Raw genomic sequence first — 144,179 nt, 5'->3', positions numbered from 1 at the left:
GCCGGAAGGGGGAGCTCTGGCCACGATGCCTCATTCGCAATGAAGCTGCTGAAAGAGAAGCATCGTGTCTGAGCGTCGTCATTGACTTATCCCCTTTTCAGCCCCTTTTCAGGGTGTAACACATCCTCCCACTGTCCACTGCAACGTCCATCCACAGGTTTGCAGGGCTGGCTCTATCGACAGCTGCCGCACCACTAAGATGTCAGAGATATGCAAGCAGGAGTACCATGAAGTGCCATATGCCACCGCAGAAAAGGTTATTAGACAAATTTGCACTTGCCTGTTAACAGTAGTCGTGGTCTGGTGGTACCTCCTCCAGGGCTGACACCTCAGATGACAGTTGCTCCCGTGTATATGTATATATACATATACAAACGTTTTAAAATACTTGAAAACCTAAAATATGTGTTGCCTTTACACAAGTTGCCTTTAGAGCTGCTGATTGGTTCCCCATTAAAAACTGGCTGTTTTAAAAACCCTTAAACCAGCAGTTGTTCTCTCTCAACTGGCAGCAGCAGACCTGTTCTTGGCCTCCAAACCCTCAGTAATCAATTTTGTGTGTCTTTTGAGAATAATTAGGTTTTGTGTGTAGTGTTGAAAATACTGTTTAGTTTGGTTTTGTTTCACACAGAGCTAGGTTGCACTTTCTTTGGAATAGCTTGTTTGTTTATTATTTTGGTCTTTGTTCACCCCAGAGTTAATGCTTTCAGTTTTGGTGTTATTAGTAGCAATAAACCTCACCTTATGTTATATTGGCTTTTGGGTCTGGCTTTAGGGTCTGGGGACAGAGACACCTTTTTTAACCCTTATGTTGGTTCTCCTAGACAGAGACTTAAGATTTAACGTTCAGAAATCTATCAAATGACCACTAAAGTCATTTGGGTTTAAGTGCCTTTGATCAAAACAATGGTTCTTGGTGTGGTAGCTGGGCTGGTGCAGCAAAGCAGTGAACGTGGTAAGGGGCCGTCCTTCAAATTCTGTTCTGTCGGCTTTTGCACCTTTTTTTTTTTTGCTAATTTTGCAATTTTGGCGTCTACGCCTCCAGCGCTCTTCGCCACATGTCTAATCCACACTTCCCCAAAGTAGCCAGCTGTGGTGAGTGACAGAGACTTTGTTTGTGCTCTTTTGGAGACAGGGAAAAATATGGACAGACACTGCTAACCCCAGTTCGAAAGGTCCACTTTCCCGCTTTGGGAATTAAACCAATGGGTCCCTTTCCAGCTGAGGCTGGAGGACGCCCATCTCCAGAGCCTGCTGCAGTCTCAGTCAGAAGCCTCAGCGATGTTTGGTTATATCACATCTCAGCCAGAGGTCTGCGCTCTGCTATCTGGTTCTGCTCCTGCGAAACTTGATCCGCAACATTCGGCACCGCCTGGACCTGTCATGCCACAACCAGGACCTCCTGCACCTGCCACTCCAGGTACCGTCTCCACCTGCCATGCCACATCAGTGCTGGTCACCTACCGAGCCACCCAAAAGGTCTTCACCCACACCGTGGCCAGCCTGCAGCCCTCAGGCTCCTGAACTGCTTCTTCTCTGCTGTTAGCCACATGGCCACACAGCCTGGGTTTTCATTAGTCTTCAGTTCTTTGTGGTTTTTGAGTTTCTCCTCTCAGTGTCTAGTCTTCTCCTTTCCATTTGTACAGTTACCGACCTGGATGTCTCTGTGTCACAAGCCTGTATAACTTTATCTACTTAATCATCTGTTCGCCCTCCTGCCTGTGCATTTGAGCCGGTCTGCTCTTTTGCATCAATTTTTAAAAAACATGGCATCATTAACCACAGCTCCTCGTACACTGCCAAACAAGCCCAGTCTCTGTTCCAACTGTTTACAAAAACACAAACTACTGACCCATCACAGCTTCATTGTTCAGGGCTTGAGCTCAACAAATTCCTGTTGCTCTAATCTCTGCTCTCCTTCCTCTTTTAAGGATCACTTTTTTGCTTTGCTTGCTAAACATAATTTAAAATGTCACAGTGCTGATTAACTACTCTATAATATTAAAACGAAAATCACCTGCTGCATAATTGAGGTAAACAGGTTCACTGGTGTGTGGCACTAATGACAGTCAGCAAGGTCAGGAAGTTAAAGTAAATATATATATATAGTAAATATATTTCCCAGCATGTCTTTCATGCCATTTTGGAAAAAGGTGCCTATTTTTCAATTAGTGGATTTGCAAAAGACTCAGTAAATTTTATTATTGGGAATCTGCCCAAATCTACTGGGAAAGTCTTTAATGTGTCCACAGTCACACCACCTCCTCCCCTTCCTCTTGCCACTCTCACCTGTCCTATCTGCCCATTGGAGCTGGAAGCCAGAGTGACGAGTGAGTCTGTAAAGTTCATTCAGTCATGTCTCTGAAGCACATGAGGCTACACTGACAGTAACCCCCCTGCAGCAGACAGCACCATCAGCTCTACCACCTTGTTTGAGACATTTCCCATAATAACAGACAGTATCCATCACCAGGTGTAGAAAAGTCTAGAGTGACGATGATCACTTTACTTATATATTTAACTGGTTATATTTTATATAAGCAAATGACTGAATAATGAAACATTTCTCCTACTGATCATTTTACTTTTTTTTCCCCAGATGAACAGTTTCTGTGATATTAAGGTAAATAGTTTATTAATGTGGGAAGATCACTATGTATATTTCACTGAATTAGATGTTATAAGGGTGGAGAAAGTCTTTTAAGCAGTGTGGGTCTGGATGCCCCAGTGAGTCATGAAGGTACTACAGGTGGGCCACAGTAAAAACAGAAATTCAGGTTGGTCACAGCCAAGTGTGTTAAATTACACATTCATCTGAATGTATTTATTTATATAAAAAGTGAATTAAAAATAAAAGGTGGTGATATCACTGACTACTCTGACCTATATTTACTGCTCTGTAAGAACAGATCTTTATTGTCACTGTTACAAAAACAATGAAACACAGCTATTGAAGCTTGTGTGTCAGTGGCAGGTCACACATTGGGTCACACACTTTAACACTTTGCGTTTGATTAATTAGATTAAAGATTTAGCTTTGGGTGGAGTGTGTGGGATTTTCTGTTTTTTGAGTGGGAGGAACACCACCCTTGTTTTTTGGGAATTGGTGACTTAAAATATTTTCAGTTTTAGTATTTGGACTTTAAGTCAAATAAAGGATAATTCAGCAAATATTTACACAGTTACTTACAGACAGAGATTATTATGTAGGTGCAGCTGTCTGCTCAGCTTTGCACTTTTTGATGGACTCAAACAGATCTGAAGTTTTCTTCTGCCCTTTACAACAAATCTCACACGTAGGAAATCAAAGCTCTTTGTTGGTTTTAAGTAATTATAATGTATAAAAGCTCAAATGTTTTATGGTTATGTAACTGTTCATTTTAAAGAAATACAGATGTGCAAAAATCCCCTGAAACACTGTTTCTGTTTTATTTCCAGTCACTAATTCCAAAGTGTTTACTGTTAATCTGACAACAGCTTCTTTTTTCTGTTGTCCCACTTCAGCACGGAGAAAGGAAGTGAATATTCACAGGTACACACAATAACAAGAATCTTTGAAATCACTTCACAAACAGAGAGATGATGACAAAATAACAGAAACATTTTTTAAAAATAGCTCCATGTTTAGCTAAAGCTTGTTTTAGAGATGATAAATGTACGTAAACTGTACACACTAGCAGGAAATGAATGAGTCCATCTGTACCAATAATACTCACTGAACCAGTTTGACCAGGATACTGATGAACACACACAAACACATACATGCAAACACACACATACTGAGTGCTGATGATGATCGGACAATTGTAATCAGTAAATTATTGATTTATTGATTGATCAGATCATTCTGAGGTGACGACTTCATGAAGAGTTTTCACGTCTTTCTGAGACTCACTTCTCCACAAACTCAAAGCTGACTTTAAAGATTCCTCCATATGTTTTCAGAGTAAACACTATCAGATCCATGTGTTATTGTTTTATTTATTTTTTCAGGAAATGTAGGCAAGAATAGATCTTTGCTGTAACTTGTTTTGAGCAGCCACATATCACACATAGTCAGCATTCAGTTTACTGAGAAAGCACAAACCACTACTTGTTTCTGTTCTCGTTCACAGACATTCACAGACTTGGCAAAGTTTAGTCTGTAGACACTGACAGCTGGAGTGTAAAACTGATTCATTTTGATTTTAAAGTAATTGTAACTTTTTTCTGATTTAAATCTGTTTTTCAACCCTGAAGATGTTTCCTGACATGATTGTGGTTATGAGCCGATGACGTTATGCTGAGAAAAACTGCCAAATGGAGACAAGAACAGAATAAAGTAAGTGGTTTTGATCACAGTCAGTGTGTTTAAGATTTTTACTAATAATGTTTTTGTTTGTTTTCTTACATTTATGAATAATTTTTTCTGCATCTATTGTTGTTGTTACCTTTGTCTCTCATTCTGTCTGTCAAAGTTCAATAAAACGTAAACATTTGTTTGTATTGACGTGTACCAGCTTGTAGGGAATAATATCAGGGATTCTATCTATCTATCTATATATGGGTATTCTATCTGGGTTTTATTGTTATTCATTAGAACAAGTTGATGTAAAGTCCAGTGGGAAGTTGTCTCCACATCTACCTGTGTCAGTGAAACAAGTCCACTTCCTGTTATGGTCACACCTTAGTTTGCATTTTTGAAATTTGTTAATCAAATATCTGAGCGTACAGTGGTTTCTCTGTGGCAAGGTCACAGATCTGGGTGTGTCTGTTTAAAACAGCAGTTCACTGGTCAGTTCAGTCAGTTTGGTACAGAGGAAACTTGTTACATCTTTACAGTTTTATTTGGAAACATTTACTTTTGTAAACCAGATCTGTCACTTAGAGATGGGGTGAGGAGTTGAGTCATCTGGGAGAGGCTCAGAATAGAGATGCTGCTCCTCCACATCAAAAAGAGCCAGATGAGGTGGTTTGGGCATCTGACTAGGATTCCTCCTGGATGAGGTGTTCTTTGGATATCTCATAAGGTCCTGGAGCACACCCAGGGCGCGATGGAGAGATGATGTCTTTTGTCTGACCAGGGAACAACAGTAAGTGTTTAAAATGACATCTTTCAGTCTTTTAGATAATCTGACAGGTTGACTGAAGTCTGTGAGCTTCAGTGGATTAACAGATTGTTTATGTTAATCCATTTGAACCAGGATTAAAGCTTCACTTTAATGGTTACTGGTTAAATATGAATGTCACGTTGAGTTTGTGTAAAGCATTAGATTTACTGTTGGCTGGTTTCATCTGTGAAAAAAACATCATATGAAATGAATTCAATGTGTTTTATCATCTAAAGAACCAAAAGCTGTCAAACTTTATCTGACACAATATAAAGAAGAAAATCACCTCCATCACAAAGAGGAAGTGTACTCAGTTACTCTTCTGTACTCTGATTACAGTCATGACTTACAAGAAGTGGTGCAAGAGTCACGTGATGTTTCTGCTTATCTTAATTCCTGGACTATTTGCTGCTAATCATGTTTTACATGCGTTGTCCTGCTTGTGTTTCCTCAAAAATATCCTCCATGATATATATATATATATATATATATATATATATATATATATATATATATATATATATATATATATATATATATATACTACATAGGATATAGAAAAAGAAATCTAGTTTTGCTAGATTAACCCACTGTAGTGTTTCAGTCTGACCTCATGGTAGCAGTGTGATCTCACTATAATAATTTTTTAGACGTTTTGGGTGTGTTTCTAACAGTTGAAAAATATATATAAAATTCACATTAGAAATATATACATAAAGTATAGGCTACACATACCTGTAGTATGTAGGGAATGTCTCAAAGTACAGGTGGATTAAAAATGATGACACAGCAGCCACGGACACTAAAACAGTTTCATTTCTAGTGTTAACTCACTGCCAGCAAAAAGACAGGAAGTTAACATTTAGTGGTTCCGCTTGGTCACTCTTCACTTCTCTTCTGCTGAGTTTCGTCATATTTGTCCTTTCATTTTTTTTTCTGTCACCTCACAAGAGGAGAAAACATAAACAGCAAAAAAAGAAAACATTTACATTAAATGAAACTGGAGGTAAACAATCAGGTTTTTCTTCTTCTGAAAAAAAAAAATCTCACATGATTGTCGAAGCAGTTGATGCTTTTCTCTCTATTCCTTAATCGTTTATCCCTTTGGGAGAAAAAATCTGAAATGTTTCTAAATTTAAAAAAATAAATAAAGCTTCTAAAATAAAGTCACTTTCTTGTAAACTAACATGACAACCATAATGAAAAACAAATCTAACTACATTAAATCTGAACTTTGTCTGTTTGGATCTACAGTATTAGACAGTCTAAGCTAACCGGAGCTTTGTTAGCTCTAAAAACAAGCATTGAAATCATTTCACAACCAGACAGATGAACCAACATAACATTAAAACAAAAAGCTTCACATTCAAGTAACACTTATTTTTTTAAAGTTTATCAAACTGTAAGCAAAAGCAGGAAATCTTACTCACATAGTTTTCTCACTGCTGAAGCAGTTTAATCAGGATAATAACAGCAACACACACACACAAAGAAAAAAAAACTAATTTCCACTAAGACAGAGCTGCTGAGGATTCAATGACTCATATGATCATTAAGTTACTAATTTAAATTATAACATTATTTAAGGACCAATGACCACATTTTCTCACTTGATGAAGTTTAGTTCTTTAAAACAAAGAATAGTGATTTAAGAGCTTTTCATGTTCCCCAAAAGTTGATTCTGTTCATCTGGACGCAGCGTTTTCAGTCGGAGAAACGTTTCGTCACTCATCCAAGTGACTCACAGCCATTGCAGGCATTCCCCAAGTCTCTGTGAATGGTACTCATTGCCATTGATCAGTGGCCATTGGTCAATGGTCATGAGAATTTGCATAATTAAGATTAAGGGACTGACCTCCCAGCCCATTGTTTCTTCAGTGGGCTGGTTTCAGTCATTATGCAAATGTACTGTTTATAAGATTGGGGAAACCTGCAGTCAGCTGAGACTGAAGAAGTCACTCTTTTGTTCACCATTTAAAGACACATTAACGCTTTGTTTCCAAAAGCATCAATAACCCTGCAGATTACTTCTGTTGTGTAAGATCTCCACCAAAGAACAACTTTAAGTCAAAACAACACTGCAACATTGGCAAGAACAATCTAAAGGAGCTACATAACATGTACAGTGAACACATTTTTCTTAAAATCACATGACACATGGTTTTCTAGAGGCAAGAGGAAAATTATATTTAGCCATTCTCAACATGCAACACAGCCCCCCAAAGACAACCTGCCTGGTCATCCTCCCATAACTCCTGAGGGCAGAGACAGGTGTGGTGTGCATCCGAGTGTCAATGTCATTTTGTATCATTAGGGCTCTTTTACTTGCCAGAGGTAATGGCACTTCAGGTTTTCTTACAGTGGATGAAACTGCAAAACATCTTTTGTGGTGAGAATTTCCACAGTCTTAGTGCCCAGATAAGGGCAGTTCTGGTCATGCCCATCATAGCTTTCTATTTTGCCAGTGGATCTGGATCAATGATGCAGTAGTCTTGTTTATTGGCTAGACAAAACTTGTATTCAACATTGCAGAAGATGTGTCTTTCCTAGCATTCTGTCCCATTCACTAGTGACTGTGGTAATATGGACCTCTGCAGGCTTCTAACCCTGTGGTCTTGGGTCATTAGTACCAGGAAGAGTTCTAGAAGAGTGTGGAAACCAAGGAGAGTGTGGACCCCGTGGAGCCTCTGCAGACTCCTCATATGGATTGATATCACAGTCCAAAAACAATCCATGTGTCTTACCCATATGGCTAACCCACAATTGTGAGTCAGTGAGGGAGAAATGGTTTCTGGGGACAGCCAGTTCCTCCATTGTGCTACCCCACCCCACTCTAATGGTGCTTGGCTTTATGGATTCGGTGCTGGACAGTAGCTGCGGAAGAACTGTTCAGTTGGGCAGCCATCTGCACTTGTAAAAAGTTTATCAAACTGTGTGGCATAATGTGGCACTGCCACATGGAAACACTGACACGTGGAAACCAAGGAGAGTGTTGAGCCCGTGGAGCCTCTGAAAACTCCTCATATGGTGCCATTGATATCACAGTCCAGATACATCTGTCTTACTCAGACGTGACTTAGTGGGGGAGGAATGGTTTCTGAGGAGAGGCATTTCCTCCATTGTGCTACCCCACCCCATTTTCATGATGGCTGTGGTGCTGGGCTTTATGGACTCAGTGCCAGAGAGTAGCTGCCGAACAACTGTTCAGTTGGGCAGCCATCTGCACTTGTAAAAGGTCCGTCTCTTGTGGCATAATATGGCATTTTCATGACACCTTGTCAGGAAGCTTCTGACGGAGGTATTAGGGACAAGTTTTACTGTCCCCCATAGTTGCCTTTTATGGGGATGTGCTGAAGCACATCCTGAAGCTGCTGTCGCCATGGGTGAGCTGGTTGCCTGTGACCTCGGAGAATGGTTCTTTCTCAGCCAGTTCTCTCCATCTCCCACAACTAGGCAGGGGTGTGAGGCTCTGTCAGGTAGGTCAGAAGAATCTCCCCCTGGACTACCTGTTAGTAGAGTTAGGTCTTTCCTCTTGTTTATTCAAGTGCCATTAATGGCTTGTCGATGGGTGATAAGTTCCTCCATTTTTCTCATGTCTTATTCTTTTAAAATTGTTACCAACTACTTATCCCACTCATGACACCAATGTAGCGAGCTGAGGAATCACACGGTATAGAATGCACAATGAAACACTAGAGCTGCAGTTAGTGCTCGATTCCTCCACAACAAAATTGTAAGTCAAAAAAACACAACAACATTGGTAGGAAAAAAACAAAAGAGCTGCATAATCATAACAAGTGCAAAAAACACAATGTCCTTAAACTCAAGAAAAACTGAATTAAATTTGAATTTAAACTGAAAATGTTACTTTAATTAAAATGTGGATAATCCAACAACAAAATCAAGAAGTCCAGAAAACCCTGAGCAGCATAGATCGAGAAACTATGAGGGCTGGCTGGTTGGTTAGCAGCAGAAACAGCTTGACTGGCATTGGTGATGGTGACTGGGTAGATCAGGAGGCTTAGTCAGAGGCCAGCAATGGTGAAAAAGACTTTGATGGCATGGCCAGAGGCCGTGGCATCAGTGGCCGTGACAGTGGATGGCATCGGCGGAGTTGAAAGAACACCTCAGTTGGCTTAGCTGGGCACTGATATCACAGATCTAATCCTTCCATCTATTTTGTTCTGCTTATCTGGGCGCCACTTTAGGAGGCTTACTCCAAGGCAAGCAAGGAGGCCAAGGCTATAGTTCTCCAGAATAGCTGTGGTTTTATGGAAGCAACAGCTAAATGCTGCCTCCTAGATAATGCAATGTCTATATTTTTATAGTGAAAATATTTTGTCCTGCTGCTGTAAGGTCAAGGAGAATGAGGATGGTGATGGTGATGAGTCCAGAGTCAGCTGCAAGCAGAAGATCATTTGTGATTTTTGCTGAAGCTGTTCCTGTACTATGTAATTAATGGAAGCCAGACTGAAACTGTTCATACAAATTACTTCCGGTGAAATGTCTATGAACCTGTGCAGCCACATCTTTTTGATAATTTTGACTAGGAAAGGCAAATTTGCGATAGGCCTGAAGTTATTTAAATGGGTAGGGTCTGAACCATTCTTTTCAATACTGAGTTATCATTACAGTTTTAAGAGATGTTTGGAGCAGAACCAGAGATAAGAGAGTGTATGATATTCGTGATCAACGAGCCAAGAGAGGGGAGTGAAAGTTTAACAGGATTAGTGGGCAGTGGATCAAGTTTACATGATTATGACTTACTAATATTGGAAGATAATCAAATTATTGTAGGAAATTCAAAACTACATAGAAAAGATGACAGTTGAATAGGAGAAAAATGCAGGTAGAACAATTGACCATATCACAAGAAGAGGGCAATTGTTGAGGAAGATCCACAATTTTGGTATAAAAGAAGTCCATAAATTTGTTACAGACTGCTGTAAAGTGTGTATGACAAAAGTATCTGGAGGTTAACAATAATGTGTAATGTAGAAAACAAAGTACGAGTGTTTCCTTGAGTGGACTGAATAATAGAAGTGTATTAAGAATATTTAGCATGATAAATAGCTTCTTTATAATGTTGCATATGACTGAGATACACTTCCTTATGAATAGTAAGTCTGCTTTTCCTGAAGAGACATTCCAGATGTAGTACAACAGCTTTGAGTTGGCAAAGTTCAGATGAATACCATGGGGCAGAGCGAGAGAAAGAAACGGTTCGAGAATTCTGGGAAGCCAAGGAGTTGATAAGTCCATTATTATAGTGAGATACCAAGTCGTCTATGGAAATTGAGGCATCAGTGGTTGGTAAATTATTAATGCTAAGACAAAGAGCTAACAGATCAGTGCCCCTAATATTTTCTTTAAAGTAATTGAGCAGTTTTGTTTATTTTTGTACAGTGGAAGACTAAAACTGAACTGAAAAAGGCATGTCCGATACGGTACGGTTCTTTGGGTTGACACCAGTACAGCAGACAAGATCCAAAATATGTCCTTTAGAGTGTGTGGGAACATCCATGTATTGGTGTCAGCAAAAATTGTCCAGACAGGATATGAAATCTCTTGTGGATGAATTTGATGTGCTGTCCACGTGGATATTAAAAATTTTCAGCAGTAGTCCATTTGGACATAAGAGTAGAAATTCAGCAAGAAAGTTAGAAAAATCAGTAAAAAGTCAGCGTTGGGTTTACAGCAACTAAAATTGTGGGAATTGGTTCATCAATTTGTATAATCGTGGATTCAAATGAGGAATTGCCAGGAGCAGAAAGAGAAGATACCTTATACGTGTTTTTGTGTAGGATCACAAGGCCACCCCCATGTCCCAACACATGGGGGTGGCAGGTGTAATCAAATCCACGCAGAATGGTAAGATTGAGTTTGGTGAAATCATTTGGATGCTGCCAGGTCTCCATTGGACAAAGAAAGTCAAGTTTATTATTATTAAGAAGATCATAGGTAAGAGGTTCAGTTCAATTCAGTTCAGTTCAGTTCATTTTTATTTCAAACATTTCAAACATGAGCCTTCACAATCATTACAATATATTATTCCATTATTTGTTTGAAAAGGAGTAGGTAGAAGTATTTACTTATTTGTCCCTACCCCCTCAAGTTTTAACTCTCATTCATTTAATTTTTTTTTTTTTTTTTTTTTTTTAGTCTTAAATTAAACAAACAACATATGAAACAAAAGTAAAGCAAAACAAAACAAAGGTGAAAACGAAGGTGTATATTTGCAGATACACAAATTATGGAAAAACAAACAACCAAAACAAAAAAAACAAAAAACAAAAAAAACCAAAAAAGAACCACAACACCATTACCAGCAACATTACCGTCCTGGGTTAACCCCGTTTACTTCATTGTTATACTTATTTAAAATCAGGTTTTTATATCTTACTTTAAACTGTTTTATGTTTTTAATTTCTTTTATTTCTTCTGTTAGACTGTTCCATAATTTAACTCCTGCAATTGAGATAGACATCGTTCTTAAAGTTGTTCTAGCACTTTGTATTTTTAAATTCCATTTCCCTCTTAAGTTATACCCACCTTCTCTTTCTATGAACAATTTACAGATTTCTTTTGGAAGCAATTTATTTCTTACTTTATACATTATTTGCGCTGTTTTAAGCTTCACCAAGTCTTGGAATTTAATAGCTTGCATTTTGACAAAGAGTGCATTTGTATGGTCCCTGTACCCCACATTATTTATTAATCTAATGGCCCTTTTCTGTATTACAGTTATTGTTTGTGTGTTACTTTTGTATGTGTTTCCCCAGACCTCTACACAGTAGCTCATATATGGCAGTAGTAAAGCACAGTATAAAATGTGCAGTGCTTTCTGATCCAGCATATGCCGGAGAGCGATTGGGCATTTAGCAATCCCGTGGAGATGGGGTAGTCACCACTAGAATTTGCAAGCTGACCTGGCCAGGCTAACAAGCACACTATGGTCAAAAGTCTGTCCAACGAGCTTTCTGGTGGAGCAGCAGTGAGATGGCCACAGAGATGGTATCAGGTTCCTGCTGTCGATCCTGTAATTCCGTCTGGATCATCAGTGGACATACTTTCGACGCAGGTGCCAGGCAATGTCCGGGTGGAGCAGTAAAGCTGACGGAAGGGCCGATATGTGCTGGAAGCGTAGATATAGTTTTGATGCAGTGTACCTCAGAGTGGAGGAGACAGGCTTCAGTATGGACTGCAGAACAAACCCAGCGACAATGGCTGGAAGAACAGTCTTGATGTGATAATGTCGGAAAGCTGGCTGTCCAAAAACAGCCCAGTGGCTAACAGTTGATTCTAATAGCTGACAGTAAATATGGCTAAAGTATTCCAGCCAAACAGGTAAGGCAGAGAAACACCTTACCTGGCAGAAGACATGGGTTCCGGGAATAAAACAAACTTGTGTAACTATACTGAGCAATAAGTTTAGAAGCTATAGAAAGAGAGCAGCGTCAGCTGAAAAGCGTCAGCTGAAAAGCGCCAGCGTTCACTTTCTCCTAACCAACTAAACAAACCAACCAAAATAATAATTACTAACATTGGGAGATTTTCCTCTCAGTACAAAAAACATATTGTAAAGTGCAGGGTTGTTTTTTGTTAAGAATTTGAGTTGTGTTCACAGCTTGAGTTTGATGGAGTCTTTAAAAGTTTTGTTCACATTTCGGAATATTTAGTAAAATCTGATGCTTAAGAAAATAAAGACTTCTGTTTTTTAGAGCAATTCACAATTTTTGTACACTACTATTTCTTTTGTAGTGTTACAAAAGAAATGCCCAAAGCCAACCCTTTCAAGTGAAAAAAAAATGGTTAATGGATTCAGAAGTTTTAAAGAAATCTACAAACACTACAAAACGATCATTTCAGATGAGATGTAAATAATCAATAGCGTCTAATATTAATCTTATATGATCAGAGATATACCAACACTTCTGTTAGTGTCTCATCAGTTATGAAAGCTAACTTCATTCTATGAGCAAATATTTGGGCAAAAATATTCTAGTCTAGAAAGATGGGACAGCAGTCAGAAGAGCATTTGAGGGCTTCATTTTTATATATTTATATTTGTGTACAGTGGAACAATTTTGATCTCTGGTCTTTAGCATGGAGCTGATGATTGATGGATGAGAGAGGTTACAGAGATCATTCAAGAAACACTCATGCTGTGTCCCAATTCAGGGTCTGCACGCTTGAAGTACGCATTTTAAGTGCGATTACATCACCGCCACGCGATGACGGCTGTCCCAATTCGAAGTGTACTTCAAATGCATTCAGCCTCAGATATTCAACTAATCAAAGTGATGTCATGACAAAAATGAATGACCAACAAAACATTTTTTTCTCCTTCATTTATGTCACACAATCTCGCGTTTCTCGCGGTTAGCATCATGGTTGCTAGGCAACCATGATGCTAGACCGTCCCATTTCACAAGCCTCTCACTTCCTCACTTCTCGTACTTATAGTACGCACCGTACGTAGTACGCCTAGTGCGCGTACTTCAAGCGTGCAGACCCTGAATTGGGACACAGCCTCAGACCTGGTTTAGCTTTCACGTCTTTTCTTATGACTCACTTTTTGATCGTATAGCTCAGCGTATCTGACGTCACTCTAATGCGACTACCTTCGATACACTGAATCGCAAGTGTGTAGTTTCAACGAGCGGTGGCTAAAGGACAAACATTCTTAGCTTTGCTTAAACTTTATATTTAATCTTTTATATTTACGTCTCAAAGTAATAGTCTTTTATTGACTGAAAACACCATCAGTTTAGGATATTTAGAACAAACTTGGTGTTGGATCAGTAGTTCTCGAGAACACGGAAATGTTTGCTGTAACTGCGTCACTCCGCTCAACTTTGCTGTTTGTAGGTGTCTTCATGTTTGTATCCGCAGGTGAGGTTGATAAACCAAATGTTGTTTCCCCCTGAGATCAACAATGAAAAACGTATAAGTGTGGTTTACATTTTACCAGTACTTCCCAAATAATTAGTTTCATGTCAATTCCATTTGTTTGTGTCCGTGAACGCATCATGAGGCTGGGTGGAGTCTTTCCTTGTTTTATCGTAGAGTTAGCATGTTTGCTATCTGTACTATTGCGGGGACTATCCATCTGCCTAAAGTGAGCTCTGTTGTTGAAATAGTGGCAGTGCACGCATTATGCGGTATAAAACCGTCTTTGGGGTCTGTTGCTCGTGTTGTTGGTGGTCTGTCAGCCAGCCGGGGAGCAGAGCGAAGTGCTAACACACAAAAAGCTCCCGGGTGTTAAAAATAGTGTCACTACAGTCACAGTCTGTCGTTTTCGTGCTTTAGTTTTTGATCTTTGACGTATTTTAGCTTCTCTTGTTCTCGGTGAACTCCGGTATCACTTCAAGCAATTTTTCGGTCCACTTGCCAAACAGTGAACGTTCATAACTGGTTTACACCATCGGCTTCCGGCAATGTACAGTCAGGATCTTGTAGAACTGAACCTGAGTACATCTGGGCTGTGTGACCCCCCTCACTCAACAAAAAGCGTACACAGGCTAATTTGTGGGACCATAAAACCAGCTTAATGTGTGTGCGCCCCCTGTAATTGTCTTTAACGTGTCTGTGGGACTTTAACAAACATTGAGTGCACCTGATCGTTTGTCAGTCTTAATTCAAACTCAGTGCAGCCAGGACTGAACATATTGGGCTATAGTGTGTGTGTGCGCTTTTGTAGTATATTCATTATCATAATGTCCACAAGAGGTCGCTGTAAGCCATAAATTGGTATTAATTAAATGTGGCTGACAAGTTTGTTAATAATAAGATACAAATATGACAAACCTAACAACAGCTATAGAGTTGGACAGGACCGTTGAAGTTCTTTAACTCATCAGCTTCCTCTCCTTTGCGCTAAAGCAGGGGTGTCGAACTCCAAGCCTCGAGGGCCGGTGTCCTGCAGGTTTTAGATCTCACCCTGGGTCAACACACCTGAATCAAGTGATCAGTTCATTACCAGGCCTCTGGAGAACTTCAAGACATGTTGAGGAGTTAATTTAGCCATTTAAATCAGCTGTGTTGGATCAAGGACATATTTAAAACCTGCAGGACACTGGCCCTCGAGGCCTGGAGTTTGACACCTGTGCGCTAAAGGAACAGGATGAGCACTGCCAGAGCTACAAATTGACCTCCAGCAGGTGACGAGAGTATGCAGGCAGTTCCTAAAGGATGAAGAATTTTATATCATTGACTGTCCCAGATCACATGGTAAATCCAAGATATTATGTTTCACTCCATCTAAATGTCCAGGAGCCCAATGATGTGGTAAATGAACTGATGATTCTTATATGTCACTTTTCTATTCCACCTGAGCTCTCAGTGCACATTCACATTTGGCATGCAGACTGCAGCAGCCATGGATCAAACCACCGTACTTTAAATTCGATGACCTGCTGTAGCTGCCGAGCTTCATACAGCCACAAATGGATATCCACCTGTACACCTTTGGGTCTCTCATGTCTGCTGGTTGCAACCCATGTGCTTGTAACATTGTATTGCACGTGTGGGCCATGCAAACTACTGAGTACCATTTTTGAGTTTCTGCAATGAAACTTTTGGGCTGTGTTTTAACTCAGCCCTCTGTAAGTTGATACCTTTCCATCATTTTATTTGTGACACATCACCCAGTGCATAATAGTATAGATGTCATCATCGTTTCTTTCCCCATTGAGATCTGGTGTGTTTTCAAAGTGTTCCTTCAATTTTTTGAGCAGTATATTTATGAAAGAGTTGCTCTCATTCATAATAAGCTCCTGGTTTATTATAGAAAGCGGTACAAACAACAGTGCTCTAACCCTCTGAGGTCTCTACTGAAGGTGATGAGTAATTCTAACCCTGTGCTACTGAAATATGAGATTGAAAAGTGCTCCAAACTATAAGGAGATAAAAAAAAAAAACACAGTTTGGTGTCAGCAGGAATATATTAAAGTTAGATCTGCTCACAGGTGGGTGTGCAGCTTCACTATATGCATTTAATGATAGCTAGAACAAACAGTTTATTTGTCCTCCTCTTGGATTATACTTACTGTAGCTCCAGCTCTGCCCTTCCGTGATCTCCACTTTATCCTCTCAGTGTTTACAGCTCTCATTTTGTTCAGTATTGGTGCACACAGCACTCTCAGTTCATCTGATGTTTAAATAATAGCTCTCCATTAGCCAAAAACTAAAAAAAACCACCCTGAGCAAAATTTCTAAAGTAACACAGTCATTAGTGTTTAAGATGAACTGAATAAATAAAATAATAGAAACAACCAAAAAGAGAAGTGATCAGTTGAACTTTGACCTTTAACCTCTCTGCTCTGTGTTGTTTCCTCTTTCAGACCAGAAAAACATCACAGCTGAGTCTGGACAGGACGTCACTCTGACATGTCGAGCTCCAAACAACAACATCATAGGTGTAGAGTGGAGCAGAGATGACCTGGGAAACGAATATGTTCTTTTTTATCGGGATGGGCGATTTGATAGAGAAAACCAGCATCCATCTTTTAAGAACCGGGTGAATCTGCAGGACAGACAGATGAAGAATGGAGACGTGTCTTTGAGTCTGAAGAATGTGACGACTAATGACAATGGAACATACGAGTGTCGTGTCAAGACGGGAACAAAACGTAGAAAGAGAGCTATTTTAAATGATAAACCCATCAGCATCATCGCCCTGAGAGTTGTTGATCCTCCAGGTGAGTGAGCAGAGTTGAGTGTGTGTGTGATCAGAGGTGAAGCTGCTTCCTGGTTGTTGATGTTTGTTTCTAAAGATGTTGTTGATGAGACTTTGTAGAAAGCAGCTGGTCTGAGTGATGTGATCAGAGTGCAGTAGATAATGTCTGACAGCAGTTTGAAGAGGAAATGGATTCTGTTCTGTTCTTCACTCATCACCTACCTGACAGCTGACACCTCACACCTGTTTCTCACCTGCAGGTCAGACAGGAGGACACACAGAGGATGGAGGGAAGGAGGCAGGATCTGTTGGACTGATAGTTGGTCTGTCAGTTTCTGCTTTGCTTCTTGTTGCTGCTGTTGTTGGTTTTCTGATCTTCAGAAAGCATAAACAAAATCCAAATCAGAATTCATACCAGCCTCCTGCTGAACCGCAACCTGTTGCGAATGGTGATGATGATGCTGGGTAAGAAATTCCTACATCTCTGAGGCAAATGGAAGTAAAACAATATCGCCTTAAGGCAACTGTTGTTGTAATTTGGCACTGTATAAATAAAATTTAAAAATGTCAGGTAACTGTAATATGCAACTTGAAAAAGAAAAAAAACAGTTATCCAGTGTCTGTGGTATAAATAGATATTAGAGCGTAAGTGATCTTGCAAGAATTCAAGTCATTTTAAAAAAAACAATAAAATTATATTTTTACAGAAGATACTACCAATCCGGTCGTTAAGTGATGACGTGACGAATCCTACTTCCGGGCCTAAAGTAGTCTGCGTTTAATATGGCTTTTGTGTTGTTAACATGTTTAATGTTTTGTATTTTCTTCTATTTAATCTCAAAAAGCTCCTAAAACAGTCAGTGATCACTGTTAACCTCCCTCGGCTTTTATTACCGCTAATCATTTATTTAAGCTCAGTTTTTAAAACCTTAGCATGTAGCTACAGCCCAGTCCATGCAGCAGTATATGAATAACTAACCTCGTATTGTGGATTATCTCAGTTGTTCTCCTGACTGAAGTTTGGTCCTTTTACAGCATCCTGCCATGTGATTACATTTGTTCCTGACCACTGAGAACACTCACGTTAACTTTTATCGAGTGGAAAAAAGTTAGCTTGTTTATATTATGCTAACATAGCTGTGTCGCTAGCGGTCATGTAGCACACCATTATATACCAGCTAGCCAAACTTCAGTAACCCTACAAACGTCACTGCTGTTTAGTTTCCTGTCTTCATTTATGTTGGAAGTGATAACAGAGCTGTACGTTTTCATTTGTTTCCAAAACCCCGCAGTCAGGACATGCTATATTGTATTTAGATAGAAGCTAGCGAGCTAACTTCTTGCTAACTTCTAACTCCATTAAATGTCATAAATTCCGTTTTCATGGATGCCTGGATGTTAAACTCAATTGTTACACCTGGTAGAGCAGAACGCTGATCATTTTATTAAAGATGAAAGACTTTAGACAGTTTTTCAACTCTCAGTAATGCCACAGTGATCGTTTGATATATGGACCTGCAGCGGAGTTTAGGCCCAGACACAGCTAGTGACGTCAGACTTAACGACTGGATAAGAAAATATTCAGAAAAGTTCAGTTCTTCACATGTTTTATTAGCATTTGGGGTTCTTAATGTGCATTGCTATATATTTGCTTCCAACTCTGAGTGTTTTTTCCTCATGATGTATTATACATTTGTAAATTGTAAATTGTTATTATTAGCAGTAATGTTACTTTTGTTACTTTTTGCTGAGGCAGGTCTGAATCTGTTTGTATAGAATTATAAATGTTGGATTTGTGTTTGTAAATGAGGGCCTGACAGTACATCTGCTTTCAGGTTAGTTATTCATTTATTCAGGGGAATGACCAAGTGGAACATTGAGGGGTTCATATAACTGTCTTTTTCCACAAAAAAAAATCATCATTTGTATTCTTCTCAAGCAAAGCTTTAATCTTCCACTGATGTCAGCAAATAACTTCCTTTGTTTCCCTTCAGTATTCATGAATTCCTGTATGTTACAGAATTAGAGTCAATGAGTGTTTTATCTTCAGGTTCAGCTGTTTGTAAGATCAAATTTGTTCTGTGAGGTTTGAACAACACAAATTAATCCTCATGTAGAGATCAGCTGTTACAGTATAATTACAGACACTGACTGAACCCACTGACAACTGTGGATTATAGATCATCAATAATCTCTCAGGTAGTGTTCAGGATCTATTTGGCTGCTAAATGAGTGAATCTTATGATGGAAAGTATAATAAAGCCAAATCTAGAATTAACATCTGAACTGCTGAGTCAGACGTTTCCCACTTTGATCTCTGAAGCTTTACTGAACTCTTCCTTCCATGAAGGAAACTCTTCTCTCTGTTCTCTTGTTTAATGTTTGTGTGTTTGTTTATAATAAAATTTTACACAACTGTAAATGTTTGACTTAATTGAGTCTTTATGTTTTTATTTTAAGTTTTTGGATCTGTAGAGAGTTGTTCATGAAGAATTCATCTGTGCTAGAGTCCGTGGAAATAGATCACTTGTAAAGAAGAATAACATTAGAGATAGAGTATGTGGTACATTTCTCTCACATGTGAATTATACTTCTGTGTTAGTAACCAGAATCCCATTGTAACCCTACACCACATCCTTCTGCATAACATGAAGTACACCACCCCAGAATTGAAACTACACATCAGTATTCATTATGTCAAATGCAGAGTTTACAAAAGTCTTCTTTGCAAGGAAATATGAAAGAAAGACACGTTAAATTTATATAGTGTTTTATATACATGGAGTTTCACATCAAATGTTGTTTGCATACTTATGTGTATGAGGAGAAGAAGACATATTTACCTGCAAATTAAATATTTATATGGAATATAATAAAGTTTGACGACAGCCAATGTTCCCTCTAAGCTGCGCATGTGCACAATTGCACACTGCTGGCACGGTATCTGCACACAGAAAATCTGCGTTGCGCACAAAAAAAAATCTAACCTGAATTAAAATTAAAATTAAAACTTTAACAACTCTGTTTTGTAATGTTAGTAAGTGACTGGCTGCTCCCGTATGGGATTAGAGTGATGCTGCCTTATCCCATAGTCCAGCCAATAATGCGATTCACATACGGAGCTAATCCACATGTTTTAGCTAGCACAGCTGCATGGCTGATGTGGAAGCCACATTAATGACAACGTGTACAACCATTGGAGATGTGAGGAGGACAGATGGAACAATTGATGGAAAAAGTGTGGGCTTTATACCAGTTTTTAAATTGTGTTGATAGCAATGTTCCCTCTAATTTTTCATGTGTGTGAGCGAACACACAAACTCCCTGAGTGATCACTTGGACCACTCTGAGCAACATCAGACGTGTGCACTGTGGTCACACCAGCATCGAATCCATCCAAGTTACATGGTTTATTAAAATAATCAAATGACATCATTTTCATTTATGTTAGACTACTTTTAATTAACTGCTTTAGCCCACTTACAATGAAAATTTAAAAAACTTTTGTTCATGACCTGTGTAGTATGTTAACACTATTGGAAGTAAAAATAACTTGAACTCCAGTTTTGAAAACAAAACTTCCTTTTTTCTTCTTTTTTTTTTATAAAGCTCTGACTTGTATTATGAGGCTGTGGGAGAGAGTCCTGTAACTCTCTGTCTGGAGCCAGGAACCATTATTACGGAGAGACATTTAAACAGGAGATTGAGAGCCCAGTTGCTTTACAGACGCAAGTACAACCTGGACGCCGGGATAGATTTTATTGTCAACCAACTGCAAGGGCCTGGGAAGGATCACGGTTATCGGTCAAGTGTTTCGTGCCCACAAATTAGCATTTCGTGCACACGAAGTATTATTTTGTGGCCACAATTTATTTATTTTTTGGACCATGTCATCAGAGGGGCTCCGTAAGAATTGAACCAGGTCTAAATTTTTTAAAAAAAGAGGACTTTATAAGATAGACCTTCTGGAGGACCTGATGGACCCAGATACGGTGAGGACGTACTTTACGCCACTGCTCTGCTCTTCACAGTAAATAGAAACGCTCTCCAAACGCTAGATCGACAGCTGCCATCTTGCAAATATACCGTCTGGCACTACTTCCTCCGACATTTACGCTTTTGACGTGCGACCAATTCGCGTTCGACGTGCGTTGAGGTGCGAATGTGCACGCGACCCAAGAGGGGCGTCTGGCGCATTTTGGTCACGTCTATCGCGTTTGGTGTGAACGGACCGTAATGGATTCAATATTGATTTTAGTGACCTCTGATTGATGTAACCGGGTGTCATTACTGCCGACATGAATTCTAACTTTACTGAATTCATGCTAATCCTTAGCCAGCAGTTTTACATTTCCCTCAATGTCACCTGCTCTGGCTACTGCAAGACATTTGACTATGGTTACTGGTCGATTATCTTGTTAATAATTTCACCTCCTCACTACGTACGACTCTGGATACTGTAGCTCCAGTGAAAACTAAGGTCTCTAATCAGAAGTACCTGACCCCGTGGTATAATTCTCAAACACGTACCCTAAAGCAGATGACTCGTAATCTGGAGAAGAAATGGCGTGTCACAAATTTAGAGGATCATCATTTAGCCTGGAGAAATAGTTTGCTGCTTTATAAGAAAGCCCTCCGCAAAGCCAGAACAGCTTACTACTGATCACTGATTGAAGAAAATAAGAACAACCCCAGGTTTCTCTTCAGCTCTGTAGCCAGGCTGACAAAAAGTCAGAGCTCTTTTGAGCCAACCATCCCTTTAACGTTAACTAGTGATGACTTCATGAACTTCTTCACAAATAAAATTTTTATCATTAGAGAAAAAATTACCAATAATCATCCCACAGATGTAATATTATCTACAGCTACTCTTAGTACCATTGATGTTAAGTTAGACTCTTTTTCTCCAATCGATCTTTCTGAGTTAACTTCAATAATTACTTCCTCCAAACCATCAACGTGTCTTTTAGACCCCATTCCTACAAAACTGCTCAAAGAAGTCCTGCCATTGATTAATTCTTCGATCTTATATATGATCAACCTATCTCTAATAATCGGCTATGTACCACAGGCCTTCAAGGTGGCTGCAGTTAAACCTTTACTCAAAAAGCATCTCTAGACCCAGCAGTCTTAGCTAATTATAGGCCAATCTCCAACCTTCCTTTCATATCAAAAATCCTTGAAAGAGTGGTTGTCAAACAGCTAACAGATCATCTGCAGAGGAATGGTTTATTTGAAGAGTTTCAGTCAGGTTTCAGAGTTCATCACAGCACAGAAACAGCTTTAGTGAAGGTTACAAATGATCTTCTTATGGCCTCTGACAGTGGACTCATCTCTGTGCTTGTCCTTCTTGACCTTAGTGCAGCATTCGATACTGTTGACCATAATATCCTGTTAGAGCGATTAGAACATGCTGTAGGTATTACAGGTATTGCACTGCAGTGGTTTGTATCATATCTATCTAATAGACTCCAATTTGTGCATGTAAATGGAGAGTCCTCTTCACACACTGAGGTTAATTATGGAGTTCCACAGGGTTCAGTGCTAGGACCAATTCTGTTTACATTATACATGCTTCCCCTAGGCAGCATCATTAGAAGACATAGCATACATTTTCACTGCTATGCAGATGACACCCAGCTCTATCTGTCCATGAAGCCAGATAACACACACCAATTAGTTAAACTGCAGGAATGTCTTAAAGACATAAAGATGTTGTTGCGTCTGTCAAACATTGTCATCCCCTATGTAGCCGGTGTATCAGAGAAACTCAGGAGGGTTTTCTCCAAGCATGACATCCCGGTGTACTTCAGACCCAGCAACACTCTCAGACAAAAACTGGTTCACCCGAAAGACAAAACGCCAAAACACAGACTTAACAATGTGGTGTATGCTGTACAGTGCAGCGAGGAATGCCCAGACCTCTACATTGGAGAGACCAAACAGCCACTTCACAAGCGCATGGCACAACACAGAAGAGCCACCTCCACAGGACAAGACTCAGCTGTCCATCTGCATCTTAAGGATAAAGGACACTCATTCGAGGATGCCAATGTTCACATTTTGGACAGAGAGGACAGATGGTTTGAAAGAGGAGTGAAAGAAGCCATCTATGTCCACTGTGAGCGACCATCTTTGAACAGAGGCGGTGGTTTATGACACCAACTCTCTGCCATCTATAATCCAGTTTTGAGATCCCTTCCCAGATGCCTTAACGCCCACTCCCACCCTGGGCCATCTGACCTCAGGAATTTGCATGATAAGGTGGGGCCAGGTTTCACAATGAACTCACCCGAAACTCTGGCTGATTGGGACCCACACCCAGTTCCACACCTTGGCTCAGGCGATTAGAGGTTCATCAGGGGGTCCTTTTGTCCCTCTGTGGGGGGACACTCCCACTAGGTTTGTATTTGGGACTCTCCACCATTTGACCTTAGAACTGAAGAAGCTTCTCGGATGAGAGGTGAAACGTCTTCAAGTAACTTAAAGAAGTCCAGACGCTTTTCTTTGCAAGCTCCTTTGACTACGATGACCTGGATGACTGAGAACCTTCACAGACAACCTCTGTCTCTCTTCCACAGCATGTCTTTTATCCTGTCTTCCTTCTCTCACCCCAACCAATCACAGCAGATGGCCCCGCCCCTCCCTGAGCCTGGTTCTGCCGGAGGTTTCTTCCTTTTAAAAGGGAGTTTTTCCTTCCCACTGTCGCCAAAGTGCTTGCTCATAGGGGGTCATATGACTGTTGGGTTTTTCTCTGTATCTATGAAGCGCCTTGAGGCGACTTTTGTTGTGATTTGGCGCTATATAAGTAAAATTGAATTGAATTGAATTGAATCTAGTTTCACAGGTCTCAAAACAGAATTGCCAATTAAAAGTGTGTGTTGCCAAGTGGGGAAAAGCAGTTAGACAAATGAACAGGTTGGTGGCATACCAGGGGTTTCTGCTTAAGACTGTGCTTCTTCCTTACTGTCACCCAGCTGTCCGGTTTTCCTGGCTGCTTGGGACAATATGTGGAGGGAGATCAAACATGGCCTATGCTACCTTTGGCTGCACTAGCTACAGTGGCCTGGTTAGCCACGGGTTTTTCAAGGGTGCAAAGCTGAGTCTTAAATTCAGTGATCTTGGTCTCAGGAGCTGCAAACAGGTCACTTTTTTTACCAGTATCGTTATTACTAAAAGAGGCTAAGGAGTAACTAAACATCTGACACAATGAGCAGGAAAATGCAGGTGTGAGAGTTGAAGAGGCCATGCTGCTAGCAGGTCAACTATGAGCTAAGCCAAGCTAGTGAATCCTTAAAGATACAGTGAGTGAATAATGTAAAAATAATTAGCAGGTAAATCAACAGACCATGTACTTTGGATAAAACATGTGATTACACTATGAAATAAGATGCAAGTTCTTCAGTTACACTTAAACACCACTGTGTTGTAACAGGAAAAGGAAGTGATACTCTAATGCAGAGAGACCTAACACCGAGTGAGAGCAATGCACCTTATCACTTATCAGGTTTGTATATCCCAGTGATCCTAGGAGCTGTGTTGTCACGGGCAATTTAAGCCTGGCATGGTCTTCAGGGGCAAATTGGCCCTGGATGATGGGCTGGAGAAAGAGTGATTCTCACAGCTCATATGTTGTCATGACCATAAGGATTGGGCAAATGTACGGGGCAAAGGTCCTGATGCTCCTATTCTTGGATTCCAAAACTGGCTTTTGGTACATGGAATGCAATTTCTTTGGTGGAGAAGGCACCAACGCCGGTGTTTGTGATTGAGGGATACCAACGAAACATAGTCTGACTCTCCTTGACGCCTGGTTCAGGCTCTCGATCTAGTTCCCTGGGGAGACGTTGAACTGTGTTCCACTCAGGAGTTGACCTAGGTGAGAGGTGGTGGGCAATGCTGGGTATATTTGTATCCTCCCATATTACTACCTACATATTGGGTTTTTCCCTGGTGGACGAGAGGGTTTCTTCCCTACACCTATAGGTTTGGGAATATGTCCTAACTGTCATCTGTCCTTGTGTGCTGAATGGAAATTCAGAGACTTCTTGGGTCACTGAGCGGAAGGTGCTCAATCTGGGGAGTACGTTATTCTGCTGGGAGACTTAAATGCTTGCGTGGGCAACAAAAGTGAGACCGGGAAAGGAATGATTGTTTCTCCATACTTTCTTCATAAAGAAGACCTGGAAGACTTGGAACATAAGTACATGGCACCAGGACACCTTGGCTCACAGGTCAAAAATTGATTGATTGGTTGGTTAATTCTGATGTATCATCAGATCTGTGGCTGTATGTTCTGGACACTTAAAGGAAGAGAGGGGCTGAGGTGTTAACTGATCAATACCTGGTGGGGAGTGAGATGAGGTGGCAGGATAAGACACTGGACAGTGAAGGTATCTATCAAAGGCCATAGCTTACAAGATCTTTAATTCCCACCTTGGTCAGAGCTTTAATATCATTTTGAAGGAGGCTGGAAGTAGTGAGTATGAATGGATGGTGTTTTGCATGCATTGTTGAAGTAAATACAGGGAGCTGTGTTTAAGGTTATTGGTGCCTATTGTGGCAGGTGTTGCAGAACTAGAGTGTGGAGAATGAAGGTGCATCCAGCTGAGGAAGGAGTAGAAGAAGGAGTCTTATCAGTCTTGGTTAGCCTTTGGGACTCCTGAAGCAGTGGACAAGTACCGGCTGACCAAGTACAGCTTTGGTAGTGGCTGAAATTGTGGAACATGACTTTCAGTTGACCTCAAAGCAATTTGATGTATAATGTAATGTAAACCTTTATTAATCCCATAGGAAATTAGTCCTCTCTATTTAAGCAATTCACTGTCTACCATATTCTATTCATATTCATATTCTACCATAAATAAACTTATATTATTAAAAGATTATACTGACTACTAAATATAATTTCCATTGACAATTAACGTTGTGTTCAAAACAGCAGTCCAACATGACTAACCAGATCAGTCAGTGTTTTTGGTATAAATTATATTATTACATGCCAAATAATTTACCAGTAGGTGTAGAAGAGTCAGAGAAACCAATAGACCATTCATGATATGAATGTACCTGAGTCTGTGTAATTGAATAATTAAACGAAAGGGAGCATGGTCAGAATACTAGCTGTGTGGAGTTCAATCAGTGAGGTCAATCATTATGTGAAGAATGTGTCATTCATGTGGCCCATATTTAAGGACGAAGCCAGCACATGTTGTACATGCAGTTCTCTCTGAAAACCTGAGAAAGATGGGTCGTGCCAGACATTGTTCAGAAGAACAGCGTGCTTTAATCAAAAAGTTGATGGGGGAGGGAAAAACATATAAAGAAGTGCAGAAAATGATAGGCTGCTCAGATAAAATGATCTCCAATGCTTTAAAATGGAAAGCCAAACCAGAGAGACGTGAAAGAAAATGGAAGACTACCATTCGAATTGATCAAACAATAGCCAGAATGGCAAAGACTCAGCCTCTCTAGGGAGATCAGAGATGGTCTGAAGTAATCTGTGAGTACTGTGACAATCAAAGACTCTTGTGTGAGGCTAATTTATTGGCAAGAAGCCCTTGCAAAGTCCCACTGTGGAAAAAAAAAAGACGTGCTGAAGAAGATACAATTTGCCAAATAACATATAAACTGGCTTAAAGAGAAATGGAGAAACATTTTGTGGACTGATGAAAGTAAGATTGTCCTTTTTGTTTCCAAGGGCCGCAGACAGTTTGTCAGATGACTCACAAACAGTGAAGCTACAGTACACTGTGAAGACCGTGAAGCATGGTGGTGCAAGCATCAGGATATGGGGCTGTTTCTCTTACTATATTTATAGACCTATTTATTGCATAACAGGGATTGTGTATCAATTTGCTAAAATACTTGAAGAGGTCATGCTGCCTTGTGCTGAATAGGAAATGCCCTTGAAATGGGAGTTTCAACAAGACAACGACCCCAAACACACCAGTAGGTGAGCAGCATCTTGGTTCCAGTCAAACAAAATCAAGGTTATGGAGTTGCCCACTCGCTGGACCAAAGAAATGCAGAGGAATTCTGGAAGGTTCTCAAATCATCTTGGGCTGGCATACCTGTTTACAGGTGCCAGAAGTCGGTCCACTATATGCAGCACAGATGTGAAGCAGTTCTCAAAAACAGTGGTTATATGATTAAATATTAGTTTAGTGATTCACAAGAATGCTAAAATAAACATTTTTTTTTGGTTTATTGAGTAAATTTTTAAGTTTGTATTAACAAATGCAGACACTACTACTTTTTTAGAACAGCCCAATATGATTTCCTTCATTTTGTGGAAATAATTGAAATATTGATACTTTTTTCTTCATCTTTCGATGAAAAATATAATGTGCAGTGTTCCCAATGAATAGAAATAAAAAATATTATATTGATTTTTAGCTTTAGTCACATTTTAAAGAACACTGCTATTATTTTAAACACAACTGTATGCGTTCATTTTTTATAACAGTTTAAAAAACAAATTTTATTTGTGTGTTTCTTTTTATCTTCTTAAGGCACTACGATGTGCCTATAGTTATATGTTTTAATAATTTTAACATGAATCTTTAAACAGAGAAACAAATGAAGGTAAGTCCACCACCATAGTCTTTGAACCAATAGAAAAGCTGGTGCTCAGAGGAAGAGGGCGGGCTTTACTTGGTGTCAGAGACAGAAATGAAAAAAAGCTCAAATGAGTGAGAAGGACGATGAAGGAAACATCTGTGCTGTGTCTGCTCTGTAAGTAGAATCTCTGTGTTTGTTTGAATTCTTGTACTTTGACTGTCTGCTCTCCTGATAACTTATGATGCATTATAGTTCAGATAGTTATAATAACAATGAAACAATATTGCTTCCAGAGCTGATTTTCAGACAACACTTATAAACCTGGTTTATTTTAATCTTGCATCCTTTCTCAATTTTAAGTTGTTCAAACTTTAATGTTGCTGGCATTAAATTAGAAGTGTGCCGATATATCAGAATGAGACTAGTTTGTGTGTTTGTCAGCTGTTTGTGTGGAGTTGTTCTTTATGTTCACCTCAAATCAACCTGAGTGTCATTTCTCTTTAGTTCTGATCTCACTGCTGAGCTGCACAACAAACCAAGGTCAGTAACCTTCTTCTGTCACAGTTTAAGGAATGGCCTATTTGAAGAGTTTCAGTCAGGTTTCAGAGTTCATCACAGCACAGAAACAGCTTTAGTGAAGGTTACAAATGATCTTCTTATGGCCTCTGACAGTGGACTCATCTCTGTGCTTGTCCTGCTAGACCTTAATAATAATTAATACAAATAATATCCTATTAGAGCGATTAGAACATGCTGTAGGTATTACAGGTACTGCACTGCAGTGGTTTGTATCATATCTATCTAATAGACTCCAATTTGTGCATGTAAATGGAGAGTCCTCTTCACACACTGAGGTTAATTATGGAGTTCCACAGGGTTCAGTGCTAGGACCAATTCTGTTTACATTATACATGCTTCCCCTAGGCAGCATCATTAGAAGACATAGCATAGATTTTCACTGCTATGCCGATGACACCCAGCTCTATCTGTCCATGAAGCCAGATAACACACACCAATTAGTTAAACTGCAGGAATGTCTTAAAGACATAAAGACCTGGATGGCCGCTAACTTTCTGCTTCTTAATTCAGATAAAACTGAGGTTATTGTACTCGGCCCTGAAAATCTTAGAAAAATGGTATCTAACCAGATTCTTACTCTGGATGGCATTACCTTGGCCTCCAGTAACACTGTGAGGAACCTTGGAGTCATTTTTGACCAGGATATGTCCTTCAACGCACATATTAAACAAATATGTAAGACTGCGTTCTTCCATTTGTGCAACATCTCTAAAATTAGAAATATCCTGTCTCAGAGTGACGCTGAAAAACTACTTCATGCATTTATTACTTCCAGGCTGAACGACTGCAATTCATTATTATCAGGATGTCCAAAAACTCGCTGAAAAGCCTTCAGTTAATCCAAAATGCTGCAGCAAGAGTCCTGACAGGGACTAGAAAGAGAGAGCATATTTCTCCTAAATTGGCTTGCTTTCATTGGCTTCCTGTTAAATCCAGTACATTATGCATGCCTGCAAATGGTGCAGAATGCTGCAGCACAGTTTGTTAACTGATAAAAGAAAATTTGAGCATATTATTCCTTGTCAAAGGAGCTTGCAAAGAAAAGCGTCTGGACTTCTTTAAGTTACTTGAAGACGTTTCACCTCTCATCCGAGAAGCTTCTTCAGTTCTAAGGTCAAATGGTGGGGAGTCCCAGATATAAACCTGGTGGGAGTGTCCCCCCACAGAGGGACAAAAGGACCCCCTGATGATCCTCTAATCGCCTGAGCCAAGGTGTGAAACTGGGTGTGGGTCCCAATCAGCCAGGGTTTCGGGTGAGCTCATTGTGAAACCTGGCCCCACCTTATCATGTGATTTCCTGAGGCTACTGTATATTTGTCCGATCTGCTGAAGCCCTATGTCGCCCCTTGTTCACTATGGTCAGCTTAGCAGCTATTGCTCTCAGTCCTCTTCGCATTAAGCAATTTACATCAGTGGTGGTTTTTAAATCCAGATAAAAAAACTGATTTCTATTAGCTAGCCTTTGACTCAGTGAGTAACTGACACTGTTATTTTATTGTAATTTCTTTATTGTATTTATTATTCTTATTGTACTGTTTACATTTCTGCAGTACAGCACTTTGGTTGGCCTTGAAACAGACACTATCTCTACTTTTAAGATTAGGCTTAAAACTTTCCTTTTTGCTAAAGCATATAGTTAGGGCTGGACCAGGTGACCCTGAATCCTCCCTTAGTTATGCTGCAATAGGTGCAGGCTGCTGTTGCCAAAGTGCTTGCTCATAGGGGGTAATATGATTGTTGGGTTTTTCTCTGTATGTATTACTGTAGGGTCTACCTTACAATATACAGCACTTTAAGGCGACTGTTGTTGTTATTTGGGGCTGCATAAATCAAATTGAAGTCATGTGACCTGTTTGGCTTCATGTTTGCAGAATGGATCTCACATTTGAAACTCAGGAAATGAAAGATTAATTATACAACTCTATAAGTTTTGTCTACACAGATCATCAGTTTTTTATTTTAACCCTCACAGCTCGTCTGACTGTGAGTCCCAGCAGCTCTCAGTTCTTTAAAGGAGACTTTGTGTCTCTGAGCTGTGAGGAGGACGACAGCTCTGCTGGATGGACTCTGAGGAGAAACACAAGCAAAGGACAGAGGACTCAGTGTGGAGATGAGTGGGGAAGATCAGCTAACTCTTCCTGTAAGATTGGTATAACAGCACCTCATGACAGTGGAGTTTACTGGTGTGAGTCCAGAGAGGGTCCCATCAGTAACATGGTTAACCTGACAGTCACTGGTAAGCTGAGTGTGTGGAGTTAGTGTTGATGAAGCTGTGTGTAAATGGATGAAATGCTGTAGTTTGTCTCTGTGTTGAGGTGGATCAGTGATCCTGCAGAGTCCTGTCCTCCCTGTGATGGAGGGAGATGACGTCACTCTGCTCTGTAAAACAAAGACCACTCCCTCCAACCTCCCAGCTGCTTTCTATAAAGATGGCTCCCTCATCAGGAAGCAGCCTACAGGTCACATGACCATCCAGCATGTTTCCAGGTCTGATGAAGGCCTCTACAAGTGTGACATCAGCGGTCATGGAGAGTCTCCATCCAGCTGGATCACTGTCACAGGTGACACACTCACCTGTCTGTGTTTCTGCAGCTTTCAACATTCACAATGTGACGACAACTTAATGACTGTGTTTGCTTTATTTTAGAGAGAAACACCACCACACCTCCACCTACATCCACACCTCCACCTACATCCACACCTCCACCTACATCCACATCTCCTGCTGTTCTCTCTCTGTTGTCATGTGTTGGATCAGTCTGTGTTGTGGTTCTACTGGTGTTACTGGTTCTGCTGGTGAGACGATGTGTTCACAGGAAGCCTGAAGGTGAGATTTCTCGATTTTGTTAAGCGAAGATACATGTTATACTATTTTTATATATGTTTTGATTTGACAGTTTAAAATTTTTATTTTTCTCCAATATAACTAGTGTTATATTCTTACATGTGTGACGATGTGTACACATTACAAATAAAAAAAAATATTTTTAAAAAAATTTCTCATTAGTATATATCTCATTAAAAAATATTTTTGCTGTTAAATTTGAATGATTTCATCAGATCAAGACCACCGTGAAGAAGATGACATTACAGATGACATCACATATAGTGATGTCATAATATCAAATCGTCAACAGCCAAACAAACAAAACAAAGGTAATTATCAGTGTTTTATTTTCATGTATGTACGGCAATAAAAAGAAAAAAAGGAATACTGAAAACTGAAAAGATTTTAGTAACTGCATGTTAAGACTTTTACCCCTTTACCTTTATTTGTTATATGTTACATCTTCAAAGGCAGTTTTTTAGTGATTTGTTTTCTTTGTCCAAACTAATAACTCAGTCATCTTAATCAAATTTCTAAAGTCTGTAACATCGTACTCTGTGCCTACTGAGTGTTGTTCTTTACATGCTGGTCTCTGTGTTTGTTGTCTGTGGTTAACACAAGCTAACACCTCTGCAGCTGTATAGTTTCCTGTTTAACATAAAAAAAAATCTCCTGCAGTTTCTCAAAGAGGTGTTAGAAATAATTTATAGTTACATTAAGTCAGCCTAAAAGTAAAACTATAGTTTTACTCATAGTTTGGTTTTAGTTTGACATGAATATTTTAAATCAAAATCAACTTTGCTTCATCTTTGTGCGACACCAACATTTTGTTTTATTTTGCAGAGAGTGATCCAGCAGTAATCTACTCAGCAGTGAGAACAGAAGACGTCAGTTATGGTGAAATCAACATCAAAGACAAGAAAACCAGATCACGGATCAGAGGTAAAGCTGCTCTTCTTTGTCTCCAGTCTCTGATGATATGAGTCTGTCTGTCTGACAGCATTTAAAATGACCTGCAGGTGATTCAGAACAAATTTACTGTGTGTAGAAATTAAAGAACTACAGATGTTGATACATGAATGAACATCTAATGCTTCTGTTTAGAAACTTCAGACTTCAGTTTGCTAATATTTTTCAGGTTTACATAACAAAAAACCCAAAACAAACAAAAATCAAATATGATTTAGAGAGATGTTTAAAATGGGTTTTAAAGGATGGGAACTAATTGAAGATTGTTTGCCAACGATACAAAGCCCCAAGTAGAGACAATGAAAATTCTAAAGCTGTAGCTAAGGACTGCCACTCAGGCTCTTAATCTTAATTAATTGATGGTCAGCAATGTAAGATGCAGACCTGAGTTTTACCAAAACTGACTTTGATATACCTTTGCTTTTAAGCATCTCTGTATTAACATGGTTGTACACAGAGCTACAGCTCTCCCGCTGCCAGCCGTACTCACAACAATAAGAACACAGCAGACCACAGGTATTAAGCCGGCGAGGCTTACCATGCCACTGCAGGTGAGTCCATCTCACCTGCAGTGGCATCGCAGATCATGCCCGGCCACAATATTATATAAAGGCAGAGATTTCTGTCTCTGCATCGTAAAATAATGATATTTGATCAATTCTCATCACTGAGTTTTCCTAAACAACAAAGCCTACCTAAAAAACTCGCATTTTCATAACTGTGACCTGCCCATACTATTCATTGGTTAATTGTTTGTGCAGGTCTAGACACATTTACCTTTATTGGTTGATAATATTTTCCTTTTTTTCTGTTTTCTTTAGTAAAATCTCTGTCCTTAGATCTTTATTAAATAATATGGTAATAGGTTGAGGACTTGACTTCATTTATTTGATTTGATTTAATTTTTTAACATTGAACAAATTCCAAAAATATTGAGAACTCACAACGTAAGTGATCTCATTGATAAGGCTGAACATCATGGCAGTCTCTCTCTCTCTCACACACACACACACACACACACACACACACACACACACACACACACACACACACTTTTAAATTTTTTTTCAAAAACATTTCTTTAGAATGAGACTGCCTGTGGTGAGACTACACCTCACATTTTCCACTTTAACATGATCCCAAAATTTCTGCTTCCTCTTGGAGACAAATAGGACATGTCTGCAGTTTTCTTTGAGCCACACTTGGCCTTTATTAATGACAAAGACTTAGCCGCACCTCTGCTTTATATAGATTTCAGGCGTGTTATAACTTTTCGCAGTGAACTGAACAGCTCAGGTTAGGCTCACATGTGTCTGCTATATCTCTACAGCATGTAATTAGCCCCGTCTCCCTCCCCTCACCCCAACCAGTCATGGGTGATGGCCGCCCTCCCTGAGCCTGGCTCTGCTGGATGTTTCTTCCTGTCAAAAGGGAGTTTGTCCTTCCCACTGTCACCAAGTCCTTGCTCAAATGGTCATTTGATTTCCATGTTGTTCCTATGAATTATTGTAGGGTGTTTATTTTACAATATAAAGCTCGAGGTGACTGTTGTTGTGATTTGGTGCTATGTAAAGAAATGTAAATTCAATTCAGTTCAATTACACTTTTGTCTTGATGGTGCACACATGTTGTTAGCAGGGTGAATATTAATATGAAGTGTATTAAGAGACAACTGTACTACAATAAATCTTTTTAACTACTTAAAAGGTTCTGCATGTAAAACCACAGCAGCTCCTTCCTGTAGTCTGAAGCTGATGACACTTCTCTGTTCTGGTTTGGCCAAGCACAGAGTTCATATCGTGAGAACTTGCCCTGTGGTGAAGCATCAGTTTGCACTGAAAAAGGTGTCAGATCTGTGGTTGTGCACCTTCAACTAGTTAGGGTAGCTGTTGTTTCTCAGCAGAAGTGTTGAGAAATGCAAAGACCATGAAAAGCTTCAGCTCTTTACAAAAGTTACATACATGTGTTAATCTTCACACAGTCGTTTTAGCTGTGCTCTAACTGCTCTGTACTGTGTCTAAAGCTTTGTACCCCAGTTTTGATCAAAATAGGTGCTGGGTTTGATGTAAAGTAGATACCAAAGGATTCTTGTTTGCAGAGATCAAATACTAACTTAAATATTAGGCACACTTTTAAAGATTGACCCAGACAACTCAGGAACTAAACATTTAAATAAAAATGGTAAATGGTCTGTATTTGTATAGCGCTTTTCTAGTCCCTAACGACCCCAAAACGCTTTACACAACCAGTCATCCACCCATTCACACACACATTCACACACTGGTGATGGCAGCTACATTGTAGCCACAGCCACCCTGGGGCGCACTGACAGAGGCGATTACATTTCCTGAAATGTAACTCATATTAAAATATAGAAACAACATCCTGTCTAATAATATATACAAAAATTAAAAAGCCTTTCTAATTAGTATTACATAAATCAAAGTTATATTTTCACCAGTTGTTCATTAACTCAGACAGTCATGTCCTAAAGAGACTGATTTTACACCAGTGTACAGGCTACAAGGTTAATTAAATCAAATATCAATGTGACTTAAGACTTAAATCTAGTATTTTAAATATATCACGTAAATGTCACACTAAATAAACTCACACGTGAGCCCACTTTCACCCTCACAGTGGCTCAAAATGTTGTGAGCCTGTTAGTTGGTCACTCTGACACGGCTGTGAAGCCCCTCGCTTCACACAGGTGCACCACTGCTCACTGTTACTGCTTCACTGTTTCACATGGGAGCTGGAGCTGTTCATGGTGAGAGGTCGGCTACACCAGTTTATCACAGGACATTTAGAAATGGGACTAAATCGTTCAACAAAGTCACCAAGAGCTATGAAGTTTGTAATCATTTTTCCTGTTGTTGTTTGTGTTCAGACTTTAAACCAGAGCCAGACGCCATCTACTCTTTACTGAAGTAGTCCACCAGTCCAACCACTGACGTCCAGCTGCTGGTCTCTAACTGGTTCATCCCAGCACCTCAGACCAGAGCACATCCATATTTTAATTTTCCACGGATTAAGATTAAAATGATTCAAAACTTCAAATACCATATGAGGATTTTATCTAAGTAAGTTTTAAATGTATTTTCCTGCAGTGACAAACAATATAAATATGTTAATGTGTTTCATGGACACAGTAGCTTCACTGTTAATATTTAAGTATGATTCAAGCACCTTGTTCTTGTTCCCTCAGCAACTATTTAATTTCTCTGCGTGAATAATAAACCTTTGCTCTCACTTATTTTCCTCGTGTGGTTCTGTGGGTTTCACCGAGATGTCTGATGGAAAATCTGACTTGGTCGTGGCTAACCGACCCACATATGTTTTCATTGCAGAAAAGAAAACAAGCATTAAACCACAGCAGCAGAAACAATACAACGGCTTTAAATAATGCAGCAAAGCTTCATCTCAGACAGAGAGATTTTACTTTGATGTTTTACAGTAAGTCACACTGAAACCAGCCAGCAGCTGCTGACATGGCTTTTTTAAAATTAATTATTTAAACTGGTCAAATGAAAACAGAACATCTTACTCAACTTACTTACTGAGTGTTCATTTATTGTTTCTCCACCTGGGAAACATTCACAGAGTCACACTCAGAGCTTTAACATAAAGTGCTGAAGTGTTTAGAGATGAACTACAAACTGATGACCATGTGACTCAGACTGGACAGACTCATCTCCTGAACCAGCTCAGAGACCCTCCTGTTACACCTCAGTGAGTGTTACAGCAGAAATAACAGCCAACGCTGTTATTGATATTAGATTGATACTAGTGCAATAGCATAGTGCTAGTCCATAAGTTCAGTATATAGCACACTTAGAAGTGTTAAGTAAATATGTTTTAATGAAAAAAAAAACATATATACGATCAAGTATAGTTGTGTCCTTGGGCAAGACACTTCACCTACCGCTGGTGGTGGTCAGAGGGGCCGATGGCGCAATATGGCAGCCTCGCTTCTGTCAGTCTGCCCCAGGGCAGCTGTGGCTACAACTGTAGCTGCCTCCACCAGTGTGTGAATGTGAGAGTGAATGGGTGGATAACTGGGTGTGTAAAGCATTTTGGGGTCCCTAGAAGGGACTAGTAAAAGTGCTATACAAATACAGGACATTTACCATACCTCAAACATGAATGATGAAAAATGTCTGAACTTTTTGTGTGTCGACCCTCGTCTGTACTGTAGACGTCGCCACATTTACATTCCAGCTCTCCAAAGCATTTACTTGATATCAGAATATCATCAGTCTGGCAAAACACTAAGCAAAGCAGCTGCTTTTCATGTGGCAACACTTTTTACAGTGTCACATATTTCAGTTGACTTCTGAAGTATTTAGTGTTTAACTTCCTTTAACTAAAATAATGGTTCCTGATGTGGCAGCAGGGGCGTCTAACAAAGTAAGGAAGGTGGTAAGGGGCTTTCTCCTAATTATAAAGCATGTCTATAGCTATGTGTAGATTATAGGAGCTTCACTGTAGTTTTAGGTCATGATTCTTACTCGCAACTCAAAGACTAATTGTTTTTATACAGTATATGTTTTCCCTATAAACTCATTTTTAGCTTTGCAAATAATAAATCGCTCTACACTGAGTAAAATAGACCCATTTTCCTGGACTTGCTCAGCTGAGGAGAACCAGGAGAGTCATGCACATTGAAATAAAGTATTTCATGCATTTCAATTGAAATTTTTTCTTAGATTTAATTACGCATTAATTTGGTAATTCATTATTTCATCATTTAATACAGTCCCGATCAAAATTTTAGGATCAATTGAAAATCACAGAAAATCCTATTTTGCATGGTTGGATCTTAACAAGGTTCCAAGTAGAGCTTCAACATCCACCAAGAAGAAATGGGAGTGAGACAAAACTTTTTTTGAGCATGCAATTTATTGAAAACAACGCCTAAACTGAAAGTGGACCTGCATCACTTTGCTGTGGAGAGAACAAAACTAAAGCGATCTTCTCAATTCACCAACTCATCTACCATCAACCAGGAAGTATCTTCATCTGTCAGTACACATTCTCTCTGTGTCAGTAGAGAAGTCCCAACTTTAGTTTTTGCCGGTGTAATGAAGGGAATCATTGAGCGGAAAAGACTGACAGGTAAGGAGCAGCAGTTACTTAATGGCAAAGTGGAGCAGGAAATGGGGTTTATCACTACTGTGTTGGGCTATTGTTGCACCACAAACTTGTAAAGAAACCCCCTGGCTTACTAAAGAGAGTCTGGGCCTGAGTCTGTTCAGCTTGTGATATTCCAGCTGTTGATCAGCACCATGGACAGCACTCACACACATTGATATTCAAGCTTATGTTTTAAACTCACACCATCTTCTTCAACCAGACCAGCACTGGCCTAAAATAGATTGTGAGTTGCCAAAGTAACATAAAGAGAGCTGCAGGTAACTTTTAAATATATAATATGATTAGCAAAGAGTATTTTACAACTTAAATGTTTCCATAAATAGATATGATGTATTTGAGCCCTGGAACAGACTGGAGACCTGTCCAGGGTGTACCCTGCCTCTCGCCCTAAGACAGTTGGGATAGGCTCCACCCCCCACGACCCTGAAAATGGATGGATGGATGATTGGATTGTATATGCCATCTTCAACATGGCAAAAGTTGGATATGTGGAAGAAAATGGATGGATGAAATTTCTTCCTGGAATCACTTTATGCTATAAAAACACTTCTAGCATCCAGCGCACTGCTGAACACATTGCTCACATGTTATTACAGCAGATACATGAGGCACATGTCTAAACATGACCATCTCTATTACATGTGACAGAAAGTCAAAGACATTTTTGTCACTTCCAACAGTTTTAGGTGAACTATGTGTTTCATCAATCATGATGCAATTATTCTCTGTTATAAATTTCATTACTCAACCAAGAATTTTATTTACTCTCAGTCTCCACAACTTATTTAATTACCATCCAAAACACATATTTAAATGAAGGGAATCTTTATCAACAGTGACATCAAACACAACTTTTTCATTCAATACAGTGTGTTTATACTTAATAAAAAAGTTATTATGTTAATGTCTTTTAATCAAACTATGAGAGCATCACTGATGATCTGCTTGTATCCATGTTAGTATGTAAAGTCCAACATCTCCCTCTAGTGGCCATATATAAACCATGTGTGAGGATGGTGTTAATGTAAAATGTGAATGTGTCACCAACTTCCTCAAACTCAAACGTGTTGAAGACTTCAGTGGCTTGAGGACCAGGTACCGTGAGCAGCAATGCAATTTTCCTGGCATCGGGTTTGGAGTCCAGTACCATGGCCGCCATATACAGCTCACACTGATGCTTAAAACACCACCAGTTTCAGTCCTTCCGGTGGTTTCAAACCGTCCATCTCATGTCCGTCCAACTTTGAACTGCTATCGCTTCCACTCTTTCACTTTTACTCCTGGTACCATGTTGTCTTCGTTGCGTTCGTTCAAAATAACACAGCATCCACTTATGCTTTGCGAGCTACTGCCCCAAACATTTTATTAACATCATTATTATGTCACACCACAGACCAGTCTTCTTTTATGTGCTCCCCTGGAGGCATTCATGAGCTTTCTTAAATACAGTGCCCCCTGCTGGTAAACCTTATCATTACATTAACATCTACATATCAACACAGTAACCATCTAACATGACTGGTTAGTTAGTGTTTAAAGTCCAACATCTCCCTCTAGTGTCCATATATGAACCATGTGTGAGGATGGTGTTAATGTAAAATGTGAATCATAGTGTTCCAGTCAGTCATCAGTGTGTCTCTGCACAGCTGTAATTAAAATGTGTTCAGAGGGCCTCAGTGTCTGAATGGTTCCAGTTCAGCTCCATAACAGCAGCGTCCCTGCTTTGATTCCTGTGTTTCAGCTCATATCTGCCTCTCTCACTGAGGGGGACCTCCACTACATGGACATGTCTATTTGAACCAATAGAAAAGCTGGTGCTCAGAGGAAGAGGGCGGGCTTTACTTGGTGTCAGGGACAGAAATGAAAAAAAGCTCAAATGAGTGAGAAGGACGATGAAGGAAACATCTGTGCTGTGTCTGCTCTGTAAGTAGAATCTCTGTGTTTGTTTGAATTCTTGTACTTTGACTGTCTGCTCTCCTGATAACTGATGATGGAGGAGAAGACATGAAAAACAAATCAGGCTGAATTCAAGTTCAAAACACCACGAGGACCAACTGCAGGTCTGAACTGACTCTTTATCTTTGCTCAGGAGTCGAGGAAACACAGCAGGCATTGAAAAGATCAAATCATTCACTCATTATATCAACACAGCTGCACAGTGTACACATGACTTTATGGAATTTACTTTTTTCAATATTTGTTGTCCAAACCTTATTGAAACATGTTACTGGCATTAAATAAAAAACGAGCTCATAAATATATAATACACAGACGAGTTTGTGGAGTTGTTCTTTATTGTAGCCAAAAACAAACAAACAAAAGAAAACCCACAGAAAATTGGAAACTGCTGCAAATATTAAGTTCATAATACATCAATCCTACAAAATTAAAGACAGTTAATAACATGCTTTATTGTGTGATGACATTTTAAGTTCATGGTTAAAATATTTAGTGTGTTTATTTAATTTTATTATTTATTTTGTTAAAAAAATAAAGGTGCTAAAAAGAAACATGTTACTTGCAGTTTTGTCCCAGTAGAAGTGAACTAGACACAAGTTTAGAAGTTTTTGTGTCAGAGCAGTCACAGGGAGACAATCAGAGGAGCTTACGCAAAAGAGAGTGGAATCCTGCAGCTGAACTATTAGACACTGCAAAGCAGCGAATGTGGACCTGAACGTTGCTGCACTGAAGTTTGCTGCTTGTTGATGAAGTGAGTGGCCACTAAAATAAGTGGGAAAATTTCAGTTGATCAACAAGAGAGAAGTGAACTTTAATTTTGTATATTACCTGTAACGTGAGGGTTTGCTATGTGGTTTGGAATCACTCTGAATGATTAGAAACAGCAAGATGAAGACGGATAACTTTTTTAGAAGCCTCGTTGCTCTCAGCACACAGCAACAACAACCCAACACTTCCTGTTTACCACCCTCATCAATACTTGACTGGCCTCTCAGAAGCTATACTCGGATCAATGCAGGGAAAACAACTAGGTAGATATAACACATACTTATTACTGCTTTAAACATGCATATGTAAACATAACACGTAAATATCAAAAGACGTAACTACCAAAGGGGCACATAACCAACTCTATAAATGTTATAAAGTTATAAAGTTACATTTAAAGTTACATTTAAATTTGCTTCTACACTGTACAATACTTATAATATTTATATTGTAATATCAGTTAACAGACACATTCAAGTTTAAACACTGTGTATTCATTGTGTTCATGGTGTATAGTATTTCTATAAAGTCAAGTAACCAGAACTCCGAAGCAGAATAGAAGATGTCAGGAACAGCTGCAGAATATATGGGTTGTGCCACTCTGGCCCAGAATCTAAAAGTAGTTCATATGTCGGTCTCATTATTGACATTAGGGAATTTTGGCTGCCCGCTGGAATTGAAGCGATGGGACGAGGCGCGACCTCTCACAACGAACGCAGCATGGTTAACACCTTGGAGACGCTTACAGCTGCCGTGAAGACTCAAAATAACACCATTGAGCGTATATTGGGATACATCAAAGAGAGCCCTGCTCAAAATGAGACCCCTGAGCGAAAGTTGGATCACATCGCGGAACGGATCACAGCAGTTGTGAGGTCTCAGAATCAAAAGAATGAGAACACCACGGAACAGAAGTTTGATACCATCATGGGGAGGCTTGCGGTTCTCCAACGGGAGATTGAGAGACCAGTGTCGAAGTGTTAAAGAACAGCTTTGAAATTCTCCTGAGCTGCTCGCATAAAAGAAAAATCAACAACATCAACATGACACCACGGCGCCAGCTGCGGGCCCAAGGCTGGAGCCGAACAAAACTCCCTGATAACGACTGTGTGATGACTATTCTTCCCATCCCATGCAAGGCCATCTGGGTTGGCTGGAAGACTGCTTACTTAGCCTGATAGAGTGAAGGACACTGTCTCAGCTGAACTATGGACACGCACACACATACACTTACACTGATAAGCACTCACACATCCCCCCTCCCCTTCCAATGCCATCGATGCTTGTTGCCTCCTGGGAACACGAGGCGGGTCTGGGCAAGCGCTGGAGAGTCGGCGCAGTGGCAGGATGGCTGCTGTGTTGCCTGGGATTACTCCTTATCCCCTACCCAACCCTGTTGCTGGTCACGTGCTCTATAATGTTGTACTGTGGACATTTATGTGCTCTCTGTGCAGAGGAGTTTTTTTGTTTCCTGTTCTCATGCTGTCCTCCAGTAGCCCAGCATGAGTAGAGGTCTCTTTTTTTCCTCTTGTACTTTCCCATTGTAGTGTCCATTTCAGTGTTTTTTCTGTAATGCAACCGTTCTCTGACTTGTATCCCCATGTGATGTCTGTGTTGTGTGTGTATGGTCGGGGGGCGGGTTCATTCCACTGCAGGGCAACCTGCCACTGCATGTGGCGAATAAAATTTGAATTTGAACTTGAACTTGAAATACATACTGTATTAAGAGAAAAGAACCTAGGGGCCCTGGTCTACATCAGTATAAATATGTGATAGATTGGCTACATTATGTTCACCTCAAATCAACCTGAGTGTCATTTCTCTTTAGTTCTGATCTCACTGCTGAGCTGCACAACAAACCAAGGTCAGTAACCTTCTTCTGTCACACATAAAACTCTAGGCTCTTGGCTCTTGACAGATTCAGTCGCATCTTTTCTCCCTCCCGCTCATCTTATCTTCCCTGTTTGCGCTACTCATGTCCTTGTCTTGTCTACTCTAACCCTCAGAGAGTCTCTCTCTTGTTCTCTAAACCCTAAAAAATATGGATTATATCAACTGGTCTCTGAACGCAATTAACACCTTTTTATGGACGACAAGCCTGAGTTTGGGAGAGCCCAATTGTCCTGGTGGGATGTTTTCTGCCGGATACACGATGGACGGGTGGCAGCACTGGCGCATCGTGTGCCAGGTGGGATTGTCAATTTAGGACATAGAAGATATATACCTATTCTGAACCGTGATAACAGGGTTCTTGCTGATCGGAGCTGGCTCGGCCCTGACTTACTGATGTTAAAGAAAGCTCTTATGGCTGTTCAAAACTCCACAAGGCTAGCTGCTTTGATCGAAGTGATGGGAAGGGCATGAGTACTGTGCTTATTGAACATAAAATGGAAAGATCTTGGAGAAGCTCATGGCTGTCATGTCTGTATGCAGGCAGGAAAAAACCCCAACATGCAGACTCGTGGAGGCAGAACTTAAACTCAAGGTCCACTGCTTTATTGCAGGCATAAGTCAAAAACAGAACAAAACTAGGAGGGCTAGAAACTGAACTAGAGCTAAAACACACAGGCAGGTCTGAGGCCATGAATGTTAATGATGCGATAAAGCACAGAGGCAAGCACAGACAATAAATACAGAAGGTCAACAGGGCAAAGAGGGAACAGCTGGGAGACACGGCTGAGTATAAATACACATGAGGAGAAAGGGAGGATGCAAAACTGAGTACACTGACTGTTAATACTTTCACAGTAAAACAGGAAGTGCACACAGGAGCTTTGGGGGGGGGGAGACATGGATAAACATAACACGAGGGGAAACACGGCACAAGAACTCAAACAACAATATACACACATGGCAAACATGGAGCCAAAGCCTAAGAACTCGGACTCAGTAAAAGCTCGGAATACTACAGAAACCAAAACCAAGAGAACCACAATGAAAACATGAAACCAAGGAATGACACGACTCTTCAACTGGAAATTTACAGACCTGGTGACCAGTGCTGTCTACACCGGATCAGTCTCATCCCATTTACCCACCCCTACTGTTTGTCATGTGATTCTATGGTGTTAAGATATGAAGATTCATTTGCCTTTCTGTGCCGAGATCTGTTTTTTCTGTTCTCAATTTGTTTTCCTCTAGGAGCTCAGTATGGGTGGAGTTCTTTTTTCTCATCATCTTCCCTCAGGGTGTACTTTCACTGTTTTCTTTTTGGCACGTCCACGTCTGCAGCCTGATCTCAAATATGAAACTGATTCAATTAAGCATTAATCAAAGAATTATAAAAGTTTTAACAAAAATATTTGATATAACAAATCAAATATTTTTCATTTTAACCCTCACAGCTCGTCTGACTGTGAGTCCCAGCAGCTCTCAGTTCTTTAAAGGAGACTTTGTGTCTCTGAGCTGTGAGGAGGACGACAGCTCTGCTGGATGGACTCTGAGGAGAAACACAAGCAAACAAAACACCAGTCAGTGTGGAGATGGATGGGGAACATCCGCTAATTTATCCTGTGACATCAGTTACATCGTTGAACGAGACAGTGGAGTTTACTGGTGTGAGTCCAGAGAGGGTCCCATCAGTAACATGGTTAACCTGACAGTCACTGGTAAGCTGAGTGTGTGGAGTTAGTGTTGATGAAGCTGTGTGTAAATGGATGAAATGCTGTAGTTTGTCTCTGTGTTGAGGTGGATCAGTGATCCTGCAGAGTCCTGTCCTCCCTGTGATGGAGGGAGATGACGTCACTCTGCTCTGTAAAACAAAGACCACTCCCTCCAACCTCCCAGCTGCTTTCTATAAAGATGGCTCCCTCATCAGGAAGCAGCCTACAGGTCACATGACCATCCAGCATGTTTCCAGGTCTGATGAAGGCCTCTACAAGTGTGACATCAGCGGTCATGGAGAGTCTCCATCCAGCTGGATCACTGTCACAGGTGACACACTCACCTGTCTGTGTTTCTGCAGCTTTCAACATTCACAATGTGACGACAACTTAATGACTGTGTTTGCTTTATTTTAGGGGAAGACACCACCACACCTCCACCTACATCCACACCTCCACCTACATCCACACCTCCACCTACATCCACACCTCCACCTGGATCCACCTCTCCTCCAGCTTTCACCTCCATCACTCTTCCTCTTCTCTCTCTGTTGTCATGTGTTGGATCCTCCTGTGTTGTGGTTCTACTGGTGTTACTGGTTCTGCTGGTGAGACGATGTGTTCACAGGAAACCTGAAGGTGAGACGGACTCAGGCATATTGATTTTAGATTTGAAGTTCATGTTAATCTACATGTTATAGTGTTTACATTCATAATGATTTGATGGCTTTGCATTGATGTTTGATCCCCATGGAAGTAACTCAACATAGTACAAATCTACGAATATTTCTTTGTATATCTTTTTATTTATTTTTTTTAATTAAAATCCTAACTACAACTTTAGAGTTTTTAAGTAAAACATGTTGCTGTTGAATTTGGATCATTTCACCAGATCAAGATGAACCTGTAGAAGATGACATCACGTATGGTGACATCCAAATATCAATCAAACGAACTCGAGGTAATTCTGGGTGTTTTTGTTACAAGATTCTTTAATGGTTGTACAGATGTTGTTGTTGTTGTTTTTAATGAAATGCTTTATCTCATACTTCAGAAAAGTTTGAGCTTTTGATTCTGTGCACAGACATTTTATGGCTTATTAAAAATAAAGTTATTTGAGGACACTGTGGAGCATGTAAGGGATGATCAGAAGTGTAAAAATGTAGATGGATGGAACGCTCCCATTTTCTTTCAAGAGTTCTGGAGAAAGTGATCTATATACAGTTGCAAGCTCACCTTGATTTTGATCTAAAATTCGAGCTCCTATTTATTTATGCTCCAGAGAGAACCATGCGGTCCAGTTCCAAACTTATGTTATCTATTCCACGGTCTAAACTTAAAACTCACAGCAACAGAGCCTTCTGTGTGGCAGGTCCCAAACTCTGTAATAGTCTGCCTCTAAATATTAGATCTGCACATTTGTTGGATTTCAGCTCAAGGTAACCCACACATTGTTGTTTTAGTTCTTTCTACTGTCTTCTTGTTTTATTGTCTTCTTTTTTATATTTAATTGCAACATTGTTGTACATTTTACTTTTTTAGTTGCATTTTAGTTTGCAAAGCACTTTGTGCAGCACGAGCTTTTGGAAATGTGCTATATAAATAAACTTGACCTTGATTTAAGGTCATATGCTAATGGTTACGTTAGATACAAAGCCCCAAGTAGAGAGAGTAAAAATTCTAAAGCTGTAGCTAAAATGACCACCAATCACATAGCCTCTGATCAGGATTTGATGGTCATCTGTGTAAAATGCAGACCTGAAGTTTAGTCATACAAACTTTGATATACATTAGACTCAATCTATAACATATACAAGCAGGGATTTATGTCTTTTGACCGTTTATCCTCATCACTGAGTTTCCCTGAACAACAAAGTGTGCATAAACAACTTGCATATTCAAAACTGTGAAACCATTTTCCTCGATAAAACCTCTGTCCTCAAATATAGATTCAATAATATGATTATAGGTCAAAGACTTGCCTTCATAAACTCATTGTTTTAATATGATCATTTAATATAAAACAAATTCCACAAATATTATGACCAAACAACTTCAGAGATCTCATTGATAAGACTCACCACACTTTAAGACCCTAACCCTTTAATGAGATCCCAATGTTTGCGCTTCTTCTTGGAGGGAGTACAAATATGAAACATCTGCAATTTTCTTTGGGCCACGCTGGACCTTAACAAATAGCATAGACTCAGCCAGAGGTCTGCATCAGTGTTTTTGTGAGTGGCCGCTATATAAACAAATCTGAATTCAATTAAATTCAGTTATACTGCTCTCTGGCTTCAGTGCACACAGTTTGTTATCAGGGTGAAAGTGTTGCTAATATGAAGGGCATAAAAAGAGTTCTAACACCACAGCAGCTACTTCCTGTAGTTTAGTTTGAAGCTGATGATCTGTGCTGGTGTGGGCAACGACACTGTTTATATTTTGAGAACTTGCACTGTGGTCAAGTCTCAGCCTGCACTGAAAAAGGTGCCAGCTCTCTGGTTGGTCATCATCAGCTAGTCATTTGTTGTTTCTCAGCAGAAGCATTGAGAAATGGAAAAAGAAAGACCATGAAAAGCTGCAGCTATTTACAAACGTTACATACATAGTGTTTTTAGCTGTGGTCTAACTGGTCTATGCTGTGTCTAAAGCTTGGTACCCCAGTTTTGACCAAACTAGGTGGGGTGTTGGGTTCTATGAAAAGTACATACCAAAAAAAGTTATAATGTTTGCAGAGGTCAAATACCAACATTAATATTAGGCACACTTGCTTGGCAGTTAAATTAAAACAGGTTCAAAGAGCTGACCGAGACAACTCTTTAACACAACGACTGAACATTTTCTGAAATTTAAATCATATCAAAATGTATAGAAAATCAGCCTGTTAAGTAATATATACAAACAAATAAAAAGTCATTTAAAATCATTAAATGTATTAATTAATAACACATAAATCAAAGTTATATTTTCACCAGTTGTTCATTAACTCAGACAGTCATGTCCTGAAGAGACTTATTTTACACCAGTGTACAGGCTACAAGGTTAATTAAATCAAATGTGTCATAATATGTGACTTAAGACTTAAATCTAGTATTTTAAATATATCACACAAAGGTCACACTAAATAAACTCACATGTGAGCCCACTTTCACCCTCACAGTGGCTCAAAATGTTGTGAGCCTGTTTGTTGCTCACTCTGACACGGCTGTGAAGCCCCTCACTTCACACAGATGCTGCACTGCTCACTGTTACTGCTTCACTGTTTCACATGTGAGCTGGAGCTGTTCATGGTGAGCGGTCGGCTACACCAGTTTATCACAGGACATTTAGAAATGTGACTAAATCTTTCAACAAAGTCACCAAGAGCTATGAAGTTTGTAATGATGTTTCCTGTTGTTTGAACTGTGTGTGTTTGTGTTCAGACTTTAAACCACAGCCAGAGACGATCTACTCTTCAGTGAAGTCCTACCACAGACGTCCAGCTGCTGGTCTCTAACTGGTCCCCAGCACATCCACATCAGACATCCACATCAGTGATATAAACTAAAATGATTCAAAACTTCAAAAACCATATGAGGATATATTTTCAGTTGAAAATTTAAATGTGTATTTTGCTGCAGTGAAAAACAATATAAATATGTTAATGTGTTTCATGGCCAGAGTAGCTTCACTGTTTATATTTACGTGTGACTCAAGCACCTTGTTCTTGTTCCCTCAGCTACTACTTAAAATCTTTGCTCTCGCTTATTTTCCTCGTGTGGTTCAAAAGGAAACGAGTCACATATAAAGTCTGCTGCCGTCTACTGGTAACACTGAGCAATACAATAGAGCTCAGGTCATGATTCTGTCTTGTGATACAAAGACTAATTGTTTCTTATATGGTGTACTTTTTCTGAATACATTGAATTTTAGCTCTGCAAATAATAAATCACTCTCCAATGAAGAAAATAGACAAATGTTTTGTATTTTCTTGCTCTGCTAAGAATGACCAGGACCAGGAAAGTCAAGCACATCAAAATAAAGTATTTCATGCATTTCAATTCTTACCTTTCAGTTTATTTGATTTATTTACACATTAAATTGGTATTTTTTAAATCATTTAATATATAAAAATAAGAGGAGTGATAAATAAATATTTCTAAATGACGCCAAGAGCACCTCGTGGTTTTGTTTGAGAGTGGATGCTCTGCTGTGGTGGCAACAGAACTGAGCATTAAAAGGTCACTTTTAATTCAATAATCCATCTACCATCAACCAGGAAGCAGCTCCACCTGTCTCTACATGTTCTCTCTGTGTGTGTTTCTGCTGCTTCTTTGTCCTCACTGTAAACAGATGTACTGAGAGACTCCAGCACTGATGTTTGATAGGAAAGTCCAAACAGCCTCACTGGGTCTCCATAAAGAACAAAGATTTGCTCTCTGTGGCTCCGACTGTCAGAAAGCCAAAAAGCAGGTACGAGTAGTGGGACCAAAAGCCAACAAAAAGCATTCTAAAGAGAAGGGCGACTTCATAAGAATTCAGTTTTATTTCATGTCTTAACCATCAATGTGTGACAGGAGTGAGAGTGTCATGCGTGGGGTCCATTGCAATCAGAGGGAGAGGAGGGTTATTGCTCGTCAGAATATGCTGGCAGAAAGTTGTAGGTTGACAAAATGTTTGCTTACTTGAAAAGCAGGAAGTCAAGCCCTTCGAGAGGAGCCAACCAAGTGAGTGTCCAGGTAAGTGGCGAAGGTAAGTGTGGAAAAATGTCTGACCTTTTTGCTCTTTGATTAGTGATATGGAGGCAGGCGGTGTGCAGGAGGGCAGGCAGGACAGAAGTAAAATTTTACCTACTGTGTAATGAAGGGAATCATCGAGCTGAAAAGACTGACAGGTAAGGAGCAGCAGTTACTTAATGGCAACGTGGAGCAGGAAATGGGGTTTATCACTACTGTGTTGCACCACAAACTTGTAAAGAAACCCACTGGCTTATTAAGGAGTCTGGGCCTGAGTCCATTCAGCTTGTGATATTCCAGCTGTTGATCAGCACCATGGACAGCACTCACACACATTGATATTCAGGCTTAAGCTTTAAACTCACACCATCTTCTTCAACTAGACCAGCACTGGCCTAAAATAGATTGTGATTTGCTAAAGTAACATAAAGAGAGCTGCAGGTAACTTTTAAAGATGTGATATGATTGACCGAGAGTATTTTAGAAGTTGAATAGTTCCATAAATGTATTGCATTTGCCATCTACAATATAGCAAAAAATGGATAAGTGGAAGAAAATGGATGAATGAAATTTCTTCCTGGAATCACTTTATGTTTAAAAACGCCTCTAGCATCCAGCACACTGCTGAGCACTTTGTTCATATGATATTAGAGCAGATGCATAAAGCACATGTCTAAATATAACCATTTCAATCACAAGTGACTGAAAGTCAGAGATCTTTCTGTTGACTGTGTGTTTCGTCAAACATGGTGTAATTATTCTCTGGTGAAAATCACATCAACAAACCACAAACAACACCTGCCGAAACATTTGCCAACACATAGTTTCCATGTTATGACCATAGAAATGGGAACAGGGAGGAGCACAAAACAGGATTTCCTGAATTTCAGAAGAACACATAAGTTTGAAAATCCAAAAAGTTCTTTAACACTCACACTCTCCACAACTTATTTAATTTCCATCTCAAAAATATGTGTAAATGAAGAGAATCTGTATCCACAGTGACACTGAGGTGCGATTGTGGCTCAAGAGTTGCCAGTTCATCTTGTAATCGGAAGGTTGCTGGTTCAAGCCCCGGCTCAGACAGACCTGGTCGTTGTGTCCTTGGGCAAGATACTTCACCTTCACCGACTGGTGGTGGTCAGAGGGCCCGGTGGTGCCAGTGTCCGGCAGCCTCGCCTCTGTCAGTGCATCCCAGGGCGGCTTGTCATCACCAGTGTGTGAATGGGTGGATGACTGAACATGTAAAGCGCTTTGGGGTCCTTTGGACTATGTAAAGTGCTATACAAATACAAACCATTTATGTCAATGGAAAATTGTACTTAGTAGTCAGTATAAGCTTTTAATGATATAAGTTTATATGTGATAGAATACTGCACGATGACCTTTTTATTACTTAGAACTGATTGTTCTTTATAAAACTTGTTCTGATATTTTTATTTGAAATCTTCCCACAGCGATAGTAAGAAGCTGAACAAGCAGTTCTGACCTCTTACCAGGAAAAAGGGCTGCTTCCCACATCACACACACACACACACACACACTTACTTAGCACTTAGTTCCTCCTACGCCGGGCGGCGCATCGGGCAGCTAGTGATCTCCATCGATGTCGGTCAGCAGCGACTGCTTCAGCTTCGTCCCAGGCAATGTCGACAGTTCTCAGATCGTCCATGAATGTTCAACGCCATGTGGTCTATGGTCGGCCTTGCTTTCGCTTGCCAATGCGTGGACACCATGTCATGGCAATCTTAGCTGGGCGATGAGGGGGTAGGCGTAAAATATGGCCCGCAAAGCGGAAGCGGCTTTCTGCAACAACATCGGCTAATGGGCGGGTGCCTGCTCTTCGTAGGACCTCCTCATTTGTTATTCGGTCCCGGTAGGAAATTCTCAGGATTCGCCGCAGGCCACGTTGTTGAAGCACGTTCAGGTGTTGAATAATTGCACTTGTTGAGCGCCAGGTTTCACTAGTGTAAAGTGCAGTAGGGAAGACGATAGAGTTCAGTAGTCTGATCTTGACCCTAACATTCAGGGAGATCGAGTTCCAAATAGGTTGGAGACGTCGCAGGACACCAACTGCCTTTCCTACTCTGGCGTCGACATCCCGATCAGAGACCCCGTCATTCGAGATGATGCTGCCAAGATATGTAAAATTCTCCACCTCTTCAGCACGTTGTTGGTTAATCATGACAGGAATGCGGGCACGTGCATAGCCAACTCGGAGTACCTTGGTTTTTTTGGCGCTGATTCTTAATCCAACTTTCGTCTCCTCCCTCTGCAGGGCTGCGGTCAACTTTTGGAGGTCTTCCTGAGTTGAGCCCAGCAGGGCGATGTCATCTGCGAAGTCCAAGTCAGTGAGATTACGCGCTTCGTGCCAGGGCACACCGATGCCAGCTTGGTCAACTGATCATCGCATGATGAAGTCAATTACCAACAGGAAGAGGAAAGGGGATAGTACGCATCCTTGTCAGACGCCAGTACTGATCTTGAAGAAATCTGTGCAGCCGTCATCCGTCATCTGGACGCAGCAACGGGAGTTGGAGTAGAGACAACAAAAGGCATCTACAAACTGCTGAGGGATTCCATAGTGGTGTAGGATAGCCCATAGAGTCGGCCGGTGGATGCTGTCCAAAGCCTTCTCGAAGTCAATGAAATTAATAGAAATCTTCCCTTGGTATTCCAATGTTTGTTCAATGATCATGCGGAGAGTGAAGATTTCCTTGACGCATGACCGGCCACTCCGAAACCCAGCCTGCTCTTCTCGCAATCGTTCGTTCACTGCGTGTTGTAGCCGATTCAAAAGAGCGAGGCAAAACACTTTCCCGGGTACCAACAGCAACGTGATGCCCCGCCAGTTGTTACAGTCACCCAAATCACCTTTTTTTGGAAGTTTGATGATGGTGCCTTTTGTCCAATCATCGGGTACATGTGATGTTGACCAGCAGGCGTTTAGGAGTCTTGTAAGGGCAGCTTCAAGATGGGGTCCGCCGTGCTTCAGCATTTTGGCGAGGATTTTGTCCAGGCTTGCGGCCTTTCCACTCTTGAGGAGTCGGATCGCTGTCTTGACTTCAGTGATGCTGATTTGTCTGATATCGACAGGAAGAAGATCCATGGAAGGTGCCAGGTCTTCGGCCTCGAACGGTTGGGGTGGCTCAGGTTGGTTCAGAGTATCGCGGAAGTGTTCGACCCATTGTTGGTCTTGTTCAGCTGCAGTAAGGAGGACACGTCCATTTTTGTCTCGGATTGGAACACCACGGCCACCACGAACCCCAGTTAGATCTCGTACAATGCGATATAAGGTTCGGGTATCGTTCCGATCGGCTGCTTCTTGGGCTTCGATGCCTTTAGCTTCGATCCATTCACGCTTGTCATGCTGGCGGCTACGTTTGACCTGTCGGGCAAGGTCTTGGTAGGTGGCCATGGCCCTCTCACGCTGGTCTGCAGAAGCATGTGGGTCAGAGGCCACCTGGTCCCGAACTGACTTTGCCAAGTGACGTTGATCTATAAGTTCCCATGAACGGTCGGAGATCCAGCGCTCCTTAAAGCCACCCCGTCGGCGACCAATCTTTGATTCTGCTGCACCGACCACAGCCTCTTTTAGCTCATCCCAGAGTGTATCTGGATTTTCGTTGTTATTTCCTTCCGCAGCAAGGAGCTGGAAGCGGTTTCTCAATTCGAGTTGAAATTCCGCTGCCGTATTTGCATCTTTTAAGCGTTGAACGTTAAAAGGACTTGTCCGCTGCAGTCGTGGTTGGAGGCGCTTCAGGTGAAGTTTACATTTGGCAATTAGCAGGTAGTGATCAGAGTCAATGTCGGCTCCACGCCACACTCTAACATCGCTAATGGTGGATGCCCAGCGGGATGATATGCAGATGTAGTCGATCTCGTTTGTATATCCGCCTTCCACGTCGCCTTGTGTATCCACTTGTGGCCGAAGAAGGTGTTCTTGATGGTCAGCCGGTTTGCCGCACAGAACGAGATCAGCCGCCCACCATTTTCATTTGTCATTGCTGCGATTCCAAACGGGCCGATAGTCGATTCCAGGCCGTCCCGGTTACTGCTTATTTGCGCGTTGAAATCTCCGCCCACGATCAGCAAATCATGACGCGGCGAGTTGTCAATGGCATCCTGGAGCATCGCATAGAAACCATCCTTGTCAGTATCGTCAGCCTCTTCTGTTGGAGCGTATACTTGAAGAATTGTGACTTTCACATGCCTAGCTTGGAAGCGAGCCAAGATTAGGCGGTCTGAAATGGGCTTCCAGGCCAGCAATGATGTTGTTGCATGTCGCGAGAGGATGAAGCCCACGCCGCGTGCATGGTCTTGGGCATGGCCAGAGTAGAGCACCATCTTTCCATCACTAACCATCTTCCCGCTTCCTGCCCATCGCATTTCTGAGATGCCCAAGATGTCCATACGGTACGAGTCAAATTCATATAGAAGCTGGGCCAATTTACCTGTTTGGTACAGAGTCCGTACATTCCATATTCCATAACGAGTAGTTTCTTTTGGGTCAAAAATTGGTCGACGCATCGGGCAGTGGACGACCCGAGGGCTTTTCTCCACTGCCGTCATTAAGGGTTGCCGATCATCTTCGCCCTGATTCAGTCGATAATGAGATTCACTTGCTGTTTCCGTAGCAGTTGGAGTTTTTACAGGGTGGGGTTGCTAGCCCTACGCCCAACCCTCCTCCTTTCTCATCTGGGCTTGGGACCGGCAATGGCAGAGTTACACACACACACACACACACACACACACAAATCAAATACGCACATGCTCACGTATCAACATTCCACTGAACAAATGTATTCATTATTGTATTACTTTTCTTGTGTATAAATAAAGACAAGTGCAAGAACAGAGCGCACTTCGCAGGGCCCCACTCTGGTGTGAGCGCTCTGTGACCGCCCTTGCAAGTAAAAACTGCAGCATGTGTGTCTCCACTCTCTGACTCTCAGCTGAAGGAGTGTCATTTAGAATATATCTCTTGACATTTACCATAAAAAATGCATTTTCAATAGATACAGACATATTTATTATGTTAATGTCTTTTAATCAAACTATGACAGCATCATTGATGATCTTCTTGTATCCATGTTAGTATGAAAAATCCAACATCTCCCTCTAGTGGCCATATGTAAACCATGTGTTAGGATGGTGTTAATGTAACATGTGAATCATAGTGTTCCAGTCAGTCATCAGTGTGTCTCTGCACAGCTGTAATTAAAATGTGTTCAGAGGGCCTCAGTGTCTGAATGGTTCCAGTTCAGCTCCATAACAGCAGCGTCCCTGGTTTGATTCCTGTGTTTCAGCTCATATCTGCCTCTCTCACTGAGGGGGACGTAACTACATGGAAGTGGATTTGTTCATCAACCAAACTACAGATCACTGAGAACAGAGGACATTTGACTTGTTTCTGAAATTTCTTTCCATCTGTGTGCCAAATGTCTGAGCAATCTCATTACATTAAAAGATACGTGTTTATAGTTTATATCTTGCACTTTTATAAGAATTTAGTTGCCCACCAATAGAAAGCTAGTGCTCAGAGGAAGAGGGCGGGCTTTACTTGGTGTCAGTGACAGAAATGAAAAAAAGCTCAAATGAGTGAGAAGGACGATGAAGGAAACATCTGTGCTGTGTCTGCTCTGTAAGTAGAATCTCTGTGTTTGTTTGAATTCTTGTACTTTGACTGTCTGCTCTCCTGATAACTGATGATGGAGGAGAAGACATGAAAAACAAATCAGGCTGAATTCAAGTTCAAAACACCACGAGGACCAACTGCAGGTCTGAAGTGACTCTTTATCTTTGCTCAGGAGTCGAGGAAACACAGCAGGCAGTGAAAAGATCAAATCATTCACTCATTATATCAACACAGCTGCACAGTGGACACATGAGTGTACTGTGGTATTTAAATTCAGTTTATATTTTATATATACTCAGAGTGTAGTCTGTGCTCATGATCTATGTGACTGCATTAAATGTATACTTCTTACATCAAAATTATGATGAGTTGAAACATCTGGATACATTGACGTCAGTAACAAACATAGAAGAAAACTCTTCTAGACATCTCAAAATCATAATAAAAAAGCAAAGATTTATTTATCATATGTAACAGTACAGGTGTCACAGAGGTGCAGTGTTAGTGTCTGTAAGTTTCCTCCACAGTACAAGGACGTGTTGTTAGCTGGTGATTCTAAACTGGTTGTAGGTGTGACTGTTAGTCTGTGATGGATTGATGGCCTGTAGTTACTGTGTGACAGGGAACTCATTTTACATGAAGAGTCACATAACAAGTTACGAGTGACTGAGATATCTTACTATAAGATTTTTAGTGCAGCTTCAACAGCAAATCTCAGTTTTTCTACGTGACAAATGTGAGAAAATATAGAAGAAATGCAGTAACTCACTGCCCAGACTGTTCTGTATTGATATTACAAGACATTTTTGTTGATTGATGAAGATGTTTTATTTTTCTTAAGTAGGCAGTGAACACCAGTAACGTTTATTTCATTTAATTGATTATCTGTTTTTTAAATACTTTGGTGTAGTATGAATGTCTCTGGTGACGTGTTTATAAGCAGGAAAAGTTGGAAAACATAAAATACAGTTCAGAGTCGAAAGATTTATGCCCTGCTTCACATTTTTCAAAGCTGTCAAGCCAGATTGGTCACAGTTTTAGGACCTGTGATAGAAGCAGCTGCTGACAACTGGGATAAGCTCCCACTCTCTGCTTCAAGTCAGATACAATGGATATAGAGATCTTCAACCAAATATCTTTAAACATTTTGCTGGCATCAAATAGAAAATGTGCAGATACTTCAGAGAGAGACGAGTTTGTGTTTGTCAGCTGTTTGTGTGGAGTTGTTCTTTATGTTCACCTAAAATCAACCTGAGTGTCATTTCTCTTTAGTTCTGATCTCACTGCTGAGCTGCACAACAAACCAAGGTCAGTAACCTTCTTCTGTCACAGTTTAAACCTGAGAAATGCTCACTGATATGACCTGATTGGGTTCATGTTTCACAATGGAGCTGACATATAAAACGTATTAAATGAATGATTAATCACAGAATTATAACAGTTCTAACAAAAGTATAACCAAACCAGTATTAACCCTCACAGCTCGTCTGACTGTGAGTCCCAGCAGCTCTCAGTTCTTTGAATATGACTTTGTGTCTCTGAGCTGTGAGGAGGACGACAGCTCTGCTGGATGGACTCTGAGGAGAAACACAAGTACACGACAGAGGACTCAGTGTGGAGATGGGTGGGGAAAACCAGCTGGTTCTTCTTGTAACATTGATGTTTTCCCTCACGACAGTGGAGTTTACTGGTGTGAGTCCAGAGAGGGTCCCATCAGTAACATGGTTAACCTGACAGTCACTGGTAAGCTGAGTGTGTGGAGTTAGTGTTGATGAAGCTGTGTGTAAATGGATGAAATGCTGTAGTTTGTCTCTGTGTTGAGGTGGATCAGTGATCCTGCAGAGTCCTGTCCTCCCTGTGATGGAGGGAGATGACGTCACTCTGCTCTGTAAAACAAAGACCACTCCCTCCAACCTCCCAGCTGCTTTCTATAAAGATGGCTCCCTCATCAGGAAGCAGCCTACAGGTCACATGACCATCCAGCATGTTTCCAGGTCTGATGAAGGCCTCTACAAGTGTGACATCAGCGGTCATGGAGAGTCTCCATCCAGCTGGATCACTGTCACAGGTGACACACTCACCTGTCTGTGTTTCTGCAGCTTTCAACATTCACAATGTGACGACAACTTAATGACTGTGTTTGCTTTGTTTTAGGGAAACACAACACCACACCTCCACCTACATCCACACCTCCACCTACATCCATCTCTAACCCTGCTTCCTCTCTCATAACTGTGATGTCATGTTTTGGATCAGTCTGTGTTGTGGTTCTACTGGTGTTACTGGTTCTGCTGGTGAGACGATGTGTTCACAGGAAACCTGAAGGTGAGACTCAGACTTCCTGATCTTTCATGTCTGAGTTTTTTTAGTACAATAAAGTTCACATTCATTATGATTAAAGTAACAATTTTCCTAAATGCAATCTATATTTAGATTTAATTTATATTATTGTTCATTTCTGCAGATCAAGAAGAAACTGGAGAAGATGACATCATCACTCATGTCATGTACAGCATCATCAAAGCATCAAATTGTAAAGAACAGAGAATCAAATGAAATACGGTAGCACTGTGTACTGTATAGCATAACAAAGACTCTGGTTCAGTGTGGGAACATATAAAGGAAAAGAAGCGAGGACATGATGTCATAGGTTCATGAGGAGTGTTTCTGACTTTGATGGATTATAAGGACATGATGGACATGTGAGGAATGATCAGAAGTGTGAAAATGTTTCATGTTCAAAACCTGAAATCACGAAATTTAATATTTATTATTTTTTTGTGTATGTCATTGACCTAAAACTTGATCAGCTCAGTCAGATAAAATGTGTGTGTTTCCCTCTGTACTCACTGAGTGTTGTTCTCTGTGAGCTGGACTGTGTGTTTGTGGTCTGTGGTTAACTGAAGCTAACAGCTCTGCAGTCGTCCAGCATCCTGTTTCTGATAGAAAGAAATTCATCATGTTGATGATACCAGTTAACTGTATTTGTAGCCTGAAGCTGGTGAGACTTCTCACCGCAGGGTGTTCTGGTTTGACAAATAAAAGTGTTCATGCTGTGAGAACACGTGTACTTTGTCCTCTGTGGTGAAGAGTGTCAGACTGCAGTGAAAAAAGATGGCAGCTTTGTGGTCGTCCACCTTTTTTTCACATTAACTCCCCCTCAGTTCTTTGTGCTCACTCTGCGTTTCACAACAGAGGTGGTAAGAAGTCTGTGAAAATGTGTTGTTGTTTATAATGATCATAAGACATTCTCTTTATAATACAATGTTACAAATAATAAACATGTTTTTCCATAGCTGTGCTGTTGCACTTGCACCTGTGGTACAGTATTTCATTTTATTCTGCAGAGATGTGAAGCTGTCAGCTATGGACCAAAAACCATCAGAACAAAGAGGCCCAGCTACTGCTGCTCTTTGTCTTTAACCGTGGACAGAGACAAGCTAGCTGCTAATCAACCTGTATTAAACTACATTAAGTTTAATACAGGTTGTTTGGTAAAAATAGTAACAAGTCCAAACAGCTCTGCTGCTGCTTCATTCACAGACTCACCTCATTGTATTGATGTTAGCTCTTCTCTTGCATTAATCATGCAGCCTTTAAATAACATAGTCTGTATCCCAATTCAGGGTCTGCAGCCTTAAAGGCCGCATTTTAAGGCCGATTACGTCACAGCGACGTGACGAAGGCTGTCCTAATTCAAAGGCTGCTCAAAATGCGTCCCTCAAATGCGTCCTTCATTTCCCTGAATTTTAAGGATGCGGCGGTGTAGACTTTGTGGCCCAACATATCCCAGAATGCATAGCGCGGCGGTGGGTGTGGATAATTTTGCCGGAAAAAAACAGTGGATGAGGGGCGGCCGAAGAGTAAACTTTAAGTAAGTACTGAATATTATGTCACTTATTTATGTGCAAATGTTTAATAACGAAGAACATTAAAACATTACTGTTGGCCACATGTCGGCAAAGTTATGTGACATTAGTGACGTTTGTACTAACTTGGTTTTACAGCCTTTACTTTAAAATATACGCCGTTCAATAGCTGAGCTTAATCAGAGAATGATCAAAGCTCATGTAGAAACAAACACTTGAACAAAAGATTTTCTCCTTCATTTATGTCACACAAAGCTGTATGAAACGTTTCCAGCTGTTAGTATCATGGTTGCTAGGCAACCTGGGCAGCGCAACAGAGGCTAGACCGTCCCATTTCACAAGCCTCGCACTTCCGGTCTTAGCGGTCTTTGAGTATGCGGCCCTTGAGGCTGCGTACTTTAAGGCTGCAGACCCTGAATTGGGATACAGCCAATGTCACTGCTTTCATACCTGCTATAGCAGGGGTAGGCAAATCCAGGCCTCGAGTGTCGGTGTCCTGCAGGTTTTAGATGTGTCCTTGATCCAACACGGCTGATTCAAATGGCTAAATTACCTCCTCAACATGTCTTGAAGTTCTCCAAAGGCCTGGTAATGAACTAATCCTTTGATTCAGGTGTGTTGACACAGGGTGAGATCTAAAACCTGCAGGACACCGGCACTTGAGGCCTGGAGTTGCCTACCCCTGTGCTATAGAAATACCACTATAAACTCTTGAGTTCCCCCACTGGCCAAAACCAGAAATTACAGCCTTCCTTTATTTGTACAGTCCCTCAAAAAGTAACTGCCCCTAGTGTCCAAATGTGTATTACAAAAACCAAAAAAGGAGAGAAAGACTTTTTTTCATATACTTTAACTGACTTTGTGCTATACAGTGATAATTGTTTTTGCTTGTTTGTTTGTTTTTCGCCTTTAAGAGACTGAAGTAGTCTCTTTAACTGATTGTACCTGTGATTGCATCTAATCACTTTACTTTTTATGCTCCTTTGACCTGAGCTTGAACCTCTGACCAGTCGGGGGCCTCAGTTTTGGGGTGTGGTGTTTAAGTGCTGTTAAAGTCTTTTTAATTCTTCTTTTTGTCTTTTGAAAGTATATAAGGATTTTATCTAAAAATGACAAAGGAGGGACAGAACAGAGATGTGGGTTTGAAAGGGCCCATCAGTATTAGAGAAAATGTAAGTGACAATATGAAAGCATCATTAATATCACCTTATCAATGTTATTTCACAGTAACTTTCTTATTGGTTTGAAAAATAGCAAAAATTTCCCACATTCTCTTCTTTAACAGCCAACTACAAACAACAAATAATGTTCACTGTGACACTGCCTACAGCAGCTATTTAAGGTGGAAAGCTTTCAGTGTAGACGCTGATGTTGTGAATCATGTGAAGGCAGAGGTCATCTACTGATTGGTAGGTTGGCAGTTTGATCCCTGGCCACTCCATTCTGCCAGAGTGCCCTTAGTTAAGAAACTGAACCCCAAGTTGCTCTTTGAAGCATTCATTGGAGGGTGAATGTTAGATCACTTAAGTGTAGAACAGGTGAATGAGGCTTGCGGCACAAAGTGCACAAGTACATAAAGGGACTCGTCAATTCACCATTTACCTTAAAAGCTCACTTGCTGCGCATTAACATTGCTGGTGTCGTGCTGATCAGCAGAGTACAGACTGTAAGCAGAAAGTACTTTTTACTCCTGACTGTGAATGTTACATATTTTCACTTGACTCTGGAATATACGAGTTGTTCTTAACTTTATATCAGAAATATTACAGTCTGATCAGGAAGTACAGCTGAACCCCACAGTCACAGAGTACACAGAATATTTCAGGACACATTTAAGTGAAAGTAATTTTTATCCACAGTTAGGTAAAATCAAGCTTTTTATTAGGAACTGCACATGCTCAACGTGCTATGTGTTTATGTATTCACCAGGTGAGGAAGCATCACTGATGATCTGCTTGTATCCATGTTAGTTTTTAAAGTGGAACATCTCCCTCTAGTGGCCATATGTATCACCCGAGTTCAATATTCCACTGTGTCCTCATGGTGGCAGTGTTGTCTAACAAAGGAGTCAATGGGAATATGTATTTTTCCTCCATTCGTAGCAGGTTATCATCACAGCTTTCCCTGCTTCCCATAGAACAGAAGCTGATGTTCCGGAAGTACATTTGAACACCTTCATCAGTGGCTGTGACCATGTTGAAGGACTAATGCTGACGTGCTCTGACACTCATTAGTATAGAAAACAAAGTGGTGAAAGCACAGAGCCCTGAGGAGCTCCACTGGACGGTCTGTTCACAGAACTTACATTTAATTATTTCACTTTTATTTACATGTAAAACACCCTCAGAGAGAACAGCTGTTTCAGAGCTGCCAGCTTTATTGGAAAGATGAACTGAAATCCTAAAATAGTCCAATTTATGACAAACTAACACGGTGAAATGTTGCAGGATTAAAATGTGTCGATGGATCAACTCTTTCAGTATAAGATCAAATAATACAAAACACATGAAGGTCAGGAGGAATTCATTTTAAAGTAAGTGTGATTTAAAGCAGACTGATTCTTTCCTCGTCAGGCTGAAGCTTTCACCGTCTGACGTCTGTAAACAAACTGAAACACGTTCAGTGTTTAGTTTTACTTCACTGTGGGAGTTACACCTGACCCAGAGCCGCACGGCGCACCTGTTCAGGTACGCGTGTGACACAGCGGAGGTCAAACCTTCTGTGCCACAAACACCAGATTAACCAGTTTCACTCATCATCCTTCTACTGTCAGATTTTACTGGTTCAGGTTTTATGAATCACCATCTGAGAACGTCTCTGATGTGGGCGCCACTCACAGGGATCACTTCCTGTAGTCAGTGAAGGTGAGAAGGTGTGACAGGAGGAACAATAAAGTTTTATTTGCATGAACATGTAAAACAGGTGAAGTCAGAACAAAGCAGGTGGAGCTCAGTCAGGGTGGAGGTGCAGACAGGTGAGCTGAAGGGGAGGAGCCAGTCTGGTCAGGAACTCTCTGTCTCCTCGAGTGAACCTCCTCACCTCTGAAACACACACACACACACACACACACACACACGCACACACACACACACACGACTCTGAAGGTTGCAGTCAGGTTGGTCAGGGTGGTCAGGGTGGTGAGGGTGGGGTTACCTTCTGGTCTCTGGTTGGTGTGTTTCCTGCAGGTGAGGCTGAACGGCCGAATCATGACATCACTGCTGCACAGAGACAACAGGAAGTGGAGGAGGAAGTCGTCAGCGTCCCCGTCACACACCTGAGACAGACACAGAGGTTATGTCTCTGCAGACTCACGGCTCGGCCCTGTGGAAACGTCCTGCAGGACGCCTGTTTCTCTCTGTGGTGGCCCCACCACAGTGTCCCCACCGTGCTTCACTGTGTGGACGCTGTTCTTTGGGTTGTAGCTGCATCTTCTTCTCGTTTCACCTCCACAGGACGACTCAGCAGTGTGGCTGAAGGTGTCTGCAGACGTGAAGCTCTGTGAGCTCACAGCGCGTCCCTGTGCAGCCTATAGAGTCTTTGCTCTGACAGGCTTTGACTTTCTTCAGGTTTCCCTTCCTGACACTCTGATAACCTCAGATATCCACAATGTGAATCCTCACAAACATCTGTTTCTCTCTTTTCACTCAAACCTTCTGACGTTTTCACACCGACTGTAAATATGAATAAAACCCTCAGTTTGAACTTGAGTCTACAAACGGATCTTTGCAAAGTAAATAACAAATAACAGATGAGTTCAAACCATAAAGTGCTCATTAATCATAAAGAGTCTCGTGTCACAGTTTATGGAGTTAAAACGTCTTCTTGTTATTTGAAACGTCTCAGTTTAGACTCCACGTTTGTGTTTTTGACACTAATCTCACTTTCTTATGATTAGAATTATTTTCTGCAGTAAAGGACAAAAACTTATATCCAGTTAACACAGCTCCACCTGTGGGTGGAGGGGCCCTGTGGGTTCTCCTGGTGTGACCCAAGTCCTAAATGCCTCGCGCTGCCCTGCCCCTCCCCTGTGGTCTCCACCCTCCATGTGGGAGGTGTGGTGTTGCAGTGAACATGGAGCTGGTCAGCCCTGATTACCCTCAGAACTACACCACCTGCTGCTTCTTCAGGTTGAGTGGGTGGAGTCACAACACAACACACGGCTGTAAGGCCCCTCCCTCCTGTTCACGTGAGCCCAGCGTGGGTCCGTCACACCTACAGACTTTTAAAGGTGGAAGTGGCCACGCCCCCAAACCAGTTCAGCAGTAAAGGTGTGAGCAGACGGAGCTGTTACCAGGATGCAAACAGGATGTGCCCTTTCAAAGTTAAAGCCTCATCTTAAATTTTAAAGACAAAATAAAGTTTAAAGACGACGATGAGCACGTGACTCACCTGTGACAGGTAAACATATACACCTGACAGGTGCTACTGACCTGGCTCTGCCCACGAGGGAAGACTCTGATGTGACCTCTGACCCTGAGCGCTCTCTGAAGCCCCTCCCACTGAGTATCAGCCAATCCCAGCAGAGCACGAACCAGAGCAGCGGAGAACCAGACGTGAGCCTCACCTGTCCCGTCATCAATCACCAGCCTGATCGAAGAGCGACATGGTTTGATCATGTGACTGTCACCTGACTGATCCAGGTGATTAACATCAGCAGGTGAGCTCAACAGGAAGCTGCTCTTACTTTGCTTTGGACTGAAACACTGACGAGGTCGAGCGACACTGAGAGCTGCTGCAGCCCTGAGAGAGAGAGAGCAACAGGTAAACACACACACACCTGAAATCGTGAGCAGTTTCCTCCAAAACCACACTTTACTTACGTGCACCGACACTAACACACCACCAACACGCTAACAACACATGAAGCACTCTGAGTACTGCACCCGAGAAACTACAACTAAACACATCCTGTACACACTGTGTGTATTTTATGCAGTACCTGTGTGTACACGCTGCCACACAGCGAGCAGCTCCACTGCAGTTGCAGGAACAGGAAACACACCACGTGACCTTTGACCTGTCCCACAGCGCACCTCTGCTTGCTGCTCAGAGCCCACTCGCCCAGGTGCATGATGGGAGCAGGAGGAGGAGGCTGGGCCGAGCTGATAGAAACCAAACAAACAAATAAACAACAGCACGACAAACACGTGAACCAGACGTTACCTGTAAACTTACCTGCTGTCTCCCAGGGAGACCACAGTTATGGAGCTGACAGGTAAGTACGTGCAGTACACACTTCCTGTCCTGAAACACACACACAGGTAAACCACACAGGTACGTAACCATCGGCGTAACTTTGTAGTGAACATTGTTGGAAATGAGTCCAAACATTTATAAGCCTGTCTATGTGTGTCTCACCTGGACAGCCTCCTCTGGAAACCAGACAACAGCAGAATGTTGCCCGGCAACAGGCCAGGTGGGTAGGGGGTGTGGCTTAAGTCCAGGTACACCTGCAGACTCCTCCCAGCTTGGTCACAAAGAGTGAGACGCACACCTGCACACACACACATTCAGCTAACAGTCAGACCTGAGACTCGTACCTGAAGCACTGATGCCTGCAGTTCCTCGAGTGTCCAGCAGAGGCAGCAGTGAGTCGCCCCCATAGACCCCCATGTTGTGTTTGTACCTGAGTGTGTGTGTCCAGAGTGGACAGTCCTGTTGTTCACACTGATCCTTTCAGACACCACACCCTGAAAACACACCAGCTCTGAGCTGAAACACACACACACACACCAGTAAGAGTTTAAAGCAGGCTGCAGCTGCAGTTCCTCAGATGGCCACAGGGGGCGACTCAGTGAGGGACGAGCAGTTTACCTGCAGTCTAAGACCTCTGAGACAGACAAGACTGTGGGTGGGACGGCCTGAAAACATAGAGAATAGAGATGGAAAATGTGACGTCATTCTGGGGTAAAACTGCAAAGGATTGTGGGTACGAGTGGCAAGTGGTACTAGCGCGTGCAGGCTTTCACATGAAAACAGACACACAGTAATAAAAAGAAACACAAAAAATGGCAAGAAGCTGCTGTATTATTAACTGTGTTGTATTATCAAGTCTTCTGTTGTAGTTATTACGTAATTTATCATAATTGTTGATGTAGGTTACAAATAAGTCTTATATTGATTTGAATTGAATTCGTTGCTATGCTGCTTTGTTCACTGTGGCTTTGCGGGTTAATGTTTGTTGTGTTTGTAGGAAAACCAGCCTACAAAATGCAGGAATGTGATCCAGACTGGGCCCCTCTATCAGCCTGGTCATACCGAGTTTAAAGCTGCTTCCACAGCCAGATTTGATCGGTTAAGAGAGAGAGCGAGATCAAAACAGCCACGAAACGTCCGCATATATGTGCCCACGTGTTGTATTGAAGCAATCAAGTGATGAATAACTGTTTTCCAGTTTGTTGTTTTGAAATATATTTATATAATATAAATATAATTTTGCCTCTTTCTTGTAAGATTCTATAATAGAATGAAACAATGATGCCAGTTATAAATAAAGACAAATTGAATGAATTATGAAACACTTATTTTATTTCTATTAGATCTGAAAATGTTGTGTAACACTACAACCTGAAACAACAAATAGATGTGTTGGCCTGGAGATAAAGAAACAATACAACAGCTAAATAAACGGTAAATGGCATTTGTATAGTTGACTTAGACCCTAAGGACCCCAAAGCGCTTTACACTACATTCAATCATTCACACACTGGTGATGGCAGCTACATTGTAGCCACAGCCACCCTGGGGCGCACTGATAGAGGCGAGGCTGCCGGACACTGGCGCCACCGGGCCCTCTGACCACCACCAGTAGGCAGACATGGGGTTAGTATAGGGGGTTAATATAAGGATATTTGGGCAGCCAGGAGGCAGCCTGGGATCGAACCAGTGACCTTCTGATTACTGGCTGACCTGCTCTGCCACCCCAGCGGTGAAATGGAATAGTCCAAATCACCAAAGTAAACTGGACCTGGGCTTGTTGCAGGATCTGAAGTTACTAAACATTTTGTGAGTGTATGCACTCACACTTAGGACCATATAATAGTAAATATGTGTGTGATGAAAGTTGGGCAGCACGCTAACGTCCTTACTCCACTCTGTATGCTCGTGTGGGTCTGACCCTTTCACTCCTTTGAGTTTTTACTCGTCCTTTTTTTTTTTTGCCTTTTCGTCACATCTGTCTTTGTGCGGAGCCGTGTTCTCCGTCGTTTTGTACATCACTGTTTTTGGGGCAAATAAAATGCAAGTAGGGGTTAAAAGAGCAGAATTGATGATTACTGGTGCTGGAAATGCTAGTGTTTGATGCAGTGTTTTGATTTTGTTGCCACTTGTACCCACAATGCAATGCGTGAAAGTCACATGGTCTGTCAATCTCTATAAAAAAAGTTTAAGGGTCCTGGAGGAAGACGGGGAGCAAACCGAGTGTTACCTGTCTGCAGGTGGGCAGCAGCAGTGGGCGTGTCAGAGTGTGGAATCTCCAACCACGTCTGACTTGTAGGGTTGACTCAGCGTGGAGATCCACCCCACTGCGCCCAGAAACTCCACAGCCAATCAAAACACTGGGATCCTGATTGACAGACACATGGGCCAATCAGCTGCAAGGATTCAGGTCATATCAACTCCCCCACAAACAGGAATGTTGGGTATCATCTGCATAGCAGTAAAAATGTAAGCTGTGTGTTTTGATGCTGCTGCCAAAAGCAAGCATGTGTAATGTAAACAGAACTGGTCCCAGCATTGAACCCTGTGGGACTCCATAATTAACCTCAGTGTGTGAACAACTACAGTTAAAGCTGAAAAACGTGTTCATGTGTACTAATATCAGAGAGCAGAGACCGATGAGGCGAACCTCTGGCCACACCCCTTAGTGACATCATCAAAGCTGGGTTGATACCTGAGTGTTAGCGGCGATGAGTCTGTAGAAACATCCAGGCTGGAGGACAGGAAACCACCGCGTACACACACCTGAGAACGCCAGCACCACCTGCACGCACACACGCACACACACACACGTAACTGTGTATCCAGGTGAGCTCAGGTACACACACACAGGTGCGTCTCTCACCTTTCTCTCCTGCTTTTGTTCACTTTCTTTCTCTGTCATTGGCTCATTCTTTGGGTCCCGCCTCCAGCTGACCACTGGACCAATCACAGCAGCTTTCACTGAGAAGCACAATCTCAGCCCTGCCTCCTGATCCTCTGCCTCCGCCCCTGTATTCCTCCAGGACACACCCTCCTTCTGCTGCACACTGATCACCATGGAGACACAGGGCCAGGGGTTGCCGGAGTCTCCTCCTTCTTCTTCTTCTCTTCTCCTCCTCTTACTCCCAGCAGTCTCTTCTTCTACTGTCTGCTTCCTGGCAGTGACATCCCCTCCTGGCTCCTCCCCCTTGTGTCTCAGGTGTGTCTCCATGGCAACAGATGGACTCAGGATGTGCAGGTGGTCCAGAGAGAACTGCAGGTAAACCCTGTGAATTGAACCCAGCTTTATTTAACTCATAATGTTCACAACCAGGAAGGAAGCTCACATCCTGAACCAATCAGACGCCCTCTTACATCACAGAGAATGGACCAATGAGCAGTCAGCATGCTGCAGGTTGTGTGTGTGTGTACCTGCAGTGTTTGTGTGTGATGAACCTGTCCTGGTCCAGGTGTTGGTAGGAGGGGAAATCTGATTGGAGGAATCTCTCTGTCACCATGGTGAACTGCACCACACCCACCAGACAACCTGCAGCACACACACACACACATTAAAGAATAAAGCTGTGTGTCCCTGTGTGTGTCTGTGTGCGTGCATTGTACCGATCCAGGCGCTGTTAAAGACCGCCCTCTGCGCTCCCTCCTCCTCCTCGCTGCTCTCCGTCAGCACGCAGGCTGCAGCTCCCGCGGCGTCTCTGAGCTGCATCGAGTGTTTGAACTCAGACGTCTGTGACGGCAGCTCCAGCACGCCGACCAGCAGCAGGGGGCGCTGCCTGACACACAAACCGGCAAAAATCATTGTTACGTAATCACATGACTTCATGTGAGGAGCTGCTGTCACCTTACCTGACAGCGTCTCCACCCCGAGGCTCGGAGGACAGAGTCCTGCAAGACCAGGACAGGAACCCGTTGATCTGGGAGGAGGTCAGGTTGGAGCCATCAGGGGGCAGCAGAGAGCTCAGAGGGGCCGAAGACCAGCAGTCAGTCTGCAGGGACTCCAGGAGCTCCGACACACCGAGGTACTGACGCACCGCCGAGGACACGCTGTACTGCAGGGACACAGAGCACACTGAGCATGCTCCACACTCACCTGTAAGGAAGACAGGTGAGAGTGGGACCTACCTGAGTGACAGGACAGGTGTGAGGCTCGTCCAGCATCTCGGAGTAGATGTCTCTGCGTCCTCGTCCTCCAGCTCTGCTCAGAGTCTCCATCAGCCTCCAGGACAGCAAGCACACACACTGCTGCCTCCACACACCTTGGACCAGACTGAGGACCAAGACCGGGACCAGGACCAAGACCAGGACCAGGACCAGGAGCAGGACGAGAGTGAGGACCAAGACCAGGACCAGGAAACAAGCCAGAGCCAGTGGAGGACAGGAGGACAAAGGTTAGGCTCTGCTGTCTCTGACTGTGGACAGGTGGTGGTGGGTGGAGCCTCACCTGTGAGCCAGCTGCGAGCTTAGGTGACACGTCCACAGGTAATCGGACACATCTGTGTTTCTCTGCAGCAGTAACCGTGGTAACACCCCATCTCCCGGGCAGCGGTTGTCGGGTGGCGAGCCTCCCGCCCTGCTGAAGGCCGTCACCCTCAGGCTGGAGCGCAGGCAGGTGCAAAGCATGCTGGGAGGGAAGTCCGGGCAGGGCCGGTACAGGAAGTGGGCGTGATGCAACTGCAGGAGGAGGAACCATCAAACTTTATTAGTCGTGGCTGCCACGAACACAAACGGGCATGATGACGTCATGTGACTCACCTCCACTCTGTCTCCCGCCCTCAGCTTCCTCTTCGCCGCCGGCTGATAGGCCACGCACAGACCCACCTTCCCATCCAGCACGTAGAGCCCCGCCCCCTCACTCACAACTTCAGTCACCATGCCCTATCACAGCAGAGGAGGCTGAGTAATCAGCACACAGGTACAAACATGTGGTAGCCAATCAGAGCTCAGAGCGCTCTCACCTGGTAGCTGATGACTTTGGATTGCTTTATCCTCACAGCTGATTGGTCCAGCTCCACCTCCTCATGCTCCGCCTCCTCACAGTCGTCCTCAGCAGGCTGTGACATCAGCAGCAGGGACTCAGAGTGTGTGTGTTCCTGTGTGTGTTCCTGTGTGTGCGTGTAGTCGGCGTGCAGCTCGGAGCGCTTCGTCACACACAGGATGTTGTTTCCTCTCCAGCCTCGTAGCGCACACACACGTAGAGCTGTCACACACAAGCTCTGCCCGACACACACACGCTGGATCCAGCTGAGCCGGCTGCTGTCCTGCACACACACACACACACACACACACTGAGCTTCATCGTCCCTCCTCACCATCATCATCCTCAGAGAGCTGGTACCTGTACGAGCACGGGCAGCGAGCGCGACTCATCCGTCAGCGTGAAGCAAAAGAAGGTCGTTCCTGCCACGGCCAGCAGAGGGCAGACTGAGCCCACCTCTCCGAACACGCTCAGCCGCTGACCTTTGACCCTGGAGCACACACACACACACATCTGTCACGCACACACTGCTCAGAAACTCCACTGCAGTTCAGAGGTCATGTGACCCACCTGTGCCTCAGCAGCCTGCCGGCCTCTCCGACTCCCACTGCTCCGCTTAGCTCCACCCTTCCAGGAGCAGCAGCCAATCCCTGCTCAGCACCAGGACACAACAGGACAGGGGAGCCAATCAGCTCCAAGAAGCCTGCGGCCTCTTCCTGGTCCGATGCATTGTGGGGGATGTAGTTCCAGTGAGGGAGGAAAACGGGACGATCGAGCCACAGGGGCGAGAGAGACAGGCACTGGATGAAAGAGAGAGAGACGCGGGTGAGAGAGTGGCGGAGTGTGTCCTGGGTGGATGCTGGAAGCCTGTACTGATGATGACAGCTTCATCAGCTCTGATCTGCAGTGATGCCGTTTGTTTTAATAGCTGCATTAGATTCGATTAGATTAGATTAGATCAGATCAGATTAGATCAGATTAGATTAGCTCCTGAGAACTAACCAGCTGATGGACGATGACAACGTCAGGAAATGGTCCTCATGTTCAGGTTTTTGGCGTGAACGCCGTCGCCCTCCTGTTACCTGTAGGCCCTCCACTGCTGTGCTTTCCTCTTCCTGCTGGGTTAAGGTTAGGCTCCTCCCCCTCTGACTCACCTCACACATGACGCTGCCGCTGGCGTCCGTCAGCCTGTACTCTCCGTCAGGGCCTTCTTTCAGACAGCCAATCAGCATCAAGTTGACCCTCGGCAGTGCCCTCTGACGCGGCACGGCGAGCTCCGCCTCCCTGGCCCAGGCTCTCTGCTGATTGGTGCTCCAGGACAGGTTGCTGACGCAGGCCAGGTGCTGCTGGGAGACGAGCTCGGAGACGGACAGCAGCCTGCGGACAGACGGGAGGACAGCGGTAAGGCCAGGTCACGTGACCTGCGACAGCGATGATGTCAGCGAGCGTTACCTGTAGCTGACAGGTAAGCTGTGGGCCACACACATCTGCTGCTGGATCGCCTGCACCGCACACATGCTCAGATCGAAGAGGCTGAGGTCACCGTGGTTACCTGGGAAAACAAAGTTTAAAGGGTAAACACAAACATAAACAACTGAAGCCCCGCCCACTGAGAACACCTGAAGTGGACACCAGAGCTGGTGTGTCAACAGGTGGGACCACCTGAGGAAGCAGCTGCTCTTCATCCTCAGACTCTTAGTCCTCCCTGTTGCTCACTGACAGTCGGTCACCTTCATGGCTCTGACCTTTGAACCACACTCACATCTACACACTGGACTGCACTGATGACACCTGTGAGGGCAGGTGAGCCCTGCTTTCACTTTTTAAATAATGGTTTAAATAGTATTTGGTTTCATAAGTGAACATCGTCATTAAGGATTTAAAGTACAGCTGATTTATCAGCCAGCTGTTTCAAACAAACAGGAACTCACCTGTCTGCGAGGGGGCGGAGCTACACACCACAGGACTCAGGTGTTCAGAGATGAAGGTGAAGATGTTCTTTAACCACAGGGACTCCTAAAGAAACAAAGCAGCAGGTCGGAGGTCACAATAATAAATGTAAAACAGGCTCACATCCTTATATTCACTCTTTTCTGTATGGATTTCTGCTATAGAATTAGCTCGAAACAGTGATTGGCTGCTGCTCTGCCTTACGTCATGACGCAGGCAGTACGTACGCAGGGCTCTGCATGTACGTAGACTGTTATTTATCGCTCAGTTCGGGCAAACAGGGTCAGTCTGGGACTCACCGCCTCGGTGCTGGGCTTGACCCGGTCCAGGAGCTCCTGCAGGGGGTCCATGTCTTCGCTCCGGGTGTCGGTTTCTCCCCCTGCTGACAAACTCCCGCTCACGGCTTTCAAACAGCTTCCGGTCCTCCTCCTGTTGATGTCCTCCCTCTGACCGTCGCCCCCGTGTTCCCGCCTCTCACCGTTCATAAAGCCGCCATGATGCCCTACCGTCCAACTTTGTTTACTTTTGTTCTGTATTTTAAACAAATCATCAAACTTATTAAACCGACTAGTCTCTGCTCACGCAGGATCTCTACCGCGCATGTGCGGAACAGCTTTTCCCTACCCTGCATTTCACAATAAAAGCCCTTCACATCCACGTACACTCAGTGGTCTCCTACCTCCTTTCCTAACCACTTTTCCTTGATAGAAACGTTCTGAGGTGGAGGAAATGTGTTTAGGAGATGTGATAAGAACTCAGGAAAGGAAACAGCTGTGTTTGAACTACAAAACGATCACGTGACTCCAGCCCAGCCTGTTCTCAGCCTGATTAGTGCAGGTGTCTGTGAGGAACATGCTCTTATTATGAAGGGGTCAGACTTCCTGCTGAGGCTCAGGGTCATGTGACTGACAGCACCTTTTGCAGCTCACCTGAGGCCACAAGGTGTTTCCTTTTCAGGAGGATGACACTGTGCGATCCTCGGGAATCTCAAACAAAAACACATTTCTGTCAAGTGGAAACTTAAAAAACTTTACATATACTTTACATACATATGTAAAAAAAAAAAAATATATATATATATATATATATATATATATATATATATATATATATATATATACATATATATATATATATATATATCTTGCAGAGTATAAATGCAGATTAAATTGAAGGTTTGTCACTGTTTTTTGTTCACTTTTTATCCAGGCTGCGGGTGTCTCAGTGGAAAAATAGAGCATGGCTGAGCGCACCTGTGCAGACCAGTGATACAGTTTAAGTTTAGAGAATTGTAACCCCCTCTTTCACACGGCAGGTACAACAAGCCAAGTCTTCATCTAGGACTTTTGTTAGTCCAAATTAATCAATTAAAGATATCGTTTAACTTTTCAAAGGATTCTTTTGGAGGAGGCAGAGGAACTGACTCAGTATAAAAACTTTGCATAACCTTTCATCCTTGTTCAGGAATAGGACGGAGGATTTTTGAGTCATTTATAGCCAGAAAATCGTCTAAATAGCTCCATTTGTAGCATTAATTTTGCTATGCTAACAGACAGCCTAGTAAAGGTCCTAGGGCCAATCTCTGCTCTCGATCTCCTAACTGGAAACCAAATAGTACAGCTCTCATTCTAAGTGTCATCACCAGAGGTTCCATAACATTGGAGATAACGGGCACCCCTGATGAGTGGAACGCTCCAATGTGACAGGTTTAAAAACTATTGTTTGTTACGAAAGTTGAACCCATCTGAGAAAATGATTTCCAAATCCATATCTTGGGAGGACGTTAAATAAATCTGACCAGTCTATTCTGTCCAAGGCCTGACGAGCGTCCAGTGATAATAAAGCTGCATTGTTAGCATCAAATCTCTCATGAATTATATTAGAACCCTTCTTATATTGTGAAACCCTTGATGCTTTGGTACAAAGTGAATCAAATGTGCGATCCAAGGGTCTGATCTTCATGCTAAACATTTAAAGTATTTTAGTGTCAACCCCCGTCAGACTCTAAATGATGAGTGTTCTGCAGATTTAGCAGGTTTCACAGTACTCACTGCCTGTCTCACAGTGGGTGGAGAGCCTCAGTTTGATATGCTTCTACATACATGTTAAAAAGTGGAATTATTCTTTTTTCTGGGAAGGTTTTGTAAAGTCAGAAAGCCATCTGGCCCAGGTGCCTTACCACACAGCAAATCCAACATGTCCAAATGAAGACTGTCAGATTTGATTTCAGCTCTTTTAAAGTGTCTATATAAGTTAATTTAACTCTTATTGGAGAGTTGGTACGTTAACTCTGATTTAGTGTTAAATACCAAATCACTTATTCATGCTAACTAGGTGTTAAGAGTTTATATACTAACTCCCATATAACTCTACATATTACGTGTAAAGAGTCAAACCAAAGTCGTTCTAAAGTAAATTTAGGATATTTACCATTTTTATTTTGTTGAGACATTTCACGTTTTTCACGCTTTCAGATAAAATAAACACAAAACAAAATGAAACAAGCTGGCAAACCCAAACTCTAAACACTCCCACAGCACAGAGCCTCCTCTCTTCATCGCTGGCTCCATGTCTCCATAGCACGATGAGGGCGGGGTCACTTCCTTATAAACCTTATGTTGCATACCTGCACCCCCAGACTGGGCCGTAACACCTTCTGCTTAAGTGTTTTGTAAGAACTGTTTTGAACTTTTGTCACTTTAAACCTTTCGTCCTTTTGTAAAAACAAGAAAGACATAAAAAAATAAATGTTTGTTCATATTTGACATTTCCCTCAAATGTAAGTTTTCTATAATGTTGTTCTTCATGAACAATGTTTGTCAAATCTGAAATACTTCCTGTAACAAAGCCTGTTTCTAATGATGTGGCGTGGATGTTTTTGTTAATTACGTTAAATGTGGTCTCCAATATTTTTATGAAAATGACCATAAAAACATTAGTTTGGTGTTTGAGGGTTCAAGTGGAGCTGGGTTTACACACAGTGGTGTGAAACTGAAGTTAAGCTTAGGGCCACATTAGTGTTGGGCTGAAAGTTCATGTAAAGAGTGAGTTCAGGTTCAAATGAAGTGTTTGGGTGTTCTGATTGGAAATCTCCAACCAGGGCTGATGATCATCAGTAACTGCAGAGGCCTGAGGTGCACGGTGGAGGAAAGTTAGTGTTGTTGGTCGCAGCAGGCTGAGCCTGTCAAGGTTGGAGCCAATCGGAGAAAGTTTGAGCTCTGAAGTGTCCACTGCAGCTGTCACGACAGGGTTTCCAGTGGTATATAAAGGCCTGCGATTTATTTCTGATTTTATTAATAATAGTTTTTATTATTAATAAACAACAACAGTGGTTTAGTTATCAGGGACATAAGCATTATGTTTAAATGCTGCATGAGAGCTCAATTGTTTTTAATCAGAAAAGGTCAGACAAAACAAAACCCAAGCAAAGCATCAAACAAAGGAAAAATAAAGACAACTCAAGTCAAATGTCCAGCCAAAGGATTTATGGGAGACTCCATCAGGGATGGACCGAGTCAACCGGCATTTCACCTCTGAGAAAGATATATGGAGCCACAGCTGGACTGGCCATCGGCCGTCGATATTTGAGTTTTTATGGCCCGTGTTTATTATTATCATTATCATTGTTATTAGTTTGTAACGGTATAAACAGTGAAAGGTGGTATAGGGCATTAACAGGGAGAGGGGGGCACGAAGAAATACTTTCTTATTCTCATTTAAAATGTCAACTTTTATCAAATAATTATCTGAATCTTACAACCAAAGTTTTTATCTGATGTCAAATGTATAGAAATCCATTATTGTATATAGTAACTATTAGGTCCCAGTAAGCTGTAGTGCTTTCTCCTTTGGGAAGGTACCACCTGTGCAGTCTGCAGTTCTGTTGAAGAAAGATGTTGAATGTGTTTACTTATTGTAGAAAAAGAATTGATTTCTGTGCATTTGCATCAAATTAAAGTTGATTACGTCGATTAAGCATCACGAGGTGGAGGGTGGGGCCCTATTATTCTTTTTTTGCTGGGACATGCTAACCCTGTTAGTTAGCAGTAATATTAAACAACCTAAGTACTCTTTAAAACACCAGAATATGGAGGATGGTGCAGCTTTAAGTTTATTATATTGGTCAGTATTGATGAACTATGAAATGTTTTGGCTGCAGTGTATTTCCTGCATAACGGTCTAACAGAATAGCTCTAGTGTTTTGAGTTTGAACTTATACAAAACACAGCAATATATTAAAAGAAACACAGTTTTATTGATTGTAAAATACACTCTATTGGAGTCATGTTGGTATGGGCAGAAATCCAAATGTAAACGATAGGGAGAGCTGCAGTACTGGAGAAACAGCAGAAACTCCTGATACATCCAACAAACAGGGCGATGGTACAAAAGCATCTAACGAGCAAACAGCTTAAACTGCCTTTCAATCATATTACTAATCCCTGGGATTACTTCAGAATGCCAGTAGTTTCTTCAGGGTGACTCTTTATTGTTAACATGTAGTAAAAGTGAGTTTATGAAAATGAAACCTGCTATGATTCTGGAAGGAAAGAAAAAATACCACTCAGATCTTATCAAGAGGCTGTGCATATAAATGTGTTGTATAATGATTCACTTTCAGTCTTACCAATGCTTTGGTAAGGTCTACCAAGAAGAAGCCTGCTGCGAGAGCCAAGAAGGCAACAAAGAAGGTAACAACGAAGGCAACGACTCAAAAACACAAACAAGTGTCCCATACCATGATATGGTATGGGACATAAAACACGGTGCCACCTCTAGACTCCATAGTCCCACAGGAGCTCCTCTCCAACCGCGATGTCCTTCAGGGCGATGAACAGCACACTCTCCCGAGGACCAGCAGGGAAGTTCATTGTGAACCTTTGTGGCTTCACGTTTGGATTCCTTTGGCAACGGTTCATGTGCCTTCCATAGGAGTCCTTGTGCAGGTGGCAGGCACAAGGGGGCGCAGTGGCATCAACCCTGTGGCACTCGCCCCTGTAGAAGAAGAGAGACCCTGACCGCAGCCTCTGATTCCCTGCAGCTTTGGTGATGCACGTCCCGTGGTAGTCGCACACGACGTCTCCTTTGTTGAAGGGCATCAGGGCAATGACACCTGTGAGCAAACAGGAAGTCATCATAAGCTCTTTAGAAATGTCGACTTGCTGTCAAACGAGGGTGTGGTCCAAACGATAGGTGCATTTACCTTTGCCCTTTTCCTCCCCTAAGTCCTTCAAAGCCAGGCCCTTCCATTTCCGCTCTGAAATCGAGGACATGAGGGACTGGCTGTCCTGGATCCTGGGCTGTGGAGCAACCCAGGCCTGTAGGACGGCATCAACAGTGGGCTTGTTGGTGCTCCAGGTCTCCTTATCTAATGCCGTCTGTACTCTTGCACGCTGAGGGGCGTTGCCTCTTCTGACACACCCTGTCCCAGAGCGAGACGTGAGGAATAATGCAAATCAACCATCTGAGTCAATCATATATATTTGAACCTCTGTGATGTGAAGTATTACTGAGCTATTTGTATATATTAGAGCTGTAAATAATGGAGGCAGAGCGTCCATTAGCATGACGGGCTTACCGAGGATGTGCTGAACTCTCTGCTTAAGCTGAAGCTCCCTCCACCTGTGGTAGTGGGCTCGGTGGTGTGGAAAACCAGCCTGTACACACCGGCGTTTTGAAGGTGGCTCTCCATTTAGGGTTACTGGGAAGGTCCGCTGGAAGGCGTCCCATTCTCGGAGTGGTGGGCGCTTTGTGGAAATGGGCCTACACAGAATGAGAGAGAAATCCACCAATAGTTTGGATGTGGAAACTTGTAACGCAGGTTTTCTTGTGCTAGTGGGTAACATAAAAACGAAAAACATACCTGGCCTGTCCCGAGGTTTCTACTCCTCCTGCTGAGTGTGATGCTGACCCAGCCGCAGGATCCTCAGTGTCGCTGCGCAGGTATCTAACCAAATTAGAAAGGTGAAGCAGTTATACATCCACCAACAAACGCAGCAACACATGTGTTTGAGTGTTATGACCACACTGGCTACGTTTTGCCAGTATGGATCCAGTGGTGTGCAGCACTCACCTGGCCCTCAGGCGCTGTACATCTCCTCCTGGGTTGGTCAGAGGGACCCCACCTTCTCCCAGGAAGAACCTGCCCCCGTCATCACCGCCAGCTCTTTGGTTTTGTAAGGACACTGGGCGGATGTTCTTAAAGTAGCACTCCAACAGCTGCAGAGACAAGAGCCGTCAATGACAACTATAAATCACCTCCCAGGGTCCATACAGAGCAGGAAGAGAGTCGCTGCTGAGAACAAAGGACTTACTTCTTCTTCCTGGATGGTGTTACGGATTCAAATATTGGGAATGGATACAAGAGGAAAACCCAAATAACAACACTGGTCCGGCCGGGTCAAGTCAAACGATGATTTAATGAACACACGCGTGGGAGATGGACACCATACACAGACAGCATCAGATCTCAAAATGGTGGAGCCTTGATCAAACTCTTATAGCCACTAGTGGCCCCCACCTAATCATAAAAGCCTAAACATTCTTTCTCACACAGCGCCTAAGCTACGACCTTGGCTCCCTGTTTATCTGCTCCTGATGAAATGGGGCAGTATGCTCTGTTCTCTTCTAATCAGACAAATGAGACGATGACTTTCTGTGAACAGTATTTCTTATAACTCAGCAGTATAATGCATCATAAAACAATATCATTCATTCACAATAAATCAACAGTCTAATGTAATGCAAATCAGTTTACCAAATGTAATAATTATCACCTTCTTCTGGTTCAGGAGCATAATGCAAACTGAAACTACATAATAATTCACAATCTTTAATTAGGGGTCTAACATGGCATAAAATAATATCATAATCCCACAATTCCCCCTGTTGAGCTCTTTAGACTTAAAGAGCTCACTTACACCCCGCAATCCAGTGTTGCCGGGTTCATTTCTCCTTACTCCTGAGGCCCTTTGTCCCCCTGTTGGGTGAACCATATGTGAGATGACCTCTGTGTTTGCGCAGTTCAGATGCAAGAAAAACTTTTATTACAACAACAACAGTAGGTTCAGATGATACTCCCATCACTCCCCAGTTCTCCCACAGCTTTATTTCGGTGCTACCTTATACCCTCCAAACGTACTCAGACTAGAACCTCTACCCGAGGAGCTTTTAACCTTTATTTTATTGCTGTAGGCACCAGTGTTTTCCAGTCGGGTGATCCTCTGCTCTTGTTTCCTTCAACATCAGGGGTTAGACAACCCTTCAGTCGTTGCACAGATCAGGGGATTATTCTGCCCCGATTTCAAACAATGATCTGTGTATTCTGGGATCACAGCTGTGTTCCCCAGGAAAAGGAACAGAAAGGTGTTCTCCTTATGACCAACAGCCTCTCGAACGTTGTTGGTCTGGTGTTCCTGGATTTCCGTCAACCCCTTCGTGGTTATCGCTGTGTTTATGGGATCCATCCTTTTTAGGTGACTAACTGGAGCCCAAAATGCCATGACACCTGAACCCAGTTGATGTTTCCGCAGTCACCGTAACTGTCTCTGCTGCGAAGGATCCTCGTATATCTGTGACCTCGTCTGGTGTCTGTTCCTTTCTCTGTAAGAGACAGAAAACCAAAACACCTCTCTTCCTAGCTCTAACAATCTAATGTTGCTGTCTACTGATCTTTTGGTGGTTCAGAATTTGTTTAGAATATTCAGAATGTCCCGAGGACTTATCCTAATTTAGTGTATGTGTGTGTAAGCGTGTTTGCATTTAACCCGCTGCACTCAAGGCATTTCCTACACTTTATCAGTCCGGACTATCGCCGAACGAAGCTTATGACCTTCAAAAGACCGAGTGCCAACTCATTATAAGCACATTTGCAAGATATATATAAAAATGATTAAAACCACTCATTCTAATAAAAGACATCAAAAACAAATTAGCCATTTCTAATTCTAACATGTGTCCATTCAATGAAGCTAGAAAATTAAAAGAAAAGGTTAGCGACCTCATATCTTAGAAAGTATCAGACTTTCTCCTGTCCAGTGTCGTTGCTCCAGTCTTGTTATTCTGTGTTAGGGAATGAAATCAATTTAATTGTCATGTTAGATCTGTTCAACTCCTGGCTCCGCCCAGAGCCTGCGTCTTCACAATCGTCTACAAACAAAACCTGTATTATTATGAACTTCACTTCAACATGAACTTGTTGACTACTTTTGACACCTGTAAATAAAAGATTAACATGGGGTTATAACAATCACTGGAATACAAATGTTAATATGTCAATAGCTTCAATAAATGTTCAATGCAATGCTTGTTATATGATTCTGATGTAACAATAATGCTGATGCTACAATAACAGTAAAACACACCCTTTTTATCCCTTACTGACCACAGCAGGGGCCTCTATGTTTTGATTCAGCCATGAAGCTCACCTGATTCATCACTGAGCCCCACCGGCACTGGCATTTGACAGGGTGGTGCTGCATATTCTTCCTTTAATGTCACTATTTTCAATCTGTTAATTAGAGTGCTTAAACATGAAGTAGACTACATCCACTACAAGTCAATACAACTGTAAATGTGGCCAATTATCAATCTATTACCAGTCAATAACAAAAAATAGCTTTTATTTTATGCATGCTTTTAGTCAACCACTCACCCACAGGATCTCCAATCCCAGAAAATTCCTTCTCCTCATTTAATAAGTCTGTCATCCTTCCATGCCCTGGTAACTGGTCCATCCAGAGCTGTATCATTATGAAATATACATACAACAAGCCAAACCACACCTTGGTCACACCAACCCTTTTCCGCCCTGAAGATGTCCAACGCCATCTTAGTCTGGACTGTCAAAGGTGATTTTAACGCTGATTGTTCCGACAATCCATTTATAACATTTCCTGGTCAGATTAGCCAATCCCTACACACTAGAATAAACATAATCAACATGATCAACATTTTTCCTGCGTGTTTTTTCACCATCTTATTAATTCCAACGCTCCATCCTTATGTGATTTGTTGCATTATGTTTATCTAGAACTCCACTCTGTCTCTAAATGTTTGAAGAATTTTTCATGTTTGGGGTCAAGTTTTAAGAATTTGACCATACGTGAAATTAATGGTGTTATTGTAACATGGTAGACTAGTGTGCCTGTGTTAATTCAGCTCCATATTATTGTGTGAAGTTGCACTGGGTTGGGAGTGGTTTTTTGTGCGTGTGTCACATTTTTGGTAAGCCAATGGCTGGAATGGGGTTGGACTAATTAGAGGCAGGTGTACTTGATTGCACTGATACACTGGTCTACTTATAGCCCACACTACAAACACTGCTGTGTCATTTTGTCTCTCTGTGCATGTATGTAATGTGATAATCTGATATGTTTGGGATGGATGGGTTTTGCGCTATGAATTTTATACTGAAGGTGTCATTTTGTCTCTCTGTGCAGGCCAGGGCCTATTATATGCCACAGCCTAAAGGCAGCATAGTTGCACAGGTTGGAGTGATCACTGGCTATATGCTTGCAGGGTAGTGGGTCTCCAAGGACAACTTCTACCCCTGTTAAAGGCAACATGTGGAGTGCAACTGGCCGTGTGGCATAGCTGGCTCTGGCCTTGGGACTGTGTGTTTTTATTTGATTCATGAATGGGACACTGGACTGTTTTATCTTTTATCTCTTGATATTTTTTGTCACTAAATTATCTTTTAGAATTTTATTGACTGTCATCGTTTTGCCCACGACTGAGACGGTTGGTCAGACCTAAAATCTTTCTTTGGGTGTGTTACATTATCACCCCCATCAGGGCTTACCTTTCCCACTTCTGATGATATTCCTCCCTATTCTTTGCAAGTACCCGCTTTTGGTGGCGAGAAACTGTTGGTGTGGTCAAGTGGGCGCTGTAAAAACAAAAGCTCAGGACAGAACAGTTATCAGTCATGTACTTCATACAAAATTAGCATATATTGAATTTCATATTGATCCTCTGAGTGTAATGGTACATTTTAATTTTAATTTATCAAAGCTAAACACAATAATTTTTCTTTATTTTGCTCTTGTTCTTGTGCAGCACCACATGCCCCTGTCGGTTCTATCTTACTTTTCTAAATTATTGACTATTTCAATGGAGAACCTAAATGACGTGGACCAAGGTTTGTCATTACATATCTCTATTTTGAATGTGACAAGTCTATCATTCCCCTGTTATTCATACACAGCAAATTCAAAAGTGTTAAATGTTTTGGTGTTAGTAGTCTTAGAGTTAATTTTACTCTAAGTAAAGTCACATTCTTTTAATGTAACTCTGAGGTGTAAAATGATAGTAGTTAAAATCGAGTGTTAAAAATGAGTGTTTCTATGTCAAATCTGGAGGTGTTACAATGGAAACATTAACTCTTGACCTCTTAACTCTGAACTCCTACAGGGGCTATGACACAAATAGAGTAAATTCACAGACTCCGCCCCCAGCACGGCTCCAATCGAAGCTGAAGTGAAGCCGTTTCAGAACATTTTGCTCTACATATTTGAGTTGTTTGCCATGCTTGGTAAGTCATGTTTTCAAAGATTGTTTCAATTATTGTTATTAGCTTTTACTTCTGTGGCTCTTTGGAGTTGAGACAAAGCTGTGTGAAAGGCATTAGCCATGTTGCTCGCTGATAGCATAATATTCTGTTTTAGCTAGCTGAAAGGTATTGTTTGCGGGCAAATACCACAGCCTTGAAAAAAAAGCTTGCATGTGAATTTTCAGTCAAATTTCTTGGTCAAATACACTTAAAACAATGTCTAGAATGTGAAATGTTGATATAATGGTGCTACTTGAAGCCTGAAAACGATCTCCCATAAAAACGAGCAAACAGCAGTAGCAGATGTCCCAAGTCCCGACTGAGTTCTACGTTAGCATTTAGATTCCTCCAGAGTTTTGTGCACACGGTTTTAGGTAAAAATGAAAAAGGTTGAGGTTTTACATTTAGTTCAGTATTACCTGTTGTCTGTGTCCTTGTCTTTTGGGAAAATACTTTACACAAGTAATGGCTCAAAAAGGATTCCTTTTTTTTTTTTTTTTTTACTGTGCTGCAATTGATTTGTGCCATTAATTAGTGTCAACTAATTTTTATTCAATCTCCACATAGGATATGCTTGTGAAGATGAAATATGGGGGAGAGCAGAAGTGCGTTGAAGTTCCACAAAGTGATGACTGAAGGACATGCATATTGTATTTTGTATTTATTGAAATAAGTGATGAGAATGCTGTTATTTGCATTTACCAGCTCACCTATGTCAGACCTTTTGATAAACGAAATTCTAATGAAAGTGAGAACATGTACACTGTTACATCTTTCAGAAAATGTTTTGAAATTGTGGTGCACAGTTCAGAATAAATGTTTTTCAAAAACCATTGCGTCTTTTTAGTAAATGTTTATTTCCAAAAGAAATTTCTAGAAGTTCAGAACAGTAAAATTCCCGCTTTTTAGAATTAATTAGAAGATAACTCTTACGTAGCTAAACTAAAATACTCTTTGAGAGTTAATATATAAACTCTTAACACCAAGTGCCAAATTATCAACTCCAGAGAGATTTGGTGTTTAACACTAAATCAGAGTTAACGTACCAACTCTACAAAAAGAGTCAAATCAACACTCTCTGGTGTGGACCCATATAGACACTTTAAAAGTGTTGAAATCAAATCTGACAGTGTTAATTTGGACATGCTGGATTTGCTGTGTAGGTATCAATAGAGTTTTTTCTTGCTTTTTCTATCAAAATTGATTGACTTTTTACAGTGGCCCGCTATGGTTAATAATAACATGTTCAGTCATGAGTGAAATCAAAGCTTCTCTTCACTTTAGCATTTAACATTCCCAACAATATAATGTGCTGCATTAATCGAAACACAGCTAATAAAACACAATTTTCTTGATGGAAACATCAGTAGCTCAAAATTAGCAACCAAAGGGTTAAGTCTGCAGTTCACACTCATGTGAAGCTACAGCCTCCCCCCTAGTCTCTGTCCTCCTACTCCTGCAAAAACAAAACAAAGCGAGACAAAACATCCACCCTTCTTTTACAAGCTGGGTGAATTGTTTGTAGACATGTACTAATCCTAAAGTCGGTATCGTTTTTGTCTCAGTGTCAAGTCAGTTTAAACATTTAGTCGTCAGTCCATCACAGTCCAGTCACATGCATACATTCACACACATTCATACCAGATATTGCTGATAATGGAGTCTCACACACAACCTATTCGAGGCTCCATCACCAGCAAGATGACGTCATCATTTTAAAGGAAAACAGTTCCTTGTTTTTTTGACTGGATTGACTCGCTGCAATCCTTTTAGGCTCAGGACTTCTCATGTGATCAATGTCCCATATAAGTGAATTTCTCCCCAGCCCATTATAATCATGGAGAAAAATACTTTGCAACTGTTTTCAGTAAGAATGTTTATAGCGCTTTAAAGTTCAATCTCTCAGGCCTGGATTAAAGAGCTGATTTGTTAAATCAGGAACTCACAAAATACCAAAATATCACCACCGGTGGATCACTCCTCTCAGATGTTCTTATTTCAGTGCACTGTAACAAAAGCAAAAACAAACGTAACCAATAAAATACTCATATAATAACAAATACTGGGGCCCGTTGGAAACATGTCCAAGAATAAAACCATCTTTCTCTCTCTTAGAGAAAGAAAACCATCCAAACCTCACTTATAAAATCAACCTAGTGTTAAGCAAAACCCAAAATCAACCAAAACTTCACCAGAAAGTTTTTCTCTGTCCAGGGACAATATTGTGTAGGCATACAGGTACCGTAACTTCTTTTGCACTGACAAAAACGTGTTGGACTTATTTGATTCAATAGTGGACACCAGTTGCACACAAATGTTTTGCTTTGGTAGAAACTTAAACAACTGAGTTAAATCAACACAACCTTTTCATATTCAGTAAACCTGTGCATTTTGAGTTCATATTACACGATTAAGACATGTTCAGATGGAGTAAGTTGAGCTCCTGGAATATTTTAATCCTTCACAATTCTGTCATTTTATTTCAACACTATTCAATAACTTTTATCCAAATTCTACTTGGTCCCTTAAATACTACATGTTGTCTTCATATTGCATACGGTTCAACAAAATCTAAATTCTGGTTACCATAAAAATTGAATGGGTCTACACCAACTACCATCCTCCTATCTTTATCCTAATTGCACGAGGGCTGGGAAATAACTCTAAAGTGATAGGTTACGAGGCAGGGTGCACCCCGAACAGGTCACCAGTCTATCACCTAGAAACAAACAACCATTTACACTTACATTCACGGATAATTTAGAATCATCAATTAACCTAGCTCTAACAGCTGCATGACTTTTCACTGTGGCAGGAAACCAGAATACCCAGAGAGAAACCACTGCAAACTAACCAGACTGTGGACTTGCACCCAGGACCTTCTTACTGTGGAGCAACAGCACTCACCAGCATGCCAACAATGTAGGAAATACAGGGAAGCTATGATTTCCTGTTGAATTTTGTACCGATCTTTAAAGCCTGAGGCAATTGTGTTAAATACACGTGGGATGCTTACGTAAATCCAAGGGCTGGCCCCCTTTTCTTTTCTTTTTTTTTTATATTTTATTATTTATTTTTATTTATTTTCAGTGTGCTCCTCCTTCAATTAAATCTCAATCACAAAAATGTGGCGCTCCGAAATAAGGCTCACACCGTTAATTCATCATTTTCACTCTGTACCACTGCTCCTTATCAGGCTGTGTGAAGCACAGTAAACAATTCAGTCGAGGCCTTGAGCCATAAACAGACATCACTCACAGACATTGTTTTCATAACCAAACTGCTCTAGACCCTGTCCCCTAAATCTGCACAGATGCCCTCTGGGTGACATGAAATGCATTTAACCAATAAACAATCAATTACTTCTTGTTGTTGTAACAAATTCTGTATTTGGACGTTTGTGTGCAGCATTTTGCGTATCAGCATAGCATTTGTTAGTAAAGCATTCTTCATTGCATCAGCGTGTGTGTGTATCACTCTTCATTGCACAAACATGTATGTGTGTATGTGTGTGTGTGTGTGGATCACTTCTCAGTGAATTGAATCAGCATTTCGATTTGTGTGCGTGTGTGTGTGTCATTTCTCAGTCAATCAACGAGTGCATATGTGTTCATATGTGTGTTTCTCTTGATTCTGAGTCAGTGTATGTAGATGTGTGTGTTTGTGTGTGTGTTTGTGTTCATCACTTTCCTGTTCTGGTGTTCTGGGTAAACCATGGCCTGAAGCGCGCCCTGGGGTCCTGCTCTCCTCCTTTTCAGTCCGTTTGGGTCCATTGGTGCTGCTGCCCAAAGTTCTCTCCATACTGGTTCTGGCCCCAATTGAGGCAGTCCTTTTCTCCAGTGTCCTGCATCTTCTCCTTGTCCAGCTTCTCCTTGACTTGACCCTTTTTGCTTCTGCATCTCCTTCAGGGTTTGCTCCTTGTGTTGGAGCTTCTCGTCAGGTTTGGCGACCTCCTGCTCCAGCCAGCTCCGGCCTGATTTTAAGTCCTGTATCTGGGACTCCAAGCCTGACTGATGGGTTTGATTAGCAGCCAGCTCCTCCTGAGCCATGCTCAGTTTCTGCTCTGATGTCTTGAGCTCTCACTGAGGGCAGAAACCTCAGAGTCTTTTCCGTACACGTCAGATTGAAGTTTATTGATGTTTTCCTTGCTTTGCTCCACGGCCTTCTGCAGCTCTGCTGTCCAGCTCTTCTCAGAGGTCAACTGCTGACCGAGCCCCAACACCTGTGCCTTCAGCTTATGTTCTTCTGCTGCTTTTGTCCAATCTGAGGTGCCTCCTGACCTCAGTTACTCCTCGTGTCTCTGGCACGCCCTTTTTACTGCCCGATCATCCGTGTTGGTCCATCACTGTCCTGCACAGTTTTAATGCAGAGTTGTTAAGGTCAGCATTCTTTTGCTCGGCCTCACTTTTCATCCGGGCTTAATAGGCGTCTCGTCACAGCTCTGTCAGCTGAAGCTGTCTGGAAATCTCCCCCGTGTAGTGAAACGGGCCTTGGATTTAACGTTCTCCGTCTCCGCTGCATGAGATCTCTTTCCTGCAGCACTGTTGACATTCTCAGGCTGTTGTTGTGAGTCCAGCTGCTGTAGCATTTGGTCAGGGTCACATCAAAGATGGTAGAAGGGAGAGCAAAGATGGTAGAGGGGAGAGCAGGAGTCCAGGTCAGCCTCGGCTTTCCGGGCCGACAAAGCAGCCTGTAACTAAGCATAAAGAGAAAAAACAAAACAAAACAAAAACAAACGAACAGGAAAATGATGTTGTTTTGGCTGTGTTATTCAGAGAGGGGCCAGGCCCTGTGTCAGCCTTCTCCCCCCCCCTTTTTTTTTGTTTTTTCTCACTATATAATCAACTCCTAACCCACCAAGTTGACAGGACAACACAGGTACATGTTAAAATTCTTAAGATCATGTTTAATAATTCAAAAAAGGAATTTTATTTCATTCAATAATCACTTGTGTTAATCAATCAGAGGAAAACATGTCACAATTTGACTCTTTTAACCACTAAATTTATTATTTCATCACCGGTTTATCCTACCAGTGTCTGTCTTTTTGAAGTCAAGTTGTTGTCCTGCAACCCAGAGAGTTTAATTGTTAGTAGTGGATAGACTTTATCATTTAACATCAGGTGTATGTTAAGTTTCGCTGCTTTAAGCTTGCTGGAAAATCTTCACGTGTTCATGAGTGTAAGCTGTTTCTTCATTGCGTGTATGTGCGTTTGTGGGTGGGATATTTTAACTTTTTTCCAACAAGGCATTTCTCTAATTGTGTATGTTTTTAATTTTGTTTCCCAAATTTTGATTTCCCACCTTAAATAACAACATTCCATGTCTTCATCCAGGAATTAGAGCTTGCTTGTGAGATTCAGGGACACATGGTGCCAAAAACAATTCAGTGAAAAACTTGCCTGAAAATTTCCAGTGATGGTAACCGATAACTGGAGGAGAAGATGTCCTTTAAGCTTCTTTTTCGGGTGGGGACAAAGTGAGAGGTCAAGCTGTAAAATTTTGAGCCAGAGCTTGGCCTGTCTGTCGTCCCAATTTTATTAATCTATCCTTTTGCTGCTGTACTCAGGTTTCCAGGTTGAGAGAAATCCACCTGTATTAAGAGACTAAAACATTCATTTACTATTTTTCTTACAACATCCATTTGGTTCATCTGCCTAGATTTTACTCTCTCTCTTGGTGCATAGTTCACACAGTCAGGCAGTTGCCTTTTATGGGCATGCAAGTTTCCGGTCACTTACCCCCAACAGCTGCGAAGCCGTCTCTCCCATATCAAAACTCAGCCAAACATTAAACATTCACCGTAGTCATTCAAAACTTTATTTATAATATTATAATCAGCAAAATCAGCGTTTTAATTACAGGCATGTATCATTGTTTGCAAATCATACTTATAAAACTCAATAACACGCTAAACAGGAAGTCCTCTGTGGGCTTCACAGCAACCACCTCATTTGCATGTTCACACACTATCTAAAAATAGCTCGCAGCGCTGCAACGCGCTGTCGTCACACACAGCCTCGTTTCACACTCAACTCTCTATTATATTACAAAGACGTCTTATATTTACAATCACTCTCAGGCCTGAAAGTTTTAGCGCCTACACAATTTTGACAAATTTAAGATAACGGGTTCAACAGAAGAAAGTCCAACTTTTTTGTAATCAATTAACCAGTATCAGCCTCTAACTGTATCTGGCCTCATCTCTAAAGTCCCTAACTCAATTTAAAGTGTCCAAAAAAGCGCAGATACCGTTCAACACGGTAAGTGGTGCAACCACTAGTTATTCTGGAGTGCCCCAAGCTCCACAGTGACCAACTGACTATCCCTCAAAGAGGACAAGGCCTAGGCGTCCCCGGCCTTGGCAAGCGTTACCTCTGAGCACTGCGCCTCCTAGTGGCCTCTAACCACCGTTCTCACAAAATTTATAATACTTTTAAACCGCCGTCAACTCTCTAAAACAAGAGTATGACTGACGCAGATGCAACGTTATGAACAATGGAGCCTCTAACTCTCAACATGGCCAACACAGATGCAATCCTTTAGACCAATGGAGCCTCTAACTCACAAACTGACCAATTCCCTATCAAACTACCTGAGACTCTAACTCAGTATTATTTTCCTTTACCTTGGGACTCTAACCCAGTATTATTACTTTATCTTGGGACTCTAACCCAGTATTATTACTTATAACCTTACTTCAAGTTTCAACACTCATGAGATTTTTCATCAAAATCAAAACAGACACTCACCTGCAACTTTTACTGAATAGACATTTAATTTTATCGTCCAATTCAGCACACTTCGGATAAAATCAACAGGCCTGTGCCTACCTCTTTTATAAAGGCGCCTGTCCACTCAGTTCGATTGCCGGATAATGTCTGCCCGTCTGACTACCTCGGACCGTCCAAGCCTCCAAAACTTCCATCCCAATACCACAGGACGAGCCCCCAAAACTGTTACGGATTCAAATATTGAGGATGGATACAGGAGGAAAACCCAAAATAACAACACTGGTCCGGCCGGGTCAAGTCAAACGATGATTTAATGAACACACGCGTGGGAGATGGACACCATACAGCAGACAGCATCAGATCTCAAAATGGTGGAGCCTTGATCAAACTCTTATAGCCTCTAGTGGCCCCCACCTAATCATAAAAGCCTAAACATTCACATTCTTTCTCTCACACAGCGCCTAAGCTACGACCTTGGCTCCCTGTTTATCTGCTCCTGCTGAGATGGGGCAGTATGCTCCGTTCTCTTCTAATCAGACAAATAAGGCGATGACTTTCTGGAACAGTATTTTCTTATAACTCAGCAGTATAATGCATCATAAAACAATATCATTCATTCACAATAAATCAGCAGTCTCATGTAATGCAAATCAGTTTACCAAATGTAATTGTTATCACCTTCTTCTAATTCAGGAGAATAATGCAAACTAAAACTACATAATAATTCACAATCTTTAATTAGGGTCTAACATGGCATAAAATAATATCATAATCCGACAATGGTTAATTTTCTTTAAAGGGAAGTGTGATTGTAGTAAGATTTCAAAATAACTTTATCAAGCATCATCATATCACAAAGAAAAAAGTGAGCCCCCCTCCACTTTCTTTGAACCAATAGCAAAGCTGGTGCTCAGAGGAAGAGGGCGGGCTTTACTTGGTGTCAGTGACAGAAATGAAAAAAAGCTCAAATGAGTGAGAAGGACGATGAAGGAAACATCTGTGCTGTGTCTGCTCTGTAAGTAGAATCTCTGTGTTTGTTTGAATTCTTGTACTTTGACTGTCTGCTCTCCTGATAACTGATGATGGAGGAGAAGACATGAAAAACAAATCAGGCTGAATTCAAGTTCAAAACACCACGAGGACCAACTGCAGGTCTGAACTGACTCTTTATCTTTGCTCAGGAGTCGAGGAAACACAACAGGCAGTGAAAAGATCAAACCATTCACTCATTATATCAACACAGCTGGACACATGACTTCACTGGGTTATTATAGTGAATATTTGTATATACACTCGGAGTAGTCAGTGTACATGAGTGACCACAGTAAGAGCTGCTTTTTAGATAAAAATTGGGATAGCAGATGGAGATGCCAAACTGTGTGAATACGTTTAAGTAGTAGATAATTTGTAAAGTATATACTCAGCATGTACATAATGATCACAGTAAAAGCTGAGTCCACACGCTGTAAATACTTATGTCAATATGTTCCTCCAGAAATGTTGATTAAAACAGTATAAAAATGTTATTCAAATTAGTTTTAACAGCACAGGTAGCGGAGAGGTGCAGTGGTTAGTGTGTTTGTGATACAGGCAAAGTGTGAGCCAAATCCAGAAAGGAGCAGAAAGACTCATGTGAAAACAGTTTTATATATGTTTTCTTTAAAAAAAAACATAATCAGAGGAATTCTGGCACTAACTGACTGGGGAGAGAGAAAGAAAAAAACTAACATGGACTGCCTAACAGACAAGCAGGAGAGCACACAGACTGCAGGTGATCAGGAACTGAATAAAACTGAGGGCTTAAATAAAAACATGAGGCAATTAGAGAGAAAGGCCACAGCTGGTGAAAATGAGGCACAGGTGAACCGAAGCTAAGTAACTAGACAAGAGGAAGAAAAAGCTGAACACAATAAGACACAAGCATAAAGAAATAAACACTAACACCAGAGACACGACTGACTTCACACAGGAGATGCACAGAGACCAGACTCAGATTAACATCAGCAAACAAGGAACTAAGAACTGCAAAACTCAGAAGCACTCAAACTCATGACTAAATAATAAAACACTAGAATGTGAGCTACCCCATAAATCCAAAAATAAAATTCACAACACTGTGTCAATGTCAGTGTTTGTGTTTGTCAGCTGTTTGTGTGGAGTTGTTCATTATGTTCACCTCAAATCAACCTGAGTGTCATTTCTCTTTAGTTCTGATCTCACTGCTGAGCTGCACAACAAACCAAGGTCAGTAACCTTCTTCTGTCACAGTTTAAACCTGAGAAATGCTCACTGATATGACCTGATTGTGTTCATGCTTCACAATGGAGCTCACATATAAAACTGATGAAATGAAGGATAAGGATAAATAAATGTAAATCCTGTGTCACATCATAAATAAACGCTAGTTCCCCAGTGCCACTGCCACCCATGCACTCCCAAGCCATCACTACGCTTTGGATCATTATGGTAGAGGTTGATCTTGGTTTCATCAGTCTAAAGTACGTTTTTACAACTTTTTTTAGATGATTTTTTTTTTTATTTAATAAAGTCGAATCGAGTCTTCTTATACTTGAGGCTCATGAGTGGCTTGCACCTTTCAGTGAACCCTGTGGATTTACTTTCATGCAGTTTAGTTGTAATGGTAGACATAAAGAGAATGGTAGAAAATGCATTGTTCCCTCAGTTGGCTACTAAGGATTGTTTCTCATGAGTATTGAAATTATGCGGCCATTCACCACTGTTGTCTTCCATGGATATCCAGGTCTTTTCGCATTGCCTAGTTCACGAAGGCAATTTCTCAGATGTTTTTATGTTGTTTTTTTTTTCCTTCTGCAGCTTAAGGGTGGCTTGATTCACCTGCATTGAGAGCCGCTTTAACTGCATGTTGTTGGTCCACAGCAAAATCTTCTAAATGCAAGCACAACAACTCAAATCAACTCAAGGCCTCATATCTTAACTGATAATATCTTAACTGATAATGACATAATAGAATTGCAATACCTGCCCATGAAATGACTGAATAATTGTCTAGTTAATTTTTTGGTCACTCATTAAAGATGGTGGCAGATGTTAGGTAGCTGAAACTCGTAAACCCTCAAATGACAGCTGAAAGTCTACACAAGAAATTATCAGTTTTTCATTGTAACCCTCACAGCTCGTCTGACTGTGAGTCCCAGCAGCTCTCAGTTCTTTAAAGGAGACTTTGTGTCTCTGAGCTGTGAGGAGGACGACAGCTCTGCTGGATGGACTCTGAGGAGAAACACAAGCAAACAACAGAGGACTCAGTGTGGAGATGGGTGGGGAACATCATTTAACTCTTCCTGTGACATTAGTTACATCGTTGAACGAGACAGTGGAGTTTACTGGTGTGAGTCCAGAGAGGGTCCCATCAGTAACATGGTTAACCTGACAGTCACTGGTAAGCTGAGTGTGTGGAGTTAGTGTTGATGAAGCTGTGTGTAAATGGATGAAATGCTGTAGTTTGTCTCTGTGTTGAGGTGGATCAGTGATCCTGCAGAGTCCTGTCCTCCCTGTGATGGAGGGAGATGACGTCACTCTGCTCTGTAAAACAAAGACCACTCCCTCCAACCTCCCAGCTGCTTTCTATAAAGATGGCTCCCTCATCAGGAAGCAGCCTACAGGTCACATGACCATCCAGCATGTTTCCAGGTCTGATGAAGGCCTCTACAAGTGTGACATCAGCGGTCATGGAGAGTCTCCATCCAGCTGGATCACTGTCACAGGTGACACACTCACCTGTCTGTGTTTCTGCAGCTTTCAACATTCACAATGTGACGACAACTTAATGACTGTGTTTGCTTTATTTTAGAGAGAAACACCACCACACCTCCACCTACATCCACCTCCATCGCTGTTTCTCCATCACTCTCTCCTCCTGTTCTCTCTGTACTTTCATTTGTTGGATCAGTCTGTGTTGTGGTTCTACTGGTGTTACTGGTTCTGCTGGTGAGACGATGTGTTCACAGGAAACCTGAAGGTGAGACTCAGACTTCCTGATCTTTCATGTCTGAGTTTGTTTAGTAGAATAAAGTTCACATTCATTATGATCATTAAACAAAACAAATAAAAAAGGTTGGGAATAGGTTAATTGAAAAATCTAAATTGCACATAGGTGTGAATACGTGATTGAATGTGAGTGAGAATGGTTTTCTGTTTCCGTGTGTTTGCCCTGCGCCAGACTGGCAACCTGTCCAGGGTGTACCCTGCCTGTCACCCTAAGACAGCTGGGATAGGCTCCCCCGTGACCCTGAAAAGGATAAGTGGAGGCAAATGGATGGATGGAAATAAAAATAAAAAATAAAAAACCAAACAGTAAAACCCAAGAGTCATCTGACCTCCTGTGAGCAAGAGCTTTGGTGAAAGTGGGGAGGAAAATCTCCCTTTTATCAGGAAGGAACCTCCAGCAAAATCAGGCTCAGGGAGGGGCAGCCATCTGCCGTGATTGGTTGACATGAGGGGAGGAAGACAGGACAGAGACATGTTGTAGAAGAGAGCCAAAGATTCATAATGGCAAATATTTAAAAGTGGAGTTTAAGCACATAGTGAGTGTAAAAGTTGACTGACACAGATACACTTAGTGCATTACGGTAATCTAGTTTTTCAGCATCAGTTTGAGACAGACATGGGAGACAGCAAGTAGTTGAATATGGACACTGAAGGATATAATCTGGTCAAAAATAACTAAAATGGTTTCTCGCAGTGTTCCTGGAGGCAAAGTTAATGACATTAAGAGTACGTATCTGGTGAAATAACACATTTTTTGACATTGGTTTTGGGTCAAATCTCTGTTTAGATATTTAATTCATTTTATTGATCAGCTTGGATCATTTCAGTAGATCAAGAGGAAAGTGAAGAAGATGACCTCATCACTCATGTCATCATCCAGATATCAGCTCATCGAGAACAACCTGTCAATGAAAGACGAGGTAATATTTTTTCTCTTTATGATGGGTTGTGGGTCATTGCCCTTTCATGTGAGGTCAAAGGTCTGTTTTTACTATATTTTGGAAGTATATAAATAATCCTGTAAAGACTTTCATAAAGGAAGTATTGAAAACAAATAACGATGATTTAAAAAACGTGTAAACAGAGAGACATTTCAAGGAGAATTTCATATAAATCTAAATCTGCAATAAACATGGTTGCCCCGCCCCAAAAAGAGCCAGTCAGCAGCTGAAACTGGAACACGTACTTAAGAGAAAGATGTGAGATGTACTGGATATATCTTATTGTGTCAAAGATGAACTTGGTAATCTCGATAGCCAGGGATGGGTCGACCAGGGTCTCCGCTACTGGCCACGCCCCCACAGCTATACCTAACCCCTACAGCTCCTCGTGTGGGTGCCGGGCCTACAAAAGTGTGTCACTTTTTTGGGCTATGCCCAGCCAGGCCACATGGACCTCTGTTCATAAGAGTTGTTGAATTGCTCTTTCTCTGGTCCCTCACCCAGGACCAATTTGTTACAGCAGAGCCTAACAAACAACAACATAGCCCCTGGGATCCCTGGGACACACCTCCACCAAAAAAAGGCAACAATTCAAAGAAAATACAGTACTGATACAGTCAGGTTATCTTAGTTTGGTATCTTAGCATCCCCTCAGCTTGCTGCCTGTACATTGAGGTTTTCTGGGGATAGCCCACTGGGTCGAGGTCTGAGCAAGACCCAGGACACGCTGAAGGGATAATATCTCTCGGCTGGCCTTGGGAACACCTTGGTGTTCCCCGGAGGAGGAACTGGAGGAGGTAGCGAAGGAGAGGGAGTTATGGGCTTCTCTCCTTAGGCTGCTGCCCCTGCAACCCGGCTCTAGATAAGCAGAAAAAAATGTGGCAGATCAGCAATTTTCTTTAGGGATTATTTGACTTTAACCAATGGCTCAGCCTCAAGTCCAGATGGCAGAATATTATCAGTGTTGTAACTGAGTAGTAGGAGCTCAAAGCAGTTCTTATTAGTCCCATATGTGTCTGCTGTTTGGTTTTTAGCGCATTTATTTTCACTATTAGACATATAATGAAAAAGAGTTCTTGTTTAATACAATAAAAACTTTTAAACTGTTTCAACGTTCTGCAAACTGTAAAACATCAGCAACTTCCGATTGTTGATTACAGTTCGTCTATAACAGATGAACGTTCTCACCGAGGTGTTTACTGGTTTGTCTAATAATAGTGTTCATGTTGTGAGAACATCTTTGCTTTGTGCTCTGTGGTGAAGAGTGTCAGTCTGCAGTGGAAAAAGATGGCAGCTTTGTGGTCGTCCACCTGCATCTTTCTCAGAAACACAATTCTTTGTGGTCACTCAGTGTTTCACAGCAGAGGTGTTAAGATGAGGAAAAAAACTGTAAGAAGATGCTGCGGTTTATAAAGCAGAACATCAGTGGCATGTAGCTCCTCCTGTTCATGATACATCACATTTCTCAGGTTACTGAACCGTGTGAAGAACAGAAAGAAAGTTTTACATGTTCTTGTAATTTCTTCACTATATTGGACGATAAACTCTGGGAAGTCACACAAACAGTGTGTGGGTGGACAAATTCCTCTGGTTACAAATCTTACCCTTGCAATGGCCGGCACTGTCATGGACTCTCGTGATGAAACATTAGAAACAGTAAAAATGTTTTCCTTTGTGTAGCTGCACTGGTGTAGTTGTTGTAGCTTCAATGATTTTTGTTTTCATTTTGCAGAAATGTATTTTGTAGTTGTGGTCTACTCAGCAGTGAGAAGTGAAGACGTCAGTTATGGACAAACAACCATCAGAACAAGCAGGCCCAGGTACAGCTGCTCTTTATCTTTGACTTTGCATAGAGACAAGCTAGCTGCTAAACCTGTTTGCATCCATCATGCTAAGATAAACTGATCAAACCTCATCCTGGATCAAACTCAGAGGTCTGATCCAGTTGAACTGGGACTGTGTGTGATGCAGAGAGGTGGAGATTGGAGGTCTTGATTGAACTACAAAGCTTGTAATCATGTTTCCTGTTGTTTGAACTGTGTGTGTTTGTGTTCAGACTTTAAACCAGAGCCAGACGTCGTCTACTCTTCACTGAAGTAGTCCACCAGTCCAACCACTGACGTCCAGCTGCTGGTCTCTAACTGGGCCCCCCAGCACCTCAGACCAGAGTAAAGAAAAATAGATAAAACACATTTTTATATGTTTTATGTCATTTTTGTGTATTTTTTATTGGAATATTTAATATTTTTTCAGGCTAAATGAGTAATGTGCAAAGGGCCAATATCCCGTGTATATTAGTTAGTGATATCATAATTCAGAATGTCTTCAGTAACAAACACAATGTGGTGAAAAGTATAACAAAGTTAGAAGAGATGGCGCACAAATCTGCATCTGGTTAAAAAACACACAAACATGAAAGAGTTTGCCAGATTTGTGCTAAATGAAATAGCTGGGAGTGGAAATATGGATATTTACAGTCTTGTGCAATAAAGAATATGTGTGTTGTATCACAAGACACAATAAGACCAATGTGTTTCACTGACTCATCTACACAAGCATTTTGTAGAGGGTATAAACACTGTGGCAGTTGTTCGGCTGGAAGCGACCCTGAGGGCCAAATTTCAACTTTGTCAAATATGAGTTTGGAGCTTAATCTCAAAATTGACAACGTTATTTTTTTTCTTAATACTCTCTCATAGCAGCATGACAGTCGTACTAATCTATTGATTATACAAACCAATTTGTGCTGCAGCTATTTTCAGAAAGTAATCAATGTCCATTTAGGTAAGAGGGATGAGTTTACATCTCAGCGGGTATAACACTCCTGTGACCAGTGGCGGTCCTAGCCTGTTTGGTGCCCTGGGAGAACACTCCCTTTTGCGCCCCCCCCCCCCCCCCCCCCCCACACACACACACACACACACACACACACACACACAAAACATATTAAGGACTGTACATTAACATAAAACTTTTAGTTTACATCTCAGTGGGTATAACACTCCTGTGACTTTGCTGGGGGCATCTTAAGATCATCATGGAGGATGTGTTTTTAACCTTCTGTGAAAAGTAAAGTCTGAAGTTCTGTGAAACTCGAGGGGTCCTGACCGTGCGAGTTCTTCCTTTATGCACAACAGATTTAACAAAAGGTAAATCTGGTGCAGAATCAGTCACGTGCGATATTATACCCAGTGGATTAAGCATAATTTATGATCCCACAAATGTGTCTTTTCATAATTATGTAATGTTTCACTTTTACCTAATGGTGGCAGTGTTTTCACACTGAATTAATTAATATTTTGCCCTCCACACCATAGATTACCGTTCACATTTTACTTCAAGATGTCAAGGTTTAATGGCTTTTTTACCCATCAGGATTCAGAAACTAATAGTTAAATATATAAAAGTAAAATAATGCTTTTTCTGATTCCAGTGAGTTGGAATAATTATAATTAGAGGTTACAAATGATCAGATAGCCATCACCTGGAAAGTTTAGTGCTGATTTATAGACTAATGGTTTTCAAATACAATCCAAATCTAATGTATTTATATAGCACATTTAAAAAGTGGAAAGTTTCCCCAAAGTGCTGTACAAAAATAAAACAAGATATAAAACAAAAGATAAAACCATTTACATTAAAACACGCACATGAAGGGAAAAAAAGCATATCAACTCACACCAGTCTAAATGCTACTGAAAAAAGTTGTTTTCAAAAGAGACTTAAAAGCAAGAAGCGAAGATGCCTGTCTAATATTCAAAGGCAACGTATTCCAAAGTTTGGGGCCCACAATTGAAAAAGCTCGTTCTCCTCTAAGTTTCAACCAGTTTTGGGGACAACCAAAAGCAGCAGGTCGGCTGATCTAAGGTCCTTCAACCCTTTAGATCAGTGTTCTAACTGTGGTTGGTCAACAGCATCAAAGGCTGCAGTAAGATCTAAAAGCACAAGAATTACAAAACTTCCACAATCATTTGCTAGAATTACGTAATTAAAAGCCCGTAAAAGTGTTGTTTTAGTGGAGTGTAGATGTTTAAAACCAGACTGAAAAAACACCATTAGTATCCAAAAACATAATCAGTTGGGAAAAAAAGATTTCTTCCAATAGCTTTGAAAGGAATGTGAATTTTGAGTCTAACATTTGAGCAAACCGAGACAGGGGTCAAGGTCAGTTTAAAGAGTGTGCCCCTGCTGATGTGTAGGGCTTTCTACAGTTAAAAGATTGAATAAGATTTAAAAACTCCTGAGCAAACGATCCATCAGGGGAACAGACGTGAATATTAAAATCACCAACTATTAAAATCCAATAACATTTAGTCACAATTTCAGCCAAAAACATGAAAAGTAATTGATAATATCTTTGTTAAACTTGATGATGGATTACTGCACACAACCAGTTGAGAGCCTCCCAGTTCAAATATGAGAAGTTCAAAGCTGGAGGGGGAAACTGGTACATGGAGTTGTTTGCTGTGAAAGTTATTTTAAAAACAGTCAATATTCCTCCTCCTCTACCTGATATCCTTAGAGCATTAAGAAATGAGCAGTCAGTGGGCAACAGTAGCCAGCAGGCTCACCTCCACCCAACCCCATCACATGAACCAGACAAGAGGCAACAGGATCCAGGAGATGCCCTGGGATGGAACAGACAATAACCAACTGGAGCAGCTTCTGAAGAAACACTAAGGCAAGGTTTAAACTTCACCAGCTGACCAGTACATTTACAGCATTAATGACGGTGTGTCGGGGCAGGTGGAAGCGCTCCACGTAGCAAGTAAGAACATCAGCCGGGGGTGGTGGATACTCTGTTCTTAACTCTTTCTGATTAGACCTTTCAAAACTTATGGCAAAAATATGAAGATCCAAAAGTTTTGGGGCATTCATACAACAGTTGTGAGTTGATTTTGTGGCAAGAACTGTCAGAAACAAAACAAACAATAACACAATTGACAGAAGCAGAAGGCAAGCCACACACACTGGTGCCATCTTGATTTTTTTCTGTATTTTGATTTTTATTGCTATTTAGTTCAACAATTTCCCCGGAGATCCACCAGGGGCAGCAGCTCAACATTTCCTTGACTAGAAATCAAATGAATGCAGCACTAATCTACACAATCACAACAACAACAACTGTTCTGTTTCAAAACGTTTTGAACTGTGTGGTTTTATCGCTCACAGGCAGCTGAGCTAAGCGTCTTGTTAACAGCTAACCAGCTCTGTTTGCTCTACTGACACATGAGGTCACGTCCCTGTCAGATGTTTCATGAACACAGAATAAAAATGGAGAAGGAAAGAAGCTTAGTGTGTTTTCATTCTGCTGTACAAACCAACAGCTCATGTGAAACAAAACACACATCTGTACAATAAACAAACACTCACTGCTGAACCAGTTTGACCAGGATACTGACACACAGACACACACAGACAAACACAGACACACACAGACACACACAGACAAACACAGACACACACAGACACACCTTGTCCACAAACACAGCTGCTGAGCATTTGATAAATAATCAGGATATTATTTAAATAATAATCAATAATAATAATAACTAATTGGAAAATTTTTGTTTTACTTTATTTTGAAACTTCTTCTGAGCCACATTTCCCACATTTCCCACACGGTCATATGAGCCTTCAAAGTTTCCCAGAATGCACTGGTTTACCCTGGACTTGTTTCTGTTCCTCACAGATGGTTCAGTTTATTAAAACTTTGATAAAAATTTTGTCTCTAGATTGTGACAGTTGTAGTGGGTGCTGTAAAAAATATTAATTTGGTTTCAGCTTTTCATTTTTTGTTGTTTAGTTTTTTTTTTAGTCATTGAAATTTTATAACTTGTGAAGTTCTGAGGGAACGAATCGTAAACGGTAAATGGTTCTTATGTAGCGCTTTGTACTCTGAGTAGAGTAATGAATGACGTCCATGACACAGACGACAGCAGAAACAACTGTGGTGGTTTTAAACAGAGTAAGTGTTTTATTCACATTTTCCATTCATGTTGTCTGAATATGTGATCAGACCTGCTGGATTTATGATCTTTTTTTTTGTTTGTTTGTTTTTTTCACATGAAAAAATGCATTCACTCAAGACAGTGGATGCATTTTGAACAGTCACTCTCTCGGGGTTTAGTTTCTATTCCCCTATTGTATGTGAAGAATTAAGAAAAGAGCTGTTTTTGTAAATAACCGTGTTGTACAGGACATGTACATGATGTTTAAATACATGTGACATTTGAATTTTACTCATTAGAATAAGTTGATTTCAATTCACATACACTACACAGACAGGATGTTGTTTCTACACATCAACCTGTTTTACTGAGACAAGTTCACTTCCTGTTACTTTGTAAATGTACTTGTTTGTTAAATATGTATGTAAAGCTGGAGAAGACAGGACTGTGGTTTCTAAAATATTACTATGGTCTTCAGTGGATTAACAGATTGGATACCAAAGGTAGGCAGAGTTCTCCTGAACAGCTGTGGTTTTATGGAGGCGACAGCTAATATTTTATTATGACGCACTTATATGTAGTTACCCAAACTTCTTCTTTCGTCAACACTTACGGGAAAGTCAACCAAGTAGCTCAAACACAGATGTCTTAATCAGTGACTTATTTAAATCTGAATTTAATCTTAGTCAGATTGAAACTCAACAACACACTCAGACATTTAGAAGACAGCAGATTATCACAACTAGATAACAGAGGAATGTTTGCTTTACTCTGATCAGTTTCTCTGTTTGTCGGTGTTTTTGTGTTTGTGTCTGTGGGTGAGATTTAACTGTTAGGAGTAGGAAGGTTTTATTTATGCCAGGTCCACAGAGGAAAAAAATCAATTTTTTAAAATCGTTTCTAGCTATTAACATACATTTTAACTTCTTTATAAAAGAGTAATCATATAAAACATATACATAAAATATAGACTTCACCTGCATATAGTCTTTGTGCTCTGGGTCAAAGTACAGGTGGAGTTACACATTAATCTGCTGTTTACAAAAGAACTTACCTTTTGAGATATCTTTGGTATTTATTTATTTTAATACGTCTCCCTGGTCATGAATTTAAACATCCACCAGGAGGTGCTGCAGCACCTGCTTCCCACAGCCTTGAGCTAAAATGTGTCCCTATTTAATTTCCACAAACTGAATAAAAAGGACTGAATGACCCAAAATAATTTACTGACAAGAAAAAGACCATAAAATGTTTCCCATCTAATCTTCACTCACTGTCAGCACAGAGAGAGGAAGTTAATATTTACTCAATTCTCTTTGTTACATTTTAACTTCTCTTCAAATTTCATCAAATTTTCCTGCTAAATTTTAATTGATCATGTTCAAATATTTCCTCAGAGGAGGAAAAATAAACAGGAAACAAATCAAACTTTTACATTTAAGGAAGCTGGAGGTTTAGTTTCTGTTTGTTGTCTTTAGCAAACTTTCTCAGATGATCATTTCAAAGGAGTTACTGATCATTTAATTCATTCAAAGTAAACAATAAGAAACTCGTCAAGTATTTAGTTTACCATCAAAACAAACACTAAATGGAAGAAAAATTTAACTTCAGTGAAATTTGAAATATTTAGATGTTGGCAGAAATAACCACAGGTGTGTCAGCTTTGACCTCTAAAATGATTTTACATCCAGACGAGAACAAAACAACAGAAAGAAAAATAATGGAGCTGCAAGTTTAAATAGAGCTGATGAATGTGCTGAACACCAAAGAGGAAATCTGATATGATTCACACACAGACACATGATTTTACTGCTGAACCAGTTTGACCAGGATACTGAGACACAGCTATTTACCATCAACACAGTGGTGCTGAGGATCAATAATTTCATCATTGAATAAATGACCTTGATTTATTGGTTTTACACATGTTGCATTTGAAAAGAATATTTAAGGTTTGTAAAATCTGTTTTTTAAACAGGTTGTGTCATGAGTTTTACTTTAGTAAATGTATTTAGTTACTGAAATAATCAGATTCAATTTCCTTTTTAATGGACAGTTTATGCTGGATCTCAGTGTAATGTTAAAATAATTATAATAATAATATATAGACCTTGTTACTTTGAACTAATGATCCTGATAATCAGTAACAGGATGTTTTTATTGTATTTGATTCTATTATATTCTAACAGACGGCAGGTGGAGCTAACCACAGCTATGTTCGCTCTAACAGGAGCTTTAGCTGCACTGAAGTGAAATCATTTCACAGTCAGACAGAGCATGAGCACAAAACAAGAACAGGACAGGAAAGAAAAGGTGGGCTTAGAATAAAAGCAGAAACAGTAACAGGCGCATCTGTTGTTTGTCAGTAAATGTGAGCGACACTCTGACAGGCTGTAACTTGTGCTGGACAGTCTCCTGTCCCACATGGTGAGACGCTGAATTATCAGAGCACAGATCAAACATCCAGAGCACCTCTGCTTGTTCCTGTTCATCACAGACATGAACCTGCTGAAGTTTACTCACATTATTATACATCATACTGATCCTCACACACTGACAGAAATCACGTTCTGTCTTCAGACTGTGACGGGTGGAGTGGGTTTCCAGCCCCCACCCGTGTGTACTTCAAGGACCTGAAAACATTTATTGTATTTCAGAGTTTCATTAAGATATTTGACAGAAAGATCAGCTGACTGTGAGGGCTCAGAGTCAGCTGTGACTTTGTATTTGTGGCATTTGTTTGTCAAATATGTGAGCCTCACAGCTGATAGGTGGAGGAATGTGGTTGCTAAGGTGACGCTGTGGGTGTTGATATCACAGATCTGAGGTGTGTCTGTTTAAAAACAGCTGATAAGAAAACACAGCTCAGTTTGTTCTCTGGATGTTTAGTACAGAGGTCCGTTTTTATTTATTTTTTATTTTTTTACATTTTTTAAATATTTTGATAATTTCTTTTTTCCATCATGATGATCAGAAAAGACTTTAAGGATTACAGAGTTCCTCCAGAAAAAAGTAAGTGTTTTAAAATGACATATTTGAGTATTTTGTACAAAGGTGGAAAAAGTTCTCTGCGGTTTTATGGAGGCTACAGCTAAATGCTGCCTCCTTCATAGTACAATATAGATTTTTATACAGTGACATCATTTTGAAGTCCTTTAGCTGATGATGGTCTTTAGTATGTAGCTGATGATTGATGATGAGGTTATGTTTGTGTTGTTCTGTGGAGATCATTCAAGAACTGAACCTGTTAAACACTCAGACCTGCTTCAGATTTCACCACTTTAGTTATGACGCACTTATTTATGGTCACCCTACAAAATGATGCAAGTGTGGAGTATGGATATGAGTATGAGTTAAAATAAAATATTTCAGCTTTATTTAAAACTCAAATTTAACAGACTGTTGTCATTTTTAAACTTTTTTTTAAAACTAAGGTTCTTTTATTCACTGAAAATACCAACAGACTCAGACTTTTAGAACAAACTAAGAGTCAGATCAGCAGAAACAAAAACACGAAAATGTTTCCTGTAACTGCGTCGCTCTGCTCGACTTTGCTGATTGTCGTTGTCTTCGTGTTTGTCTCTGCAGGTGAGATTTATAAACCAAACAGTGTTTCCCTCTCAGATGAAGAGGAATAAACATCAGTCTGGTTTACATCGTTCTTCCGAAACATGTAGTTTCATTTTAGTCAGTCATAGTCAGTTTTTGTTTGTTTGTGACGGCATCACGAGGTAATGTCTGTGTGGATTTGCCACAGAGACAAAGAAGTGTAATGTGTGTGTCAGTGTGATGTGTTGTAGTTTCAGGAGTCAGTATACAGCCTGGTGGTATAGAGTGGCATGTTTCACCCTAAAATGATCTCTTGCCACCTCTAGTGCCACTGTAGTTTTATATATGACTGACACTGACACTGTTGTTTACTAAGGTGTGGCAAGAGATTATTTTTAGGCTGGCACGTGCCACTCCATGCCACCTCTGTAGATCAGAGTTTTAAATGGTTGTACAAAGAAATGTCAAAATCATTGTTTACATTTTAATGCATGAATGTTGCATATGTGTAAAGAAATGCCTGTGATTTTGATTTCCATGCCACAAACATTTCATTACATCCAGCCCTGTATGCAGCTACAAAGCTTTTAGTTCAGTGTATACAAACAGCTGTAGCTCCATAAAGGCAGCATGCAGAGACTCACAGTGTCTTATAATGAGAGGCTGCTTTCTCTCAGCACGTTTTACTGTATAAATGTTTATATAACACAGATCCTGCCATTCATCTTATTTATTTTCTGTAACACCACAAGCAGTGAGTGTTTGTGGTCCTGACTCTGATTGGCTGCTATCAAAGTGAACAGTTGTACTTTAACTTTTAACCTCTCTGCTCTGTTTTGTTTCATCTTTCAGACCAGAAAAACATCACAGCTGAGTCTGGACAGGACGTCACTCTGACATGTCGAGTTACAAACAACAACAACATAGTTGTGAACTGGAGCAAAGCTGACCTGGGAGATGAATATGTCCTTTTGTACTGGGATGGTCACTTTGTTCCAGACAACCAGCATCCATCTTTTAAGAATCGGGTGGATCTGCAGGACAGACAGATGAAGGATGGAGATGTGTCTTTGATGATACTGGAACATACGAGTGTCATGTCGTCATGAGAGGAACAAACATAAGGTAGTTGATGACCCTATCAACATCATTGAGTGTTTGTGGATGTAGGCGGAATTTAACAGTTAGAGAGCAAACAGTGTTTATGTCTGAAATACATATTTGCGTCGTTTACGAGTTGATATCTCTCAAAGAAATCATTACTACCTTTACCGCCCTAATAATGACGTCACTCTAACGCGACTTCCTTAAGATATCTAAAGTGTGGCGTTTGAACGAGTGGCTGAAAAACAAATGTTTGAGCTTTATTTAAACCTCAAATTTAATCTAATGTAGTCAGTTTTAAAACTCTAGTTTTGTTATTAACTGAAAATATCAACAGTCACCGATAGTTAGAACAAACTAAGAGTCAGATCAGCAGAAACAAGAACCCGGAAATGTTTCCTGTAACTACGTCGCTCTGCTCGACTTTGCTGATTCTCGGTGTCTTCGTGTTTGTCTCTGCAGGTGAGGTTTATAAACCAAACGGTGTTTCCCTCTGAGATGAAGAGGAATAAACATCAGTCTGGTTTACATGTTACTTCCCAAACAATTAGTTTCTGAGCGTCTGTTTGCGTGAAGGCATCACGAGGTCTGGTGGTGTCTGTGGATTTACCCGCTTGGTCAGCGATGCTGTTTACAGCACTGAGACAAAGAAGTGTAATGTGTTTGTCTGTGTGATGTGTTGTAGTTCCAGGCATCAGTATACAGCCAGGGGCAGATCTACAGAGGTGGCATGTGCCACAGTAAAATGATCTGTTGCCACCCCGAGTGCCACCGTAGTTTTGTATGTGACAATGTTGTCAGTTAAGGGGGAGAAAGAGACCAGCTGGAGGGGGAGGGGAGAGGTGAAGCTGGTGGTTGTGAGTCTGTGAAAGTGAATCCTGCCGGTGCCATAGCTGTGAAAACGTACTTAGTGCAGACACAAAACGTCCATCAGCTTCAAAGTGTGTCAGAAAAATTTCCACATGATGACTGATGGATGAGAGAGGTCCCATTTTTGTTGTTGTGCACAAATCATTGAACAACACAAACACTTAGAGCTGCTTTCAGTGCTGCCTGTTTTGTTACTGCACACATTTCTGATGGTCCTACAGTCCAACGTAGCAAACATCTCCCTGAAGCCTCTTCCTTAGAGACCAAAGGTTTGATCAGAGCGAGCAGCTGAAAGGACACATCTATGAATGCAGTCAGAGACTTTCTCACAACCTCACACTTCATCTGATCACATTTAGACTCAACTTTAAAATAAGATTTTAATTTTCAGCTTTGTTTTTGATGCCATCGTCGTGTTTGTCACATTAAGCAGGTCAGATATAGCTGTTAGAAACCAAACACAGTTTCCACTATGTATGTGAATGAGACATGAACCTGGGTGGACACTTAACATCTGTAATCCAGCTGTGACAGAGACAAAGAAGTGTAATGTGTGTGTCAGTGTGATGTGTTGTAGTTTCAGGAGTCAGTATACAGCCAAGGACGCATCTACAGACGTGGCATGGAGTGGCATATGCCACTCAAAAATAGTTATCTTGCCACTGTAGTTGTGCCATAGTAGTTTTATTATGTGACATTTTTTTTTAATTTAAATGAGCTAGCATCAACACGTTGAACCTAGCTTCTATTAATGCTGAATTTAAATTGTAAAACTGAATATATTTCACATTGTTATCCTCCCCTCCACCTGGCTTTATTTCTTCTTGTCAGTAGCAACCTTCATATGATTGTGCCACACACACAGTTCAGTGTATACAAACAGCTGTAGCTCCATAAAGGCAGCATGCAGAGACTCACAGTGTCTTATAATGAGAGGCTGCTTTCTCTCACACATTATGGTCACTTATTATCAGCACGTGTTTCACTGTATAAATGTTTATATAACACTGATTCTTACATTCATCTTAATCTTAATTATTTTATATAATACTACAAGCAGTAAGTGTGTACTCTTCACTCTGAATAGCACACGTGTTTGTTTGTGGAAGCTGCAGGAACTGTGCAGTTGTTCTCAAATGATCTTGCTGTTGTTAAAGCGTTGAGTGCGAAGAACTGAGATGTCTGTGAGTGCACAGAGCAGAGATCTGAGCAAGAGCAAATGCTAACGACTCAGTGAGAGGTGCTGTTATTGTGTGTGTATATGGATAATAGCAAACACTAAAATAAATTTCTTGCATGCAATTAAACTTAAACACTCAAAATAAATTTCTTCTCAAAATGCAACATTTGCGCTTTTTTTTTTTTCTTCTTCTTCTTTGTACGCACACTCAGAATAGAGGCACTAAAATAACGCCATAATTGCCTGCTCTGGAGGTGAACAGTTGGACTTTGACCTTTAACCTCTGTGCTCTTCCTCTTTTAGACCAGCAAATCATCAGAGCTGAATCTGGACAGAAGAATGTCACTCTTCCATGTCGAGCTCCAAACAACAGCAGCAGCATCACAGGTGTAGAGTGGAGCAGAGCTGACCTGGGAGATGAATATGTGCTTTTGTACCGGGATGACCAGCTTGATCCAGACAACCAGCATCCATCTTTTAAGAACCGGGTGGATCTGCAGGACAGACAGATGAAGGATGGAGATGTGTCTTTGATTCTGAAGGATGTGATGATTAATGATGCTGGAACATACAAGTGTGAGGCCTTCATTAGAGGAACAAACGTGAGGAAGAGAGCTAATCTAGTTGGTGAACCCATCAGTATCGTCACACTGAAAGTTGCTCCTCCAGGTGAGTGAGTAGAGTTGAGTGTGTGTGTGATCAGAGGTGAAGCTGCTTCCTGGTTGTTGATGTTTGTTTCTAAAGATGTTGTTGATGAGACTTTGTAGAAAGCAGCTGGTCTGAGTGATGTGATCAGAGTGCAGTAGATAATGTCTGACAGCAGTTTGAAGAGGAAATGGATTCTGTTCTGTTCTTCACTCATCACCTACCTGACAGCTGACACCTCACACCTGTTTCTCACCTGCAGGAGGATCTGTTGGACTGATCGTCGGTCTGAGTGTTTCTGCTGTGCTTCTTGTTGCTGCTGCTGTTGTTGGTTTTCTGATCTACAGAAAACATAAACGACAGAACCGAGATTTTAACTAACATCCTGATGAACATCAGCAAGTTTGAAATGTCTCAGAGCTTCTGTCATGTTGATGCTGGGTAAGAGAAGCCTACATTAAGGCAGAAAGGCAGCAAAACCACACTGAAGAAACTTAAACACTAGAGTCAAAGTAGAAAACCAGAAGAGTTGCTTCATTCCAAAGAGATTCCACAGCTAAATAAAAGCTAATGTTCCAAAAGTACAAAGGAATAAAAATGAAAAATCAATTATTAAAAGTTGCAGGTTAAAATTAAATAAATCATATTGTCCTACATCTGTGGGAGAGTCCTAAGAAATTAAACCCAAAGTCATCCAGGAAGGATCACTTTTTTTTACATTTTTAATCAGCAGGCTGAGAAGTTGGCAGAAGAAGTTACTGAATAATGTTGGAAAAAGTGTTAAAGCAGTTACACCTTTACTGTTTTTAACATCTATTGTTATGTATTTACTTCTAACACTGAACATTTTTCACTTCTGATGTATTGGACAATTATTGTTAATAGTAGTTCAGTTTTGATGATGTGAGGTTTCAAACACACACAGGTCTTCATCATTTGATTGTATGTTGTATATTTTTTTAATATTTTAATATTGTATATTGTTGTTCTGAGGCAGCTAAATTAGTTTGTGGAGAAAAAACGTCAGATTTGTGTTTGCGAGGTTAGTCGCTCATATTATTCTTTACATTTCTGTAGGACATGCATGAGCTCATATTTTCAAACAATAATTAAGACATCTTAAAATGAATACAAATACATTTCAGTGTTTTCCCAAACAACATTTTCTGTTTCCGATTGAACTTGTTTGAAGCAAAATTTTATTTCCACTAATGTCAGGAATTTACTTTTTTATGGTTTGTTTCTCATCAGTTTTCAGAGTTCAGTGTTACAGGTTCAGCCACTGTTTTTAAAGTCAGACTTGTTCTGTGAGGTTTGAACCACAAACTGATCCTCATGCGCAGATCAGCTGTTACTTAATTACAGACACTAACTGATCAATCATCAGTCTGATGGTGCTCATTTGGCAACTATAACTCAATGAATGTTCTGACAGTGTCATGAAAGCAAAGATGAAATCATTTCTGTAATTCCTTTTAAAAATCAGATGTTTCCTTTGATCTCTGAAGATTTATTTATTGTTGTTTGTGTTCTTGTTGTTACTGCAGTGGAAATATTTCAAGAGCTAATAATTTTTTTTACATAAAATAGCACTGAATAGTTGTTTTGTGTCTATTGATGTGTTTTCTGTGGCTGTAAAAAAATTTTTTATATCACTTTAATCTTGCTGTCGACATAATTGATGCAGAGTTTATCTCAGCTGGAGTCCAAATAGAGCAGATAAAACATCCAAGAATATCCCTCAAATAATCCTGAGGTTGTTTAGTTGCATCTCCAGCTAAACAAAAACAAAACTGAAGTAATAGTCTTTGGTGCCAAAGAAAAACGATTACAGGTCACCAGAGAACTTCAATCTCTACACCTAAAAACCACAAACCAGGCGAGAAATTTGGGTGTAGTGATGGATGCAGACCTGAACTTAGAAAAACACATTAAGACAATAACAAAATCAGCTTACTATCACCTCAAGAATATTTCAAGGACAAAAGATCTGATGTCTCAACTTTAGTAGGCTTGATTACTGTAACAGCATCTTTACAGGTCTACCTAAAAAATCAGTCAGACAACTACAGCTCATTCAGAGCTCTGCTGCTCGAGTCCTCACTAAGACCAAAAAAGTGGACCACATCAGTCCAGCTCTGAGGTCTTTACACTGGCTGCCTGTCCGTCAGAGGATAGACTTTAAAGTTCTGATGGTTTAGGACCAAAATACATCAGTGACCTCCTGACCCAGTATGAACCTTCCAGATCCTTCAGGTCATCTGGATCCGGTCTTTTATCAGTTCCCAGAGTCAGAACCAGACACGGAGAAGCTGCATTCAGCTTTTATGCTCCTTATATCTGGAACAAACTCCCAGAAAGCCTCAGATCAGCTGAAACACTCAGTTTATTTAAATCCAGGTTGAAGACTCACCTGTTCTCAGCTGCATTTGAATAAAGCACCAAATCCACACTTTTAAGCTTAAATTACAAAACTTACATTTTAACTACTGATTTTATCTGTTTTGTTTGTTTGTCTTAATCAATTTTAAATCATGCTTTTTATTTGTTTTTGTTTCTAATGTCTCTGTAAAACACTTTGAATCACCTTGTTGTTGAATTGTGCTATACAAATAAACTTGCCTTGCATCACTCTGAGGTCCCATCAGAAGATCAGTAAGTGTTTTAAATGATTTCCAGAACAGCTGTGGTTTTAAGGAGGCTCCAGCTAAATGCTGCCTCCTCTATAGTACAATATACATTTTTATACAGTGACGTCATTTTGAGGTTAGTGCCTTTGCCTCACAGCAAGAAGACCCTGAGCTTAAAGTGACCAACTGGCCCAGGGGCCTTTATAGTCTGCATGTTCTCCCCGTGTATGTGTGGGTTCTCTCCAGGTACTTCCCCCACAATCATAGACATACAGTTAGTGGGGCCATACGTGTGAATGTGAGTGTGAATGGTTGTCTGTCTCTCTGTGTTAGCCCAACAATTGACTGGTCACCTGCTCAGGATGTTCTCGCCTCTGCCCCTATGAGAGCTGGGCTCCATTTAATTTGAGTAAACACAAGTTTATTATGGAATGCAAATGATCAGTGTGATGTTCCTGCTCAAGCATCACTGATGATCTTCTTGTATCCATGTTAGTGTTTAAAGTCCAACATCTCCCTCTAGTGGCCATATATGAACATGTGTGAGGATGGTGTTAATGTAAAATGTGAATCATAGTGTTCCAGTCAGTCATCAGTGTGTCTCTGCACAGCTGTAATTAAAATGTGTTCAGAGGGCCTCAGTGTCTGAATGGTTCCAGTTCAGCTCCATAACAGCAGCGTTCCTGGTTTGATTCCTGTGTTTCAGCTCATATCTGCCTCTCTCACTGGGGGATGTAACTACATGGAAAGGAAATACTTCTCAAAAAGAAGAACAGAATTGTGATTCATTGTTTTTTGTTTCTAAAATAAAAGTGCAGTGTTACAATGTGCCCTTAGATATATGTTTAAATTATTTTATAACGTAATTGTTAAAAAAAAGAAAAAAGTGAGTTTCCCACCACTCTCTTTGAACCAATAGAAAGCTGGTGCTCAGAGGAAGAGGGCGGGCTTTACTTGGTGTCAGTGACAGAAATGAAAAAAAGCTCAAATGAGTGAGAAGGACGATGAAGGAAACATCTGTGCTGTGTCTGCTCTGTAAGTAGAATCTCTGTGTTTGTTTGAATTCTTGTACTTTGACTGTCTGCTCTCCTGATAACTGATGATGGAGGAGAAGACATGAAAAACAAATCAGGCTGAATTCAAGTTCAAAACACCACGAGGACCAACTGCAGGTCTGAACTGACTCTTTATCTTTGCTCAGGAGTCGAGGAAACGCTGTAGAGGATATTTTGTGTATACTTGCTGTAAACATTATAACCAAGGTAAAAGCTGAGCCCAAACTGTGTAAACATGTTTGTCAGTAAAAAGGTTCCTCCAAAAAAGTATAAAAAGATTTTAAAATTAGACCTAAAAGCACAGGTGTCAGAGAGGTGCTGTGGTTTGTGACTGTGTGATGCATGCAGAGCGTGGACTCAGCAGACAGACTGCTTTATTAGGTGGAAACTGTCAAGTTTAAACAAAATATAAGGCAGACTGACTGAAAAAAAACAAACAAACATGGATTAACTGACAGACAGCACACAGCATGAAGCAGATCAGGATAAGGATTGATTAAAGGGGATTGATTAAAAATCAGGGGTTAAATATACACATGAGACATGTTTGGTTAACTGGTGATTCTAAACCAGCTGTAGGTGTGAATGTTAGCCTGTGATGGATGGATGACCTTTACCCTGGGAAAACTGGAAGGGATGGATGATGATGATGATGATGATTATGATACTTCCAACAGCAGCTTTTTAGCTGTTGATCAAACTTTATTGAAACATTGATTTGTCTCTGTTATGACCCAGCTCTGCTAGGGAGTCAGAGGAGTTAAAAAGTTTTGTTACAAAAAACTAAAGAATAATAGAGGCATTTACTACAAACAAATAACCAATGCAAAAACAACTTGCTTGCTTAAAGCCTGTAGAAATCAAAACTAGCCTCACAGGATGTAACACAACCAGCATTATTCAAGATCACAATTTAAACAAAGCTCACAGAGAGAAGCACAGACTGCACACTCAGTTCTAAACAACAGTGCCTGAATCAATGCTCTTCAGCATTGTAAAGACACGGGTGTGTCAGATCAGCCATTGATTGGTCCCTTTTTCTGGAGGTGCAAACCACAGGTTCCCAGTCAGCCAATCGTCTGCGGATGTTGCCACACTTGAATTTGCTTGAAGGAAGGCTGGCCAGGGGCCATGACAGTCTAGATCTGTTTTATGCCATTTCTTTTAATTTGTCTTCATTTCCACAACTCCCTGATCCTAGTTCTCTTGATTTTTCTTATAATTTTATTTTCTTTCTCAGTGTTTTCCAAAGTGCTTGGTCAGAAGGAGTTGTTGATTTTGGGGGTTTCTCAGCATTATTGCATTACAAAGCTAAGAACCTTCAGCCCACTGTTGTTGTGATTTGGCATTATGAACACAATTAAATTGATCTGAATTAAATTTAAGAGTGAATTGATCCTGGCTGGCTCCCTTCTTCCAAGGCCAGGGGCTGTAACAGTCTAGTGCCATGTCCTAATTCAGAGGCTGCATCCTTTGGGGGGCACATTTGAAGACCAATTACATCATAGTGACGCGACGAAGGCTGTCCAAATTCGAGGGCTGCTTCAAATGCGGCCGACTTCGTGGACCAGCCTATCCCAGAATTCAAGCAGCCCAGCCAATTCCAGTTCCCAACAATGGCGGCAGCTACTTAGTTTTAATATTACTCTTATTTCTCTTTTCAACACTTTATTAATTGAAGTAGTATTTATAATATTTTTATAATAATATAAAAATACTTTTCAAATGCGGCAATGGCATAGGCAAAAGAGTTTGAAATATTATTCTTTCTGGGTCACAAAACAAACTTTTAACATATTTTCAGGCGAGAAAGTAGCTGTGTAAACCTCAAATATCTGCTCAGTTTATCAAGACACCACATATTTGCAAAAGTACTCCGACTTTTTCGGAGACGTCTTTACCCGCTAGCTCAATAGCTAGCTGGAAAGTCAAGGCTCACTAGAGCTGGTGAGAACACTGGACTCACATCATTTTCAGATCCCAGGTCTTTCATTACTCAGGTTAAACATGATCTATAAGTCACTTAGATAACTTACAAATGTTATTGTTTGGCTTTTTTCAGTGTTTTATTTGTTCCGGAGTAATTTGGCTGAGATTAAAGTTCTAGTCTTCACACAGCGGAATAAACATCAAACAGAAAACATATTAAACAGAAGTGTGAGATGCTCGAGAATATACTCCAGTGTCCTGTTATATTTTAGTGAGCAAGGAGCAGATAGCAGAGTTCATTAAACTCCACCAAGACAGTAGTGATGCATATCTAAAGGCTAGGCTGTCCCATTTCAAAGGACCTAGCCCACGTAGACTGCGAAGGCCAGGGCTTTTTAAGGATGCACCCCCGAATTGAGACATATTATACATCTGTTTTATATTATTTCCTTTATATTGTCTTCATTTCCACAACTCCCAGATCCTAGTTCTCTCTATTTTCCTTATTTAAGTTTTTTTCATTCCAGTGTATCCAAATTGCGCAGTTGTGAGGAGTTGTTTGATTTGGGGAGTTTCTCAGCATTATTGTAGGGTCTTCATCTTACAAAACAAAGAACTTTCAGCCGACCGTTGTTGTGATTTGGCATTTTAAACAAAATAAAATTGAACTGAATTAAAATTTAAGTCAATATATGGTGTGAGGATTATTCATTTATAAAGGAATTTAAAAAAAAAAAATACACTCAACTGGCAGAGAGTGCTGTTGGAGTTGTTCTTTATGTTCACCTCAAATCAACCTGAGTGTCATTTCTCTTTAGTTCTGATCTCACTGCTGAGCTGCACAACAAACCAAGGTCAGTAACCTTCTTCTGTCACAGTTTAAACCTGAGAAATGCTCACTGATATGACCTGATTGGGTTCATGTTTGTCAACGCAAACTTCATGCGCTTCATATCTTAATACAACACCTCAAGGTGTTGCCACACTTGAAGCATCCACACTGACAAGGATGCCTCCTGGGTGAGGTGTTCCGGGCATGTCCCAGTGGGAAGAGGCCCCGGGGCAGACCCAGGACACACTGAAGAGATTGTATCTCTCAGCTGGCCCGGAGACACCTTGGTGTTTCCCCAGACAAGCTGGAGGAGCTGGCTGGGGGGAGGGAGGTCTGGGCTTCTCTGCTTAGGCTGCTGCCTCTGCGACCCAGCCCTGGATATGTGGAAGAGGATGGATGGATGGATAGACTTCATGTTTGCAGATGTAAAATCTCAGAAATAAAATAAATGAAGTCTAACAGATCATCACTTTTTCATTTTAACCCTCACAGCTCGTCTGACTGTGAGTCCCAGCAGCTCTCAGTTCATTAAAGGAGACTTTGTGTCTCTGAGCTGGGAGGAGGACGACAGCTCTGCTGGATGGACTCTGAGGAGAAACACAAGCAAACAACAGAGGACTCAGTGTGGAACACATGGGTGGGGAAAACCAGCTGGTTCTTCCTGTAACATCACTGTGATGTCTCATGACAGTGGAGTTTACTGGTGTGAGTCCAGAGAGGGTCCCATCAGTAACATGGTTAACCTGACAGTCACTGGTAAGCTGAGTGTGTGGAGTTAGTGTTGATGAAGCTGTGTGTAAATGGATGAAATGCTGTAGTTTGTCTCTGTGTTGAGGTGGATCAGTGATCCTGCAGAGTCCTGTCCTCCCTGTGATGGAGGGAGATGACGTCACTCTGCTCTGTAAAACAAAGACCACTCCCTCCAACCTCCCAGCTGCTTTCTATAAAGATGGCTCCCTCATCAGGAAGCAGCCTACAGGTCACATGACCATCCAGCATGTTTCCAGGTCTGATGAAGGCCTCTACAAGTGTGACATCAGCGGTCATGGAGAGTCTCCATCCAGCTGGATCACTGTCACAGGTGACACACTCACCTGTCTGTGTTTCTGCAGCTTTCAACATTCACAATGTGACGACAACTTAATGACTGTGTTTGCTTTATTTCAGGGGAACACACCACCACACCTCCACCTACATCCACACCTCCACCTACATCCACACCTCCTCCTGGTTCCATCTCCATCACTCTTCCTCCATCACTCTCTCCTCCTGTTCTCTCTGTGTTGTCATGTGTTGGATCAGTGTGTGTTGTGGTTCTACTGGTGTTACTGGTTCTGCTGGTGAGACGACGTGTTCACAGGAAATCTGAAGGTGAGACCCAGATGACTGCATTTTAGACATGTAAGGTGTTTTAAATATATATTGAAATTGTTTTTATATACATTATCTACATTGTGTGTGTACTTTTTGATACTTTAAGGCTCTGTTTAGACTCCTTACAGTAACATATTTCACTGTTACATTTTAAACATTGCAAAAGATCACAGTGAACCTGCAGAAGATGACAACATGCACAGAGATACGACAATATCAAATCATCAACAACAACCAATCAGAGGTAATATTGGGTGTGTGGTCAAATGTGATTTAGAAAGTAGAAACAGTGCTGACATTTTTAAAAAGCTAGGAAACGTTTAAATATACTGTAAAAGAACATCTGTTCTAGGTAAATAACATATATTAAAATCTTAGATTTAAAACTGGTGAGTGAAATTTTAACTGTTGAAGCTCCAACATTACAAACACAGTCCAGAAGTCAAGTTCAGGGACTCCAATTAGCTGAGCAGAAACGTAGCAGACAGCTAGCAGCTCTTCCACCTTTGTCCCGAGGCACATGTCTGTCAAAGAGGCCCCATAATATTGGTATTAATTAATTAAGGTCAAGTGGCCCATAGTGTTGTATTTTAAAAAGGCGCTTCGCAATCGAATCACTCCGTGCTTACTGTATGATGTTCTTTGTGTGCTGGTCTCTGTGTTTGTTGTCTGTGGTTAACAGAAGCTAACACCTCTGCATTTGTACCGTTTCCTGTTTATGATAAAAAAAACAAAAAAAACAAAACATTTTTAAACTTCATCTAAAGCGGGTTAGAAGCATATAATAATTAAACAAACATATTAAGCGAAAGTAATATGAACAGAAAATGTCAGTTATGGACAAAACATCATCAGAGACACAAAAACTAGACTATAAAGTTATTTTGCAGAGGTATTGAAGGACAGACTGATTGAAAATTATAGGCTAACATGACCAGAGGAAAAACCACACAGAATCTTCCTGATATTAGATCATTAATTCCTGAGGATGGCCACATTTTCTAGCACAGCATCTTGTACCTGTCTTATTGGCACTGAGCTTTAAATAAAGTCATTATTTTTGATCAAATTTTATAAGATAAAATGATCTATCTTCTAATAAATTGTCCAGAAATTTAGACCAAACAAAACTTGACAATAAAGTTTACTTTGACTTGACCTACTTTGACTTAAGATACAAGCATCATCATAATTATCCTTAGATCCACCACATTCAGGCCCATATCCTTGGTAATGAGACCTCCTGTGTTCAATCTACAATTCAGACTATCCAGACTCATTCTCGTCTCACTGATGTTTGTCTGCAACCATCTAACAATGTCTTCAGCTCTTTCAGTCCATTGTCCAAGAAGCCACTGTCCACTGTAACATGATCCCATCTATCTGAAAGTTCATACTTCCCCCTGCCAGAGTAGAAATCTACAGTGTGCTTTGTGTAGTACCATCACTGCCCAGACTCCATTCAATTCACTTTTACTCATATAGCACCAATTTATTTGCCAAGATCGGCTGAACATGCCTAATATCAAAAGTTGAGATTGTGTCTGTCTCCTGAAGTGGAACTGGAACATAGTTCTGAAGAACGAGGGCTCTGCTCCCCATTATACTTTAAAATTCTCTAGGAACCACAAATAAACCAAGATGGGTAGACGGCAGTCCAGATGTGTTCGCCATATGTTCTTGACCCACATGCAGGCTGTGTACAGGCAGGAGAGGACCCAAACGCAAACTCACGGAAAACAGGACTGAACTCAAAATACAGCTTTATTGCTGACAGAGGATAAAGGCGATACAAAATAATATGAAACTAAACTGGGAAGTACTAAGGAACTGACTCACGAGGAAACACACGGAGGGGCACACAGTCATGAGGGAGAACGCGACACAGAACTGAGGGAGACGCAGACATAAATACACAGAGGGTTAATGAGGGAAGTGGGAGCACACGGGGAACACAGGTGACACTGATAATCATAACGAGACACGGCAGGAGTAAATGCAACACTGACGGGAGACTGTCAAAGTAAAACAGGAAGTACACAGAGAGGAAACAAGGGTTCACAGATACACAGAGGGGCACACAGGGGGTAACCAAATAAGGAACATCTTAACTAAACAACCTAGGAACCAAGGCATAAATAGAGAACAAAATACAAAACACACGAAAACTAAGAATACTGGGCCAACATGGCCCAGGACCATGACACATACAGGTTATTAGAGTGGTGAATGTGTTGGATATATGAAGTGTATAAAGAGACAACTGTAAGACAATGGGTCTTTTTGTCATCTTAAAGGTCTGTGTCAAACCACAGCAGCTGCTTCCTGTTATATTTAGTTTGTTCTTGTAGTCTGAAGTTGAAGAAACTTTTCACCACAGAGAGTTCTGGTTTGGCCAATGGCAGTGTTCATTTTGTGAGAATTTGTTTGCTTGGTGCACTGCGGTGAAGTGTGTCAGACGGCACTTAAAGAAGGTGGCATCTTTGTGGCTGTGCATGTTCTTCTTACACAAACACCTACCAGTTCTACGCAGTCGTTTCATGATTCTCAGCAGAGGTTTAAAAGAGTGGAAAAAACCTCTGAAAACCTGCTGCTAGTCACAAAAGTGATCATTTAATGTCTGTATAATGAAACAATTAAAAAAAGTGAAATAGTATAACATTGCATTGTGTTTGCTTTGTTCTACAGAAGGTGATCCAGCTGTAATCTATTCAGCAAGGAGAATTGAAGATGTTAGTTATGAACACATAATCATCACACCAAAGATGAAAAGAGGTAAAGATGATCTTTACCTTTAAGTTTTTCTGTTCTCCACACAAAGATCAGCAACTCAGATCTTGACTAAAGCTCAAGATTTCAAACTTCTTGGCATAATTTCAGAAAGAAATATATATATATATTTTATCTGTAAAGTTGCACTATTCATTCGAAGTGCAAAGCAAACTGTAAAGTCAATGAAAAAATTAAATTAATTTAATATACCTTGACTTAAATTACCTTAAACAGAAATGATTTTGTTCCAGTGGGTCAAAAGTTATCACAAGTTTGCACAAGAGCTTTGGTTGAAATGTGGAAATTACAGGATAGCACAAGAGATATGTTAAGTGGAAGCAGCTTAGCATATTTCCCCCTTCGAGCACGACAAATGTAATCAAACCAAAATCCAGTAACACCGTCTCAATCCTGATATTTTAGTAAACTTTGCTGTATTACACCATGTGCATTACATAGTACCTGCTGCAGTTCAGTAACATTTGCCACACAGTGGAAACTGAGAGTTTAGGGCTCATTAACAGACCAAAATAAATCTATTACTGCACTGAAGCAAGGCTGCTTTCTTTCACACATGACTGCAGCATTTGACTCAGTAGATCTGATCATTTTTTATCAGCTGCTGATTTCATATATTTCATTCATATATTTTAGAAATCAGCTTTTTAGTCAACATAGGTAACTTATCATCTAGCTGTAGCCACCACACAGTTCAGTGTTAGGTCCTCTTTTTGTTCCTCTGTGTGCACTTAACTAGGTCAAATTTCACTCACCTATGCCTTGCTTCATTGCAACACCACCGTGCACCACTGCTCACCTTTGTTCTCAGAAGTCTCGCTGCTCGCCCACCCAATGAATGAGAGACAGAGAGAGAGAGCTCTTCTCGCACTGTTTCTATGCCAGAAGAGCAAAAGATTAGTTAGAAGACTAGTTAGTTCCATATTTTGAATAAATGTTTTGCCAGGTCCGTCAATCCACCCAGTTTCTTTCTGCTTCTCCTGTTCAGGATCATTTGCATGGTTGAGCTTATCCCAGCTTCTAGAGGTCACCAGTTTATGACAGGATATTCTTGAATGAGGCCAAATCTTGCAAGAAAGACACAAAATAAGCAACAATTATGTGAACAAAAATTACATATTAGACTTTTAAATATAATTTGATGCAGTTTAGTTTATGAGTTAATTGTTTCACCTCTGTGGATTTCAGGTTCAATTTTTTTGAATTGATTGAAGTCTGAACTGGGACTGTGTGTGATGCAGAGAGGTGGAGATTGGAGGTCTTGATTGAACTACAAAGCTTGTAATCATGTTTCCTGTTGTTTGAACTGTGTTTGTGTTTAGACTTTAAACCAGAACCAGACGTCGTCTACTCTTCGCTAAGGTAGCCCACCAGTCCAACCACTGACGTCCAGCTGCTGGTCTCTATCTGGTCCCCCAGCACCTCAGACCAGAGGACATCCACATGTTAACAAAGTTTTTATTTTCTTTTATATATGTGCATGTTTTTTTTCACTCTTTTTTGATTAAAAAAAACTGAAATTATATATTTTTTTGCTGACACAGAACCATCAGTGCTAATATAAATATATGAATGTGTTTTATAGACACTGTAACTTCACTGTTATTTATAATAAAAATATGAGAAATAACTTGCTCTTGTTCCCACAGCAAACAGGTGTTTCTCTGCAGGATTAAGAAACCTTTGTTCTCTTGTGTTTCTCACGTGGTTCTGTGGTTTTCACCAAGATGTAAGATGGAAAATTTGACTTGTTCCGGTTTGGTTGTGGCTAACCGACGCAGACATGTTTTCACTTCAGAGAAGAAGAAGAAGAGGAAAAAAACCCTCATTAAACCTGCAGGAGAGCTAAACATGGAAAGAGTTCTTACCTTGATGTTCTAATTCACACTGAAACCAGCGGCAGCAGCTGACTGTTTGATGTTAAGGAAAAATAATAATAACAACCTAAACATTATTTGGTTGCAGATTCGTAAATGTGATTCTTTACAATTAATATGTATTACAAATCTCAAATTTGGGACTTTTTTCTACTGAAGAAAAACAAGTTAATTCCAACCTTCTAGTTAACTTGGACTACAGGGTGCTTCATTTTGATAAACAGATTTCTTTTTTGTTCCTCCTCCTGGGAATGATTCTGTCTATATTTCTCAGATATCTACAAACAAAAGGTCTTCTACTCATTTCCAGAATAGCCTTTGACCCACTTAGTACTTTAACATGAATCTGGAGAGCTAAAGTGTTTGGAGATAAACTAAAAACCAGTGAAGATGTAACTCATATGGAACTTCCTTCTGGATCTCATCTGCTGAGCTGACACTAGAAAGGTCATGTTGAAAATTTGCTGCCATCTAGTGTTTAAACTTCAGCTTACCAGTGAAGTAATTTGAGTTAAATGGCCTTTGAACAGTTTGGTGGTGCTCTCAATTGGTGCTTACTCTCTGTGTGTCACTGTATCACTTCCTGTTCCTTTTACAACACACAGTTTTGTGTTGTTTATCTGTGTAGCTGTTTAAGTAAAAAACGTAAAATAAAATCCATGTAATCTTCACATGTTTTATTCAAAGCAGATTCTGCAAAATCACTTGCTAATTAAATTAGCTAGTAGCAAGTATTCATTTGCTATAGCTCGGTAGGTGGTGTAGGTCACCTTGAAAGTGAAAGATTGGCAGTTCAGTCGCTGACTGCAACGACAGCAACTATTCCTTTTCAAGATTTTTTGGACTATGTGGTTTTGTTGCTTTCAGGCAGCTGAGCTGACCATTGTGTTGACATCTAAGCAGCTTTGTTAGCTCTACTAACATTAAACCACTTCACAATCAACATGAACAAAGGATAAAAATTGAGAAGAAAGAAGCTTTATGTCTTTTCATTTTTACAAACCAACAGATCATGTGTTCACATACAAAACACACATTTCCATTTGTACCATCAACAAACACTCAGTGCGAAACCAGTTTGACCAGGATACTGACTCACACACACACACACACCTGTTTTCCACCAACACAAAGCTGGTGAAGATTTGATGAATAATCAGAATATCAAATAATTATTTTAAGGTAACAATCTCATAAAGGAAAATTCTTTCTTGAGACTCACGTCACAAACACAAAGCTGACTTTTCTGACCTTTTCACCGTGAACAGTAACAGTAATCAGTAACTCATCAACTGCTCTGAGCAGCCACATTTCCCACATGGTCATATGAGCCTTCAAAGTTTCCCAGGATGTTTCAACCTGGACTTCTTTCTGTTCCTCCTGCTGCTCGTTTAGTTTGTTAAAACAGTGAAACTGTGATAAAGATTTTGTCTCTAGATTGTGACAGGTGTAGTGGGTGCTGTAAAAATAAATTCATTAATATTAATTATAATATTAAATCAGGTATTTTTTTTAGCCTTAATGATTTGATAACTTAAGATTTGATGACCTAATGAGGGAATCACCGGTAAGTGTTTTTTGTTTGTTTGGGTTTTTTTGCATTAATGTTGTTTGTGGATCGTTTTTTCTACTTTTTAAAGTCTATAGATGTCTATAGATGTTGACACTTGGAGTAAGTGTTCTAAAATGTGGTCTAATGTCGTTGTAACCTGTTTTTGCAGAACTCAAATTAGTGTTTTTAAGCCATGATAATTTCATAACATATAATTTGATGATGTAATGAGGGAATCAATGGTAAGTGTTTTTTTTTTTTATTCATGTGTATGGGATCATTCCTACTGGATTTATGATGAATGCTTTGTTTTGTTTTGTTTTTTAGTTTTAACATATATTTTGAACAATCAATGTTGTTTTTGTTGGTATTGTGCATAAAGGATTACAAAAAGCCTCTTGTTTGACTCCTATCTACCCACATTGCACATAACATTTTACAATATGTTTAGAGACATGCGAGCTAATTTAATTGACTATGTGCACGTTAGCATATGCTACTTCCGGTGCGGAAACTCCTGTGGGGAGCTTTGTTTCCGGTGTCCTATTCACGCCTTGTTTACGCTCCAAAACAAGTTAAGCAAATGAATGAATCAAGCGGCGATTTACATTTCTATAGATGTCTTGGGCAATTACCCAATATAAATGATGAATATGATATGATATGAATGATAAATGATGTTCATCGACTTGTCGATATTTTTCCCCGCGCCTCAGGGCAAAAGAGAAAAGGGATTCAAATGTTATATTTCTCAGCTGTCCCTCGTTTATCGCGGGTGTTATGTTCTAAAAATAACCAGCGATAGGTGAAATCAAGAAGCCAATTTTATTTTTTGACGGTGCAAAACGTTTCGTGGACATCGTGAACATACAGCACTGCACTTCAGAGTCACACTGCTAGCGATCGATGCAGCAATTCTGTACTGTACAGGAGAGACGTCACGGAGGAGATCGTCTGCAGCGATCAGGACACAATGTGATGTAAAAAAAAAAAAATATATATATATATATATATATATATATATAAGCATGCATGCAAACTTGCACTAAAAAATCTGCGAAACAGCAAGGTGAAAGGTGAACCGCGTTATAGCGAGGGACCACTGTAATTTTGAAGGTGAGTCACAACATACCCTTCATAAATACTAATGTATAGAAACCGTTACCAGCAATCATTAATTTTTTGTGTGGCTTTTTTCACGGTTTGTTAACATGCTGTGTAGGTGTGTACTTGACTAGCTGATATCAACATAACGGGGAAACATCTGGTTTGACTATTCTTCACCTGTAGTTTGAATGCTGAACATTTGTGTTATGTAACGGCTGTGTGCAGGCAGGAAAAGGACCCAAAGTGCAGACTCCAGAGACAAACGTAAACTCAAACAGAACAAAAGTAAGAATCCAAATAACTTACACGAGCAGACAAAACACACAGCTAGATAAGGGTAGATCACAACACGGACAAACTGAAACACAGGGCTTAAATACACTGGGAAGTAACGAGGGGAATGAGACACAGAAGGAGAGCACAGCTGGGGCAAATCAGAACTGACGAGACAAGGAAGCGTAAACTGAACACACTGAGATAAGACAGAGACCTTCAAAGTAAAACAGGAAACACATAACACAGACTGAACAAAAGACACAGACATGCAGGCACTACAACAGAGGGAACAGAGATGTGGGACCAGGGCAGACACTGACACTGACTGGACACGGGGATACAGCAGACAGGGGAGACAGCAACCAAGGATTACACAAAGACAAACCATAAGACATGACTCATGAAAACCCAAAGACTAGAAATTATAAATAATATAATAAACTCAAAAACCCTGGGTCAATGACCCAGGCATCCTAACAATTTGCCTGTTTAAATCATAAGACCAGTCACTATACAGAGATACTTCTGAATGTGACCTGTCCGAAACCGGAAGTGACGTCATTTTTGCAGAAATGTAGTTTTTTTTTACCATCAGGACCTCATGAGCCTATACTGGTGTTTTTAAAAGTTATCTTTGACTTTATGACTTTCTGTGTCGTTTCTGGGATGCTTAGGACTCATATTGCACTGCTGGAAATAGTTTATTTTGATGCATATGCTGCTTTTTTGCAAATTTGCATTATAATATTTATTTTCGTTTTTCCTGCAGTGTATAAAAATTGGTGTATTTCAAAAATAAAACTATGAAGACACTCAAAATAAACTTCCTGTGGTGGGAAACTATTTTGTGCAACTTTTTTGTATTTACAGTTTTGAGGGATAAGCCTCTTAAATTTCTCTAACTAGAAATATATGTTAAAAAAGCAAAAACGATTTTCAATTTTTTGTAGTTTATTGCACTTTTTTGCAATTTATGTAATTGCTATGCACTTAATGCATACATATTATTAAAATCTAGGCTATAATGGTTGTATTGATGTATATCAACTTGAAATGCTCCCAAAAATGGCTCCACAGCATGTAAAAATATAATATAAGCTCTGGCGGACTTGGTTCTATGGTAGGTATTAAAGGGTTAAACATCAAAATTGATCATTAGATTTTTTTGTGACACAACAGTGGTGAGTGTTCCCACCTTCTGCTCTTTGTAACTTAACGCGATCTTTCAGTTTTCAAGTTTTGGACATCAATTTTGGAGTATATCTTTGCAGTAGCGATTGACCGCAAAGTAAAGCTACCGGATATGTACAACCCCACATCCGGTCTCAAACCAGGAAGTTAGCATTTTCTCGTGCACAGGGTCAATTCATTGGGCCAAGTTGATCTCAATTCACAGACAGACAACTTCCCACTAAACAGAGTGTGTTGAGAGATTGTCTCTACATATCTATCTGTTTAACTCAAACGTGTTGACTTTCTGTTACTTTGTACATTTATTTGTTGTCAAATACTCTAGAAAGCAATCTACAAATTGGATTGGAAATATGTATGTATAAAGCTAGAGAATGTGGTTTCTAAAATGTTGCTATGATGTCACACAGGTGTGTCGAGGGTTTGTTGCTTCAAGTGGATAATTTCTCCATCCTGATGATCAGAAGATTGTGTCAGGGATCCATCAGAACAACAGTAAGAGTTTAAAATTACATCTTTCAGTCTTTTAGTTAATCTGACAGGTTGACTGAAATCTGTGGAATAACCAGTTACTGTTACCACTAACTGGTTCAGCTGGTTACAGATGAATTTCATGTGGAGTTAGTGTGAAGCACCTGATTTGCTGTTGGCTGGTTTCATCTGTGAAAAAACATCATATGAAATGAATTCAATGTGTTTTATCATCTGAAGAACCAAAAGCTGTCAGACTTTATCTGACACAATATAAAGAAGAAAATCACCTCAATCACAAAGATTGTGAACCAGTTACTCTCCTGTACTGTGACTGAAGTCCTGTGATTTACAGGAAGTAAATCACAGGACTGCACGCTCTCTCTCCCTGCTATTATTTGCTATTATATACTATTTGCTGCTGCCTGTCTCTACATGTTTACTAAGTGTGTGTTTGTGCTGCTTCTTTGTCCTCACTGTAAACAGTACTGAGAGACTCCTGCACTGATGTTTCATAGGAAACTCCAAACAGCCTCACTGGTTCTCCATAAAGAACAAAGATTTGCTCTCTGTGGCGCCAACACAACTTAAATACAATCAAAGGTGGACAAAGTTCTCAGGAACAGCTGTGGTTTTATGGAGGCTACAGCTAAATGCTGCCTCCTCCATAGTTCACCTTTTTATTATGACACATTTATATGTAGTTACGCAAACTTCCCCCTAACACGATAACATGATTCTTCCCCTCTTTCTTTAACAATTATGGGTCATCAAGCAAGTAGCGCACAGACAAATCTTTTACCATAATCAGTGACTTAATTTAAACCTTGAATTTAATCTTAGTGTATGAAGCCCAGATTCTCTTATTCACTAGAAATACCAACAGACCCAAAACAAAATAGATTATCACAGTGAGATAACAGAGGGATGTCTGCTTTACTCTGATCTGTTTTGCTGTTTGTTGGTGTTTTTGTATTTGTGTCTGCAGGTGAGATTTAGAAATGAAACAGTGTTTGGTTTACAAGTTAATGGTTTACAAGTTAATGTTTCTACAAGTTAATGTTTCTCAATGAACTAAACATTAACTTGACTTCTCTTAAACTTATATCAAACTTATATCAAACTTTCCCTGCTTACTTTTAAAGGACCATGTTGTTATCTTCTTGCCTCAGAGGAGGAACATAAACGGAAAACTAATCAAACTTTTACTTTTAAGAAAGCTGGAGGTCTCAGTTCCTGTTTGTTGTTTTTAACACACTTTCTCAATTTCAAAGTAGTTACTTATCATTTGATCCCTTGGAAGACGACAAGACAATTTTAAGATGACTGCATTTTATCATCATTTACCGTTTAGTTCAGTAACAGACGCGTCTGTTGTTTGTCAGTAAATGTGAGCGACTCTCTGACAGGCTGTAACTTGTGCTGGACAGTCTCCTGTCCCACATGGTGAGACGCTGAATTATCAGAGCACAGATCAAACATCCAGAGCACCTCTGCTTGTTCCTGTTCATCACAGACATGAACCTGCTGAAGTTTACTCACATTATTATACATCATACTGATCCTCACACACTGACAGAAATCACGTTCTGTCTTCAGACTGTGATGGGTGGAGTGGGTTTCCAGCCCCCACCCGTGTGTACTTCAAGGACCTGAAATATTTATTGTATTTCAGAGTTTCATTAAGATATTTGACAGAAAGATCAACTGACTGTGAGGGCTCAGAGTCAGCTGTGACTTTGTATTTGTGGCATTTGTTTGTCAAATATGTGAACTCACAGCTGATAGGTGGAGGAATGTGGTTGCTAAGGTGATGTTGTGGGTGCTGATGTCATAGATCTGAGCTGTGGATCTACATAAAACAGCTGACAAGAAAACACAGCTCAGTTTGTTCTCTGGATGTTTAGTACAGAGGTCCATTTTTATTTATTTTATTTTTTGTACTTTTTCTTTTTGCTCTTTACATTTTTTTAAATATTTTGAATATTTATTTTTATTTATTTATTTATTTTCCATCAAAATGAAAAGAATGGAAATAATTTTTTGAGGATTTCAGAGTTTTTTCTCCAGAAAAAAGTAAGTGTTTTAAAATTACATATTTGAGTATTTTGTACAAAGGTGGAAAAAGTTGTCTTTGGTTTTATGGAGGCTACAGCTAAATGCTGCCTCCTTCATAGTACAATATAGATTTTTATACAGTGACGTCATTTTGAAGTCCTTTGGCTGATGATGGTCTTTAGTATGTAGCTGATGATTGATGATGAGAGAGGTTATGTTTGTGTTGTTCTGTGGAGATCATTCAAGAACTGAACCTGTTAAACACTCAGACCTGCTTTAGATTTCACCGCTTAAGTTATGACTTATTCATGGTCGTCCTACAAAATGATGCAAGTGTGGAGTATGAATATATGAGTCAAAATTAAATGTTTCAGCTTTATTTAAAACTCAATTTTAACGTACTGTTGTCATTTTTAAACTGAGGTTCTTTTATTAACTGAAAAAATCAACAGACTCAGACATTTACAATAATTTAAGAGTCAGATCAGCAGAAACCCAGAATGTCTGCTGTAACTGCATCACTCTGCTCGACTTTGCTGATTGTCCAACCTACCAAACGTCACTCTAACGCGACTTCCTTAAGAGACATCGAAAGTGTGGCTGAAAATCAAATGTCTCAGCTTTATTTAAACCTCAAATTTAGCCTCTTGTAGTCAAGTTTTAAACTCAGGTAACTGAAAATATCAACAGACTAAACTTTTATAATAATCTTAGAGTCAGATTATCAGAAGCAAAAACAAGGAAATGTCTGCTGTAACTGCGTCGCTCTGCTCGATCTTGCTGTTTGTCAGCCTCTTCGTGTTTGTCTCTGCAGGTGAGGTTTATAAACCAAAGGGTGTTTCCCTCTGAGATGAAGAGGAATAAACATCAGTCTGGTTTACAAGTTACTTCCCAAACAATTAGTTTCATACTGAATCAGTTTGTTTGTGTAAATGTCACATGGTTGGGTGAAATAACGGGAATTTGATCGCATGGTCAACTGTGACCATTAACAGCTATACTGTTAAAATGACAAATGTCAGTCATTTACTTGAATTTCTGAACGGAAAGGTTTCAGTGGTTAAATATTAGGTTTGATTACCTCAGACTCAGACTGGCACAGTGGAATTTTCTTTCTGCCTGATAAATGTGACAGAGTTAAGATCTGTGCTTGGTTTTTATGACTAGTGGCAGAGATTATGACAGAGACAAAGAAGTGTAATATGTGTGTCAGTGTGATGTGTTGTAGTTTCAGGAGTCAGTATACAGCTACAAAGCTTTTAGTTCAGTGTATACAAACAGCTGTAGCTCCATAAAGGCAGCAGAGACTCACAGTGTCTTATAATGAGAGGCTGCTTTCTCTCACACATTATGTTCACTTATTATCAGAACGTTGTATAAGTGTTTATATAACAGAGTCTTACATTCATCTTATTTATTTTATATAATGCTACAAACAGTGAATATGTGTGCTTCTCATTCTGATTGGCTGCTGTCGAAGTCAGCAGCCAATCAGCAGTTGTACTTCAACCATTAACCTCTCTGCTCTGTGTTGTTTCCACTTTCAGATCAGAAAAACCTCACAGCTGCATCTGGACAGAACGTCACTCTGACATGTCGAGCTCCAAACAGCAACAAAGGAGCTGTAAAGTGGAGCAGAGCTGACCTTGAACAAGAATATGTTGTTTTGTACAGGGATGGTCACTTTGTTCCAGATGAGCAGCATCCATCTTTTAAGAACCGGGTGGATCTGCAGGACAGACAGATGAAGGATGGAGACGTGTCTTTGATTCTGAAGAATGTGACGATTAATGACACTGGGACATACGAGTGTCGTGTCGTCCAGAGAGTCAGACAACCTATGAAGCTCATCAACAGCATCTACCTGCATGTTGATCCTCCAGGTGAGTGAGTAGAGTTGAGTGTGTATGTGATCAGAGGTGAAGCTGCTTCCTGGTTGTTGATGTTTGTTTCTAAAGAAGACACCTCACACCTGTTTCTCACCTGCAGGTCAGACAGGAGGACACACAGAGGATGGATCTGTTGGACTGATTGTTGGTTTGATTGTTTCTGCTGTGCTTCTTGCTGCTGCTGCTGTTGGTTTTCTGATCTTCAGAAAACATAAACAACGGCAGAATCAGGATTCAAACCAGCCTCCTGTTCAACTTCAGCCTGTTTGAAATGTCTCAGAGCTTCTTTCATGGTGATGCTGAATAAGAGAAGTCTATATTACTAATATTACTATTATTATAGTAATATATTACTATTACGAAAAACAGAAGAGAGATTCCACAGCAGAGTGGAATGTTTCAATAAAAAGCTAACTGTCCCACAAGTAAGAAGGAATAAAAATAAATAAACATTATTAAAAGTTGCAGGTTAAAAATGAATGAATTTTATTCTCCAGCATCTGTGTCGGAGTCCCAAGAAATCAGACCTAAAGTGATCCAGGAAGGATCAAAGACATTTTAATCTGCACGCTGAGAAGTTGGCAGAAGATACTAAAAAATGTTGGAAAAGGTGTTAAAGCCTACACCTTTACTGTTTTTAAAATGTTTTTTTTGAATTTACTTCCAACACTGAGCATTTTTCACTTCTGATGTATTGAACAATTGTAAATTATTAGTAATAGCAGTAATATTAGTATTCGCTTTGATGATGTGTGATAAATATTTCAAACACAGGTTTTCATCATCATTTGCATGTTTGGTCTGAGGCAGCTAAATTAGTTTGTAGAGAAAAATGATGTCAGATTTGTGTTTGTGGTTACCCGCTCATATCAGTTTAACATGTTATACTCTTTACATTTCTGTGGACAGACATGAGTTAATATTTTCAAACAATAATTAAAACATCTTAAAATAAATACAAAAACATTTTATTTCAGTTGACGTCAGGAATTGTTTGTAAAGTCATATTTGCTCTTTCAGGTTTGAACCAAATGAATCCTCATGTGCAGATAAACTGTTACTTAATTACAGACACTAACTGATCAATCATCAGTCCGATGGTGCTCATTTGGCAACTATAACTGAATGGATGTTCTGACAGTGTCATAAAAGCAAAGACAGAAATGTAACAGTCAGATGTTTCCTCTGATCTGTGAACATTTATTGAACTTTTCATCCCATGAACACTGGTGTTGTTTGTGTTCTGGTTGTTACTGCAGTAGAAATATTTCAAGAGCTAATAAATTTTTTACGTAAATAGTACTTTATAGTTGTTTTGAGTCTATTGATGTGTTTTCTGTGGATGTAAGAGTTTGTTTTTTAATATCTCTTCTTCTTCTCCCTATTGACTTAATTGATGCAGAGTTTATCTCAGCTGGAGTCCAAATAGATCATAGAAATCATCCAAGAATATCACTCAAATAACCCTGAGGTTGTTTATTTTGTCATCACTCTGAGGTCCCATCAGAAGACCAATAAGTGTTTTAAAATGAGTGCTTTCTCGTAGGGGGTCATATGATTGTTGGGTTTTTCTCTGCATCTATTATTGTACGATCTACTGTACAATGTAAAGCGCCTTGAGGCGACTGCTGTTGTGATTTGGCGCTATATAAATAAATAAAATTAATTCCAGTTCAGCTCCATAACAGCAGCGTCCCTGGTTTGATTCCTGTGTCTCAGCTCATATCTGCCTCTCTCACTGAGGGGGCGTCCACATACACACACACACACTAACCACTAACTCTATTTGAACCAATAGAAAGCTGGTGCTCAGAGGAAGAGGGTGGGCTTTACTTGGTGTCAGTGACAGAAATGAAAAAAAGCTCAAATGAGTGAGAAGGACGATGAAGGAAACATCTGTGCTGTGTCTGCTCTGTAAGTAGAATCTCTGTGTTTGTTTGAATTCTTGTACTTTGACTGTCTGCTCTCCTGATAACTGATGATGGAGGAGAAGACATGAAAAACAAATCAGGCTGAATTCAAGTTCAAAACACCACGAGGACCAACTGCAGGTCTGAACTGACTCTTTATCTTTGCTCAGGAGTCGAGGAAACACAGCAGGCAGTGAAAAGATCAAATCATTCACTCATTATATCAGTGGTTCCCAAACCTTTTTTGCTGGGCCCCCCTTGTTTTACAAGAAAAATGTTCGCGCCCCCCCTCGCGCGCGCGCACGCACGCACGCATGCACGAACACATCCTCCAACCACACACACCCATATTTTGCTCCATTGCGGTTTATTTCACACCTCGAACATTTAGTAAACAATTAAGCAAATAAAAGTAATCTGCAATAAATTACAGGTAGTAAGAAAATAAACTACTAAGTCTTTTACGCTACGTCCACACCTACACGGGTATTTTTGAAAACGCAGCTGTTTCATCCACACGTAAACGGCGTTTCGAATCACTCTGCAAAATGGGTTCAAAAACATAAATAACTGTAATATGCTGTTTGTCCGTGATTTGAACCGGGGGAACAAATTGTGGCAGGATCAGCCTGATGTTATTTGTATCCCGCTGTAACTTTACTGTATAAAGAGCAAACATCTCCAAAATGTCAGGAGTAGTTAGTCATTACAAGAAGTGTTTGTGAACTACAAATCAAGAATGTGGGATCCTGTTTGTCTGTGATTTAAACAGCCCAGCGCTGCTCCCAACAAAGGGAAAACCAATCCTGCAGGGAGACCTACCTCGGCACTTGTGCAGGTGAAGCCAAAGGGAAGATTTGCTTCACCATACTTTCTAGTCTTTGGCTCAGAATGAAGTTGGTTTGGAAACATATTCAGCGATGCTTCATCTCCTGCTTTGCGTTTGTGTGGGCGCCCGTGCTAGCAGTGTCCGAGCGTTGTTGTTTTTTTTTTTTTTCCCATTTTCATGCCGCGCCCCCCCTGCAATGGCTCTGCGCCCCCCCTAGGGGGCGGGCCCCACACTTTGGGAACGTCTGCATTATATCAACACAGCTGCACAGTGAACACATGACTTTACTGTGTTATGTAGCGGTTGTGTGTATACTCAAAGTTTAGTCACTGTGCATGATAATTAGTGAGTGTTGATTTTACATAAAAACTGGGGTAGAGGAGAATCAAAAAGACAAAACTGTCTCAGTACTTTCATGTCAGTAACAAAGTTTCTCCAGAAAATTTTAGATGTTGTGAGATTTGGTAATAAACAGAGTATACATTATATCTAATAGTAATAATAATAATAATAATAATAATACATTTTATTTATAGGCGCCTTTCAGATCCTCAAGGTCACCTTACAGTAACACGTAAACATACCATAAAAAAACATAAGAAAAATGTATATATAGCAAACATGGTAGATAAAATAGAGACATAAACAGTCATAAAAGTATAAAAACAAATATAAAAACAAATATAAAAACTGAGCAAGGTAAAAATGGCCTAAGACAGATCAGGTGTATGCAATTCTAAACAGATGGGTTTTGAGTAGTGATTTAAAAGTGGTGAGACAGTGTGTGGTCCGTAGAGCAAGTGGAAGTGCATCCAAAGTCTCGGGGCAGAACAACTAAAGGCTCTGAGTCCCATGGTAGTCAAGCGAGCAGGTGGAACTGACATAAGGGAAGCTAAAGAAGAGCGGAGTGTACGAAGGGGCGAGTATGTATGGAGAAGATCGGATAGATATGGAGGAGCAAAGTTATGAAGCGCTTTGAAAGTGAGAAGCAGGATCTTGAAATTGACACGGAGGTGAATTGGGAGCCAATGGAGCTGTTTAAGACCAGCTGTTATATGTTCAGTGGATCTAGTTCTGGAAATAATACGACCAGCTGTATTTTAAACCAACTGCAGTTTATGGAGGGATTTATGAGGTAAACCATAGAGAAGAGAATTACAGTAATCCAGACGAGATGTGACAAGAGCATTGACAAGTATGGCGGTACTGTGTGGTGTGAGTGAGGGACGAAGACGGTTAATATTACGGAGATGAAAGTAGGAAGACCGAGTGATATTATTTATATGTGCTGTGAAGGACAGAGTGCTATGAGGATGACACCAAGACTCTTAACCTGAGGGGAGGGTGTGACAACAGAGTTATCAATGGATAACGAAAGACTGGTTGGAACTGTAGTCAGTTTTGATCTGGTGCCTATTAAAATGAATTCTGTTTTATTGCCATTAAGTTTAAGAAAGTTGTGAGAAAACCAGACCTTGATTTCACTTAAACAGTCAGAAATGGATCTGGGTGGGAGAGTAGCTGTGGGTTTGGAGGATAGGTAGAGCTGGGTGTCATCTGCGTAGCAGTGAAACTGGATAATAATAATAATAATAATAATAATAATAATAATGATGGATTGCATTTATATAGGGCTTTTCAGGACCCCTCAAAGCGCTTTACAATTCCACTATTCATTCACTCTCACATTCACACACTGGTGGAGGCAGCTACAGCTGTAGCCACAGCTGCCCTGGGGCAGACTGACAGAGGCGAGGCTGCCATTATCGTGGCATCGGCCCCTCTGGCCAACACCAGTAGGCGGTAGGTGAAGTGTCTTGCCCAAGGACACAACGACCGAGACTGTCCGAGCCGGGGCTCGAACCGGCAACCTTCCAATTACAAGACAAACACCCAACTCTTGAGCCACGATCGCTCTTGAGCCACGATCGCCCATGTTATGCTTCCTAAAAATATTACCTAGGGGTAGGAGATAGATGATAAAAAGTAAAGGACCCAGGACAGAGCCTTGGGGTACACTGGAATTAACTGGAGTAGATACTGATCTGTGAGGGTGTTATTGAACAAACTGAGCGGCCAGAGAGACAAGAAGTAAACCAGGCGAGTACTGTACCATTGATGCCAATAGATGCTAATCTTGTAGGAGGATGCGGTGGGAGATAGTATCAAAAGTTGCTGTAAGGTCAAGGAGAATGAGGATGGATATAAGTCCAGAATCAGCTGCAAGCAAAAGATCATTGGTGATTTTTACTAGGGCTGTTTCTGTACTGTGACATGAACGGAAGCCGGACTGAAACTGTTTGTACAAGTTATTTCCAATGAGATGATGATGCTGAACCTGTGCAGCCACTACCTTTTCAAGAATTTTTGCTAGGAAAGGGAGATTTGAAATTGGCCTGAAATTATTTAGATTGGAGGGATCTGAAGCATTCCTTTTCAGTATTGGAGTTATTATTGCAGTTTTAAGGAAAGAAGGAACAGAACCAGATATAAGAGAGGAATGTACAATATTAGCAATCAGTGGGGCAAGAGACGGGAATGAGAGTTTGACAAGATTTGTCGGCAGTGGATCAAGTTTACATGATGATGACTTTAAGTTAGTAATTATGGAAGATAGCTGAGTTATTGTGGGAAGTTCAAAATTGGACAGAGAGGATGACAGCTGAGAAGGACAAAAAATGCAGATAGAACAATTGACCATTTCACAGGACGAGGGCAATTGTTGATGAAGATTCTCAATCTTGGTGTAAAAAAAGTCCATAAATTTGTTGCAAACTGTGGCAGACTGTGTATGTATGGCAAAGGTATCTGGGGGTTTAACAATATTATGCAATGTAGAAAACAAAGTGCGACTGTTTCCTTCAGCGGATTCAATAACAGAGGTGTAGTAAGCAGATTTAGCATGATGAATACCTTCTTTATAATGCTGTATATGACTGAGATACATGTCCTTGTGAATAGTAAGTCCTGTTTTCCTGGAGAGACGTTCCAGGCGGCGTCCAGTAGCTTTAAGTTGGCGAAGTTCAGATGAGTACCATGGTGCAGAGCGAGAGAAAGAAACAGTTCAAGTTTTTTGGGGAGCCAAGGTATCTAAGAGGTTGATAAGTTCATTGTTATAGTGAGATACTAGGTCGTCTATGGAAGCTGAGGCATCAATGGTAGGTACAAGTGTCCGAGAGCTGCAGTGTCTCTGTATGTTTTCCCCCACAGTCCAAAGATATGTTTGGTTAACTGGTGATTCTAAACTGGCTGTAGGTGTGAATGTTAGTCCGTCTGTGTTACTCTGTAATTACCTGTAGTCATGTTAAAACAGCTGAGATAGATTCCCTAATTTAAAAAATTGGTAAAGAAAATGGATGGATTGATTCTACCAGATGTCTTTTAGCTTCAGGCACTTTTTATTTATTCTTTTGTCAGGGAGAGAGGAATGTGTGAGTTTATCAGCTATTTGTGTGGAGTTGTTCTTTATGTTCACCTCAAATCAACCTGAGTGTCATTTCTCTTTAGTTCTGATCTCACTGCTGAGCTGCACAACAAACCAAGGTCAGTAACCTTCTTCTACCACAGTTTAAACCTGATAAAAGCTCACTGATATGACCTGATTGGGTTCATGTTTTAGAATGTAAAGTCTAACAGATCATCATCCATCCATCCATCTTCATCCGCTTTATCCAAGGCCGGGTCGCGGGGGCAGAAGCCTAAGCAAAGATGCCCAGACCTCCCTCTCCCCAGCCACCTCCTCCAGCTTATCCAGGGGAACACCAAGACGTTCCCAGGCCAGCCGAGAGATATAATCTCTCCAGCGTGTCCTGGCCTGCCCCGGGGCCTCCTTCCAGTGGGACATGCCCGGAACACCTCACCCAGGAGGCATCCTTGTCAGATGCCCGAACCACCTCAGCTGGCTCCTTTCGATGTGGAGCAGCAGCGGCTCTACTCTGAGCCCCTCCCGGATGGCCGAACTTCTCACCTTATCTCTAAGGGAGAGGCCAGCCACCCTTCGGAGGAAGCTCATTTCTGCCGGTTGTATCCGCGATCTCGTTCTACCCACAGCTCGTGGCCATAGATGAGGGTAGGGACGTAGATCGACCGGTAAATTCAGAGCTTCGCTTTTACACTCAGCTCCCTCTTCACCACGACGGACCGGTGCAGTGTCCGCATTACTGCATCTGCAGCCCCAATCCGTCTGTCGATCTCCGGCTCCCTTCTCCCATCACTCGCGAACAAGACCCCGAGATACTTGAACTTGAACAGGAACTCATCCCCGACCCGGAGTGGGCACTCCACCCTTTTCCAGCTGAGAACCATGGCCTCAGATTTGGAGGTGCTGATCCTCATTACCGCTGCTTCACACTCGGCTGCGAACCGTTCCAGTGCAAGCTGGAGGCCCCCACCCGATGAAGCCAACAGAACCACATCATCCGCAAAAAGCAGAGATGAGATTCTGAGGCCACCAAAGCGAAAGCCCTCCGCCACTTGGCTGCGCCTAGAAATCCTGTCCATAAAAATTATGAACAGAACCGGTGACAAAGGGCAGCCCTGGCGGAGCCCATCACCCACCGGGAACAAGTCCGACTTATTGCCGGCAATGCGAACCAAGCTCTTGCAACGGTTGTATAGGGATCGAATGGCCCGTAGCAATGGGCCAGACACCCCATACTCCCGCAACACCTCCCACAGGACACCCCGAAGGACACGGTCGAATGCCTTCTCCAAGTCCACAAAACACATGTAGACTGGTTGGGCAAACTCCCATGCACCCTCAAGTATCCTTGAGAGGATAAAGAGCTGGTCCAGTGTTCCGCGACCAGGACGAAAACCGCATTGTTCCTCCTGTATCCGAGGTTGACCACCGCCTGACAATTTTCTCAGTCGACGTCCGCAGCGCTCCCCCAGCACTATACACAGTGCAGGTAGAGCACTGCTTTCCCCTCCTGAGACGCCTGACGGTTTGCCAGAATCTCTTCGAGGCAGTCCGAAAGTCTTTTTCCATGGCCTTTCCAAACTCCTCCCACACCCGAGTTTTTGCTTCAGCCACTGCCCGAGCCGCATTCCGCTTGGCCTGTCGATACCTGTCGGCTGCCTCCGGAGTCCCACAGGCTAACCAAGCCCGATAGGACTCCTTCTTCAGCCTGGTGGCTCACTTCACCTCTGGTGTCCACCATTTGGTTTGGGGATTACCACCACGGCAGGCACCAACCACCTTGCGGCCGCAGCTCAATGCAGCAGCTTCGGCAATGGAGACGCTGAACATGGTCCATTCAGACTCAATGTCCCCCGCCTCCCTCGGAATGCTGTTGAAGCTCTGCCGGAGGTGTGCGTTGAAGATCTCGCGGACTGGGGCCTCTGCTAGACGTTCCCAGCACACCCTCACTACGCGTTTAGGTGCACCGGGTCTGTCCAGCGTCTTCCCCGCCACCTGATCCAACTCACCACCAGGTGGTGATCAGTTGACAGCTCAGCCCCTCTCTTTACCTGAGTGTCCAGAACATATGGTCGCAGGTCTGGTGATACGATTACAAAATCGATCATCGACCTACGGCCTAGAGCGTCCTGGTGCCACATGCACTTATGGACAATCTTATATGTTCGAACAAGGTGTTCGTTATGGCCAAACTGTGATTTGCACAGAAGTCCAATAACAAAGCACCGCTCGGGTTCAGATCAGGGAGGCCGTTCCTCCCAATCACGCCCCTCCAGGTGTCGCTGTCGTTACCCACGTGAGCATTGAAGTCTCCCAGGAGGACAACAGAGTCTGCAGGTGGAGCACCTTCCAGCACCCCCCACCCCCAGGGACTCTAAGAAGGCTGGGCACTCTGAACTGCCACCCGGCGCATAAGTGCAGATGACAGTCAGGACCTGTTCCCCGACCCTAAGGCGCAGGGAACAAACCCTCTCATCCACTGGGAAAAACCTCAACGTACCGGCAGCAAGCCGAGGGGATATTAGAATACCCACCCCAGCCCGCCGCCTCTCACCAGGGGCAACTCCAGACTGAGACAGAGTCCAGCCCCTCTCCAGGAGACTGGTTCCAGAGCCCAAGCCATGCGTAGAGGTGAGCCCGACTATATCTAGCCGGTACCTCTCAACCTCACGCACTAACTCAGGCTCCTTCCCCACCAGAGAGGTGACATTCCATGTCCCTATTGCCAGTCTTGGCAGCCGGGGATCAGTCTGCCAGGGCCTCCGCTCCTGGCTGCCACCCGGCACACAATGCACCCGACCCCTATGGTGCGTCCTGCGGGTGGTGGGCCTGCGGGAGGATGAGCCCATGTCTCCTCTTCGGGCTGTGCCCGGCTGGGCCCCATGGACTAAGGCCCAGCCACGAGACGCTCGCCCTCGGGCACCACCCCAGCCTGGCTCCAGGGCGGGGCCCCGGTAACCCTATCCCGGGCAGGGTAAACTGTTCCCTCGATGTTCTCTTCATAAGGGTCTTCTGAATCGCTCTTAGTCTGGTCCCTCACCCAGGACCAATTTGCCATGGGAGACCCTACCAGGGGGCAAAAGCCCCCAGACAACATAGCCCCTGGGATCCCTGGGACACACAAACCCCTCCACCACAGCCTCGTCTGGCTGTGAGTCCCAGCAGCTCTCAGTTCTTTAAAGGAGACTTTGTGTCTCTGAGCTGTGAGGAGGACGACAGCTCTGCTGGATGGACTCTGAGGAGAAACACAAGCAAAGGACAGAGGACTCAGTGTGGAGATGGATGGGGAGAAGTAAATATTTCTACGTGTAAGATCAGTATGACAGCACCTCATGACAGTGGGGTTTACTGGTGTGAGTCCAGAGAGGCTTCCATCAGTAACATGGTTAACCTGACAGTCACTGGTAAGCTGAGTGTGTGGAGTTAGTGTTGATGAAGCTGTGTGTAAATGGATAAAATGCTGTAGTTTGTCTCTGTGTTGAGGTGGATCAGTGATCCTGCAGAGTCCTGTCCTCCCTGTGATGGAGGGAGATGATGTCACTCTGCTCTGTAAAACAAAGACCACTCCCTCCAACCTCCCAGCTGCTTTCTATAAAGATGGTGTCTTCATTGGCTGTGAGTCTACAGGTCACATGACCATCCAGCATGTTTCCAGGTCTGATGAAGGCCTCTACAAGTGTGACATCATCGGTCATGGAGAGTCTCAATCCAGCTGGATCACTGTCACAGGTGACACACTCACCTGTCTGTGTTTCTGCAGGTTTCAACATTCACAATGTGACGACACCTTAATGACTGTGTTTGCTTTATTTTAGGGAAACACACCACCACATCTCCACCTACATCCACGCCTCCACCTACATCAACACCTCCACCTGCATCCACACTCCCATCTACATCCACCTCTCCTCCTGGTTCCACCTCCATCACTCTTCCTCCATCACTCTCTCCTCCTGTTCTCTCTGTGTTGTCATGTGTTGGATCAGTGTGTGTTGTGGTTCTACTGGTGTTACTGGTTCCGCTGGTGAGACGATGTGTACACAGGAAACCTGAAGGTGAGACTCAGACTTTTCAATTATACGTGGTTATGTAAATCCATGTGTTATACTATTTATGTTTATTATGATTTGATGATTTTTAAAATTTTAATTTCACATTAAAAATGTAAAACCGTTTATTTTTTGTTTTTATTTGGACTCTTCGCTGTAAAATGTTGTGATTGTAAATATTTTCTTAATTTTAATAATTTCACTAGATCGAGATAAAGCTGTGGAAAATGGCCTCACAGATGACATCTTTCACAGTGATGTCAAAATATCAACTCATCAACATCCACAAAAACAAAACAACGGTAATTTGAGGTCCTTTGTTGGTTATTTATTTGTGGTTATTCAGCTCCAATTTTATAAAATACTTTTAAGTTCTGATTATATTCATAGAGATTTTATGTCTCATGAAAAGATTTCCATGAAGATATTATGAAGCAGGTGAAGAAAGTACAACTGTGAATTGTAATTGTAATTCTATTAAATTGATACTAAAGTTTAACTCTGTAGTAATTTCGCCAGAGTTCATCTTTGTATGTCACGGCTTTAACAACACTTTTTTCCCCCTTTTGTTTTGTTTCCTTTCTCCAAATTTAATAACTCAGTCATTTTAAGTCTGTAAAATTTCACTCTGTGCTCATTGAGCATAGTTCTTTGCACACTGCCCTCTGTGTTTGTTGCCTGTGGTTAACACAAGCTAACACCTCTGCAGTCGTTCAGTTTCCTGTTTATGATTGTTTTTAACGTCACCTGCAGGTGTTTCTCAATCAGGCGCTAGAAATAAATAATTCATACTCACATTAAGTAAACTTACTATAGTTTTATTCATAATTTCCTTTTATAATTAGCTTAACTCAGTTTATAGTATGTAGCTTTACTCAAAGTTTAAATGACTTTACTGCTTCATATTTATGTGATTCCAACAATTTGTGTGTTTTGTTGTGCAGACAGTGATGCAGCAGTAATCTACTCGGCAGTGAGAACAGAAGACATCAGTTATGGTCGAATCATCATCAAAGACACGAAAACCAGATCACAGATGAGAGGTACAGCTGCTCTTATTGGTCTCCTGTCTGTCTGACAATAACACTTTTAAGCTGTGGCTAAATTACAAATAACACCACCACCTTTTAATCAGGATTTGATGGTCAGTTGTGTAAAATGCAGAGCTGAGGTTATATACATTAGACTCAATCTATAACATACAGGCAGATTTCTTTCTTTGCAATATAAAATAAAGATATTCAATAAATTCTCACCACTGACTTTTCCTGAACAAATAAGTGAGCATAAACAACTCGCATATTCCAAACTGAAACCTGCCCAAATCTAGTCACTGGTTAATTGTTTGTGTTTTGTTAATTTTTTTTGTTCACCTTTACCCTTTCTGATTGTTTCTATTGTCCATTTCTTTAGTATAATTCCTGTCCTCAGATCTTTGTTAAATACTATCATAGTAGGTTAATGACTTGCCTTTATGCACCCATGGGTCAGGACTCTGACATAGCTTCAATTGTTTTGACTCCACCTTTCTCACAAACAACTCAGAGTGAGCTGCTGAAAACACACACAGACATCCACCACATATTCTTTTCTTGATGTTTCTTTAGTCTGAGACAGTGAGACATCTGACACTTTCCACTTTGACGTGAAGGTTTCTACTTCCGCTTGGAGAGAGGACAAATAGGACACATCTGCAGTTTCCCTTGTACCACACTTGGCCTTTACTAATAACATCGACTCAGCCACAGTTCTGTTTTATATAGATGTCAGGTGTGGTATAGCTTTTCACAGTGCTACAACTGAACAGATTAGGCTCACATGTGTCTGCTTTATCTCTACAGCGTGTCCTTAACAATGTCTTCCTCCCCTCACTGCAACCAGTCACAGGTGATGTCTGCCCTCCCTGTGCCTGGTTATGCTGAAGTTGTCTTCTTGTCAAAAGGGAGTTTGTCCTATTTAACTACCTAAAAATGTTCTGCATGTAAAACCACCAGCAGCTCCTTCCTGTAGTCTGAAGCTGATGACACTTCTCTGTTCTGGTTTGGCCAAGCACAGAGTTCATATCGTGAGAACTTGCTCTGTGGTGAAGCATCAGTTTGCACTGAAAAAGGTGTCAGATCTGTGGTTGTGCACCTTCAACTAGTTAGGGTAGCTGTTGTTTCTCAGCAGAAGTGTTGAGAAATGCAAAGACCATGAAAAGCTTCAGCTATTTACAAAAGTTACATACATGTGTTAATCTTCACACAGTCTTTTTAGCTGCGCTCTAACTGCTCTGTACTGCTTGGTACCCCAGTTTTGATCGAACTAGGTTGAGTGGTGGGTTAGATGAAAAGCAGAAAACCCAAAAAGATCTGTGGTCGTGCACCTTCAACTAGTTACAGCAGTTGTTGTTTCTCAGTAGCAGTGTTAGGAAAGAAGACTGAAAAGCAAAAGCTATTTACAAAAGTTACATACATATGTTAATCTTTGCATCTTTGTATTTTTATCTGTGGTCTAACTGCTCTATACTGTCTCCAAAACCTGGTACCCCAATTTTGACCAAACTAGCTTTAGTGTTGGATTCAATGTAAAGCAGATACCACAAATGTTCTGTTGTTTGCAATGATCTTATAACAATTTTAATATTAACCACACTGGCTGAACCTTTAACCCTTCAAAGCCGCTCCATTTTGCTAACTATTTTTAAATCCCGGTAGCACTGCAACCACGTAAGCTAGTGCAATAATTTTTTTTGCATATGAAACTGGAGGAGTTGTACTTACATCTTATGCCATCAGCTTGTCCTAGGTCACAGTTTCCTTCCACATATAGCTTTGCAAAAACTGCATAAAAAGCACTTACAGCAGCAAAAACATAATATTCCACAAACACGCTTTGCCGATCCGATCAGCTGTTCATAACACTTCCTACGTTGGAATAGACATCAGCGCGAACTTTTGCATGACCGCCGTGACCTGCCCGAAACCGGAAGTGATGTCATTTTGCGGAAATGTAGTTTTTTACCATCAGGACCTTATGAGCCTATGCTGGTGTTTTTAAAAGTTATGTTTGACTTTATGACTTTCTGTGTCGTTTCTGAGATGTTTAGGACTCATATTGCACTGCTGGAAATAGTTTATTTTGATGCACATGCTGCTTTTTTGCAAATTTGCATTATAATATTTATTTTCGTTTTTCCTGCAGTATATAAAAATTGGTGTATTTCAAAAAAAAAAAAACTATGAAGACACTCAAAATAAATTTCCTGTGATGGGAAACTATTTTGTGCAACTTTTTTGTATTTACAGTTCTGAGGGATAAGCCTCTTAAATTTCTCTAACTAGAAATATATGTTAAAAAACAAAAACGATTTTCAATTTTTTTGTAGTTTATTGCATTTTGTGCAATTTTTTGTAATTGCTATGCACTTAATGCAGACATATTATTATAATTTGGGCTATAATGGTTGTACTGATGTATATCAACTTGAAATGCTCCCAAAAATGGCTCCACAGATGTAAAAATATAATATATGCTCTGGCGAACTTGGTTCTATTCTAGGTCTTAAAGGGTTATTAATGGAAATTTAACTCAGATTATAAATGTACAAAAATCAACCTGTTAAATAATATACCCAAACAAATAATTTGTCTTTATAAAATAATCAATACCTTTTAAAATAATATTACATAAAGATTTTAACTTTTTGATTAACTCACATAATCATGTCTTAGAGTTAAATTTTACATGTCCATCGCCTGAGAAATTAAACTACACCTGAAGTCGATGCACCCCACAACGACTTGAACTGGTGTGTTTGTGTCCACGCTTTCTAGCTGCCTTTGCAACCCAGTATCATGACTAAATGTGAAATAGACAATAGACCATTTCACGCTTTGCCTCTTCGAAACATGAAATGGACATGCATGCAGAAGGACCTTGATAACTGGAAACAATTAAGTTAGGAGGATAATATGTATATACATGTAAATGTGTTAATAATGTCTGTTTTCATGATTATTTTTGTACTGGCTTGAAATGAAATGCCTACCTCTGCTGTTACAGCAACTTACTGGAACTTCTGCATGGGTGTACATTTCACATTTTGAAGAGGCAAAGTGTGAAATGTACATGGTAGACCAGCCTGACTATTACATGGTTTGCCATGATATTGGATCACCCCAGGTTCTTGTCTCTTTAACAGCAATCAGTATACCAAAAACACACACGCTCTCAAATGGGTGTGTTCAGAGTGAGGCAGCTTGGCCAATTGCGTGATCTTTAAAACTTTAAAACTATTAATGTCCTATCTCTCTTAGCTTCTTTTAATCTATTTAATAATCCAAGGAATAAAATAGGAAAATAGTGTAAAATTATGGTATTTATTTACCACAAATAAACAACACACCACAAAAGAAAACAACAATAATATGTGGGTGGTTGACTCAAGAAAATAAAACCCCTAGTAAGCCAGCAATGCTAAGTAGCTTAACAAAATAGTTTACCTAAGCTAGGAGATGATGCATCCCCAGACACACAACAAAAACCCTTTCCATTCAGCCAGGTGGTAATAAATCAGTGAAGCAGGAGGGATTACTTAAACATTAACCGCATGTACATTTGTCAGCTCACGTGAACACAAAGAAAATAATTAAACTAACCTGTTGCAGGCCTCAGCAGAAGATGCTTGAGTATGTTGACAGCACACCATCCTTGCTAGCTTGCAGCAGTCAACACTTCTTTAGTGTTGCTAGCAGTTCTGCAAACCACGTTGTTAAATCTTGGTGGCAAAGAAGGAAACAGCTCCGCACTGGTGGTGTAAAAACCTAGTCCAACTCAAATTTAGCATAAAAAATTTCACAGTCCAACTCTGCCTCGGGAAAAACACAGCAGAAGGCTTTTTCTTCACTGAGGCCACAGCAGGGGTGTCGCTGAAGCTTTGTCAGCTAGTTGTTACCTGTAGACATCCAACAGCTTACTCCAGTAGTGATGTTCGATTCGTGAACGAATCGTTCAATACTCGAGAATCACTTTACTGACTCATGAATCATGATTCACAAGCTCAACTGACTCACTGACTCATCCCTGTTGCTGTTAGCAAACTAATTCCATTAGTAGAAATATATCTAGCTTATAATTAAAATTGTGTGTGTGTGTGGGGGGGGGGGGGCAACAGCCAGTTTCTTAACAAAAGCATTTCTGCTCTGAACTGGAAGAAAAAACCCAGAGTAGAAGCTCACATCAAGAAAAAAGCTCCTGGGTTCACAGTAGCATCGCTCTGCTAACATGCTAACAGCACATTTGAGCTACTCACCCCCTCCCTCCTGTGCTGAATCGTAGAGCGAACGAATCACTCACTCACCCCCTCCCTCCTGGCTCACAGCTTCTTCTTCTTCTTGGTTGGCAACCAATGTTAAGGCGCATTACCGCCCCCTGGCTCACAGCTCAGTGGACATTTAGATGAGAAAATATATGTTTAACACATTTAAGGAAAATACTAATAAAATACAAATAAACAAAATAAATGTTTATTAAACAATTTTGATAGGAAATTGCTTAATTTTAGAAATGTTTTTGCTCTTTTTTGCTCTATAAAATAGTTTTGTTTTTGTTTTTTTAAGAATCATTCATCTTAGCAGTAGGATTTACATGAAAAGAGAAACAAATTAAGTTTGAGTGAAAATGTAAATTTTTTGCACTCTCTGGTCAACTGACTCAGTGAATCAAATGACTCAAAAAATCTCGATTCACTTTGGTGAGTGACTCATTAAAACTCGATTCAGTAAAAAGAATCAAATTTACCATCACTATACTCCAGTCCAGGAGAGCACGGGCCACCGTGACCTGACCACACCCTCCTCCTTTCTCCAGTATGGTTGACCAACAAATCACGATTTAGGAAACGAATCTCACGCAAACATACAAAACACTTTACAAACACCTTGTATATATAGATTATGCATATTTGTTTTTTACATATTTGCACCAATTATGAAAATGTGAAAATATTAAAGTGGCATAACTTTGCATTAATCTGCAGTTAAACTATTAAACTGCAGTTTCCCCACTTTTTATTTACTTTAACTCTGAAGTTTTAGACAGAGGTGATGTTTAGTTAATCTGCATACAGTATAACCATCATGGCTACGTTATTTCACTGTACTGTTGTTGCTGTGAAGTAATTTCTGTGTTTTTCTTTTCTGCAGATATTTATTCAGCTGCAGGCTACTCATTACTGAGAACAGGAAACATCAATTATGAACAATTATGCTGTCACACCAAAGAGAAAAAGAGGTACAGTTGCTTTCCATTCAAATGCAGCCAAGCATTCATTTACTGGTTTGGAAAGGCCATGCTCACATCAAACCTTTTAAATAATCATAAGTGCGTGAACAGTAATTCCTGGGTGCCAAAAGCTGAGGTTGCAGCCTGCTCACAGGTTGTTTTCACAATAATCTGTATGGTATTATAGAGAGGTGATATATCCCAAATATGCTTATCTCAGGCACAAAAAAAACCACACAATAACCAATTAAAACAATGTTTTCTTGAACAAGGGTATATTAAATCACCTTGTTTCAGGCAGAGAATAAAACCAGAGGCTGTACAAAGGTTCAGTATAAGATAAAGAATGATTATTTTAAACCCTGTATCATGTAACGCTCCTCTGGAAATGAAGAGTTTCACTGTAAATATGGATAGATTATTATAGATATTATAGATTATCTGTCATCTCCTTCCAGAGTGATTAAAGATTAAACTTTGCTGTACGGCACAGTGAAGTGTAGTGTGGTGCATTTTTACATCCACACAGAAACCTAAAAATTCTGGGTCGTTGTGAGCTCTTGTATTTTTATATTATGGTTTATGTTCTGAGTCCTTGGCTGTACTGTTTTGATTATTGTTTTTTCCCTAGGTTTCAGTTATGGTTGTCAAGGATTTAGTTCTTCGGTTTTGTGTGATGGCTTCCCGTGTTGTGTCTGCTGTGCCTTTCTGTCCCATGTTTCAGGTCCCTATGTTGTGTCTCTCCAGTCTGTTAAGTTTACATGTCTAGAGTTCAGTCAGTGTGTTTCCTGTTTTACATTGAAGGTCCGTGTCTCATGTCATTGTTTCTAATTTTGCTTCCCTTGTCTTGTCCAGCCTAAGACAGAAGAACTGTGCTCTCCTTCTGTGTCACAATCCCCTCATTTTCCCTCAATGTATTTAAGCCCTGTGTTTTTCATTGTTACTGTGTCATCAGCCCTTATAGCTGTGTGTTTCTCCCCCTTGTGCATTAGTTTTCCCCAGTTTAGTTTTGTATTGTTATTTGTGTCGCCTCCTCGCCAGCAATAAAGCTGTGTTCTTTTTGAGTTGTCAAATTAAGGGTCACATGGGAACTGGAGCTTGTCATAGCTATCTGGGTGGACTACACACTTTTACATGTCAACAGTTTTTCAAATGTATTTTGAAAATCTTTCATGGAGTCACCAAGAACCAATGAAGTGAACTAAAACAGCATATATTGGACTTTTTAATTCAAATTTTTATCTGATTGTTTCAGCTCTGTGGGTTTAAGGTTTGGGTTTTGTTCATTTAACTTTAAATTAAAATGAGAGCAGTGTGTAACCTTTGTGATATGTATCTGAGCTGGTTCCCAGTAAAGTCTGAACTGGGACTGTGTGTGATGCAGAGAGGTGGAGATTGGAGGTCTGGATTGAACTACAAAGTTTGTAATAATGTTTCCTGTTGTTTGAACTTTGTGTGTTTGTGTTCAGACTTTAAACCAGAGCCAGACGTCGTCTACTCTTCAGTGAAGTAGTCCATCAGTCCAACCACTGATGTCCAGCTGCTGCTCTCTAACTGGTCCCCCCAGCACCTCAGAGCAGAGGACA

General features: G+C 41.0%; 7 protein-coding genes across 8 annotated transcripts; 5 read left to right on the top strand and 2 right to left on the bottom strand.

Annotated features, from left to right (window-relative positions):
• Positions 1-13,705: 13,705 nt before the first annotated feature.
• On the top strand, positions 13,706-17,312 carry LOC148103479 (coxsackievirus and adenovirus receptor homolog). The gene is made up of 3 exons (XM_087838820.1): positions 13,706-13,985; positions 16,436-16,792; positions 17,031-17,312. The coding sequence occupies exons 1-3, from the start codon at positions 13,916-13,918 to the stop codon at positions 17,237-17,239; spliced, it is 636 nt and encodes a 211-aa protein (XP_087694946.1). The 5' UTR covers positions 13,706-13,915; the 3' UTR covers positions 17,240-17,312.
• A 36,141-nt stretch (positions 17,313-53,453) lies between these two features.
• Positions 53,454-56,103, top strand: LOC148103478 (low affinity immunoglobulin gamma Fc region receptor II-like). Its single transcript, XM_087838119.1, has 6 exons — positions 53,454-53,553; positions 54,820-54,855; positions 55,030-55,290; positions 55,370-55,615; positions 55,702-55,791; positions 56,012-56,103. Exons 1-6 carry the CDS (start codon positions 53,523-53,525, stop codon positions 56,101-56,103), a joined length of 756 nt encoding a protein of 251 aa, XP_087694245.1. The 5' UTR covers positions 53,454-53,522.
• Positions 56,104-60,293: 4,190 nt separating this feature from the next.
• On the bottom strand, positions 60,294-70,133 carry LOC148103477 (CST complex subunit CTC1-like). Its single transcript, XM_087838886.1, has 25 exons — positions 69,837-70,133; positions 69,519-69,603; positions 69,040-69,139; positions 68,742-68,964; positions 68,158-68,387; positions 67,948-68,077; positions 67,568-67,870; positions 67,365-67,487; positions 67,054-67,283; positions 66,735-66,879; positions 66,459-66,661; positions 66,216-66,385; positions 66,027-66,141; positions 65,479-65,881; positions 65,308-65,397; positions 64,843-64,980; positions 63,231-63,277; positions 63,043-63,128; positions 62,775-62,910; positions 62,592-62,660; positions 62,356-62,518; positions 62,101-62,156; positions 61,847-62,003; positions 60,570-60,690; positions 60,294-60,457 (listed from the first exon to the last, which is right to left on the bottom strand). The coding sequence occupies exons 1-25, from the start codon at positions 70,020-70,022 to the stop codon at positions 60,366-60,368; spliced, it is 3,801 nt and encodes a 1,266-aa protein (XP_087695012.1). The 5' UTR covers positions 70,023-70,133; the 3' UTR covers positions 60,294-60,365.
• Positions 70,134-73,776: 3,643 nt separating this feature from the next.
• On the bottom strand, positions 73,777-107,984 carry LOC118455924 (uncharacterized). The gene is made up of 7 exons (XM_087838118.1): positions 107,875-107,984; positions 105,346-105,430; positions 75,611-75,756; positions 75,401-75,484; positions 75,116-75,300; positions 74,741-74,959; positions 73,777-74,650 (listed from the first exon to the last, which is right to left on the bottom strand). Exons 1-7 carry the CDS (start codon positions 107,982-107,984, stop codon positions 74,313-74,315), a joined length of 1,167 nt encoding a protein of 388 aa, XP_087694244.1. The 3' UTR covers positions 73,777-74,312.
• On the top strand, positions 78,463-126,428 carry LOC148103474 (butyrophilin-like protein 2). Of its 2 annotated transcripts, XM_087838860.1 has the most exons (3): positions 124,976-125,045; positions 125,779-126,114; positions 126,221-126,428. In XM_087838860.1, exons 1-3 carry the CDS (start codon positions 124,976-124,978, stop codon positions 126,388-126,390), a joined length of 576 nt encoding a protein of 191 aa, XP_087694986.1. In that variant the 3' UTR covers positions 126,391-126,428. The 2 variants fall into 2 exon arrangements, 1 of the variants encoding a protein (XP_087694986.1); XR_015718576.1 differs by lacking the exons at positions 124,976-125,045; positions 125,779-126,114 and adding an exon at positions 78,463-80,071 and having other exon boundaries at positions 126,221-126,249.
• LOC148103476 (coxsackievirus and adenovirus receptor homolog) lies at positions 102,748-105,836 on the top strand. Its single transcript, XM_087838851.1, has 3 exons — positions 102,748-102,856; positions 104,748-105,113; positions 105,352-105,836. Exons 1-3 carry the CDS (start codon positions 102,787-102,789, stop codon positions 105,468-105,470), a joined length of 555 nt encoding a protein of 184 aa, XP_087694977.1. The 5' UTR covers positions 102,748-102,786; the 3' UTR covers positions 105,471-105,836.
• On the top strand, positions 108,651-112,679 carry LOC148103475 (Fc receptor-like protein 4). Its single transcript, XM_087839484.1, has 5 exons — positions 108,651-108,754; positions 111,522-111,557; positions 112,028-112,291; positions 112,371-112,616; positions 112,648-112,679. Exons 1-5 carry the CDS (start codon positions 108,724-108,726, stop codon positions 112,677-112,679), a joined length of 609 nt encoding a protein of 202 aa, XP_087695610.1. The 5' UTR covers positions 108,651-108,723.
• Positions 126,429-144,179: the final 17,751 nt, after the last annotated feature.

This window comes from Neolamprologus brichardi, chromosome 3 (genome assembly GCF_056152115.1).
Source record: "Neolamprologus brichardi isolate AB-2024 chromosome 3, ASM5615211v1, whole genome shotgun sequence".
Classification (NCBI taxonomy): domain Eukaryota; kingdom Metazoa; phylum Chordata; class Actinopteri; order Cichliformes; family Cichlidae; genus Neolamprologus; species Neolamprologus brichardi.
The sequence above is the reverse complement of the archived record's forward strand: the minus strand, read 5'-3'. Positions and strand labels throughout refer to the sequence as shown.

What these genes read in the sequence shown, in the direction of transcription:
- LOC148103479 (XM_087838820.1), top strand. Translation starts at nt 13,916, where the DNA reads ATGTTTGCTGTAACTGCGTCACTCCGCTCAACTTTGCTGTTTGTAGGT. An exon ending in CTTCATGTTTGTATCCGCAG is followed by an intron (nt 13,986 to 16,435) that starts GTGAGGTTGATA and finishes TTCCTCTTTCAG; the next exon opens with ACCAGAAAAACATCACAGCT. An exon ending in GAGAGTTGTTGATCCTCCAG is followed by an intron (nt 16,793 to 17,030) that starts GTGAGTGAGCAG and finishes TCTCACCTGCAG; the next exon opens with GTCAGACAGGAGGACACACA.
- LOC148103478 (XM_087838119.1), top strand. Translation starts at nt 53,523, where the DNA reads ATGAAGGAAACATCTGTGCTGTGTCTGCTCT. An exon ending in GGTTAACCTGACAGTCACTG is followed by an intron (nt 55,291 to 55,369) that starts GTAAGCTGAGTG and finishes CTCTGTGTTGAG; the next exon opens with GTGGATCAGTGATCCTGCAG. An exon ending in CAGCTGGATCACTGTCACAG is followed by an intron (nt 55,616 to 55,701) that starts GTGACACACTCA and finishes GCTTTGTTTTAG; the next exon opens with GGAAACACAACACCACACCT.
- LOC148103477 (XM_087838886.1), bottom strand. Translation starts at nt 70,022, where the DNA reads ATGAACGGTGAGAGGCGGGAACACGGGGGCGACGGTCAGAGGGAGGAC. An exon ending in CTCTGGACACACACACTCAG is followed by an intron (nt 62,911 to 63,042) that starts GTACAAACACAA and finishes GTGTGTGTGCAG; the next exon opens with GTGTGCGTCTCACTCTTTGT. An exon ending in GTCTCCCTGGGAGACAGCAG is followed by an intron (nt 62,519 to 62,591) that starts GTAAGTTTACAG and finishes GGTTTCTATCAG; the next exon opens with CTCGGCCCAGCCTCCTCCTC.
- LOC148103476 (XM_087838851.1), top strand. Translation starts at nt 102,787, where the DNA reads ATGTTTCCTGTAACTACGTCGCTCTGCTCGACTTTGCTGATTCTCGGT. An exon ending in CTTCGTGTTTGTCTCTGCAG is followed by an intron (nt 102,857 to 104,747) that starts GTGAGGTTTATA and finishes TTCCTCTTTTAG; the next exon opens with ACCAGCAAATCATCAGAGCT. An exon ending in ACTGAAAGTTGCTCCTCCAG is followed by an intron (nt 105,114 to 105,351) that starts GTGAGTGAGTAG and finishes TCTCACCTGCAG; the next exon opens with GAGGATCTGTTGGACTGATC.
- LOC118455924 (XM_087838118.1), bottom strand. Translation starts at nt 107,984, where the DNA reads ATGATTGTGGGGGAAGTACCTGGAGAGAACCCACACATACACGGGGAG. An exon ending in GAGAGTTCAGCACATCCTCG is followed by an intron (nt 74,960 to 75,115) that starts GTAAGCCCGTCA and finishes GCTCTGGGACAG; the next exon opens with GGTGTGTCAGAAGAGGCAAC. An exon ending in AGGGGAGGAAAAGGGCAAAG is followed by an intron (nt 74,651 to 74,740) that starts GTAAATGCACCT and finishes GTTTGCTCACAG; the next exon opens with GTGTCATTGCCCTGATGCCC.
- LOC148103475 (XM_087839484.1), top strand. Translation starts at nt 108,724, where the DNA reads ATGAAGGAAACATCTGTGCTGTGTCTGCTCT. An exon ending in ATCTGTGCTGTGTCTGCTCT is followed by an intron (nt 108,755 to 111,521) that starts GTAAGTAGAATC and finishes ATTTCTCTTTAG; the next exon opens with TTCTGATCTCACTGCTGAGC. An exon ending in GAGCTGCACAACAAACCAAG is followed by an intron (nt 111,558 to 112,027) that starts GTCAGTAACCTT and finishes TAACCCTCACAG; the next exon opens with CTCGTCTGACTGTGAGTCCC.
- LOC148103474 (XM_087838860.1), top strand. Translation starts at nt 124,976, where the DNA reads ATGTCTGCTGTAACTGCGTCGCTCTGCTCGATCTTGCTGTTTGTCAGC. An exon ending in CTTCGTGTTTGTCTCTGCAG is followed by an intron (nt 125,046 to 125,778) that starts GTGAGGTTTATA and finishes TTCCACTTTCAG; the next exon opens with ATCAGAAAAACCTCACAGCT. An exon ending in CCTGCATGTTGATCCTCCAG is followed by an intron (nt 126,115 to 126,220) that starts GTGAGTGAGTAG and finishes TCTCACCTGCAG; the next exon opens with GTCAGACAGGAGGACACACA.